Source organism: Plectropomus leopardus, chromosome 16, assembly GCF_008729295.1.
Source record: "Plectropomus leopardus isolate mb chromosome 16, YSFRI_Pleo_2.0, whole genome shotgun sequence".
In the NCBI taxonomy this organism is placed as follows: domain Eukaryota; kingdom Metazoa; phylum Chordata; class Actinopteri; order Perciformes; family Serranidae; genus Plectropomus; species Plectropomus leopardus.
The window spans coordinates 15,606,400-15,738,178 of NC_056478.1; the positions used below are offsets into that span (position 1 = coordinate 15,606,400).

Here is a 131,779-nt window from a genome sequence, read left to right on the forward strand (position 1 = left end):
GAAATATACTTTTTCATTAGTCATGTAAACAGCTTTATAGGAATATTGTCTTTTTCTGAATAAGAACAAAAAACAGAATATTTTGTGCATACAAATGCAGTCAGAGACAATCGGAAGTTAACAAAGCAACTGAGCAAATTTCATCAGCTATGAAGATCATGCGACTTGATCGAAAGCTCTGGGACAGCTAGTAAATGTACCTTGTGTTGAGAATGTATTTTTCACAGTCAATTACTAATTTTCACTAACTGTCCACAATGCAAAGATCACAAGTTTTTTGTAATTATTAAGTAAAATTTTCTAAAACAGAATCTGTCAGTGCTGTAAAATGATCCTTCCTGTCATCAATAAAATCAACTAATTTAAATAATTTTCTAGAATCAAGTGACATTTATTCCTCAAGTGCAGCAGTTCACCTTTTTATGTCTTAAGAAAGATGTTTAGGACTTGATACTAGTCAAAGATCCCATCATAAAACTTGATTGCCTGCAGAGCTAAAATGTAGCCTGGTAACAAGCGACAATTGCATGTTTTACTGTCTCTCATAGTGACTCATCATAGCCACAGATATTCAACTACACTTTTTGTCAGCAGGTCTTCTATGACAGAGCCCTGTACCAATTTCCAGAATGAGTCACCACCTTCTCCTACTTTGAGCACCACTAAGTTTCCGGTTTTCACCCCATTGTCCCCAGACGGTATGTACAGCTGGCCCCATGATACTGAGACAAAAGACTGAATCTCTGATTGATGAGAGAAATGAACCCTACACAGCAGAGTTTGAAGCCCCATAGCCACCAGTTGACAGAATTTGAGGGCTAAGTTGTTATCTGCTACATATTTTGTCCACAGGAGGGGCTACCATGATACAAAGTACTACAAAACTTCTTGTTCTTGTACAAAAACAAACATTTTTGTAGAAATCCTGCATTTTTAAACAACAACTGATACAGAGTGAAAACTGCAGACTGTGTGTCATGATGGACATGAATAAGGACTTTGACAGTATACATTGCTTGTAGAGGCTTTGAACATAATAATAGGCATGGTAGAAAGTTCTTTAAAATGGCAGAACTTTGGCACGAGAAAGGCATTACAGAAGAAAACGATGAGTATTCGACAAGGTCAGCATAGATGATTCCAAACTAAATATCACTTTTATACATTGGTGTATATTAAACCATTTGGCACTGACTACCGTTCCCTTTGTTGGTGTGAGATTAGTGTTTGTTTAAATCATTTGAAAGAAACTCAAGCCACTGATGGGAAGGACTGATGGGGTCAAACACACATGGAGGTAAGACAAAAGGGCATTGACATCAACAGAAAAACTACATCTGGTGTTACTGTCACAATAGAATTTTCCCTTCTGCACAGGTGTGTCAGATGAGAGTGTGTGTACGTACGTACGTGTGTGTACGTGTGTGTGTGTGTGTGTGTGTGTGTGTGTGTGTGTGTGCGCGTGTGCATGTGCATGTGTATGTGTTATGCGTATGTGTTAAAGTCCACTTCTACTGCGGACCGGACTTATGTTTTGACCCAAACCTGCTTGGATCTCTTTTCAATTTATACACTTTGAAGTCCATCCTTTCCAGCTCCTTTCTAAAAGTGAACGTCACAGTGAGGTGACACTGCTCAGGTATCTATATTTCCACAGGAAACATCTGTCTACATAAGCAAGTGGGTTCAAAAGGAGTCCTGGTTTGACTGCTAGCCTCAGTCTGTGGTTAAAGTCAGAATTAAATTGAGCCCCATTTTCTCACCTCTATGGTTTTTAGCGAGGGGCATGTTCCGGGTATGTTCAGTGCTCATGCCATGGTTTCCTTTCCTGGGAGTCTCCTGTCGTTGAAAGTGTGCATGTTAATGACCTCCTCTGTCTTAACGATGACGGGCGGCTGAGGCTTCTGTTTGAGACGGCGTTGGCACTTCAGAGACACACGCAGCTCATCCATCATGGCGCTGCAGAATGATCGCTGCATAAAGAATCACCACAGTTAAAGCTGGCACCTTACTGTTCATCACTTTACTCAAAGCTAAGTGGCACGAAAAGGTTGCTTTTAACTAGAGGGCCAGTGCTCCCAGAATTGCATATTTTAACACAAAATATGGTCTTTTCCTAACCATAACCAAGTTGGGATTTTTGTGCATTAACCTAACTATACATTCACCACAGTATTGTTGAAACATAGTGTTTCAACATAGCCTCTACTTAATGACCTGCAAATATAACGTAACAGTTTTTAGTTTGACGATTGCATAGAAACCCTAAAGACCAAAAGTACATAAAATCATGTTTTGGCCATACAGTGTAACAATGTCAAGATGGTCTAATTTATGTTGCCCAAAATCACAAATTACAAAGTGCCTTTCTGTATGCACAGCATATAACACACTCTATCTTTGGACTCATGGTTTGGATGGAGAATAATTTGATGAGTGGTTTTAAATTAATGTTATTGAATAGTATCATCAACAAGCTGAAAGTAAGGTAAGGTAATAAGGTAAAGTAACACAGAGGTGGCAGCAATCAATGACAGCTTTTTTCTTCTTTCAATAAGTTAAGTCTTAACACTGACTAGTGTAAAAGTCAGTCCAACCCCTTGATTTGAATTTTAAACACGTAATTTTTTTTTTTAAATCAGGTGTTCATTTAAAGTACTGATGTGTTCTGGATTTTCCCCTTTTCAGCTTTACTGTCTTACAAAGGTCTGAATGCTGTTTCAAAACCTTTTGCACCCTGCCAAGAACTCAAAGTAACATTCAACACTTTCAGTTTTTTGGTGTGCAAGCAGAAAATGTAAGGATACTGAACAAATGGCAAAATATCCACTTCAGCAGATTAAATCCAAAAATATTGGATTCTTTTACAACATCAATCACCCCCTCATAGAGTGATGCATGTTACGTAACATCAATAATATGAGCCTCTGTTGTCCCTGTATTATCTGTGTGGTGTGAAATCCTATAAAATGTCAATATGCTTGTGCATCAACGTTGCCAAGACAAATTCCCATACATTCACTCTCTGATTATGCAAAATCTAATTCAAATTCTTAGAGGGTGTAGGAGGAGAGGAGATATGAAAGAGGAGGCAGAGCAGTAATGTATGAAGCTATTATTTTTCTGTTTGTGTATGTGCGTAGGTGTGTGAGATGGATATCTGTAGGTGGCTTATGCACCAGACCAGGTATTTTTGTTTTTCTCTCAATTTTTACATATATTTGTCTGGCACATGAATGAGATATTTTGTATACTCGGAAAGAGTGATTACAGGAATAGAGAGGGGTAGGAAGGGGTGAGAGAAAAAGAAACAATGAGGAGGGAGATGGATTAGAGTGATGGAGAAAAGAAGGGGGTAAAAAAGCTGGTGATGTAAGGATGGAGGAGGTTGGCAGGGAAAGAAAATAGAGAAGGAGCGGCTTGTTGTCTGCATGTAAATTACTAGCACCTTGGCAGCCAAGAGATTGTGGCATTTGCAAATTATCTGAATATTGTGACCCAGTCTTGCGGCTCTTGATTAATGATAGCTGAGATGTGCTCAGAAACATATGCAGACCGTAAAAAAAAAGCCAGAAACTAATTACAGTTGCAATAAAGTAACACGCTGCTGCGCTGTGCTAATTCTGTAGATGTAAATAATTAAAACACGCTATCAAAAAGACTTTTGCAATTATCTGGAAACATCACATGTATGACTTAAAGAGCACTAAAATACATACTCCACGCTGTGTGATGAATCATGTGTTCTCAGTGCTAAAATAGAGCGCAGATAGAGCAGTCTGAAATATATTTAGTCTCTTGCTAGAAAGAAACATAACCAGAGGGGGGAAGAAAAAGCTGCAAATATGCTATACTGCATACACGGTGTGTTTGTTTTCAGACAAATTTGGGATTAAAGGATCATTTCATATTTTTTCAAGTCTACCTTATACTTGCATGCAGTTTTTGGTTGCTGTAATTATTTTTCTAGTCCATACAGGCCATACAGAGAACCCATCCTGATGTGATTTTAAACTAAGAGATGGGGGACAAAATCCACACTCCTTCATCTTAACATCTAATGCATTATAAAATTTAGCGCAGACTAATGCGAGTTAGACAAATAAAAATGCTCTCTTGCCGACTTCCAAAATGACTTATATGACTGGGCCCAAAACAACCTTTTTTATAGTAATAGTTTGAAACACGTCCTTAATGTCATGAAACAGCCTGAATTCTACTCCAAAACTAAGTGGTTAGGTTTTTGAGAAACACAGCGGTTTGGTATTCAACTAGTACCTGTCACTAGCATAATGTAATGTATATCACGTGACAAACATCAACAATAACGCTTCACTAGCATAAAATTCTACATATACTGGTATACACGGCTTTGTTGTTATTAAGAGAAATCAATGCTGACAGTGGAAGACGAACATCTGTCTCTCGAGTGAAAGTCCTTTTCAACAATTTCTGAGCTGAAAAACTTACATGCTAAAACTTGTTCTTTAAGGGGATTTAGCCATTTCAATACCAGTACTTGCTTCTACACCAAAACCAGTCACTGGTTTGGAGAGGCACCGCTGCTGCATCCTGGGCTTACTACCACCCAAGACAATTGTGATTGGTTTAAAGAGCATGTGTTTCTCCTAAGGGCAGAATTAAGATGGGCTCATCAACACTAACACACGAAGAAAGGTCTGGCTATGCAAGAGTACTTCGATATTATCCCTCCACTGTAGCTCAGCAAGGAAACACAATCTGAAACACAAAAAGGAATGTTGTGCTAAAGAGGCTAACTTTGTAAAATACCCACATGACTTGGCTGACTCGGTCAGCTAAAATGTCAGCTCGTATTAGCTTCAGCTCAAGGGATGTTTTTATGGCCTGTATGGACATGATGATCAATTACAGCGACCTAAGTCTCATGTACAAATGGGCATGTGAGTATTATTTTAAGACACACTTGAAAAAAATGTGATCTCCAACTCATTTCCAAACCTGCAAAAGAAGAAATATGCAAACTAAAAACATACTGCAAATATACAATCCAATATGTAGCACTGTATTTGATAGTTTGGTTAAAGGTATACTTTAGTTTGCCTTAAAAATGGTTCAATTCCAAATAGAAACAACAAATCTTTATAAGACAAAGAATACATGACCAAAGCTTTAATTCTTAACATGCATCAGAAAAGACTTGGGTACCTTCTCCAGCTGGGCGTTCTGCTTGGACTTGTAAAGTACCTCCCCTACAGCCACAAACACTGACAGCACCAGTCCTGCAGCCAGCACGATGAAGATCCCGCCAATGTTCTGCACGCCCAGAGCGCTGGCCTCTTTGCTCTCCTCCTCGGGACAGCCGTTCCCTCTCCACCACTTCTCCTTCATCATGTGCAGCTTCCCTTCCTCCTGCAGCTGCAGAATGGCTATCGTGATCTTGTCTCTGTACGGCGAGCCTGCGAGGAGACAATATGAGATTAGAGAGCATGGATAATAGCAGGATATGATTAAACCTGATTATGCCTCGCAAAGTTATTGTTGAGTTTATGTGTATATATAACCAGCGGTGGTGGGAGTATGAAACACGCTGTGGCTTGCATGTGATCATATAACCTGTCATGTTATTGTTGGCTGCTTAGAAGGAGTTTTTTGTAAGTCCTCCTTCAAATCCCACTAATCCCTATATTCACAGACTGATTCCAAAATTCTCACTCCTCTCTGCAGTGTGTGAATTATAATGCACAGGGAGTTGGCAACAAAGACTTGGCTTTGTGTAGTGGAGCTGCTGTTGATTCTGACGAATTAGCTGCTGTTTGCACACTCTTTCATACACCATAAATGGTGCGCATAAACAGAAAAAAGCAGAGGAGCCCAGTGGAGTCTACATTACGGTGCATATGTGTTTGGGATTAAATGTGTGTATCTGAGATATGGTTGCTCTATTAGTGTGTTTTTATGCATGTCGATGTCATGATGAGTAAAAGAACCCAAATCCACAGACAGTGGGAAGGCGCCAGAATTAGCGACAAGGCATTAAGGCTCAGCGGGTGCTGGCTTGATCAAAGGAGGAGTAATCGCTGCAGAGTACCCGAGTGGGGTCGTGTTCCTTTCCCATCCACAGCATGTGCGACACAACACGCGGCCGATTGGGGCGCAACGCACACTCTCTCAGCCCAATCCAGGCCAGGAAAGAGCAATGTTCATGTTTCATTTATAAACTGGTTTAAAAGCTTGTTAGTGTATTAATATGATTACAGAACTCATACATAATGAAGCCTGCTTGTACATTTCCATTTCCATTTCATGTGCTCATTCAGAGCGACTTAAAAGAGATGAGAAATGTAACATTTATAGAAATCAGTTTTTCCAACATGGAACATTTTGTGCCAAAACTCTGGGGGGAAATAAACTAGATATGCCCCCAGGTAGCAGGTGGTATTACTTTGTCTGCTGCTCTCATACAGTTTTGCCTGTCAGCCCCTTTAGCTGATTCCCCCTCTGTCTCATCTATCATTTATCTATTGCTATCCATCATCCTTTCATCCCCACGTCTCTCTGTATTTAGACTGACAAAGGACATTAATAAAAAACAAAAATTACACAAAGTGCTGCTGATTTTTGAATTAGCGTCTTCTATCATAAATAGTCCATTTTTGTGAGTGTTCATGTGCTGTTCTTATGACTACGTGTGCTTTTATATGTGACATGCGCACTTTGAGACAATCCATATTCATTCTGTGCATGTACAGTAGATATGTGCAGCTATGCGCACGTGCACGTGCACGTGCATGTGAAAAGCATATGCTTGCTTCATTTGAAGATGAGAAATCTATCAAGTATCCGAGTCCCCTGATTCTGGCTCCCCTCATATTTCAAATGATTAATGATGGCCTAACAAAGCAGGCCTTGGATAAATGCTAATAGGATGGGTCCTTAGAGAGGAGGATATGGAGAGCGGGGCTCGGGCAAATGGAAAAGCGCTGTGCTTGACACACTGTGCATACACAACTACCTGACAGATGTGCAACACCAGAGGACATCCATCACTCCCACACTGTCTGGCCTCAAGTATTAATGTGATCACAGTTAAAGTCGATAGCCGTAGATGACGCATTTGCGTTTTGGGAACAGGACGTGTGAAAAGCGTCAAGCACTAAAAGGTTAAGACTTATTATACGGCTTGCTCTGTTTTATTGCTGTAACAGCCCCACAGGGAATGGGATGCTAAACAGCGTTGAGCAGGGCAAAAGTTATAGGCTGGAGGTTGACATGAAGGTTGAGGTCTTCATGGTGTGGAGACAAAAGAACAAGGAGAAAGCAGCCGTCTGAAATAAAACATTCCTATTCTTCCAAGACGACTTCTGGCAGGAAATCACTTTGAATTAATGAAGCAATTAACTATCTCAAGACCTCTTATATTACAGAAGAAACATTTTAGAGGCTGTGATCAACTTTATTCCTGAAATATTGAGCAATGAACATCAGAATTAGAGATTGAAATGAGTTAGAGGGAAGTAATAACTTTGAGAGCGGACATTTTTAATCATTATTTTTTATGCATTAAAATACTAAACCACTTATCGCTGAATTAAAGCAATTCAGGGGAATATTTTGTAGTCATATATTTGATGCACTGTATCACCACATGAGTGGAATTAGAGTGGATCCACGTTCTAGGTCCGTGTCCATCTCAAGGGCATCAGTGTAAGTACTCCTGCACTTATGGGGCCACAGTGGGACTATAACTCACAACATCACCTCAGCTTTGTTACAGCCGCCGCAATCATGGCATCCCTGCAGATCCATAACTGCCCCATATTCATCAGCAGTAGCCAGGTCCAGATGTGGATGGCCAGAATTAATCCTCCATATTTTGATGGCCTTCATATCTGTGATGATGTATGTGGCTATTACAGCTGGTTGCAGTGCTCTCCGTGGCCTCGTCATGGCCACGCTAACCTCTATGACATGAGGATTTGGAAGCAGCTTCACGCTGAGGTCCCCAAGAGTGTCAGGGTTGTAGGCCGCACATTTATAAACCCTGACGAAGACTGCTTTATATGCAACAACCACAATACAGGAAATGGGGAATGGTTCTGACTCATCATAGGGAAATGGTGCTTTAAAATGTACAATTTTTTTTTTTTGACAGAGGCTGTGTCAAATAAGCAGATATGAAAACTTCTAAGTGCTTGTTTTATACTCTCTGAAGTGTTTTGCTGTTGTGGTTTAATGCTCCAACACAACTCAGACGGTGTCAAGTAAGTCACAGGGAATTGCACTAAATTGACTTTTTGGTTGCTTTCCGTGATTGTTTCACTGTCTTGCACTCACCGCCTTATGCGACTGCAAAGTAGGCGAAAACACACCATTAAAAATATTGTTGAACACATGCTTGCTTTCCTACTCTGTAAATAATCCTGTAAGAAAATCATTATGGCTAGAAAAAAAAACAACACTTGCCAAGGCAGTGCTCGGACGGCTCCTGTTTCTCGAGCCCCAGGCACATTTTAACCTTATCCATAAATTCAACCTCTTCAGCCATTCGCTTTTCATTAAGATAAACCTTTTACACCTCGTGCCGTTGAAACATTATACCCGTGACCCCATCAATAAAGGTCAACCTTTTCGTTCTTGGAGCTTATTAATCATCAGCGCTATATACCTTTATCTGTTGCATAGTATCTGCAGTATCTCTCTCTGACCTAAAGCTTTTCAAATGCTTTTTATAAACACATCAGGCAGCACAGATGCTTCTTATAGCGGTTTGAGGTCATTTACCCATAGGTGTCCCCACTCCATAGGCTTTGGAGTCTATGAGGCCTCCGACCTGTGTGAGGTTGCAGTTGCGTTGGGTGACAAACTCGATGGTGGTGGACTCCATGAGGAAGGCATAGTCGGAGGTCAGGACGCGCTGGATGCCCTCCTCTACGTTCTTGACCATCACAGATTGCCTCCTGCTGTTCATGAACTCCCACATCTTGTCGTAGGTGGAGATTTTTGTTTTCTATAAAGGAACAGAAAATAGAGGCGCAAAGAGGTTTGTTGCTGTAATCTGAATAAATTCTGCTGCTACGAGAAATTTTCAGTGAGTATTTTTTAATATCATGCAGGCTTTTTGTTTAACGTCATGTAAAAATGCAGTTAACAAACTAACTAAAGAAAGAAAAGAGTTTTATATTTCTGACAAAAAATAGTAAAAGGTGTAGGTGTCAAATTAAGAGTTCTGTCAAATCAACCCTTTTTAATACTATTTAGGGTTGGCAATGGTTTTGTTTTTGTAAAATATGTTTTTATATAAAAGTTTTCATTGGTTAAAGTGCAATGTGCAGGATATGTTTACAACTGTGTGTAAAACATTTTGCAGTGAAAATAAAAGCCAACCCCAGCTCTGTCTGCTTGGCATTTCGTCTTGTTATATTTGTGAGACTTTCATAGCTACATGTGCTAGCACCTGGTTGCTAGCTTTTTATCAAGCCCTGACTTCACCTGCATGCTGTGCCTGGGAACATCTCAAACACAACAAAAGCAGAGGAAAATAAGAAAATACAGGCAGAGGGCAGAGTCCTTTGCACACAAGATTATATAATCTATATATAATCTAACATCTAAGTTTTTCATTGTATCTTAGTGATTACAGTCTCAATGCTTGCTCTTCACTTTCCCAACACCATATCAGAGGTGTTTTAAATGGACAGTTCACCCTAAAATCAAAAAGACATATTTTTCCTCTCACCTCAAGTGCTATTTATCAATCTAAATTGTTTTGGTGTGAGTTGCTAAATGTTGGAGATATTGCCCTCCAATACAATGGAACTAGATGGCACTCGGCTTGTGGTGATCAAAGTACCAAAAAAAAAAAAAAAGATTTGAAAAACTCAACAGCAAGGTCTCTTTCCAGAAGTTGTGACCCTGCTACTCGATAATCCACAGACCCTCCAGACCAAAACTGCTCAAGTTTTGTGTAAAAACTATGTTGTTTCTACCAAATCAAACTCGCTAATAACATCACCACACAGAAGGAAGCGTGCATCTACTCATGAGACATCTTTTTTTGGTCCTTTGACAACCCCAAGCCAAGTGCCATGTACTTAAATTATACTGGATTTAAGGTAGAAATCTTTATGCCTGATATCTCCAACATCTGGCACTCACACCAAAACAATCTAGATTGTTGAATAATACAACAGGTAAGAGGAAAACATCTGTTGTTGAATTTGGGATGAACTGTCCCTTTAAGGTACTGCTGATTTACCTGAATATTTCAAACTGCTTCTCTATTAAAACAACATTGATTTGTTTGGCTGGACAGTAAACAGATATAACAGTTGGTCTTGTGCTGCATTTAGGACAAAGCAGTTGCTAAAAGAGTGTTAGCTTAAGTAGTAAAAACACTAGTTGTTTCCACCCGTATCTGAAATCTCAAGGATTATTACTTTAATAACTGAGAAAGTAAGATTTCTCATAAAGCCACTCTAGAAACACCCCGACGGAGCCAGCTACCTTGAAGAAGGTCATGGTGGCGCCGTCCTCTACCACCCCGTACAGGATTTTAGTTTGCTTGGCCAGGTCGTCAGCTGAGTCTATGGGCGACTCCATCCTCTCCACAGTGAGGAAGGCAGCCAAGTTGGCTGTATATGACGAAATGATGATGAGGGTGAAGAACCACCAGATGCCTCCCACTATTCGAGTCGACAGGGCCTTGGGCATGAGCTCTGAGCCTGGTGTGAGTGAGGTGGCAGAAGTGAATGTCACACTGCAAAATGCATTCATCTTAGCATCTAATCTTGTGTAAAAGTTCATTTTAACCCCGACAACACTTTGCTTATGCTGCTTTCAGATGCCTTTCAAAATCAATTAACCATTTGAAACCTGAGCAATTTTTTCTAAAAAAAAAAAAACATGGAAAAAATGAAGTGATCTACAAATTATAAGAAATTAGAATATATAGATTAAATAAAAACCTGGGGAAAATGTCTGGGGGAAAAGGAAAAATGGAAGTGAAAAACTTTATTGCATATTTAAAATTGTGTTACAGAATTTTCAGAATTTTTTACAGCCTTTTCTAAGACTTTTTTGCTTTATAAATGTTATCTGACTGTTTTTTTTTCTTTCATTTCTTTTATTTACTTTTTTTTTTTTAGCTAATTTCTTACTAATTTTGGAGTAATTTCTTTTTGCATTCTTCGCATATTTTTGAAAGAAATCAGACCATTTTTCTCAGGTTTCAAAGGGTTAAAATGTAGAAAACCAAATAAGATTAGTTCCTTTAAAAACTTGTTTCAAGAGCTCTCTTCAAGTTTTCAGCTCGTGGATATCACTGCTCGCTTCAAGCAGAAATCACTTAAGAGAGCTCTCTAAACAAGATGATTGTTGAATTTCAAACAACTGAAATAATCTTGTCTCAAGTTTAAGTGAGTGTTTTAAATAATCCAGGAAACACAGAAAGACAGTATTTAAAAAATGTCTACAGAGAACAAGGTTGTTTGCATAAATCAATCATATCAAATCAAATACATTCACTATCGATCGTTCGGGACAGTGTGGAGAAGTGACAGGCTGTTTGGGCCAGAGAGTCATGTACCCAAGGTAACCTCACATCCTGTCTCCACACCCCACTGATCTCTGGGTGCTGACGGGCCAAGGGCAAGAGGAGAGGACACTGGGTATTATCATTACTATGATAAACCGCATATTAACAGACTGTATATAATTTGAATAATTCTCAGTGGTCACGCTATATGAGCTGCTGTTGATGAAAACATTAATTTAAATGTATTCAAATTGTAAACTCTAATTGAGGGTTTTAAAACAATGGTAATTTCATTTTACTAGTGGTATTTAAATCTATCCCTCTCATACACGTCTCCTATATATTCTATGTTCCTATGAGCTAAATTAACTTAATTAAAAAAACATTACATGCACATTTACTCTAAGCTCTGTCTTCCTGGCTGTGGACCCCCAGAGGTCTCTCTCTCTGTTGCCGCAGGCTTGGACAAAACAACCCCAACCCTCAGAGACAGTGGGATACAGAGAGCTCCAGCTCCACAGAGCAACAGCAGCCACAGGCTGAGGCAACTACCTTGCTGCATGAGAGCCCCAACTCCAAACCAGAAACTATTGAGCAGCGTAAAATTGTTTTCCACTACATCAGAGTCTGGGTTGCATGGATGCGGGTTGTACCACTCGTAAGGGCTAAACCTACAAAAGGAAGAGAGAGCAAAGAGACAGATATGTCAGCACAAAGCAAAGAACAGTGTGTTCCCTGCCACAGATTAAACGGCACATAAAACATAAATTTTAAAACATTGTGAGCAGGAACAAAGGGAGTGTGAATGTGTGGGGATCCTGTGTTGTGGCCTCAGGGTCTGAGCTTCTGCAGAGACCAAAGCAAATCATTGTGGCTTTCACTGAGATCAACTTATTGGCATATTCAAATGCCATCAGTTTATTGTGAGAACAGATCAATAGGCTGGAATAACACTGTCACTGGTGATAATGTCCCAGTGCGAGATGATCTTTGGAGCTCATTTGGATTCACTGACTCTGGAGCCGTTATGTGTTACCCGAGTAACTGCAATCACTGTTACTCTGCCGATGCCAAACCCTCCATACAATCCAAACATAGGACTTTTTTCTGGTTTCCCAAGAGCTGTCTCTTGTCTTCCATCCCCTAGCTGCTCTCCTCACACCTTCATCTCTTTTTCCTATTCTGCACAATTCCCACCCAATAACCTACACCTCATTTCCCCCCCGATTACCTCGCCTCCCCTATGCACCTCCCTTATTTACCCCTCCAGCCTCCCGCTACCTTCCTTGGCTGATTGTCAGTGTCTTCAGGTCAGTTGTGGACATTTCTCATTTATTATCCTAAGCAAAAGTGGCATGGCATTAGCGCAGGGTGATTGGGTTAGTGTTAAGCATCAGGAACTGATTGAGTTTGTGCTGAAGTGGGTGATGGCGAGAACATTGCTTATGCATAGTTGAAGGCCCCATCAGGTAAGACTGTTTAGCAGCCCCCCCCCATCAGGTAAGGCACTCCCCCCCCATAACATGCCGCATGCTAATAAGCCTGAGTCTTAAAAGTTCAGACTGCATCGGACGGAATGTGATACCATTTGTCAGCTGCAGCTTTAAGAGATGCACAAGAACTTATATAAATATACCGTGTATATTTACAAGACACAGAGCAGCACTTCACATTACCAAACCAAATGTTAGATGACGGTAGTTTTATGGCGGCGTAATTTCCCACAGAGATGGCATGAGTGCTGTAGATCCCCATACAGATCTGTCATTTGATCTCTCTTTGTTGCTGCAGCAGCCTAATTAACAGCCTTATTTTACAAGCGTCGTGAACGCGGTAACATTTTTGTGTTGAGATTCATCTACGTGGACATGGTTTTGATGACACACTATAATTCTTCCTGTCAACCCCATCAGCATGTCTGATTTGCTGGAATGTCAATGAGCTCGGTCTCCTTGGAACCACAGGCAAGTGAAACGGCACAATGGCCTTGCCGTGCAGAATGCAGTGTGTGCACTCGCATGTATTCGTGTAGGGGTTTTATGTGTATCAAGCCTCTGGCGCTATAATGTTTGCGCATGTGCCTTTATAGCTGTGTGGGTGTGCGTTTGTCTGTGGTTGCAACTGTGTATTTGACTTTGAGATGGATTTGATTGAGCAAATGCAAATATTTTCTCTGATGATTTATTTATGTTGCCGTTTACAGACGTTACATAGAACGCTGGGCTGCAGCCTGAGGCCAATTGTGGGTATCATCTGCTGTGGGCCATAGGTGAGGTAGTGTAAATCTGTTTAAATCTATAATGCACACACTTGATTGGATTGCGTTTGTCCCTCTAAGCGTCTACATGTGTATTCTGTATGCACCAGGCCCGATGGCTCCTCTGTATGACCTTTGCCTGCAGCCGGCCCGTATTCCTGCGGGCCGTGTTCTGCACACCGATCACCAGGAAGAAGGGGATGTGGAACATGCGGACGTAAGGTCACCTCCTCACACCAAGCACGAGGGACATGTCGAATTGCACACAGAATTCTAAAAAGATCCCCCCCACCCCTCTCTCCTGTGCCTCTTCTCCTTCGTCCGTCCCCGGCCACAATAACACAACACGCTCCCTTCCATTAACTGTCAGCTGGATTCAATTACTCTGGCCGGCATTATAGATCTGCTGCCTTTCTTCTCTCAGGCCAAATGAAGAGGCTGTGTTGGGGGTGTTCAAATCATAGGCGTCCAGGACTTGGGAGTGCAAAACTGCCACATCCTGTAATTACATGTAAACATTTTATAATGCAATTTAAATCATCCATTCTTCTTGGCAGGTGGACATTTTTTACACCGGAAAAGGTTTTGCGATCTGAAAAAATATCATTTCTTTTGTTAATAAAGAGAGGAATCAATTCAACCACTCACAGAGCTGGAAGGAACCACTGAGTGAAATGTATTTCTCTGGAGCTTGAAATGAGATAGCTCATTTAGTCAGAAAAAACTGTGTGTGTGTGTATGTATGTGTGTATGTGTGTGTGTGCATGTGTGTGGGAAGCAGTTCAAAGACTTAAATCCCCGGTGAGATTGAGGTGTTTAGTGTTTTATTGTGCAAAACCGGGACTTCATAAGCTCACTGCACTCACTCTATTTGCAGGCGATTAAAGAAAATAATATACTCTGCATTTGGGGGATTGACCAATCAATGGGTGGCCTTGGAATCAATACTACAATTATGAGAGAACTGGCTCAGCGGACTGAAGAAGAAAACACTGTACTTCAGATTTTAAACTTTGCTGAATATTTTTGGTCACATAGTGTGAGTACAAGCACTATTTATCGCCATGGTGTGCAAAAAAATCCTGAGCACAATGCATACACGCAGACAAGAACATTTATAATTTAATAAAAGTACTGAGGCCATTTCATTACAACCAGAAGAATATCAATATAATTGCATGCTAATCACTTACCCTGACCAACCGTGGAGACAAGGGCTACGGGTATAATTTGCATATTCTGAACTAACTTAGGTGACAGTTGCTGCATTCCTCTCATGTGATCATTGTGCCGGTAACATTTGATGAAATGTGCATTAAACCCAAACCTCTTGGGATGAAAGCGGAAGAAGAGGAGCCCTGGGGTTAACACACATCTTCCTACATCCGTCATGCATCGGGGGTTTTAGGGGGGTGGGTTCATCAAGATATTTGTAAGAATTGTGCTTGTACAATGTCAGCATTGTACTTGTACATTTCTTACAGCAGATTAAGAGATATATAACGGGTAGCTGGTTTTACAGTTGCTGATGCTTGCGCAAATTTGCCTGAAATAGTGTGAGGAGTCAGCTGATTTTAATGACCATACCAGTGTTTTTCTTGTTTTAGTTCATTTACTGTTGGGCGCAATAGGTAATAAAGTCCAAGTAAACATTTTACCCTTTTTATTACTTTTCATCAAAGCTACTTTATCAATGCATGATAATAGAGCTAAAACAATGGATTGTTTTGAAAATGTGCTGCTAGAAAGTTATGTTTAGCAACTGCTACACCTTTTTATAAAATAGTTTACACTCTCAGTTGTGCTTTAAAGGTCCAGTGTGTCAGACTCAGGGGGATATATGGGAAGAAATGGAATTTAACATACTAGATTTTTTTTAGAGTACAATCACCTAACAATAATGTTTTTGTTGCCTTTGGATGAGGGAGCAGGCTCTCATCCCAGAGATTTCCATTTTGTACCACCACGTTTCTACAGAGTCTGTGATGTTGTATGGAAAAACCAAACACTGGCTCTAGATATCGCTAACTGCATTTAGCATCAGCCTTCATCGCTGGAACAGCACTAGAAAAACACAGATTTTTTAACATGAAACTACTTTATTCAGAGTTTTCACCGTTTTAAATCATCGGGTCTGTTTATTTTGGAGAGGAAGAAACCTCTGCAGATAATTCACCTCCTTGTAAAAACCTCCTGAACGCCCATGATTTTAAGTTATCAAAGAAAAAAAAAGGTGATCTCACATTAGCAGGTGCTGGACTAACAGCCCATCTGCAACAAGCCAACCAGCAAAATAAATCAAAGAAACACTGATTTATAACATGAGACTGCTGTTTTGGTGCTTTTACCAGTTTAATCAAGTGGCCTTTTTTAGTGTTGGAGAGTGCGAACAATTTGGCTTCATAACCTCCTGAACAATGAACACCGAAGGCAGAAGCACACAGGAGAAGTTTCATCTTTAATCCGCAACTCTCACTGCTAGATGCCACTATATCCTACACACTGTTCCTTTAAGGATAGTAATCCAGCTCAGACAAAAATATAGAATCTAAAAGCTATTGTATGCTCTGGAAAATGGTTCTCGTTGTGCAAAGCATAAGCGAACGTAAAAACACTGGTATGGTCCTTTAAAGTAATGTATTTAGATTTAATACTCTTTTGTTGTGGACTGTATCTACATCACTGAACCATTTAAGAATAAAGAGGCATGGACTGCTTCTTGCAGGAGTGCGTTTGCTACCAGTCACAGCTTGATGATTTTCAGTGAATAAATTCCCCTCTTCAGGCCCAGAGGGAGCAACTGCTGTGTGTTAGTGAAAGCAGGCAAACAGGTAGGGAGGAAGGAAGGAGGGAAGGAGGAAGGAAGGGAAAGGAGGCAGGGGGATTAATATGTTACCTGGCTATGACAAACAGCACACAACTGACACCCAAGCAAGCCAGCAGAATATACATCCAGATATCTGGCGAGAGGGGGTTGAGGAAGGAGAAGACCCCGGGGTTGGTGCCGTTGGGCTTGCGGTACAGGATACTTATCCCCAGCGTCATGAAGGGCTTTGAGAAGTCGATGACCTTCTCCCTGACGTAGGTGATGGCCAGAGGAGCCACTGCCAGGTCTGCTTTCTAAGATGAGATAATAGGGATTGAAAAGGGGTAGGGGGTAGGTGTTTGAGTCGACCAATAAAAAACAACCAATCGAATTAACATCTGATTTCTGTCAACAGCTGTTCTGGTCAATATGTACAGGAAAGGGGGAAGAGCCGTGACAAAGGAGAGAAAATAACAGGGGTCATTAGTTCAGATGGATTAGCGGGTAGGAGGCTGACATTTTCTGGAAATTACAGGTTACATGTCTGATCCCTCTTATGTGACGACAAAGGTGAGTCACTGAGGCAATAATTTTGGGATTAGATTAATCTGTAACAAATTATCCCTGTGTAGTCTCAAATTGAAGATTACCCTGCTTTGGTGCTTGAGAGTTGTGTTTGCATAGCCCCTCCAAGAAACAAGTTATTTATCAAACAGTAGTGCCAAAGTGCCAGTTTTACCTTTTTGTGCCTTTGTCAGATTGTCTGTTTAAAGGGAAAGTTCACATCTAAATTAAAAATACATATTTTCCTCATTAAACTGTAGCACTATTTACCAAGCAGGTCACTTCCACCAGCAGAGCAACTGACTTCTGGTTTAGCGCCTTGCTATCTTGAATGGCGGTCTAAAAAAAATTAATCTTTTAGATTTTCCAAATGTTATCAAACTGGATGACTCAAATCTAGATGGCGAAATGAGTTGTTTCACAGGGGTTTTGGATGATCAAAATTTTTAGTTCCTTTCCCGATATCAGTCAATGGGGCAAAGTCATTCTGGGCCAGTGGACATCACATGATGGACCCGAAGGTGTAATTCCACTTTTGGCCACTATGTCAAATTTGCATCACAACGTGGCGCTCTTACTGGGTGCTTGGGTCAGCTGAGGAGGACGCCATTAATGTTTACATCTCATGGTGTCATGAGCATGAGCCTCTCGTCGATGGGTGGATGCACGTTTCCCTCTGCGCTGTGATACATTATGTGGTTGTTCAGTAGGGAGAAAAAAGTTCCTAAATGAAACTGCTAACAACAAGCTCTGTGAATTATCTTGAGTAACTGAGTCATGATTTCTGGAAACAGACATTACTGTTGAGTTTTTCAATTGTATTTTTTTGGCGCTTTGAGTTGAGTGCCATCTAGTTCCATTATATTGGACATTAGGCAGACATCTCTACTGCCGATATCTCCAACACTCTGCAACTCATATCAACACTGGATTCATAAATAGCACTCCAGGTAAGTGGAAAACCATTTACTTTTTATTTTGGGGTGATCTGTCTCTTTAAGATTTTCAAGACTGCGTTTAAGTGATTCGGTGCTCCTAACATTTTCTGCTATTCATGCTAACTAACAAACTACCATTCAGTGGTGGAATACTGTAGCAAAATGAGAATGAATTCAAGCAATCCATCACCTAAATACCTCAGCCATGAGTACTGTATTATTGGTTGTTTTAAGTAAATAACTATAACTATAAAGTAAAAAAGTGTCTGGAAAATGTAGGAAATGTCTGATAATATCAGAGATTTATAGCAATTTCTTTACTTTTAATTCTTGAAATTACATTAATATAGTTTAAAATGGATTTTTTTAGCATGTAATGAAATCAAACTCTTCGTCATTAAGCACATAAAGATTAAAAAAGATCAAATTAAAAATAAATAAGTAAACAAACTTCCAGTTTTCCTGGAATGTTTTTAATCAAGCCCATGAAAGGAAATAAAAGTTTCTTTAGTCTGACATTATATAGAATTTTCAGAACTTTTTTGTTGCATTTTTCTCCATCTTACTATGTGCTACCCTGGTGTTGACTCACATGGTCCATTAGCTCTCGCACCATGCCGTTCCATTGGCCTGAGCTCTCATCCAGTGCGCCGTACTTCCCATCTTCCACTAATCGCACCTCATAGCGGAAGCCCAGGATCCCAGAGAGCTCCCTCAGGAGGTCGATACAGTAGCCCTCGAAACGGTCATTTCCATACAGAGGCTTGTCCGACTTCTTAAACATCACATATGGCTCCTCCTGTGAGAGGAAAATAAGTTTGTGTAAAAGTGAGTTCAGTGTCAGAAATCCAGCTGTTGGTTTGCTGTGTGTATTTCTTGACAATGTGTTTGTGCTGCTTGTGTTTTCATTTGTCTGTGTCTACCAGTATGGTGGATACACGCAGGGATTTGTTAGCCAGAGAGTCGGTGATGTTGGACGTCTTGCTTTTGTGAGACTCTGTCATATTCAGACCGCTGGGAGGATCCCATGTTCCAATCTGTTGAAACAATTTAATGTCTGGTTTATATCACCTCGTCTACTGATAGGAGAAATAATGCTTTGAAGCACCCGAACCCTCACTTCCTTTTATTCCTTTAAGACACAAGACATGACACATCATCAACTACACCAATATGTGACACACCTTTTCCAGCCCGTCCTCCTTCAGACTGATGACATCCAGGTCGAAATCTGTCCTCAGTCCATTGGTCTTGTTGAAGAGAACACGTCCTGTCAAACCGTCCCAGTGGGCCTGCAGGCGGAAGCACACAGCATAATAAACTAAACTCCTCGGCACAGTCCTTCCATTAACCTTAAGGTATCATCTTTCTCAACAATATCAATCTTAGTGCTAACTGCAAAACTTTTTTCTGTCCCAATTATGAATTTTTGTCTGGCTCTCCCCTCACTGTCTATCTCAACAACATAACAAGAGACAATAAAGCAGCCAGAATAGAAGCAGGTTTGACAGGTAAGAGTTCATTATGCATGTGGTTCATTGTGCTTGAAGTTTCACTTCAAAGCCATTGGAGGAACAGACGGGCATGGAGAGTGATAGCAGACACAGGAGGGGGAGGAAGCGGCAGCTACTACAATGGCTCGTTCTGAAAATTACCTGCAATGATACCATCCACAGAATGAAAGAGCTTTGTAGAACAAAGCAAATGGCTGACCCCGACTACAGTTAAGGAGACACACTGAGGCTTTGATATAAACACGGGCGGAGATATGCACGGAGAGAAAGTGGGAGACATGGAGTGAAAAATCATAAAAAAACCATGCAGTGATTATTTAGATTATATTATCATAAAGAGGATTATTAACATTAAGCAATAAACTTGACTTGTTATTGTAGGTTTTATCATAATCACAATTTTCTACAAGAGAAACACAAAAATTCAAAACTCAGTTCAGTCAGTGCCGTAAAAAGGAAATGCATGCAAATATGTGATCTCGCTGATCAATAACACGCCCAAGCTTTTGTGTTCAGCAGATTCCACAGGTCAGAGGTCAACACAGGCTGCGCATTGATACCCATGACGGCCCTGTACCTCTTTGATGAGGCTGATGAAACGCCCCCCGAAGCGCCACGGCTTGTGGCGATTACACTGCAGAGAGCTGACCGTGATCTGCTGCGATTGCTGCACCGCCACCGCCACCACATGCACGGCGTCGTACATCAGTGCTGCATCCGTCTGCGGAAGACAGGGAGGTAATATCATTAGACATTTTTATAACACCTGCCAATACATCTGTCCACATGACCTTTAATCCGTCCCATTTGTTCACCTGCGGAGGAGCTCAAGAAACCGTGTGAAGTCTCGGGTGACTTGCTTTACTCTTTTGGTCGGGACAAGAGAACATAAATTAGGAGTAATGCCAAGCAGTAAATGCCCCGCACAAATGGCACGGTGTCTCAGCCTGTTAGTAAAAATACCCGACCACTGTCTGAGGCAATGAGAAAGCTCCGCCAGGGAGAGTCTCTCACTGGAAGGCCGGCCTGTCACTGTGAAGACTAATGGTTCCTGATGGGTGTGCCTGTTCTCTAGAGAGAGGGAACGCAGAACAGGCACCAGTGCATACGGGACAACTCTGACTTGGTGTAACATGCTAAGTACACGGCACAAATCACAGCTGGGATACAGGCTGAACTGCATTGAAAAGCTCATCTGATAGCCATCCAAATAACCCCAGAAATAAGTCATCAAAGGGAAAAAATGCTCAAGCAAAAAATTCCCACACTGACTGCAAGATGCTGAGGTTTATCTTTACTTTTCTGCCTGGCACACACAAATTCCTTTCACGCCGTCTGTCCTCACAGTTTGAGGCACTCGACATTTACCCAGGTCAACACATTAAAGCTTAGCTCCGATCCTCTTTCCATGGTCCCACAAAGGCTCAAATACACTGTGGTGATCTTATTTGACAAGTCCTGGATGACCAACCTGCGAGGGAGAATGAAAAATGACTGTGAGACCACAAAGTATCTGCAGCTATAGGGTCTATGTGGATGCGCCGGCTGTCAGAGTGAATGAGCGGGGCTTTGGCACAGCTAGGCGCACAGCAGGAGACCAGTGAGCCGCTGTTCAGCTCATATTGGTACCCTATGTTGTCTCTATAGGCGCAGTGGAGCATCCATGCCATCCAAGTGGGAGAAGGAAGGGTCTGGGAGGGGCAGAAATTATGCTACATGCACAATTCCTCCAACCTATATTTATCGTGGCAGGTCAATTAAAGGAATAAATCTGACTTCCAACTGCAGGAAGAGAGAAAATTCAAGATAGGGAGGAGGGGAGGGAGTGGTTGCGGCAGTGTCAGTTTTTAGTTTGCCCCCCAGTTCTCCTGTGCTGTGGAGTTTGGTGACTGCTGATGTCAAAGGCAGCAGCAGATCAGAGGATGGGAGACCCGTCTTTGCACTCTTTTATCCCTGCTGCCTCCTTGGGAAAGGGGACAGCTACTGCCATATCTGCTCTCCCAGTGCAGGCAGTGTGTGGATGTGTGTGTGTGTAGAGTTGTGGTGTTCATGGCAAATGCTGATTAGGAAATGTGTCATTTTGCTAATCTATTTTGTTGAATACTGGGGATGAGTTCTACACACAGTGTCCGAGGACAGTTTTGTCAAAACATCCAATTATTGTTGTACCAACTATGTACAAAGACGTCTAAGCTAATTATATTTCTTTTAGAGATGTATTTTCTATCGCAGCTCAGTCTGATTTGAGAAAAGTTGTAATAATCACATTCAGTTTCAGTCCACTTCTAAACTACATGATACATTTTGAATTCATTTATTCAACATTTTCACTTTGGAAATGGTTTTAGTTTGACTGGGACAGGGTTGAATTCATGCAATTCAAATAAAATCTGTGCTGCCTACTACTAATCTTTTTTTTGAATGCCTACCTCTTCACTTTGCTTTTGACCTTCCTCAACCTTGACTTTTCCCTTCCCAAAATCAAATCAGTATTCCTGTTCTTCTGTCTACAAACTCTTTATTCATTTGGGTTAAACTGCAGTGCAGCGTGCGCACGCAATTTTCCAGTAAATTATTATATATCTATAAATATATTCTGTGAAAAAAACACTCCTGGGAAAAGAAATCGGACAACTTTTTTCTTACTGACTAATGCACGAATATTAAAATCAAGCTGCAATATTTCAGCACAATCTTGATGTTTGACTGAAAGCTGATAGTTCAAGAATTTTGTAAAAGACAGAGATTTCTTCAGGACTGTAGACATGGAGTCAATATTGGGGGGCATTAAATCTGCTGGGAGGCCCCCTCACAACCCCCCAGAAAACACTAGAATTTCTCATTTTATTTTTATTTACTTTTTGTGGCCAATATATATGAATCCAGAATTACATGCATTTCCTCATTTTACTGTGATATTATTAATCAAAAGTAAGTATAACTATGTAGTATACTATGGGAATATGCAAAAATAAAAGCTACTTTTGGCTTCATGAGTTACACAGGCAGCGCAACATAAATGATAGATACTTTAATGCTCATATTACATTCTGTTTTTCCACATTTAATACATTTGAAAGAAATGCATTAGAGAGGCAGTACAGTGTTTGACAGTGATTGTACCAACGACAGTCGAGCAACAGCTTCTGCTGGACACCACTTGGACAAAACACACATACTAGAACCAGTGTTGATAATAAGTAAAATTTTTATAGTCTTTTTATTAATATTATTCCATTTGTTGATGATTAATTGGGATAATGGTGCATTGTTGCCTGGGAAAAATATATTGGCATTTTATTTATTTCCTTGGGGCAATTATGACAAAAATAAATGTTTTTTTTTTTTTTTTTTTTTTTTTTTTACAGACATTACTTTTTGTTTGTTTGTTTCTTAAACTACAGGTATTTCACGGTATTTGTAAAACAGAAAGAAAACAAAAACAAAATTACAAACCATGTACTGATACAATGCTTGTAATATGTAGTATATGTAGTATACCAACATGTATCGATTTGTTACCATGGAATTAGTAATATTACCAGTATTAGTATTATTTATTTATTTCATTTACTTTGATTCTAGAGATTAAACATTGCCGTAATTAAATACTGGGAGGTGTGTGTGTGTCCCAATATATATCATACAGCCTTGGACTACTTTATGATGAATCATATACTGCATATGAGCAGTATCCCATTTCCAAATGAAGATTTTCAAAAAGCTATAGAGCATGCTACAAGAATAATTTTATAGAGTGATAACATTATATGCACGGTTCTCAGCAGCAGTGTTAAGAGTTTTTCATTTGGGCAACATTAGAGACTGAGAATTTGTTTATTGTAACATAAAAATCGATTTTGGCTTCAAGACGTATCAGCCTGTTTGAGAACAGGACTTTATTGGTTGTTTTACAGTGTAAACACAGTTGTGTGTGCTGCTGTGTTCGCACTGAGGCCAAAATACTGCACTGAATTCCCCATCAGCATCTTTGTTTTGAATGATTTATGTCATTCTATTAGCCTCTCCTCCGACTTAACAACCATTCCTGGAAATGTTTCCTCCATCTTTTAACTTTTGATTGCTGTGATATATCAAATATTGTCTGGCTTGGATGATTTATGTGGCAAAGATCTTTTTCCTGTTTGCCTTTGGAGCAGAACAATTCCTGAAAACCCTTTTGTGATGGAAACAAAGAGAGGCTGGCATCAAGTGGAAGAAGGAGAGATCAAGAGGGGTGGGGGGAAAAGTGAAATGATGGCTCCCAGCTCTGGCAGATTGCATTCAATTTAAAAACAATCCAAGAGCGATCTTGATATTTATTTCAGAGCCAAGCATGGGTCCTGCGGGGTGTTTTAAGTGCTTTAAGTGAAACCAATCTGGAACCCCAGGGACACTCAGACAGAGAGGGGAAAGGCTTTCAAACAAGATGCCCAAAACCTTTGTTGCCTCGTCTTCCTCGCATCTCTCGTTCTCTCTAAAACACCCACATCTGAAATCACACAGTCTCCCTGTGCTTCAGTAAAAGTACCAGCTCAGATGCCCTTTTCCCACATTTAATGACTCACTTTTTTTCCCCCTACGCCTTACATCTTCCTTTTACAGCCCTTGATGTCTTAGTTCATCTTTGCATGTTTCCTCTCTCATAAACATGACACGTGAGGGACATACAAATATTAACACGCACATGCAGGAACCAATTAGCAAGATGTGTGTGTGCTGCACACAAAAAAACACAATCAGACATAGTGACAAACCTCAAGCTTCCCAGAGGCATGCCTCATTTGTCGTAGTTGCATGCAGTTTCCTCATTTAGAACAGGTGAACTACAAACTTGACTGAACTAGCTGCTAGTGTGTGTGTGTGTGTGTGTGTGTGTGTGTTTGTGTGTGTCTGTTTACACAAATATATTCCTTTTCACCACATCAGTATTCACACCAGCTCTCCACCTGTGCATAATTCCATAATTCCTCTGATAATGCTGCACCCTAAAAAACGACATCTCTTTCTCTTCCCACCTCATCTCAATCAGTCGTCCGCTCCCCACATCCCTCCAAACACACCCGCTGCTACCTCTCTGGTGATGGACGTGCATTTCGGCTGCTTGTGTACAGTAGAACTCCACTGTTTATACATATCATATACATCTGATTAGCCCTAATGAGATTAGCACTGACCTGTTATTCACCATGCATCACTGGGCTGCAGCTGCCAGGCGCAGAGAAACACACACACCCACACACACACCCACACACACACACACATACACAATTACAGACATGCACTCAGACACGCTAATACATACACACACACACACCGGCAGCATTGCCATCAGCATCAGAGTCACAGTGTCAGCGGGAGAGAGAGAAGCTCATTGTTTTCTCGGAGCCGAAGTCACTCTGCCCTCAGATCACAGACAGACCCATGGGGTTTGATGATTTGATGGAAGAAGGAGGTAATTATTCATTTCATTCCATAGTTTATATGTATTCGTGCTGCTTCGCTGCACAGTCGGTGCAAACGTTTGAGTCACAAATTTTGCTGTCAGATACATTGCTGCACTTCTAAACTTTATTATGTTTAGCAATTAAATCCTGACTAGTCAAGTAGAGTTTTCTGTTAAAAAATACAACATCATGATTTCTTCTTTAATCAAGAAACCCTAATCTCCCTCGCCCACCCACTGAGTGAGATACTAAGTTTGTTTTATCAGCCAAGATGAAATTCTCATGAGGAGGATGGACACTGGTGTGAAATGCATGTGATTAATTAGAGATACATTTAAATTCAGCAAGGTATAAGGCTTCTTAAAGAGCAGCTAGTTGGTGAGATAACCGCAAAAGTGGACTCCCTGACAGTGGATGAGGCTCCATTACTTTTCTAGTCATATCAGTTATCATGAGGATTTTGTAAAACACACTTATTTGCTTTCTTGTCGAGACTTAGATGACAACATTGAAACCTCTCATATTTTTTTTAATTTAATCTGGAGCTAGCAGGAGCCTGGCTAAGCTTAGCATAACAGCTGGAAACAGCTAGCCTGACTTTGTGCAGAGACTGTGAAAAAAAACCCTGACACATTATGGTTGGTTATGTGCCGGTCAACTTGTCTTTTACACACTCTTGTATTTGGATTAAACCACCAAGATATAACAAGTGAATAAGTGAGTTTTAGTGGTTGTGGTATAAAGGGTTTGATATCTCTGGACAGAGCCGGGTTTGCAGTTTTCCCATGTTTCCAGTCTTTATGCTAAGCTATTAAGCTAATGTATCCTGGCTCAAATTAAGCTGCCTTTTCTGATTATGGTATGGTACGATCTTCTCATTTAACTCTTTATAATCTAAGAAGCTTACAGTTTACAAATATGACTGATGCCTCAAAAATGTCTCAATAAAGTGCCCCGTGACTTAGTCCTAGTGAGTGAGCATTTCAGCACTCCCAGTTCCCTCGTCTTAGATTCTAGAGTCTTAGAGTTTATTTGATGGATTTTGGATTGATGCCTGAAATAAGATCTACGGTTTACCTGAGTTTATGAGACTACAAAATGTTAGCACGCCAAACCGCACCAGACACGGCATTACAGCCTCATTGTGGAGGCAACATTAAGTTGTGCTACTGTAGCACAATTTTTTTTATTGCCTATTGTTAGCTTTTCACTACTGGCAGTTGCATTTAGGCTTGAAAAATCTGAAAAGTAGTGTTCATTTGTGAAGATTACATTGCTGAACAAAATGTGTAAGCATCATAAATGTTTATCCTCCTAAGATGGTGATGCCACAATTCCCAATCCCTATATTATTAGGCCATGTTTTGTTTCTTTACAGTGTAGTAATTGAATTCTCATGTAAGATGTAACCATGTATTTCTGGCATTTGTGTGCTACCCTCGGCGATGAAACTGTCAGTGCATTGAGAATTCTGCAAACTCTCACTTCCAGGACAAAAAAAAAAAAAAAAAAAAGACAAGGGTTGGAAAAACACTGAAATGTGACATATGTGATTTATGGGCATATTATGGCTGTTTCAGGCCTTGTAGCAGAGAAGGGAAAGCAGGCAGTGTCAGATCATTTTGGTGGGCAAAAAGCCCTCGGGTGACTGCAGCTCAGCATAGTGCCATCTCTCTCTCTGTCCGCAACTTTTTCACTCTGTCTCTCTTCGTCTCTTTCTTTCTGGACGCCGATGTTCTGGCCCAGTCCCTCCTCCCTTTACTTCCATCTCTTCCTCCCTTTTCATCTCTTTTGCCTTTCTTTCTGTCCGCCCTCTGCCTTCCCCGGTTGTTGCTCTCTACAGTATTTCACTGAGATGTGCGTGAGCGTTGCTCACAGTGTGGGTATACAGGGGGCTTTGCCAGTGCCGTCACTGTCATTTTTCCTCTCTTTTTTTGTGTGCGTTGGAGGTTTAATCCCTTTCTCACATTGCATTTTCACATGCTGAGGAAACAGAGCAGCCTTGTTGCCTTTTCTTTTTTTAAATTATTTTTTTTTCACCGGGAAGTAAGACTGGCTCCTTCCGACGAGGACCCCTGGGCAACGGATCCATTGATGGTGCTGGATTTATGTGAAAGCACATTTATGGTTTTATTGTAGATTTAAGCGTACTTTAAGGGGGGATAAAGGACTACACTGCAGAGTTTTTTGTTTAAAAGAAAGGGTCTTGTGGGAGTGGGGAGAGAGTGAGCTGAACTCTATTTGATGCATGTCTGTATACATTTATTCAGTATTGATGTGGTGCTTCTAAAGAAACCTTATCTTATCAGATACTGACAGATGCTAGACAGAAACTACGTTTTGACCTTACACTGTACTTTTATCAATGTCTAACTGATCTTTCTGTTTCAAGAATAATTTGCCTCATCACTGTAGGTTTTCTCACCTGTAATGCCAATAAATGGTGTATTTGAACTTGGAAAAAAGTCAGAAGGGGAGAGGGAGTTAGTGACTTTAGCAAATGTTGAAAACAAACAATTTGTATACACAGCTAAATGGGGGAAGCAGTTCAAACATGCACAGACTGCTCATGCTAACTACCTAGTCCCTGTTCTGTTTGCTCCAAACAAACCACTGATGCTGCTGCCAGAATCTCTTTCTTGCGCACCAGATTTTCCCCATAAAAATGTGTCCAATTTTGGATGAAAGCAAAAACAACAGCAGCAGAATATATTCATTTAGGATATAACACACATATAGCACGTATGGACTAGCCTTCGGGAATTACGGAAATTTTCCCTGTGGGCCAGTATTTTTCCCCAACACTGTAAAAATAAACAATTTGTGTTTTTACATAAAATTGTTAGTGTCTGGGCTGCCTTAAATTTTTTAAGTTGACTGAATTTAATAAGATAAGTTGAGTCATTACAAAATTACCACAACTTGTACTCTCAAATTCAGTCTACTTTAAATTGTAAGGCAGCCCTGACTCAAACTTTTTTTATGTAGTTTATTTTTACAGTTATATATCCTTTGTCAACATTTTATTTTAAAACTAACAGTCACACATATATCCCTCTACTAACTTTACCAAGTCCATCGCTAGCTCTTTCTGTCAACTCACTCTGGGCTGTTTGAATACATTTATTGTCAGTATATGAGAGAACTATAGGTGTAGCATCAGCTGATTTGACCATGGAAATGCGAGCGACGGCTGGCTTGAAACAGTTATTTTTAGAATGTGTCCTGCAGACGACTCACTGGCTCCCTACAAGTGACCAGGCTGCTCCTGATAAGGCGTTTAACATTTAAAAGCCAGCCCCTCAATAAAAATGATTTGTTATTATATGTATTTGTTATTTTATCAGTGTAAATACAATATGCTTATGGTAAATAGTATTAACGTAATCAACTCCTGAGAATAGTCTGCTGGTTCTAATTTAATTGTGTTTAAACACTGTTGACTGTTTTGCAAAATTTTAAACAATTTTAAAAAGAAGGCTTCTAAGTCAAATTAGTGATCATTACATAAATTCAATTCTGATTTTTTTCTTTCTGTACACATAAACATGGAGGGCTAAACCTTGGGTAATTAGTATATTGTTTTATACAGTGTATTAGCCTAACGCACAATTAAAAGATTGTAAGACATTAAAAGATATATATATTTGTTGATCGAACAAACATGTTGTGTCGTTTGATGTATCAAATATTTATATTTATCATTTTAGTTTAGCACGTTGTTATACTAGTATACGCTAACAATAACTTAACACAGAGTAGGCTACAACTAAGGCTGATGGGAATGTGATTTGTATTTGGTCCTAAACCATAATATTAGGGAGATTAAAAAATGAACTCCTGCTAGATTAAAAATTAAGGTTATTGCAAGTCATCCTGATGGAGATATGAATTCACATAATCAGTTCAATTTCATTCACATCTACAAATGTCAACCTCATGGTTACAATGGAGAAAAGCCATTGGATCACATGGGTTGTATAAAGAGAAGTGGATACAGCACTGGAGGCAGAGCCTCGGTCATACCTAAGTTACTCTGTGGCGCATAGAGCCAAGTTTGAATTCCACAGCATGATATTATCCAGATCATCCCTATTGTGAGGCCAAGCACCTAACTTCTGGTTCAGCATTTTGCTACCTTAAAGGAAGATAAAATTTATTTAATTGTGTGGCTCTTGTAGACTTTCAAAATGTTATCGAACTGAACGGATCTATCCCCATAGTACAACAATTTTGCGGGGGTTGTGACATTAAAAAAAATATTGATCAGTCGGATGCAAGACTGAGACACAGCGTCCTAGTTGTTATTGGGTGAGCTGGGATTGGCAACCTCACAGCTCCTCACTACGACAGGTCCAGGGTGGAGGGAGAAACACCAGCTGATCCAGGGCAAGATGTGGGCAGAGGTGGAAGAATGCAGAACCAGGACACTGGCTATGCACAGGTAGGGAGCCTGGATTAATTGGGACCATACATTTGCCCGTAAGATCACATGGGCAGAACTTTGGAAGTCAGAACAAGCTAAACCCAAGTTCCTGATCCAAGAAGTGTATGACGTTCTCACAAGCCCATCCGACCTGCACTGCTGGGGTCTAGCCAACACCCCTGCATGCTCACTGTGCCAGGGAAGAGGTTCCTTGGAGGACACTGAGCTGCTGCCAAAAAACCCTAGGAAAGGGGAGGTATAGGTACACCACATGCTGAAGCTGCCACCATGTGCACTGGTATTCAGCTGAGCAAACATCAGCTCCACACTCGGCACAACATTGCCTTTGTCAGAGCTGCAGAAAGATGGCACCCAGAGCCCGGGGCTTCAACCAGGCTGCTAGCCTCAGCTGGTGACTGGCAGCTCGAGGTCGACTTAGGGAAGCAGCTGAAGTTCCCTCATTCTCATTCTCCTTATTGTGAGGACATCACTCAAGTCAGATTTGTACTGTACATCGGACATTTCCAAGTATGTGGTTATAATAGAGCTCTTTGTCCCCTGGGAAGACCATATGGACCATATGCAGAGTGCAGGAGCCCACCGAGGTTGGCTGTAGTGGCTCTGCAGGGAAGTCTCTGCATCGCACACTCAGCCTCCTTGGAGTCAGAGGGTTGCAGGCCAGAAGAGACACCAAAAACATCATCAATGCTGTTGAAAAAGCAGGGACAGAGACTGATCATCCCTGGCTGGGTTGCCTAGGTGAGAGTGTTTTATGATAAAAGACCCAAAACAACCTATGACACTGGGTTCATCACTGAAGGTGTTTTCCTAGTTGCACCACATGGTGTTTAATAAACATATACACCAATTAACACATTCACAATTTAAGTCTATGGGGAAATGTTTTTTGGGCCCCATGGCATCACATTTTGGATTGTAATTCCATGTTTGGCCACTATATAAAACTGGCTTCAGAGCCAGGCCACGTTCCTGTAAGGGCTTTGATCACCCAAGTCAGTGGGATATCTCCTCTGCAGACCATAACTATGTGTGCAAAATTTGAATGTAAAACCATCCAATAGTTGTAGAGATATTAAATATACCAAAGCAGTAAAGCACTGACGGACCCACATTGCGACCCCTAGAGGCATGCCGCTAGCATGGCTATAAATGGAGAGAGGGAGACCACGGGTCTCATTGTAAGTAACTGCAGAAGAGAGAGTTCAAATATGATACTGTATGTAAAAAAACTATTTTATAAAGTCTGACAAAAGAGGTTGTAAATGCTCTGAGCAGTGGTGTCCCACCAGACCCTTCAGGCAACAGCATGCTGTTGGCAGCACTGTCCACTTCAGAGTCCACCCTAATTAGCACCACGCTGCCTAACCTACATCTGATTAAGTGGCTGTTTAACATGATGGCCTTTCCTCATATTTAATCAGCCTCCAGCCACGTTCAGCTAAAAAAGCTAGTAGGAGCCAACACCATAGGTTTTTCCTCCCCTCACTTCATCAGCTATACAGTTTCCGAAATTTTCAGTGTAAGAAAGCTTTAACAATTTGAATGATATTATTAGGTAATCTGTTGGGTGGTGTTGTGTTTGTTTTAACATATTTGTATTGAACTGAATTCCCTTTTTATGCTTCTTTTTAGTTTACATTATTCACATACAAAGACATTAGACATTAGAGAACAAAGTAAGATAACAGGGTAACAGGGAGCAAAATCAAAGAAAAAAACAATATAATAAATCTCTCTTTTTAGATTCCGCCTCTCCATCTCTCTCCCGCTGCCTGTTTTTGCTCACAAAAGGCTTCTATGGACCAAGGGAGCATTGGTGCTAATAATGTTGATGCTGCGCCAAGCCCAGCTGGTGGTGCCCGGCACAGGGCATCGAGTGTCTGCTCTCCACAGTTGCTGTCTTTAAAAGGCTCTCTCCTCTGCCAACTGGGATCAGAGGGAGGGAGATCACATTGCTGTAATGGACGCAACCAACCTGTGAACCTGTGTGGAGTGCAGTCTGTTACTGTAGCTCTGTGTATCAAATACAACATCAAAGCATCGTGCTGCTCTATGTAGCTGCAAATGATATGTGTGTTATCAATCTAACAGAGTAAGGTGCAATAAACCCAATTTACAGCATATCTATCTATCTATAGATCTATCCATCCATATGTACAATTAAGGTTCATTCCATCTGTTCAAAGTTTATACTATTATAGTAAATTTATACTATATATGTATATGTAAATACATTTAAATAGGATTTATGTTGATCATTTATATTTTATACTTTTTTAAAAAATAAAATATTCTATTGTATTTTATATTCTGCATATTTTAATAATATTTAATAATTTAATACTATATATATGTTTTTATATATATTCTATAGTCTACTATTTTTACTGTAAAACAGATTTTTTTTAAGCTATACACATTACAAACTATTTTGATAAAGAACCCCTTAAATTTTGTTATTAATAAACTGCAAGATATTTATGTACCGAGATATGTACCGAGTGGAATATTTTAGAATTACAAAAAAAAGGTTTTCCAAAATGAATGCTCTTCAAACCCTTGTTACTAATCAGTTAACATATATATTGATATTAATATGTCTGTGAAGAGATAAAACTGGCCGATAATGGCCTTTGTGCTGATGCGTCAGTTGGACGCTGAACCAAACAAAATCTGCTGCACTGTACTATGTGTATATTTTTTGTAAGCACTTCCAATCTATTGTAAAACTTGTTTAAGCTGCAGGGTGAAAACTCACTTGAGAGCAAATAATATGAATCCCCAAATACTGAATCTAATTTCCTGTGGAGTTTATTTGTGCAGTGATTCTTCATATCAGGCAAGATGACAGAGTGTGTCCTACTCAATATCATATTGACAGGGGATCTCCAAATTTGGCTCAACATCCTCACTGAGGACCCTCTTTTGGTTGAAATGCCGTATGAATGAAGCTCGCATGGGAGAGGGATGCGTGTGTCAGTAAATTCTCTTTCCATTGTCAGATTCCCGGCAGCCATGTGCTATACCCAACAACAGTCCTGAGCCAAGTCCTCGCCCTCAGAGGAGAACTGCATCAGACATCTTACAGAATGTACTTCGCACTTTACATTACAATACAAGCACACACTCGGTTATAAACATGCATGGTAACGCATCTTCTAACAAGAGTTGCTATCTAGCAGATTCCTCTATCCGGCTCACACTGTGTGGGTGGCTCCTACTCTACTCCCAGCAGTGCTTGTTAATGCAGTGAGGTACCTGTTCTCTCCCTCTGTCTCTTCCTGTCCGTCCATCCCCCTGTACATTTCTCTGCAACCGTGCTCCCTCCCAGCTGCGCTTCGTCTGTACGCAGTATACCCAAGAAGAAATTGTACATATTGTAGTTCTCAATAAGCAAGACTTTTTGAGACAAAATCTTTAATTCTAATATTAATCACCACCCTTACAAGTTAAAATTTTCCATTAAAATCTGTTGATATAATTAAGTCTCTATTGATCTGGTGTTTAATGTCGGCGCTGGCGAGTGAAATTCAATAATACTGGTCCCATCTCAGCTGTTGTGTGGGGCGTTGGGGGACAAATGTATATGTTGTAAATATTGAGGGGGATGTGTCCCCTAGATTAATTCCTAAATCTACACCTATGGCTGGGAGGATTCTAAGAAGAAATTAACTCCTTGAAACCCGGATCGACATGAGTTTTCTTTTGCAGTTTTCCAGGCACCTATCACAAGCATATAAACCTTTGAAGCCTGAGCAAATTGGTTTGATTTTCTTTCTAAAAACAAAAGGCAATGAGCAACTTGGAAAGAAATGTCCCACAAATTGCAAGATATTAGTAAAGTGTGACAAAAACAATGACCTCAAAAAATTATTACATTAAAAGGGAAAATATGCAAAGACAAATAACAGAAATAAAGCTGATCCCTGGTCAATTTGCTCAGGTTCCAGAAGGTTATATATATGCACTCATGATCCAGATTTTTTGCTTGTTTCACAAAAGTGATTGGCAAGTACCGCTTCCATGCAGATTCAAAATTGGGGCAGCATCATGTGTCACAAATGACTGTCATCCAATTGCATATAAACCCAGATGCTCAGGCACATGTCACAGGTATGGGGTTTGTTATGATGAGTGAAATGTGTCAGAATTAACAGGAGAGGAAATGGTTTCTTGTTGCAAATCGCAGCTTGCCTGTTGCAAATATGGTAAAATGGGACCCAGCACATGCATGCATCTTTTCCTGTCAATCCCTTGTGTGTGTGCACTTCGTATCCCATGAGGGGAAGGCAGACTGATATTAACGAGTGTATAGGGAGGCACTTACATAATGCAAATACACTGAATAGCTCTTGCTGGAAAAACTGCTGGTGATAAACAGCAGTATATAATGGAATTCTTAAGAATGGTAACCATTTAAGAATGGAATATATACTATATTTCCACTTGGGCGTCACTATGTATCTGTCTCTCTCTTCTCTGTTTCATCAAATGTATGTCAGCGAACTCGATTTTCTTGTGTATTATTGCAGTCAAACTGTGTTTTTATGACTGGACAGCAATTTCAGGGGGAAAAAAAGGTAATTTACTTTTCTGTGTTGGGGACAAGTGCTGTGTTTTTTTGTTGTTGTTTTTTCAAATCATTGTCATTAGCAATTATTTACTATACACTACCCTGGAAATAGCTTGCTGAGCATGCATGTTCTAGTACTGATTTGAAGTGTTTTGCTTAAGGATATCTCAGCAATAGCTTCTGCTGGAAATGAAAAAAAAAGTCACATTTGCAGATTTTCTTTACTAGTTCATCATTATCTTAAAGGGATACTTCACTCAGCAAATGAACATTAGTACATTAGTTGCTCATTGTGTGTTATGTTGACTTTGTGAAGAAATCATTGGAGAAAAGTACTGATGAGTTAAACTCATGGGGGTCCATGTTTAACTGTATCAAATAATCAGTTTACAAACTCTTACACAACTCATGCAGTATAATCCAAGTCTCACTTACCCAGTTGTACGCTCAATACTTTCCAAACCTTTGTGAAGGGTAACTGTACAAAAAGGGAAACTTATCTATACCTCTAAAAGCCAGACTCCATTGACAATACAGTATTTTTACCAGGGAAAACATGGGAGGTGCTGGTCTACTGCTACTTCAATCAGTTAATTAGTGTAGTTTATGACTCTTGTGTTTTAAAGGGTTAGTTTGGATTTACTGAAGTTGCATATTGAAACAAGCAAATTACCAATTGAGGCAGCGGGAGACCAACAACTCCCATGTTCAGAGATGTAAAATTACTGTTTTTGTCAATGGAGTCTGGCTTTGAAGAGAGCATAGGTTTCACATTTAGTTTAGTTTTAAATTATAAAATGCATGATTTTGGAAAGTACTGACCATATAACTAGATAGATGAGACTTGGACAGCTGCACAAGTTGCGCTGGATTTTGGAAATGAATCTTATTATACGCATATTTCTATGACTTTGATTTATAAAGAATTTTCAAGAAATTCAACAAAACACGGGGGAAATTATTAATATATACATAAATATGTATGGGGTGAAGTATTCCATTAAGTATCTCCATGTGTTTGTCGGGTTTTCAGTATTTAGCCTATTATGCTAACATGCTTTTTACACTGTCCCATGCGAGCAGCTGTGGCAGCAGCCCCATCATATTATACATATTACCCAAACAACTGCTCTCTATTAATAAGAGAGCCATTATTATGAGCTATTACACCAGAATTGCACTGATGACACTAGAGAACAACCCGCCCTCTGTTGTGGTAATTATAGCTCAACGAAATGTAGACATAAACGAAATGATGCAGATGTAGAAATAGCTGGCCCTAAAGCATTACTGAGGCGTGCAACTGGGAAACTGTTTTTGTCTTCTTTTCTACAATTGAATCCAAGTATATACTTAGCTCAGTGAATGGGCATTTAAAAGAATGCAAATTACAATGAAGCATTAAAACCAAATATCTCATTAGCTGCAGGCGATAATTATACACAGATGGGACAAAATAGTATCTATCTATCTATCTACATATCTATCTATCTATCTTTGTAATTAAAACATGTTGTGGATCTCTAACTGATGTTAATTCACATGGAAATTGAGGGCTACAACAATTTGAGCTCCAAATTTCTCTGGGGATATGGTTAAAGAGTCGACACAAACAGGCGAGATCATACACACTTGCGCATCCACACACAAATGAACTGGACTAATTAGCATACCCTGCTCTTATTATGCAGCCCTCCACGTCAGAGATACCTCTGACAAACAGAGTTAAGAGGCAGGGGCCGAGTGTGTTTGTGGCTGTGAGCCTGCCCGGGCCGAGGAGGGACTTCTCATTATGCACCCTTCCCCGAGACAACACTCGGCCTCACCCAAGGCTCCGAGTGTCACTGTGATTATACACTACCCCGCATTAATGCGAGCCTAGTGGCGTGATAAAACATCGCATGCACCTCTCGACGCTTGTAAGCCCACCCCGCCCCCATCTTTTCTGCCCATTCTCCTCATCCTCATCAACTCCCCTCCTCACTGCCGCCGCCATCACACCTTCCCCAGTCACCTCCCCCTCCCCTCCTCCCATCTCAGTCAATCAATCCTTCATAAAATCACAAGGTGACACGGACGGCGTTGTCCTGGTAACCATCACTACACAACTGTTGCCTGGTCACCAAGCACAAACAAGCCCAGAGCCCAGCAAGGCTTCTGTGCGGCAGAAAATGAGAACAAGGTATGAGAGGGGGGGGGGGATAAAAGGCTGTAGGGAGGGTCGGGGGTGGAAGGTCACACACTGGCTGCTGCAGCACAGTTTAATTTGATGATACCCTTCAAGGTGGCTTCTCAGCCCAGAGCAGAGTAGCATAAATGTCAGGCAGATCCACAAATTAATTAAACACCTTTGAGCTGCAGAGAAACCAAATATTATTCCAACCCATACGTTTATAACGTAGGTGCGGGGCTATTTTTCAAAATCACCAGCAGAACTGTTTCTCCATTATGCCTTTATTATACCATTAAAATGACAACGTTTTTATATTCATGCTGGCTGTTTCTTCATTGACGCATTATAAGGAATCCTCTTAGGGCGAAACACTCTAAAGAATAAAATACATCAGGGCCGGGATTTATAAATAGAGCACTCTAATGAAGTACTTTATCAAGCTTGCATGAGTCTTTGGACGCATTATTCATTATTTAACAGTGGTTCTAGTCCAGGAAGAAATGTCAATATGTGGTATAGGATCTGACAAAATGATTCATGCAATGCTAATGAATCAATCCAACATTCGCCACTAATATCCATTAATTTCCGGTGGAGAAGGGAAAAAATTCAAGTGATTTAACCTCTTTGTGTGTTTCATTAATCTTTTTGCATACAACTGCTTTGCTTGTTTTTCAGCGCAATCCAGTGCCATATGAGAAATAGGATACACTTACTGTGATTTGAGGGAAACAAAATATGACTTGTCTATATTTACAGCAGTATGTTTCTGGTAGGGATTATAGTAAACTGTAGTATATTGGAAATTATTAGGAAAGAAAGGAATAACATTGGTTTTTTCAAAGTGAGAGCCTGTTTTAATTTTTCCATCATATTTAAGGGGCTCTTACTTACAAGAGGGGAGGGGGTGGTGCAAACTAGGGGAAGGCACTTCAAACAACTTTCTAATCACGGGGAAGAGAGTTTGGCTTTGGGGAAGGTCATCAAACTTTAAAGGTCCAGTGTGTAGGACTTATTGGCATCCATTGGTGAGGCTGAAGAACTGAAACTTCTCCCACCTGCCAAGCATGTAGGAGAAGTACAGTGGCCAACACACAAGCAAAAAATTAATAAATTAAATGTACTATCTATTTATCTATCTATCTAGAACCACTATTTGGTTTGTCTGATCTGGGCTACTTTAGGAAGACCTTCTCTGTGTATAGATGTAAACACTTCATTCTAAGGTCATGAAAACACAGACATATTTAAGAACATGTTTCAGAATATTATGTACAATTTCTGCAAATGTATGCCCTAAGTCTAACACAGTCATATTTTATACCTGAAATACCCTTAGAACCTCAAAGCCTGCAGGTGGTTTAATTTTCTGGCAGATATTATTATATATGCAATAAACGTTTCCATCAAGAAATTAAATCAAATCTTAGCTTAAATTAGTGATATTACATCAAAATTACTTAATTCGGTGTGTGATTTAAAATATCACCAAGAAGAAGCCATGTGCACTAAGCAGATGCAGCCAAAAAATAAAAAAAGAAGAACATAAAATTCTGCACTTCTGTATGCATGACAAAGGCTTTTTCTTGTTTTTAACTTTGGGGTTTTGTTTTTCAACTTTTAACTGTTCAACTTGAGACTGTGTGTGTGCGTGCGTGTGTGTGTGTGATGTGTAGGCTTCTTTAATTTTGTTGGTTTTGCGTGTGTCTGTCATGCACGTATTCTGCTGAAATGCACAGACAGCTTGTATAATAATGCGATTTTTAAGGAGGATTTGCATTTTGCTTTAGAAATTAGTTGTTTGCTTTGGTGCTAACTCCCTACGTGCTGTTTGCTAGTTGCATTTGCTAAATGCCTACATTTGGTGTGATTATACTAAAATATGGTTATTTATGGTGACAGGAGAATCATTCATTTTCCCCAGTCACTTGCGGAGGCTCAAAAAAAATATCTGGAGCTCCAGGAAGGGTCAAGATTTAAAAAAACAAATGAAAAAAAACACAAAGCCACACCCATCCTCTGATAAGTAAAGTACTGTCCCCGTGTGTGAATTAAGGCCGTAACTGTTCAGTGAAGCACCCTTTATCCTTCAGTCTTTGATGAAAAAACACATCTTTCATTACACAGATTCCTGATACCAGATCTTATGTCTGGCAAAAATAAAGTAAGGCTGGCAGAAAGCAGGAAAAAAGGTGTTTGTCTGCAAGGGAGGTGTTGCAGTGGGGAGTAAACTCACTGTTTACAACGACACCCAGACCCAGAGAGGGACCTTGAACGTCCATGACGAGCTCCATTCCCTTTTTCACTTTCAAATCACCTTATACCATGATTTTTTGGACGCCATCCTAAAAAACCAAGGCCATAATTTCCATCCAATTTGTTCCCTCTCTCTGCATGAACACTGACAGATTGTCATATTTTGGCCACGCTCCCAGAGGAGAGTTGTGAGAGGCAGGAGGGCAGATAAACGGCTATTACCATTCACACTGCCTCATTACTGGGCATTTAGACCCAGGAGCACCGGCCCGAAAGCACCATGCAGAGGGCGTTCATGCTGCTCCCGTGCCCACCCCAGGAGCCCTGCACCACGGAACTGTGATTGACAACTGGTGCTTATTTATTCCCACCGAAAATGTTGTACATTTTGCATTTTCGACCAGATATTTGATTTTAAAGGTTTACTTTGCAGGATTGCCAGTTACTGTTTGTAGACACACTCTCAAGCAAAAGTGAAAGTAAAAACCAACCCCAGAGTCAATTTCGTTTGGCGTTTCGCCTTGCTATATTTGTAGGGTTTTTTTGTTGCTTTGTCTCTTTATTTCTACTGAGAAGTTGGGCATTTTAACGCGGTGATTAACTCTGTTTTGGATGTTCAAGGAACTGCAGTTTTTAGCACTTCAGTATTGCCATCACTTTTCAGCCCTGGGTTTGCTGCTACTTTTTCATTTATGCCCCAACCTCATCTTAGTGCTGTGGGGTACACGCACATAAACATACCAAACACAGAAAAGCAAGAAGCAGAAAAAAAAGAATAAGAAAATACAGGCAGAGGACAGAGTCACTGCAGAAAAATACACCGCCACACACTTTAAGAGGGTCACAAGTGATGATTGAGAGGGATTACTTCCGTGTGAGTCTATACATTTTTTTCTTAGGAAAATCCTGCATAGTATACATTTATCAACCGTCACCTTGCATCATAAAGATAATTTTATATACATGCAAGTGCCTGCAGCAAAAAAACCCCAAAGGTGCAGTTACATTTCATATGGCTTTGGATTAATTTGGTTATTTGGTCATTCAGAATGAAATGCAGCTATAAGCATGTTTCTGCACACGCAGCATAAACAGTTGCATTACGCTAGCAGCATTAAAAGGTTCAAGCCTACCGTCATGAATCCATCCAGCAGGCCTGAATCCGGTTTGGGTGGGGCTTGTAGCCGCTCCATTGACCACTTCTCGATGATTGACGACACCTGAGAGTTTTCTGTATTGAGGATGCGGAACCCAGTCATGTTGACTCCACTATAACGGTACGGCTCCATGTCGAGGGCAAAAAGGTCCTGCACACAAAGACACTGGATGTATTTGAGTTTTACAAATAATTACTCATGTTTGTTTGTTTGCATGACTTTAGACTGCACATCTCTCATCTGTACTCAGTAATGAGGAGGAGTCCTTTGAGTGGCGGCTTTAGCAAGTGACAGCAGAAGAGTGCAGTTGAAGGTATTTTCAGGGAGTTATTTTATCTCCTGCTGAGGCAGCAGCCTTGATGAAGGCAAGGCTCTCAAGGTTACAGGCAGGCTTTTGGTGGACTGCCATCTATCATGTGGAAGTGAAAGGACAACCCAATCGTCCTGCATACAGCATGTCTGGCATCTCACCAGGCAGATGTCTTTGGGATGCAACAACACAGTTGACAGAGCAACAGCAGGTGATGGACGCAGAATGGGGGTGCCACGGTCAATGTTTGCTGTCCTATTCCGAAAGCAGCACGGATGGCTCGCTACCAGTATACAGCAGCTTTGGCCGGCGCAGTGGCCTCCAACCGGCCAAACACTGGCTGATGTTAAAAGTAGGCATGTTTCCACCCCGACAAGCAGCAGCATGCCACTGACAGAGGCCTATAATCACTATTCTCTTTCCTTTCCCAATGACATACCTGCTGTCACTCACTCCCCTTTCATCTAGCCAGGTTCTTATGTGGATGCACAAGGGATAGTTACATGTCCAGTGCACTGGTGAATGTCTTTTTTAGGTCAGTTTTCTGCAACCTTTCCCTTTAGACTTTCCAATTGTGCTCGAAAACAACACAGCATGCCATTTGTTTGTTAGCTGTAATGGACCAAATGGGTGACAGTCTCATCTGCTCAGGGCTATTATCTGAGCTTTCAGTCTTCTGTTCTCTGGGCTCAGCGAAGATGTGCTGCTGTTCATCTGCAGCGTAGCGAGCAATCTTTGTAGTGGCTAGATCAAAGAAGTTTGGAGAACTTCAATCGCTGCCAGAGTCGGAATAAAATATATCCAGCTGCTTTTGTTTCCTACTCTCAGGGTTGTGGACAGCCACACAGGGTGAAAAGGTTGGTGCAGAATTCAGAAAATAAACTGGTGTTAAACTTTGCAAGTGATACTTTAAAATGCAAAGAGTGTATTAATAATCAGCTACGTGACAATGACAAAGCTTTTCAACAACGTCTATTTCTATCAGCACAAATTCAGGTTGTAATTCCGGTTCAAAATGCTTCACACAAAAGGAAAATAATGGCATGTTTTTCCTTTGACTAGCTCCTGGTTGAGTCATATTTAATTTTATTCTTAAAGAAAAACTGCTTTCAGACACTCAGACAAACGGATGTTTGGTTTTTTTTCTGCCTCGCAACAAGCACTGCAAGGAGCCCAGGAAAAGAAAACACACACATTTTGAAGTAGATACTGCTGTGCAAAAAACAACATTGTATATAATTGCATTTTGTGAGGATAAAAAAAGAAGTGCCAGCGTACTCACCAGGGTAGTAAAAATATAATGGTAGTACTCTGTCATCATACCCATGGCCAGCGCCTACAGGGAGAAAAGAACATTGAGTAGTAACTAAAAATCAAAGATTAATAGCTTAATGAGCTTATTACTCTATTCATTTAAGTTGAATTCTTTATTTAGCTTTTATTACCTTTTATAGTCACTCTGACATAACCTTGCTTGCAAGGGAAGCAACTGAGATTAAAAAAGGTTATAATGAAGGAAACCAGTCGTGTGTCTCAGACCATTAATTTGGGGGGTCAGGTGGGATTGATGATTGATTAACCCTTTAAAAATGGACTTGCATGGATGGCTGAGGGAGATACTTATTTGCATCATCCTGTTTAAAATGATCTAATAGAGACAGTATTATACTGGTGCTCGCATCCCTTTACTGGCTACTTATCAAATCTGGGATAAATTTTAAGGTTCTTTTATTTGTTTTCAAAGCCATACATGGGCTGCCACCCACATACATCGCTGGACTTATTTGCTCCTGCTAAAAATTTAGGCTTTTTAGATCTTTAGAATAACGTCTTTTAACTGTCCAAAGATCAAGGCTAGTGGGTAAATGCGTCTTTGCAGCGGCTGCGCTAAAGTGATGAAATAGCCTTCTGCTGTCGATCAAACCTTCCCCCTCAGTGGCATGTTTAAGACAAAGCTTAAGATAAACATGTTCTCGGTGGCCTTTGGTTGCTCTTTGTAGTTCTAACATTTTATAATATTTCTATCTGTAATTATTTCTTTCAGCTTTATTCAGTTTTAGATTTGTGTGCATATAATATTGCTTTGTAATTTCTACAACCATTTATTATGTTTATTGTGCCTATGTAAATTTTAACTATTGTTTGTGCACCATTCACTTTAATTTAGAGAGCACCATGGCCATTATTTCAGTTGTTTTTAACATGCTACATAAATAAACTTGATTTTATTTAAAATAAAAACCATAATAGCTCGAACATTCATTCTTTTTGCAGCAGAGAACTAAGGCTTCTGCTTTCATCATACCATTACCTTATGTTACCTACACTTTATAGTGTGCAAATGTGGTAATTTGCTGTAATTATACCGGTATTTCCTCATAATAGCTGTGGGAGATTGTTGTTTGCACAATCCTGTATATAAATATTGATTAAAAAAAATATATTAGCTAGAACATTCATTTTAGGCTGCAGAAAATTTAGGCTTCTGTCTTCTATGTCATCATGTTGTATGCTCATAAATACCATGATTACGCTACACTATGTGTGGTACAAAACCATGCGAAAACATGCAGTGGCGCCAAAGGAATGAATGATGAAACCTTCACAACTCCTTTGCAAAGAGTATATTTCAAAAACTATATTATGTATTTAGCTTATGTGTCAAGATATATTTTGCTTATGTTTCTACATTTGAAAGTCTTGTGTTTTATTTTTTGGTTGGATAATTGTGTTATGTCTATGTTTGATTTTTTTTTTCCAATGACACAATTGTATAAAAATAATATTAACTGTTATTATTATCATTATCATTACAAAAAAAAAATATAACATGACAAATAATCAATATTCCAACCAAAACAACACTAGAGGCCATAAAAAATAAAAGAAAGCACTGCTGTTATTGGACAAAAATGTACATTCCTAACTCTATAATCCTTTTAAATCTTTAGAAGAGTGTTTAAAGAGGCACTGAATTGAGCTGTCGACATTCAGTACATGTTTTATTTTGCCTACCAAGTATTACTCACTATAAATAAATAATATTTTTTGTTGCTTCCCATAGACACACAGGTGTACAGAGATTTCGAGAAGCGCAATATGCTCCTGAGAGGACTTCAGTTCAATAAGAACCCCCACCATTCTCATAAATAATGTGTCTCTGTAAAATGAGTTTAACATGCCTGTGAGCAGAATTAGACTTTCTAATTAAAAAACCTTTATTGTGCAATAGAGAGCTTCTATAATGACGGGTCAGTAGTAGAGATCTAATATTCTGCGAAGAGATTAAAGATGCACAGAGCAGAAAGTAAAATCATTTGCATTAGCGCTTAAAGAGAGAGAGAGAGCGAGTAATAAAGGGAACACATACTGTGGGAGTGTATTGTTTTAGTGCATATGCATAATAAATGAAGTATGTTTGTGTAAGGGGAAATTACGTACGTTTTGGGATTGCAGATAATTCCAATTTAAATCAGGTAGTGCGATGACAAAATCACTCAGCTTTTTCACAAATGTAGAGAATTGTTCTTTTAACTGCTCTTACACCTTACAAAAGTGGACTTAAAGTGAATAGTATGATATGTTGTTCTCAAAATTAATACAATAAAAATGTCCAAATGAAAAAAAAAACATTCAAATATATGTTACATTATTCGTTTCGATAATAATCTTATTGGATAGCAATCTCATTTAATTGTGGATATTGTTATTTCGAAGTGTCCCTTTTCAAAAGTTTTTTTTTTTAATTACATGATGTCATTTTTCATAATGACACATTCAATACTGCCATTTTTAGGACTCCCTAAAAACTTGGTATTTGACCCAGATGGTTTTGCCAGACTTAGCAGTGAAAGCTCCATGACTCTCTCAAGCTGTTGAGAGAAATTTCTCCTGCTAAAAAGCCCAAAAGGTTAACTTCTCCAATGTGACCATCTCAGCCCGGCTCTGAGTGAAGGTTAATACTTTATATGATAATGTGTTTGCACCTTTATATGAATGCAGAAGAAAAAAAAATAAAATTAATCAAATCAAAAATGGTTTTGATTTGATGAAAATGAGAAGTTGGAGTGAGTGCCAAAGTATGGGATAGTTTTATTCTTAAAGCTTGGAAAATTAGACTGAATAATACAAGCATCCAATATGAGATCTTTTTTTTTTTTTTGGATGAATGTCAATTATGAAAGAATACAGAATATTTCATGTTTTACTATGATTTGTGTTTTTGGTCTCACATGGAAATACATGGGCATCTATTGATGCAAGATACAAGACTGATAGCAGGATACAGGCCCCGGCAAAATGAGAAGATTTTTGTGGTTGAACATAATTTAGTCCATCAAAATGTATATTTTAGTACTTTTTAGTTGTACATATTTTTTAGTGTAAGATAATGATGGTCAATTTGAGAAATCATTATCAGTAGGTAAAAGTCATTTGAAAATCCGCAGGGAAGTCTACAGTCACTGTACACTGTAGACAGTCAAGGAGCAAAAATTGAACTGTGGCTTTGTAAATCTATGATGACAAAAAAAATGAAAAGTTACAAAAAAAAGTTACAGTAAGGCGGGAGGCCTTTTGCTGGTTTAATCTTAGGGTTAAGGCAAAGATTAATTAAATAAAGATTTTTAGTTCTGGTTTTGCTTGCTTATCCAAAAAGTAAAGGTACAACACAATGCAAGCATACGAGAACATGCATAAGGCACACAACACCCATCCTGCGTCACACACGGGCTCCACCCCTGGGTGAAATACTGTTTTATAAGTTTTGACCCGTCTTTTGTCATGTGGTGCTGTCCCCAGTCACCGTACTTAGCTAATCACGTACTCCAGAATAACTTTGACATTGTTTTTGCTCTGGCACAGAGGTTCTCAACCAGGGTAAAGCCCCCAGGGGCCCTTGAGGGACTATTTAATGAACTAAAGTAATGAGCCCAATGTGAGTAAGAGTCATAAGAGCACATATTCTGATCAAGGGTTTCACTTCCTCCATGGTTATTTGTACAGATGTAGATAATAGGGCTGCAACTAATGATTGTTTAATTATTGATTAATACACCCTTTATCTCGATTAATCATTTTGTTGATGAAATTTCAGAAAATAGTGCAAAGTGCCCTGTGTAATTTTCCTCAACCCCTGGTGATGTATGCAAATGGTACATTTTTTTCCAACCACTGGTCACAAAATCCAAAATTATTCAGTTCATATACATGTATGACAAAAAAAAGCATCAAAATCTCTCTTGAAAAACAAAACAAGCAAAATTACGACGCCTATTTAATTACCAGAATAGGTACCAATTAGTTAATCAACTCTTATAAAACTAGATTTTATAATTTATTCAAATCACTATTAATGAATATAACTAATTAAGTAAACTATTCGTTTTTCTAATTTACCTAATATTAATCTCTTTGGAGCGCACACCCCCAGGTTTGCTTTTTGCAGTGAATGTAATGAACTATCATGGCTCAGTTTGCTGGGTTCATACCTGTTTTAGGATCCAGGCAGCCATCTCATGTCCACAATCAAAGATGACATGGAACTCCTTTGCCTTCTTCATCTCCTTCAGAAGTGGCTTGGCATCCTTGGTCTCTGTGGGCAGCTGTCGGATCTTCAAACGAATGTTGTATCGTGACGGTGCCTTGATCAGCTCCTGCAGTCGAATGAGACCTGCAGACAAAGAGGACACATATAGCGTGAAAAAGGAATTTTAAAGATCCAGCTACATGCTGTGTTTGATCTTCTGCCATTTTGAAGTATCTCGGAAGCTGAGGAGGCCACAAAAAAAAGAAAAAAAAACACAACTGGATTCAGGTTTTCTCAGCAGAAAAAGGCTCATATGCATGCCTTCCTAATCCACAGTCTATTGATCCTCCTACTCATGCTTGGCAAGCAAACACAGTGCTACAGACCTATCAAGAGAATTTAACACCAACCCAGCACATTGCACTCTTTTATTCCAAAAGCACAAAATGGAAAGAGCCTCGATCTGCACCCTCCTACAGAAACTTCCAATCCCACAGAAGCCTCCAAAATGCTGATTCGCTCTCGTCTTCCATGATACCATACAGCAGCATGGAATAGGTTCAATTTGATCCTGATGGAAAGCTGCGGTCTATCCTGGCCCTCACACACACTTCAGATGTGCTCTGATGAGAGAGTGGCTCTGTTTGCCCAGCTTGTACTTGCCCCTAGGGAGCCTGATGCCACCGTCACATATTGAGCTACAATCTTCACCTTTCATTTCTCGGCCACACACTCAGGTAGAAAGCTCTCCGGGAGATACTGCGATGAGATTACAATGAGTTTCTCCCCCAGTAAAGAACTTCAGAGTGCAGGGATGAAAGAGGCTGGATTGATGGGAGAGATGATTACTTGTCATGGGTATAAAAATGGATGGAGCAGCGAGGATAGTTTGAGAGGGAACTGGAGAGAGATAGGATTTTTTTTTTTCGTGGAACCACTTTAAGATAGCTCAGCCTATTTTTTATTTTGAAATGAAGTGCTGTGTGAGCAGTTTAATGGTCTTACTGTGAGTGGGGCTGGGTCTCCCTGAGGCCTATAGAAAGATTGGTGTGAAATAGGAACATGCAGGTCTTGTTGTGAAAGGTACCATTGTAGGGAGGAATACTGAACCACCTAGAGCTTTCCCCAGGTAATCCCAATAGATCCCGACTCTGGGGCACGTCTGCGTCTCCCTGTTTTTGTTCGTACCGACACTTTGGGAGGTGTTAAGCAAGAAAAAAAAGGATCTGTCAAGGGAGCTCAACGTTTGGGAAACACTGTCAGTGTAGATGTTTGCGAGCTCTGGCTAATGCCTTCAGACTTTCCCCCTGGATCTTCTAACGGCTGTGTGTGAATATTTTATCCCCTCCGATAGTTTTTCCTGCCAGCCGTCAGATAGGCTCCAATCAGCAGCGCGGGGCCCTGGAGCATGAAGCTGTGTGATTACAGCCTGGGACCAGGTGGGAGCGGTGGGGGGAAGCAACGCGGCTATGCAGCTGTCACACTTTTCAGGGGCGTCAGGTGTGTTACAGCAGAAATCCTCCACAGAGGATGTCCGAGCCGCTCCTATCTGACAGAGAGAGAGGCGAGAGGTCACCTTTTTGGCATCTCACTGGGGCAGTTTGCTGGAGAACGAGGGTGTTAACGTACTGAGCTGCGAGGCGGGAAGTGAAGAGAGGTCAAGGAGATGAGTCAGAATAATGTGGCAAGTGGGACGAGTCATAGTCCGAGGTTAGCGCACATGCTGCAGGATTGGCTATTTCCTGATATGTATGCAACAGATGTGACAGTGGGGATGCTGGAGGAAGCAAAACAGCAGTAAAACTACCACACTTAGTTGTTAAAAAGGAACAGAAAAGGTTTAAATTTCTATTAAGCTGCACAATTTAGGATGTCAACTACAAGACAATATTCATTTAGCTCAGAGTAAGGAGTGAATTCATTATACAACCTGTCGAAAATTTAAACCTCCTCTCAACTCTGCTCAACTCTGTCTAATTTACCTGCATTAAGCTGTCAACCACGTCACGCCAAATAGCTCATAAATTGCGAATGAGCATTTGAATATTGTTATCTTCTTTTGAGTGATTACACTTTACCTCATGAAAAATATCACTGCACTCCGGCGAAAATATGACTAGTCTTTTAAAATGCATATTACGAGCCTCTCCACAAAGTCACAGGGATTGACGAAATGGCTCACAGACACATTTGATAGCCACCCTCAGAGATCAAGTGTCTCTGTGTGTTATTAACGTCTCTTGTCAGCCCCCACATACTACAAATCTGCATTGCATTAATCTGAAGAGACACTGGGTCATTCTGGGTAATGTGGTTCTCTTTTTTTTTCTGTGCTTCTGCTCACTCTCCTGGAAGACTGACATGGGCAGCACCTGCAGGACTGAGGCAGAACAGTAAGCTATTGATTTCTGAATTAACTTGACAGGTTACAAAGCACTCACTGAACTCTGAGCAGCAGTGCTGCTTTTTTGCACTTCACCTGGTACCTACTGTTTTTTTTTTTTTTTTTTGGACAGTATAAAGGCCACAGGTTTTAAACTCTGTCACGCTTGGCATGCAAAACAGAAGCGCCACTGGAAGATGAAGACAGACACCCACTGTACCTGTACCTGTGCTGTCGTCGTACACGACAGTGACTGTTCTCCACTTGAAGAAGTGCACCAGGTCGAGGATGGCTCTACTGAGGGAGGAGAAGTCGGGGTACAGGCTGACATAGTACGAGTCTCTGTTGTCGGATACTTGATGCTTCCACTTGGTCTGAATGTGGGGCACTCCCAGAGCATTGCAGATGGATTGCACTGCGTTGGCCGACGAGCTGTGTGAGGGGCCAAAAATGGCCGCCACCCCGAGGGAAAGCTGATCACATGCTGGTGGGGTGACAAGCAGGAGAAGCAATAAATGAGCTTTTAAAGTTCAGTTTCTTAATTTTATTGGTGTTCATTTTTTGCCCATCTATATCATCTAAAACAAACAATAAGTGACAAGAATAGTTGCCTTTTTTATGGTTACAAACTGACTGATTGCGCAGCGACACTATTGCACTTTTTTAACAGGTGACTGTAATGTGTGGTGATGCACCAGCAAAGGAACAACAGAGGAAGACTGCTAGCAAGGAAAACATTGATGTACTCATGCAGGTTTTGACGACTTTAAACAAGGGCTTTGTACAAGTAGTAGCCTGCTGTAATCAATTTAAGTACAGTGCATAGATTTCGCACTCAAATAAAAAATTGGACAGTTCTTTATGTAGTAAATAGAGAGTGGTTTTAGACACAGCCCATGATGGTTGGAATTGATTTTCTTGTGTTTGTCTCCAATCTTTGGTGGTTAATGTTCAATTCACACAATCTACGAGTTGTTACACCAAACAGTCAATAGCAAACATTTAAAATTGGTTTGCAGAAACATGCTGTAACTAAAATTTGGATTGATTTATCCTCCTTGTATTGAGAGTTGTTGTCCTTTTAGTGATTTTTACTACATTTCTGATAAAAATAACTGTTCACAATACACATTTAAATACATGGGAGACAGATGTCAAACCGTGCATTTCTTAATTTCTGACATGTAATTACAACTGAGCAGATCTAGACACAGCCCTGTTGCCAGAAGAAAATGTTGGCGTTGTATGTCTCTGCAAACAACAGATGACATTTGTAAGTTTTATACATAGCACAGAATCAAAGGTTCTAAAGTGACGTAGTCAATGAGTTTATTATGTCTTCGGGAGGCGGAGTGAAAAGTGTCATGAACAGCATGACACACACCCAGGTAAGACAGCTGCCAAGCATTAGACAACTGTTTGAGACCACAAACAACACCAGTTGCATCGATTCCACAGTTATCTGTGGCACTGAAACAAGGTGTTTGAGCCACTGAACATGGATGATTTACCACAACCCGTTCCTGCTTTTCCAGCGGCTTTTGTTTGGTCATTTTTAGCCAAACATAATCTCATTCAGGTGTTTTTTGCACCTAAACCTAACCATAACGTTGTTAAGAAACACTAAGTTTAAACATATTGGCTTCATAATAAAGTACACATGCATCTTTTAACATTTTATTAAGGGTCTACTTAATGACATGTATTTTATCTCTGCTTCTGTCTATTGCCGTTTCTTGTTGCTATTGCTGCTCTGCATGTCTGCATGTTATGCATAGTGCACCAAAGTGTGCTTCATGCTGAATTCATGACTTTATGTGCTGAAAAGCTATATGTTGTTGCTTCATGTTGCGTGCATGGCTATTTGTGCTTAAATTGTTTTGTACTATTGTTCTATTGTTACTTGTTGCTTTGCATGGCTTGTGTTCTGTCTTGGGAGGTCCTGTTTGTTGTTGCTGTTGTTGTCTTAAAGGTGTCATGCTGCTATTGTTATGTGAATTTCATCATTTTACAGGTTTCAAAATATCTTGCCAAAGGACTACAGTTGAAAATTAGCCTGCCGGCTGCCGACATTTATATAAGTGTTGATCAATGTTTGTTGTCTTCATAGATAAAATACATTAAATTAAATGCATCGGTGATTTGCAGAAACATACAATGCAAACATTTTTTTCTAGCGACTGGGTTGCTAGACAACAAACAAACTACATAGGAGGAGTGAACTATAAAATGACAAAGAACTACAAAACAAGCACTCATGGTGAGGTTCTGATAAATGTCCTTTCCATATGTGCTGACTCACCTTTCCTGGAGGCCTCAAAGCTGTCAAAGATGTTTATTCTCTGGATGTCATAGGTCAGCGTGGTGTTGGGGAGCAATGTGCGGTTCCTGTTGATTGTGTTCAAGGCAAATTTAAAGGCTAGTTCCTCTGCTCCGGAGGGTCCGCTCTCAATGGATTCAAATATTCCTCCTGGGGGTCAAGAAGAAAACAAACAGCTGAGAACAAGACCTCTGAGTCGCCACTTCCTTCTCCTGTAATTGCAATAGATTCCTTCCACACAACTAACATTCAAGTAAATTATCGATATGCAGGCAATTACAGCTCCAGCAGTGCCATCATTTTCAACACTGATGCAATTGTTTTTGATGCTTTACACAGCTCAGTCAGAAGCTGATTTACAGTGTGTATTAGGCGTCCGGATCTCATGTGATTTGCATTCTGTGGCGGTTGTCGGCATAATTATAGGCAATTAGTTACATTGGGAGGTGAGTTCAGGGGTGAGTGCCCTTCTTTGACTCTCTCGCTCAGCCTTGACAGAAAGGTTCACTCTTCCACTTTGTCCCATCGATTTCAGCGATTCTCAAATGAAAGGAGAGGAAAAGAAAAAAAAGAGAAGATGAGCGCAGGGAGCAGAAAAATGAGGGCAAAAAGACAAAAAAAAGGTAGAGGAAAGGAGAGAGAGAGTCATGGGAGGAATCAGGAAGATATTTTAAGTGTGACAGAGAGAGAGGCAGGAACAGAGACAGGCGGAGTGAAGGAGAACGCCAATCAAATCAGAAATTAAGATAAAACATCAGGAAGCTTTTAATTACACTCATTAAAAACAAATCGACTCAGAAGTTCAAATGATTATCTCTGCATCCTATTTGACTGTTACTTTGGTTGATTTTTTAATGGGAGCGTGTCCTGATGTGAGTTTCACGCTGTGCCTGCCTGAGAAATCTTGTTACCTTTTGGATATATGTGAATCACACCTCGCAATGCTCATTAATTGTCAAAGTAAAAGCCTCAACACAAAAATAAACAATGCACGCTGTTTCACCATGCCACACGCGCCAGACAATATAATTACCATCGCAAAGGAAGGTGTTGTCAACTTAAAACAGCTCCCTTCAGACTTGTCAATTACTTTGAGCTAAACAAAAACGATTAAAACTCCAGATGGTCCTTCAGTGTGGTTCAGAATCTAAAAACAAAGGAAGACAATGTTTGAACTGACCCGCTACAAATGTGTCTCATATCAAGATTATGTCGAGACATATTTTACCTGCATGCATTTGATAGTAAGCAAAAATGCTTGCATGAATTTGATGCCAACATGCATGGACATGGTACAGTTACGATGAAATTACTATGTTGTTAAGATTTTTTTTTTAATTAGATCAAACCAATCTACAAGCCAGGACATCAGAGTTGCAACTAATGATTATTTTCACTGCTGGTTAATCTGCTGAGGAGTGGCCCATGTCCTCAAATGTTTTGTTTTTCCCACAATCAAAAGATATTCAGTTTACTATCATAGAGCAGTTAAAAAAACAGAAAATCACATTAAAAGAGTTAAACAGAACTCAACCAATTCTTGATTATCAAATTAGTTTGCGATTAATTTAATACTTGACAACTAATAAATTAATTGATAAATCTGCTGCTCAACAGGACATACTTAAGTAAGTATTTGACTGATGGAAAGACTGTTAATACAGTAAAAAGATTAAAAAAAAAATACTATTGGAATTGAAGCTACCTGGCCAGAGAAAATAGAGCAAAAGAACTGTGGCATCTGCTTTGGCTCAAGGGGTAGAAACCCTACAACTACCAGAATGCACTGCACCAGACCAATAAATGCTCATGATGGTGTGTGAGGTATTGCTGGCTTTCAACACAGGAAACAAAAAAGCCAGCCCATAACAAACAGTCTCCAATTCCAATTAAAACGGTGCATGAAAACTTGCAAAAAATATGCACTAAAACATTTTAGGCAGTGCCGCGGCAACGGAATCTCGGCTCATATTTTATCAGCACTGCTTAGATTAACCATTTGATCTATTTTTTTTTCAGCCTCTTACAATACAGATAACAGTATAATGCCCACTTCCTGTTCACAGATTCTCGTATTACAGCCAAACAGTGGAGTACAATCTGTAATTTGAGCAACAGCCCTGCAACCAGCAAAGCTCCGCTGTGAAATGCATCCTTCAGCAAATTTAAGCTGAGAGATGAGCAGGGAGATCAGGGAGCTGGTAAGACCATTTTTCATTCACACATACTACCCACATTATTATGGTACAGAGCTTGTTGAAAATCGGCAAAGTATCTCTTTAATTTCAGGCGTAAATGGGGTCAGCGAGAATGATGATAGTATTTTTGCACATCCATCATTAGAAAGAGGTGAAGTCATGTTAGAGGTGGTGCAATATGCGGAATATGTACCATATTACAGTTTCAAAGAGAATTCTTCTATGTCAAACAGCAGAAACAACTGTAGAGTCGAGCAACTACTTTCAACTTTAAAAATAAACATATTGATAAAAAAAGGTGAACCCACGTAACGAAAGTGGGCACACCTTTGAGGATGTACTAAATCCTGAGAAAGCTTTACAGAAATCAAACTTAAAAGAGAATGGATGAAGGGGGGATGGGAGGAGATGAAAGGGGGTTGTGAGAGAAGCTCTGAGAAAAACTCCCGGAGTCAAGAGCAGAGTTCAGTAGTCCATCCACGGCTCCCATCCTCTCGGAGGACAGAGAGCTTGGTTTGACGAAATCCAAACTGAAAAAAAGTTTAAAGCCTGTTTATCGATTCAATTACGGCGAGCGCAGGAAAAAGTGAAGCTGAAAGAGAAAAAGACAGAGAGAGTGACGCATTTTTTTAGTAGAGACAGAGTGAGAGCTGTACAGTTAGAGACAAAGCAGCTATAAATAGCATCTGGCCATGGTGGGGAGTGATAGAAAAGGAGTGCAGGAGGGCAAAGAAGATGTCATTAACTTGAGCTTTATCACTGTCAGGACAGTACACCCATATGCTGTGATTCCTTATTTTATGTTACAACATTTTCTTTTATACACTATAGAGAATTGAAGAAGGTAATACGGAGAGAAAAAAGAGACTGACCTCTAAGATGAGAGTAATTCAACTAAAACACAAGAATCTTGTGCTCCAAACAAAGGCACTTTATTACATTTCTTGTGCTTCACTGTCATTGAGTGTTAATAATGAGGTTTTCACATGCAGTCCTCCTGCTATACACTAAAGTGATGTGCTGCTATTCATGGCATTTCATTTCACTGAAATTGCACATCAATCTACAAAAGAACGAATACCCGAGAATCACCATTAAAGATGATTGGAATCATGTCAGTCTGACCTAATAGATAATTATTTCACTCTTGCCCTGAGGGAGCAGACCGAGCTCCACTGGCCTGTTCAACGAGTTTGAAAATGAGCATAAGGGTATTAAGTTACGCTCATCGAATTTCTTTGGCACACTGTATGGCTCGGACATGCTGGTTTAAAACTAATCATATACCTCTGAGAACACAGAAGAGCAGGAACATTAAATCAAGTCCACACAGGGTTACATTTAATATTTTCGAGGAGATTTACATCAAACACAATGAAACAGTTACTGTTTGATGTACTGCTCCTTGGAAAGTAGCATGTTACGTGAGAATGAATCGGTGTAGATTTTAGTTATTTAGAGTAGGTGCATTTGCACCCCTGAATAAAAACAGTAAAATAACCCTTTAATGTCCTCACTAAGAAAAAAGCTATGGATTTTTTTTTTGTCTTGCATTTTGTATTTCCTTGGGGCAATAATAAAACATATCAGTTTTTTGTATTTGTTTTTAACAGATCTCATAGTTTTTTTAAATATAGGCCTCTACCAAACCGTTGAAATGTCACGCCATGGTGTTTGTAAAAAACAAACAATAAAAACCCAACAAAAAATCAAAATAACACATCATGCACGTGGTCATATGTTAGTATATCTATTTATAAGTCAGTTGTTTGTTTTTTTACCATGGAATTAGTAGTATTATTTCCATGTATTTATTTCTAGATATAACATTACATAACTTTGAAAATATCTCAGAAATGGTGAAAATTCATACCAATAGATTTTTTTTCATCAACTATAAAATTAAATAACATTAAATATGTGGATTTACAACAGTGAATATTCATCCTTTTTTATTTCATTAAAATATTAAATTTTATGAATAATTTTATCATTTCTGAGATATTTTCATTATATTATTAAAATATTACATTTATTACCTTTACATAACTATCTAAAAAGGACCATTCAACCATTTGGTTGAATAGTTGTTTTTTGTAAATATGATGACATTAAATCTATCATTTAACAACAACTTCTGATCAGAAGATTACATTGAAATACATCAGTTTAGCTCTTACTGCCTTTACCATAAAGGGACAAATCAAGCGTTTGGTAGAGCTTTTATTTCATTTATTTTTGGTATCAAGTTACATAAATCTCAGCTTAATCTCTCCCTTATGTCTAACGTGGCGTTTTTTGTTTCTAATTTCAAGGATTCAAGGATTCTTTATTGTCATTTCAGCCATGCAATATATGAAAAGAACAAAATTTAGAACTCAGGTCTTGATGATCATTAAATCATAACATTATAATGAATAAAACACTGCAGGGGGCAAAGTGAAAAGGCATACTATTTAAAGACACAGTGACATGTAGTTGATTTTTTTTTTGTTTTTAGCATAATATACATAAACCAAATGATAGAGATGGCTCAATCAGGCTGAATTAAATTCGACAGATTTTTCATTAAGATATAGTGATTCAAAATGTGCTCCACCAAACAGTTGAGATATTAACACTGTTTTACATCGTTAACTGATGCAGACACAGCATAAAAATTCACCAGAATGCAGGATATTAAGTGTTTGTGGCTTTAAAATTTCTGGTGGAGAACCTCCAAACCCTTTGTTTCATATGTGTCTGCCTTAATGTTGAAATGAGACCTATGCCCTTATAAACTGTCACAAAAAGATTTCTTCTCAAACCGGAATTTCAGCATTTTGGAAAATGCATGCACACATTGTGCATAGGGTATAATGCATATTTAGCTCGCTTAAAGTCTAACAACATTTGGTCTTGTATCATCTGTCTACCCATCCTCCTCCACCACTTGGTGCTGTGGTCAGTGTGATTGCAGGTGTGTGAGTTACAGCTGAGATAATCAGTGTGTGTGTGAATTATGGTGCCACCATCATTGGGACTGGTGTGAATTATAGTGCAAATGAAAGCTCTGAGTGAGTTATGAGCTGGATAATCACCCTGACGAGAAAGCAGGAGTGTCTGTGTGTGTGTGTGTGTGTGTGTGTGTGTGTGTGTGTGTGTGTGTGTGCGTATGTATGTGTGAGAGAGAGAGAGAGAGCCTGAGCAGAAAGTGGAAATGGAAAGGGGAGGTGGAGGGCTCTTCTATGTAAATTTCACTCATTTTAATGTTGTTTTTCTTCCACATTTAATCAAGCACATTTTGGATTGAACATTGTAAAGTGCTCTCCAGTGGTCATTGACTTTATTTCTGTTCAATTTGAAATGAGTTTCTGGAAATAGAAATCATTAATACATCACAAACAATATGTACAATCCTTGAAATACTTGTACATGTGATCAAAATCATTTTTCTACTTCTCACATGCTGCTTTCAACCAAGATTAAAACTGACTCCATATTTCTGCCGTGCGCTCTAAATACTAGCACGGAGAATGTATTTACTATTAAAAGGGTTACTTACTAAACCATGAATGAAAATACAATTAGCCCTCTCTACTCAAGGACGCTCTTGTACACTGGGAGATGGGAGTCAGATATGTTGCCATGGCGACTCATGCATCTATGCTATGGCTGAGAAGCATCTGCAGTTTTGGAATCTGAGCGGCTGATTGGTGGAGGAAGGGCGTTGTGATAGTGCGGACGGCCTGTCTCTGTGACTAATGACCAGCAGCGCAGCTGCAGGATAGTGGTGGGCTGTGGGGTGGCTGCCATGGCAACCGGAGAGCAACCCTGTCGCTAGGGCAAGTGGCCCAGGTATGAACACGAAGTCATTCACTTAGGCTCTAAGACCTCCACCCACCACACCCCAAAAACCTCCAGCCTGTTTCTGTCTCTTTGTCTCGTAGCCAGTGAGTATTAGTAGGAGCCAGTAAGCAAGAGGCAAAGTGATGGAAACACTCCGTAAATATCCCCCGAAATTCCCTATGGGAGCACCCCTTGACATGTTTGGCGGTGAATGGGACGTGATGCATGAAGGCCTGCAGAGAGCCATCGCCCCTGGTCATTAATCTGAAGCTCCCCTTGCGGTAGACTGACCTTCCTACGCTGCACAAGGGCCAATTTTCTCTCACGCTGAAAATCCCCAGAAATCTGACCAGGGCATAGGATACAACAACTGCGCAGGATGCTCGCCACTTGTGCTATGATATCACACAAACAAACCACCATGATTGCAATCTGTATGAAATTCATCAGAAAACTACTTTAAAGGTCCCCAATGTAAAAAGTTAGATGTCATCTTTTATTACAAAGCAAGTGTAGCTGCTATATAAATACTGTTAAAGTTTTAAAATGCTCAATCTACAGAGCAAAGCACATAGTACGTATTCACAATGTGTGCCTCTAAACCAGCCGTTAGGACCTCTAGTCACAAGTCACAAGTATACTATATAAAGTGGCACTACAGTGCCATTACAGTCATTACCCAGCTGCAGTGATGGTGCAGCAGATCTGGAAACACTGACCAATCACAGCAGACTGGGCTTTTTGCAGAAAGGGGGGGGGCGTTTTTTGTACAATACAGCATGTAAACATGTTCTATTTAAGGCACAAAAAAAGAAGTATGAACCTGGAAATGAGCATAACATGTGACCTTCAACGGAAAAAGAGTCCCCATATACAATGTTAAGAGGACTGACGATGTGTATTCTATTCTACATATGCTGCTTTAATACTATTAGTAGCAGAGGTGATATTTAACAGAGTATTATTTGACTGGCTACATCTTCTCTGGTCTTGGCAAAGAGATAATATCTACAGAGCCTTGGTGTTGTAAGAGCGAGATAAGGAAAGCAGTAAACATGTTTAATAGAGGTGCTTTTTCTACGTGATAGAGATCTTGCTTGAGTCTAGTGAACTTGTTAAGTTGCCAAACTTGAGCTTAAATCAAATTAAAGAAATAAGAGTAAAATCAATAGCAGTAAAATACTATCATCAGAAAAGAATAGAGGAGCCGAATAGGCGAATGTGTTGTATACCACAATGAGCGACCTGTGAAAACTTTAAAAAGGATCTGCAAATAGTTGAAAACTCGCATAAAAAGTCAATTCAGCGAGTCAGCAATCAAACAATAACTTAACAAATCACTCTGTTAGAGATATGAAACACGAAGCCATTTGAAAGCAGCTTATGTGAACAACAGTTAAGCCGTTGTTATCTGACTTGTTTGTCTTGTTGTGTGTTTTATTCCTCCAGGATAGAAACACTCCTGTCACCCTAAAGCCTCTTGACACTGGACCGGACTGTCACCTGCCACTGCTCGACGCTAAGCCTCAGGCTGACTCACACACTCCAACATAGTCGTGTGAACACCCACAAACAAACGATCACGCACTCCACTAAGATTGAGCCTAAACAACCCTGTCAGGTAAGAAACAACTGGGTCTGGGAGAAAATGTGACTGATGTGAGAATTTAAAGCGCACGCCTGCGGCATTCAGAGATACCTTAGTTCACTTACACTAATAATAATTAGCTCTACCATTGCCAAAAGGTCAATTTCATCAATCTCTTGTAATGAGCACACACACAGCCTTCAATTAGAAATGTGTGCCACCACCCTCATCCCTGACCCAGCTCCAAGTAGGAAACGAGTGATCATATAACATGTATTAATTCTGAGCGCTGGCAACAGATGTGCTAATTTGCCAGGCTCTCTCTATTCATAATAATGTGCCAGCTCCCTCCTCAAAATATGTGCTAATTTGCAAGGGCTCATTGTGGATGTGCTAAACTACCGGCTGACATTTTGTGTGCTAATTTGTCAAGCAGGGACCCCTTTTGGTACTAATTGTGCCAAACTGTGAGTACACTTCCACAGGCCTTGAATTGCTGAAGTCCCAAATGACTTCTGTCTGCTCGCAGTTTCCAACCTCTCCACTGCTCTAAAATTGCGAATGCAACTGAAAAGAAATACTTACCACTGTGAAAATAAGATGTATGAGCACTAAGTGTGCACGCTCGCCTGCAAGCACACAGGCATACGCAGATGCACACACACACAGAAATATGTGCCTGCTCTTGAGATGAGACGAGCTCCTTAAAGAAACATAGGAGTGCAGCTAGAGTCAAATGCTGGTAGTTCTCTAGTATCATCAAACACACACTATACAGAAATAACAGCCTGTTCTGGAGATTAAAGAAGCTACTCACGGAAACATATGGTCACAACTAGACTTTATTATAATGATGTCTTATACTGAAATATACTATTTTTGCTGAAATATACCATACCATCGTCTGTCTATCCAGCTACGTGTGTGCACAGTTTAGAGGAATGTTCTTGAGTTTCGGTTGCCTGCTTAGACAAACATAGAAACACAGTGAGAGGCCGGGAGATGTGTTTTGTTGTGTCAGTACAAACACATTCAGAGGCTGAAGCTTTTTTCCACATGTACACAGAGACAGTGGCTCTCCCTGAATTTTTCAAACGAGGTGTCCAGATGGGGCGACTGAAAAACTTGGGGTGGCACACAAAACCAAAAGCCATAACTGAAATTAAGGAATTCGATTATGCTGTTAATATTTGAAACTATGTCAATATGAGAGTTAAGGAACTGCATACTGATATACTTAAGTGTCTTATTTTACATTTCTAATTATCTGATGTGCACAAATTATTAGTTCCACACATAGACTGTATAATCAACGTAGCAACCATTACCAATTGGTTTGTGGACTGCTGTTTTGAAGCCTTGAGTTCGGCACTTCGGCTGTCACCATCTGGGAATGTGGATCTGACTCATAGACAGTGACGCTTTGCAGTCAAGCAGTCAGCCCCACCCCTGAATATCCATAATGTTGGGCCTTAATAAAATGTCAACAGGTAGATCATTTAAAAAAAAAAAAATCACCAACCATAAAGTTCTCATTTATGTTGAAAATAGCTGTAGAGGCCAAAAATGTTTCTTGTACCAGTTTGTAAACATGTTTATTTCTGCTGTAAAGGTGGACATTTTAACATGGGGTCTATGAGAATTTACTCTAAATTGTAGCAAGCTTCAAGTGGGCATTCAGTGAACTGCAGTTTTGGCACTTCTGCATTGACTTCATTTTTCAGTCTTGGACATTGATGCTTGGTTCTTTGTAAATTGTTTTTGTAAATATTTTGTAAAATATTATGATTGTCCTTTATATAAATTTATATCAAGCAATATTCTAAAATGAACATGAATACTTTCATTTAGGGTTGCATTTAAAAATGACTTCATTTCTGTAAAATATCAGGGAATGCTCTTTGATGACCAAGGTGACATCTTGAAATTGCTTTTTTTTCCTTTTTGAGGTTTTTTTTCATGACCAACAGTGCAAAAGTGAAAGATATTCAGTTTACTTTCATATAATCATTATAAAATGACTTAGATTGTTAAATAATTGCCAACACATTTATTCAATCAATTAATGAGTTGCCATTTTGGCTTGATTCCTTTCATACTCAAGCAAACTACATTGCAAGCAAAGATCACAGAGTTCAATAAATACAGGTTAATTTTTTGTTTTTCAAAAATGCTGCTATCACTCACATTTTCTCTTTTGTTTAAAATGGAAATGTTTTAGTTTTTGTACATTGAAAATACAATAATTACTGAACTAAACCATCACTCTTACTTATTTGTGAAGGTGAAATATGCAGAGCTCATTCAGTACAAATCACATACTTTCTGTCACTCACTACCAACCATTTTTTAGGCATAGAGTCACAACCTAAAGGAAACTGTAAGATCCTTGCTTGCAAAGAGTTAAAATATCTAATAAAGCTTCAGATGCACACAAATCAACAGAAGCGCACAGAGCAGAAGACAGACTGTAACATAACATGCAGAAAGGTGGCAAGGCGTTTTGAGCTCTTCCTCGGGCAGCATTCAGTGCCGTCTGAGAAAGAGCAGTCAAGCTTCAATAAATATTTTCACTCTTTGCGAGCAAACACAAATGTCTTTATGTTGTTTCTCTGTGGGCCACTTTGGAAATCTCTTTCCCACTGTATAATCTGACAGAAAGCTGAGAGTTTGTTAGATTTTTGAATGCATCCTCCCCACCTGTCCAAATATTCCAGGGTATAACATGAAATATTCAGTGTATTACGATGAAAGCCAGATTTAAACAAACAGGAAATGGTATGTAAACAATGCAGTTATGATGTCCTGTTTATTGCAGCTGTGGCATGAAAGTGTTTTAGTGAAAACAAATATTGTTTGCCTGATGCACATGCATTTTGGGAAAAATACAGTGACTTTCACACACTGTGGTTTTTATGAGCCTTAGAGCTCTCACACTTCGTATCTGACTTCCAAGTATAAACACTAGTATTCCCAAAACTGCCGTCACAAGGTTATAAAGTTCAAGTAAATAACACAAATCCCAAAACTGCAGTCAGGAGCTTTTTTCCTGCCAACACAGAAAATATGTGATTTGGCTCTAATATACAGGCCATGGGGAGTGAGGGGGACCAGTTATTGAACAGAATGCTTCCCGATGCTTCATGCCTCACCTGTCTCTGCCATTTTTCTTTCTATGCTCCATAATTTTTCTCTCCTTTATCAAACGGCCACACGCACACACACACACACACACACGCACACACACACACACACACGTACACACACTGCCTTCCTCACTCCCACTGATTAGAGTACATCTCATGGTGGCCTCGGCAGGTGACAGATGGCGACCTCACAGCACTGCTCACTGTAAACTGAGTTTTAATCAAGCCTAAGCACGTGTGAGAGATGCTAATTATCCACTGCAGGCTAAGAGAGGCGGGAGTCCAGCCTCGTTGTGACTGTGCATGTGCATCTCTGGTTTGCTATCACTGTCCCTATCGTGATAAAAAAACGCATTATTATTCATTTATGGCGTTGCAGCTGAAGAGTACGAGGCAGGATGGACTGAGTGTCTCGAGTGTCCCTGGATACTCCTACCCTGAAGCTGTATCGCTCTCCAAAATAAATATAGATGAGAACTTGACTAACAGTTATCTTTGAGTCTTCAAACAAACTATCTGAATGTGAAGCAGCGGGATTTCCAAATGTCTCTTGGCATACTTGCCAGAAGAGTCTCATACTGTTGTGCGTTAGACAGTGGTGCCCCAAAGGCGAGGGGGGCATGGACCTCTAATATGACTGCTGGCCCACTCACGCGAAAACCACAAAACAAGACAACCTGAAGGCTCATCTATAATCTCTATTTGCTATGGAAATAGATATTTTAGTTTTAACGTTGTTAACGTTACTGTCCTCAAACCTCCATGAACTCTTTAGGATGGCATAGATACAGCCAATAGATGGCATCAGTGGGCGGGGTAAAAATTTTCAGGCAACAACAAACAAGGCAACAATGAAGGAAGTCATGTATAGGGATGCACTATTATATTTGCACATAATCTATGTTGGCAGATATTGGCTTTAAAACTAAATATTGGAACTGGCCAATTTCTGCTGATATCATAAACCACTATTTATTATTATCATTATTATTATTATTATTGACAAAGTGAAGATGTTCAAAACATCCCTAGAGTTGAAGTATTTTTCTAATTTTGCACGATGAACAAATATTTCATATATTGAAAAGCACTGTATTTTATGTCTCAATTTGCTGGTGGGTCATCATGATAAGAGTATAATATGATGTTAACTCCACTACAGAAAAGACTCGACGATCACGAAAATTAAATCAATCTTGGTATCTGTTATCGGGCAATTAGGTTGTTATGTATCGTCAAAAAAATCCAATATAGTGCATCCCTAATAATGCACCTTTTACCAGAGGTAGGGCTGTAGACAACAGTGGTCTGTGGGGCTATTTAGATACAATGCGACATGTAGACAGAGAATTCCCTTTACTGTATCACCAATTTGTCCTGTTCCAATTTTTTTTAAATTTCTTTGTAAATTCCTACGGTTGTATCTGGCTTGAACTATGCTACACTGCCCTCATGATCTCTGGTGGTATGGTTCCATTTTGTCCTAATTTGTAAGCTTTCAGAAAACATGCACAAATACAAATGCAGAGTATGTGCAGAATGCGCCATCTATGTCATATCGTACCTAACGTTAGGCATAACTTAACCCTAACACATCCATTGGTACCAATTATGTTACACAGCTTGTTAGGAAGGGAGCTAATATAATGCTCCAAAATTAGGCTAAATTTTGCAAGGGAACAACTGGTCATGTTCAAAGAGGTCCCTCAAATCCTGACCTCAAGATGTTTAAATGAAAATAGGTGCTATGAGTGCCCACAAGTCCTCCCTTAACTTGAGAGGGCTTGTTCCCAGTAAATGTTTTATTCCATACAATCAATGTCTTCCTTCAAAGCTGTATATCTGTCTTATTAAGGAAAAGGATAATTGAAGGATAGATTGTTGTGGAACTCAAATATTAACTGTACATATATAAGTCTACGCGCATCAAACAATTAGTATCATTATCTGTTAGAAGAAACCAAAGTATATTGAGATGTGATTCTTTAACTCTCCATATTTATAGATTTCAACTACACCATACACTTCAACAGCATAATTGAATTCCTGAATTTCAGTCATAGCTTTTGGTTTAATGCAACACCCCAAGATTTTCAGTGGCTCGATGTGGTGACCCCTATGAAAAACTTCTGAAAGCACCACTGGTGATAAGAGGATAAAGTTACATCTCTCATGCATTTAACATGTATCATATGCAGCCGACTTTGGAACAGAGCTGAAAAGAAGTTCAATTTATACGTTGCAATTAGGTCACAGCAAATTACACTAGACTCGATCGTCCTCTTTGCTCCCCCTCACCGCTCTCATTCCCATTCTCACTGTTCTCCTGCTCATCAAAACGGCCCTGTATTACACTCTTTCCATTGTAATTTTGCACAAAATGGCTGTAAAATTAGACTTTCCTTCTTGTAGAAGGGCAGATGTTATCTTCCATCAGAGCCAAAGGTCAAGAATTAATTCAGGAGCCGGCTCTTTAATGCTCTCAGCTGAGTTTTCGTAGGGTGATGGAGCAAGACAGAGAGGGAGAGAAAGGGACGTTTTACAGGAGTCCAGTAATCTGATTATAATAATTTTAATCTTCATAAATTTATAAATACTTGCACAGCAGGTGGTTATTATTTGCAGATAGGTAATGACATAGAAGCTGGTAAACACTGACTCTAATATCCCATAAAAATATGATGTCAAGTATGAATATATAAAGCAGTTCACACAATAACACACAAATTTAAATGCAATCTCACTTTGATTCGTTGCAAGTGGTTTGCAGTGCATTTAAACTGGAGTTCTTGTTAATCCGTATGATATCTACAGTATATTGTCTCATCAAAGCCATTTCTGCCTTGAAAAGACCATTTAAGCCTTGAGACAAATGAGTATTGTGTATATAAAGTAAGCCATGGTGATAAAAGCTATAACACAGTGTTTTATTCCAGGATTGGGGGCAAGTTCAATGGAAACCTGAGTCTGAAAAAAGGTATTCTTTGCTTTGAAATTCAAAAGGTACAATAGGAAATAGAGGTTTGGAATGTGGATGTCATGTGAGGATTCGTGCCTTTGTGCGCAAGGACAGTGAGACCAGGGGAAGAGGGGAAGCGAGGCTTGATGATAGTGAAAAGAACAAAGTAGAGGGGAAGGACCAGGAGACAAGCTGAGAGCCAAAGGGAGAGAAAGACGACACGGAGAGAAGGGCAGCGGAGGACAAAGGAAGGAAAAATGGAGAAAAGGGGGAGAGAAAATGGGCTCTATTTTTTTTTTGGATTTTGTATATTGATTCGATGCTGAGGGTTCTCCTCCTTCTCAGCCCGTCAGATGTGTTTAGAAAACAACAGGTGATGGCCGTGATGTCTAAAGTCAGAGTGAGCTGCAGGACATACGCAGATGGCAGAGCGTGCTACCAAACAGAGGAGAGTTCGGAGACAGAAACAGAGGGAGAGAGGGAGGGGCATGACAAAAAAACAGATGAGCGAAGGAAACGAAGAGGGAGAAATGGAGAATAAAAGAGGTCACTGGAGGCAGATAAAAGACACTCAATTAAACGACTGAATGGATGGCCCATTAGACCTGAACGGACACCTGCATCCTCCCCCTCCTCTCCTTCAGCCACAGGGCAGGAAAATGTCAGCTCTTGCTTTGGGTTCATCAGCCTCCCATCAGCCACCGCTGTACACACGCTAGCTGATAATCAGAGCTACAGGTACAAGTCAATAAGCTCCACTTCGCCGCAAAGGTGTGTCGATTTTTCTCGCCCGTTCTACAAACACACACAGGCAATTGCATAGTAGCAGGGAGAGAAAGAAATCAAAAAGACCTGCGTGCTGACTTTAGAGAGGGAAAACAGCCAGAGGCTTACCAAAGTTCCTCAAATATGCATTTTTACCTCAATAAATAGGAAAAGATCTATTGAGGTTGAATGTAAAAAGAGCTGGTAGGAAATCAAGAGTCCTGTTCTAATCTCTCTTCTGATCTGCAGTCTGCTGTTTTATTTCACAATTTCTCACATTCATTCACACCCTGCTAGGCAGGAAATTCACTGTCTTTTGTCATGTTCAAAAAGCAACGGCCGGGCACATCTTATCGGTAGCTGTGCGAGGGAAACAGAGGCGATGGGCTTCATTATGTCTCTTCAAAATCTTAAAAAAACTGATTGTGAAATGATGAGAAGTCAATCCAAGCTGTACAGTCCGCAGTAATGCTTTGTGTGCTGATAAGGGATCGGTGGGTCATATCAAACAAATGTGCGTCGTTTCGCGCGTGGGCGACTACCAGCAGAACCCCGACGAGAGCTCCTGCAGCCAACTAATGTAGTTAGTTTAGCATAACAGCTTGTTTACCAAAATTAGTTTTAATTCTTCAACTAAAGGCTTTCGTGCTCTGCTCTGGCCCATTTCCATTAGCTGTCACAAATGCTTTCTCTCCTGTGCTTATTCTCCTCTCCTCTCACCCTTCCTTTCACAAACACCTTCAAAACAAAGAGATTGGAGGAGCGATTTAGAGAAAGCTACACAAACACTTAAAATTCCTGCGAGCAAGAGGAAAAAAAAGGATGGGGAAAAAAAATGAAATTCAACGTGGCAGGGGGAGTCGTTTGCATAGCCCTGGTGGATTGTGGACAATAGAGTGTCATGCTGATTCAAAGAACATGATTTTAGGTAAGCCTGCCTCAATACGTCCTCCCACAGAGCCCATTTCCCCCTCTGTCCTTGGTTCACACAGAGAAATGTTCATACATCCGACCGACTGTGCTGTCAATGGGAGCCCGGGTTCTTGCTTTCTCTCTTTCAGTCAACTCGCCCGCCCTCCTCCTCCTCTTATTCCTCATTCAGCTGGCTGGAGATGAAGGTGAATCACCACATCCTAACCTGATCGCTGCCTCGCATCATAGCCAACGCAGGAGGGCTTTCTGTAATCGATTGACTTCTGGATCCTGTGTAGTTTGGATGTCGGTGCTTTCATTTATGCACCTCTGAATACCTTTACTCGGCCAGTGTGCTTGGAATTCAAACTGCTCCTGTTTACTGGACGCGTTAAGACAGTTTCAAATCTATACATCAACCGCATGGAAACAATCACACATATGAGCGCTCTAGAAATAAACACATCCAACAAATGGCTTCCTTCATGTATTAATAATTAGAATAAATAGACAGTAAACATTAACTCTGGCTCCCAATCATTACCAGCTTCTATAATACAAGCCATGTTTGTTTCCCTCCATTATGCAAACACTTAATAGTTAATTACAACGGTTAAGCTCCAGTGAAGTTTCACATGTTACTCCCACACATGACGCAAAGTGTGGCACGATATTGCAACAAGGCACATATATATATCACTCCACTTTCAGCAGAGCCAGTTCAGAATGGATATCACGCAGAGAGTAAATGACGGACTGAGTTTGGAACATGTCAAATCTGTGATATAAGTGTGATAATGTCTATATCATAACCATATACGCCTGCTACGTCCCTAAGGTCGTCATTAATTCAAAGTCACATGCATTATTAATCTAAACCTACACATTCTTCTCATAGTACATATTTGGTTTTTTTTTATAGTTTACGTGTTTGCATTCTCACAGATGGTAACCTGTGATGGATACACACAGGAGGGGGCCATCCGGGACTTGGCACTGGTTTCTTGCAGCGCTGCCAGATTCTTCCTTTTTTTTCATTATTCCTCTTAGCAATACAAACATATTGATTTTTATTGATTCCCACCACTTTGCAGTCTACTGGAAGTGGAGACAGCCAACTATGTAATAAGACAATAAATGTATGAGATCCTAATAAAAATAAATTTTTGGTTTGGTTCCCCGAGGAACTACAAAGATATTTGTGTTTTTTACCGTTTCTCTTTCCTGCAAAAGCTTTTTCATGTATATCTGTAGTCCTGGCTCTCTGATACTACACTGCTGACATTTATTCAGAGCTGCAGTACATGACTCCTGGCCTCCCACTATATTTCCACAACACACTCTCCTGTCCTTTCTGTCTCTCTTCACAGAAGCCATCAGAAAACAGTAATAAAAGACCACAACTGAGAGTGGGCTGAGAGTGGACTGCTCAGAGGCAAACTAATCTATCTTTACTTTGTATCTGCTGGCCTCAACACTCACTGTTTTTCTGTTCTCGCTCACACTTTACACAGACTCCCTCTCTCTTTCTCTTGCTTTTTTCCCTCTCTTAACAAACACACTTGCTTTTCTTTACACCTCTCATTGACTTCAAATTTCCTTCCATTTCCCACGGTGGGATTGTGAGAAGGACAGCTCGGCACGCGTTTTAAAAAATGCAAAAAAAAATATTCCTTGGGAGCTTTTTCAGATCTGACCTTCAGTCAGCTCTAAGCCTGACAAGCAGGCAGTAAGACACACTGCAGGGCTCATCTCGAGGGACAGTTTCACAGAACAATTGCACATATAACCTCTAACCCTTCCAATACGCAGGGATATGCCAGAGTGGCAATGACAGGGCGTGATAGACTGTGAATAATAATAAGGACTAAAGCCATCCAAAAGGAAGCAGAACATAGGACTCAAAATGTATTTGATTTTTAAAAATAGACAACATGTCAGATGTGGCAGTTGTACTAGAACTAAGCAAACAAGGTCAATCATCTAAAGCCTCCTCCGTGCAAATAATCTTTTCCGAAGCGGCTGGAAAATCTCAAAAAATGGACTAAATGCTAAGCACAACAGGAAAACTAATTTCATACCTCACAGATATTTTCCATTTCAAAATGCCAAGAAATCTGTACCCTGAATTAATCACCATTGAGCCTTTTGTAACTGAGGCATGACAGCAAGACCTTCAAAGTCTCAGGAATGTAAACATGTTTAAGAAATCCATCTCGATAGTTCCCCGCTTCAAGCCCATGTGTGGTGCTGCATGCTAATGGAAGGCAGATCTCCCTTTTTTGTTCTTGAAACCCACGGTGGGTATTTTTAAACCGTGGAAATCATTTGCCAGTAGAGAGGAGATAGTTTCATATTTCTATAAGCTATAGCGCAGCCAAGTGACACATGAATATTTTAAGCAGCTTTGTGCCTATTTAAATGTGTTTGCTGCGAACGTGCTGGCAGTGGGCCAGGGCACAGGGTGTTATCCTTAATTCCTGCAATCCCAAACTAAACTCTGTGCTGATAATTCGGCGCTGGCGGAAAAGCAAAAGCAAATAAAGTCAATTAACAATAAACTCCCCTTGAATTTGTTCCCTCTGCCCTTGCTTGTTCTTGACAACCTTGTAATTTCGCCACCATAACACAGTTGAGGGACTGAAGAGTGTTAAATATTAGAAATGCAATAAGGGACCTTTATCCTGGCAGTGCATTGTGGAAGCAGTTAGATAAACAGAGCTTTCACCAGAGGGGATAGTGTCTGTTGCCAGAGGACTGAGAAAAAAATGACTTGATTTCCTTTCCAAAATGAAAAACAATGTTGTGTTTTAGTCATAAATATTCCCAGACATATCTGTTTTGGGAAAATATAAACATAACCAGGAAATAAACACACAAAATGAGCATCTCTGAGTCAACAGTGCTTTCAGCAGCAGTTGACAGCCCAGGGACATACTGCGTCTGCAAATGCGGCTTGAAGATGGCGGTGATAATGTTATCACTCAACCTCACAGCCGCAGACCAACTATGGTCATCAGAGTTTAAACATTATCTCAATTTCGTTGTTGATTTTTCTTTCTGTTTAACTTCTCCTGGAGGTGTTTAATGAAATGGAAACACGTATTTAAGTAAAACTCGATCAGCTTTGATGGAATGTGATGAGTCATTGCTACCTAACTGAGTATTTGTTACAGGGACAGCTGAATAAGATCATGGACATATAGCGCTATTTCCATCGAAGAATGTAAAACAAGCTCCCTTTATTCTAGTCTGCCAGTTAGCTGACACATAATGCTATAGAACGTGGGTTTTCAACAAAAGGTCTGGAACCCCTAGGGGGTCCTCTGAGGTACAGGAGGGGCATCGCAAAATTATTGTTTGAGTCATGTTTCGATTTGTTTTATCCACAAACATTCAAATCTGTCTTAAAACACACATTAAAATGAATATCAAAGATAAATTGTGTTTTTCATCTAAAAAAAAAAAAGTATTTTAATTTTTAAATGTATTTTATAAAATAATTTACAGCAGTGGTTCCCATCAGGTCCAGCCGGTCGGTAGCATTACATTTAATATCCACACATCTAATATATGAACATATCTAATATTTATTATCTAATATATTAACATATCTTCAATTTTATTTCATAAAATGTAAACAACATGTCGGCTTAGGACACAAAGAAATAAGACAAATTGTGAGAGTAAACAGAAATGGCACTTCAAAATAAAAGCTCTGCGCCAGAAATTCACAGTACTTAAAATTAAAGTGTTTTGGGTTTTTTTTTCAATAAACTCGACACATTCAAAAGGCAATGCAAGCCATTCAGAATGGACCCACAACCTACTAGTTAAGAACCACTGATTTACAGTACACAATGTTGATGATAGACCAACTGGTACCTATGAATCCTTGTGCAATCATGTTAGATATCTAATGCTAAATCACTGTGCGGCACCTGGACATAACAGCAAGACAAACTAGTTAGCTATCCAGGTTTGCAATAGTATGAGATTTCACTGTATGATAACCATCTCAGAAAATGTTGCGGTGTCACAATATCATGGCAATACAGAATTATTATTATTATTATCATTTACAATTATTCTAAATGAATAAAAATGTTTTTATTTGAACAAATGTTTTATTACTGTAACTGAGTCTTGAAACCATCTTTTAAAAATTAAAGTATGTGTAAATAGACTCCCTTTTGAAAATAGCTCAAATAAAGTTGAGATTCCTCTTCCAGCTACATTTCTCTGTATGACATCAGTTTACATACCACAGCAACCCTATAACTAACATTTTTGCACTATTTAAACATCTTGGGCAATTGTGTGTATTATTATTCCTCGTGTATCGCCATTCTTGTGAGCCAAAATAAATCATTTTATTCTTTTGGACCAAGAGACTCTATAATATATATCCTCCACCTAAGAAACAAACATGACGTATAAATATATGAATCTGCCCAAAATTATTTTTTTAATATCTTAGTATTGTAGGCTATGCATCATAAAGGGTATGTTTATACATGGTAATCCAAGCCGCCATACACATTATTGTAGGCATAGTTTAATATGACACTTAATTTTAAACAGTAGGGGTGTCTGCTCCGTCTCTCTTTCAGCTAAGGGACCCTTGACCTAAAAAATGTCGAACACCCCTGCACTATTGATTAATGCAACCCTGAATTTCCACCTTCAAAACCATCAAAACCATGTTCAGTTTTACATGCCACGCTGCTAAGCTGTTACATATCATTTTAAGTGGACATTTTGCAGCTTTTTCTGTAGCCTACAATGAATGGGTGGATGTGGAGAGAAAACCAAAGTGGCAATTGAAAAAAACGTTTTGTTCTAGGAGACCCTTCTCAGTATCAGCTGCTTCAAAGTCTCTTTCATTGCTCCCAAAAGGCAAGCATAAACTTGTTATAAATAGAGAATCTTATCTCAAGCGTGTCTTATTACGCTTTGTAAGGGCTGCACCGGGCCTATTTCAGTATCTAAGTGAATGAATTACCTGTAAGATTTATAAATGAGGAACACTGAACACAATAATTCATGTCTGGGTGGAAATTAGCTCAGCATATTTGCCTGCAGCTGGTGGCCAGAACACTTCTGTTTTTGTTTTATTCTCTGACACTTGTCGCTCTACGTTGTGGGGCCGTGGATGCTGTGAATACAAAGGGCTGACTATGCTTTGGTGTTACAGTGTGTGTGTGTGTGTGTGTGTGTGTGTGTGTGTGTGTGTGTATGTGCACATGTAAAGGTCTCAGCCTGACAGGAGAACAGTAGTTGTACAATGTGAGCCGTCTGTCTAGGCAGAATGGAACTTGGGGCAGGAAGGGAACAGACAGACCCAAGGGAGCTGACCTCCTCATTTAGCCAGCCTCCTGCAGGAGCAGCTGGGATTTTCTGCTGAGCAAGCACATCCTGCAGGACAGGAAATGCATGGGGAAAAGGACCAATAGGCTCCAATTGTCTCTCAAGGCATTTTTGTATTTCTCCTCTCTCACACACACTGACATACATTTTCTTTTGTGTGATAAAATCACCCACACACAAGTCTATCGTCGTCTATCTTTCTCTTTCGGAAACTCGGCTCTTTTACAAGAAAACACAGACAGATATCATCGTTTCTAAAGAGAATGAATTACACAACACGAAATGGAGCCATCTTACAACAGAAAGATGAAACGTGGCTGCTACTTGACTGACAGAGATAATGCTGTACAAAAAAACCTTCAGACTTAAGCTTTTACAGAAGAGTCTATTAAAAAAACATCAGCATTGAGCTTTTTGTGCAGCAACAGGCAGCAAGCCGCGCTGCCAGGGTCGCTATCCGTGGTGCTGAACAGGCAGATGGATCAGCGGCTTGTTTGGCCGCCGGTTCAGGACCACGGACAGCAACCAGCCGTTTCTAGCCGCGTTCCCGGCCGCAGCACTGCCACCAGAACACCAGCAAAATCAGGCTTCACCTCAGAGCAAAAGATTTCAGTGACATGAATCACCTCTTATCTCTTGTGGTTATGTGTCGTGCCACTGATGCCGGATGCCTTGCAGATCGTGTCAGTAGACGGCATATTGGGTATGAGCCATGGCGAGGCAACTCCACATCTAATCTTATAGTATTTGACATTATCAAATTACCATAAAAATTCCCTCCAAGGTGTATCTTATCAATTATTCCCCCACAGTTTCTCCCGGGGAATTTAGTCATCATTTGCCGGCTTGGAAACTTTCGTGTCAAATACTGTTATGCAGGGACTTTTTGCCGTCCCCCAAGGATTACTGAATAGACGCCGGGCGACTGTCAGACAACGTGCGAGACGGGAAATCGCTCATCGGAGCTGAGGATGCAGCAGGAAGACAAGCACATCCCGTTGCCATAGCGGCGGCTCTTGCGGACGCGGCCTGACTCTTAAACAGGACCCTCGGGGGAATTGGGGGATTGTAAGGATGTGTTGTCAACACTTGATGACATCCGCTGTCAGGGGGGGCTCCCCTGTCACTCCAAAGATGTTCTCTGTAGCCTACATTCAACAGAAAGCGGTAAAATAAATAAATAAAAAAAAATAGAGAGACGGATCTAATTAGGCAACACACGAAACCTCAAGGGACCGTGATTTAGTGATTTCAGAGCAGGGATAAAGGCAGTTTTGAAGTTATGAATCGGCGACAATGCGCCGTAGTGGCAACTGTTGAAGAACTACTATAATAATCAACATTAATTAGGATATGTTCTTCCACCAGGCGATATTATAGTTCCTAAAAGGAAGAGGATCTATCAATTTTTAGACTAATAAGAAACACAAATCAGATTACTGTTTCTGTATTTTAATTTTACATTTCTGTGGCTTCCAACGTGACTCAGCCAAACATCACTGAAAACCGGAACTATTAGTTTCATCGATGCCAATAATGTTATAAAAACCACAGGGATTCCCGGTGAATAGCAGTTCGGTGGATTTAAGGGTGAAAAGTACTACCCGGCATATGTATCGATCGGCCCTTGTGACAGATCAGAGTGACTGATCCGCACCCCGCGTGTAACGTTTACATGTAAACATCTACCGCAGAGGACATGTTGGGGTGTCAGCAGTTTAAAAGGCCGTGGAGATGCGTGTGGAGTGCGTGAGGATACCGGATAGATGTAAGTCTGGTGGTGATGAGTTTCATCAGCTGTTCAGATCCGTGAACTGTTGCATAGGAGTGCTCCTTCTCTAACAGTGGATTTTCAAAGTTACTGTAAGATTGATTTCCAGGCTCGTGCAAAACACCATTCATCCGTCATGGTGTGATGTACTCAGCGAAAAGCCTTCGAAATACTGTTACAAATGAGATTTAAAGTGTAAACTGCTCATTAACAGATATGATTCTTCACAGGTCAAATTGTTTTGCCAACTAAAGCGAGGCAAGAGTGAGACAGAAATGCCTCGATACATCTGCTTTTGCATCCCGTGATTTCATTCACTGTCCACATTCACATATGCAGTTCGCGTGATCAGACATGGTTACACAGGATATCGTATTATAAACAAACAAGATTCTTACCAAATCTTAAAACGTGTGGCATCCCGCGAGAGTAACCAAGAAACAGCAGCAGAAGCGGGATCAGCCTGAGGTTGGACCTGAAAACGAGACTGCTTATCATCAGATGATGGGAGGTAATCTTCATGTTGTTTTTAAAAAAATGCACAGTGGTTTAATCCCCCCGGTGCGCGGGTTCGATTCCCCCGTAATTCTTCTACGCTCGTTGGGCAAGGCAGGGTGACGGCGGCCCTGGATGCGCAAGATCACGGCATGGTCACTTGCGCTTTCCCTAAATCCATTAGCAGTCCCGGCATGATTCCTTCCCCTTCCCCTTCTCCTTCTCCTCCTTCACTGCGCCAAGAAACAACAATCCTCCGGGTCGAGGGACGGCGGGACATCCATGTCGAAGGGTACGGATCCAGTGGGGAGGGGGGAGCCCGAGCATGGGCTGTAGGTACGGTACTGGAGAGGGTTGGAAAGGTGCTAGAGAGCGCCGAGCAGAGGATACAGCAGCGATATACAGCCCCCTATGAGGCGCTCTGGGTTGCTTACGCTCCCATTATACTGCACTGCTGCACAGGCTCTGACGTCGAGCCAAGGTTAGTGTTGTGAACGCGCACCAGAGACAGACGGAGAGAGAGCGAGGGAGAGGGGAGAGAAAAGGGAGATGGATATAAAGATAGGAGAGATGACAAAGACAGAGATGGGTGGATGGGAAAGAGACAGAGAAATACGGGGAGAGAGAAGCGGGGAAACTTTATTTCAGGCTGTAGTACAGTGATACTCAACTGACGGCCCGCGGGCTAATTTGGCCCCCCATAGGATGCCAACCATTTTCTAATTCACAATAAAAATGACGTGATTCACGCTATGAATTGTTTTTTTTGTACATTTAGTAATTTAAGGTTTTTTAAAGCATCAAAATAGAGCTTGTTTATGTTTTTTTAAAAAAAGTGCCGGTGGAGGATCCCTGCACCCCCCGACAGAGGTCCTTGCTAAGCCCCTAATATCGTAAAACCCGAGAAACATCCTAAAATTCTAGAAACGTCCTAAAATATAAACGTCAAACAATCCGAGAAAATCCTAGAGACATCCTAAGGTCCTAGAAATGTCCTAAGCAACGTCCTAGGGTCCTAGAAACATCCAAAAATCCTAGAAATATCCTAAAGTCCTAGAGACGTCCTAAAACCCAAGAAATGTCCTAAAATCCTAGAAAAAGCCTAAAATAATCTAAAATTTTGCTAAAACACTTGAAATGTCCTAAAGTCCTACAGATGTCGTAAAATCCCCAAAACATTCTAAAGTCTTGGAAACGTCCTAAAATCCAAGAAATGTCTTAAGAATCTGGAAATGTCCTAAAGTCCTAGAAATATCCTAAAATGTCCTAAAATTGTGCTAAAATCCTAGAAATGACTCTAGGACTTTAGCACAGTTCTACAAATACTTTAAAATCCTAGAAACGTCCTAAAATCCCAGAAACATGTATGTGGCTGCTGCAACTGGCCCCTGGACTCCTTTAATTTTGCAAATGTGGCCCCCAAGCAAAGCAAGTTGAGTTTTCCTGTTGTAGTATCTCTGTTACCTGCATAACTTGCTGTCAAACCTGCATGCATCTAGATATGTGTCAGCAAAGATGCAATCTTTGAAGTGCACACCAACACTAACTTCAGTTAGAATCCTGACTTCAAATAAAAAATAGCAAAGCATATTTGTACAAGATGATGAAAATAAAATTATTATACACTGGTCAAATGTGATCATCTTATAATAAAATTGCACATGTTTACTAATATGTTTTTTTCCTTGTTTGTTAGACCAGGATCTCTATTCAGCACCATGGACAGAGACCCAGCAAGCCTGCATATCAGCCACAGAAAGCATTGAGAGGCTGAGAGACATTAAGATCTTGCTCAGGGTTCAGCAATCCAACAATCAGCCAATTTCCACACTACAGAATGTGGAAGCTTTTCTCTAATTCAGTAGACAACTTCCCATACAGACATATGCAGAAATAACTATAAAAACACTGCGTTGCACACAATAACTGGCCAAGCTCTGCACACACGAGATATAATCTCATGCCTGCAGGATATCATTGCACTGTTTTCCCTCCTTTATACTCAGGTAGGACATGTAGGCCCACTGAGTGTTCTGTCATTCACAAATTCCCTTTCTCTTTTATGGGATATCAAGCAACAACCTTTCAACAATTTCCACCATCATTCCAGAAATGTGGGAGGAGTGGGATGAAAGGAATTAAAATTGGCAGAACAGCAAATCCGTAATATCGACAGAAGCTGCTGAAAGGCGCGAATATTTAACCTATGCAAATAACTCCACTTTAGACTTGAAAGCCTTCCAGCAACAGACTATTCTCGAGTGTGAGCCATCCTCCGATGTGAAGGTATGTGTGGCACACACACACAAAGGCACCAGTGCTGGTTAAATTTCACGGGGGGGAAGACACGCAATATCTCTTGAGATTCTAAGTAGACCTATCGCTTTTCTATCTGATTAGCGAGTTCAAACGAGGCTGTATCCTATAGAATGCAAGGCACTGAGAGGATGGATATCTGTAGCTCTTGTGTGGGTCTACATGCTATTGATTTAACACTACATGCACCTTATCAGCATCCGCCCCCAATGAGCAAGCTCTTCATGGGCCAGTGCACCAGCTGGAGCTCTATAGGTACAGTGTAGCACCCCCACCCCAAGAGGGTGAAGGACTATTTAATCCCAACGGAGATGTGAAAGGAGGTCTTTGATCGGCACCACCAGAGTCCAAAGCCTGGATGAACACCGTCATTGTGTGACTTAAGTGTGAATGGCTGGCCTGTGTGTGTAAGTGTGTGTGGTGTGTGCGCCAAAATAAAGTCACGACAATATTCCTGCATGGGTTTGAAGTGAATTTAAATAGATCTCCTGGGTTACCTTGGTGTTAGAAGGCAGTAACTATAATTTCGAGAGGGTCACATACCAAAACGCCCCCCAAATATATTGATAAAAACGAATGACGGGCACTGTGATGAAGAAGTAATAATACACATAAATAAATTAAACAAAATGCCTTTATAATTACCATAGTTTCTAGTATTTAAGTGTACTGCAGTTTTGAATGTTGTTTGTCCAAGTGGTGTTGCCGTACCCCAGCAGAAGCCATTGCTAAACTGCTGAAGGGTTGGTATAATCAGTAGCCCCTTTTTCACAGCATGTTCAAGAATGTCACGCCTATGTTTCGCCTCCTCTTTATGTACAGAAGGTATAATCCGCGAATGGGAGGATGGAGTTGTGTAGTAGAGATAATAATAGCGAAGTGTTGACAACCTACAGCCAGAAATTTGTAAAGCAGCAAGAAGCAGTTAGCAGCTAACTCAAAGAATAATAACAGCAACAGGAAATGTTGCATAGTATAAGTACAGCATAGTTCCAATACAGAGTATGAGACTGATGTATTGCACAGAGTTTATAGCTATTGCTAATTTTCAACTCGTGTCCCTGGATGGGCTTTTACATGCAGACCTATAGTGTTATTAAAATAATGACTTTAAACAACATAATACATTATAAATATGGAAAACACAATTAAATACATATACCACATACACAAACTACACAAAACTAAAATCGGTGAAATGAAAAATGAGCCGCAATACTCTTTTTGAACAGCAGAAGGCGTAATCTACTTTTGACTTCGCTTGCTCGACACGCCATGTCACTACAACATCCTACGTCATGTCCGAGACTACAGACAATACGCCAACATAAATAACGCGAGGCAAAGGCTCCGCAACAGGCAATATTGAAACAGATGATGCAGTTTGTGTTTTCCATTTATACCCTATCTCAGAAATAAAAAGGGATTATTTAATCTGACATAGAAAAGAAGAGAAAATGCACTATTTTGTCATATTTTTTCTGTATTCTCATTTCGTATAAAAAAAGTGAGAAAATCGTATCGTAAATTCAGTACCATCAATCATATTGAATCGTGAGTTGAGTGAATCGTTACATCACTAATCACATCATATACCACAATACATATATATTGCAGTGAGTACACATAACACAATACATATCCTAGTACCTCTTGTCTGCACGTGCGCCCGTTTTTAATGATTTTTGTTTCGAATTGGTAAGTCATTTAGGAATTAATTTTACCTTTTGTATCTATTGTATATCTCTATCCTTTATTATGTTTTATACTTTATTGCTCTGTAAAGCACTTTGAATATATTTGCTATATACAAATAAAGCTGCCTTGCCGTGCCTTGCTTTTGCCGTGTCATGAAATCACAAAAAGGGGCAGTATGATGTCAGCGTTGTTTTGTTTCGTTTTGTATAAAAGCAAAGCAGGCATAATGAAGGGTATTGGTTGCAGTCCTGTCCCGGGTTCTCTTTGTTAAAAGCACCAATGTCAAACAATAGTCTATATTATTACTTTAAAATGTATTAAAACGTGAAATCTAGAATATGACTGTTGAAGTATTGATCATAATAGTGTTTATTTATTGCATATTCATATATTATACTGTACAGCTGTACCCCCAGCAGATTTGCCCCCCCCCCCCAGTGTTGACTCCATAGCTATGGCTTTGTATATTTCTATCTTCTGAGGTCACAAAGATATTCTTGAAGCAATAATCTGCTGCTATATTTGCCCATGTACTGTGTCTTCATTAGACTGCAGAGTAGTGAAATTTAGAGTAAATGTGTGCATAAGTAAAGGATACTGACACCTACTCCCTCTTCCATTGGAGTGCTACTCCATTATACATTACAGGATCTGTCAAGTCCCCATTCACAAATAACAGCAAATGCATTTAACAGTGAAGAGGGCGCTTGTATCAGCTAAAGGCAACACAAAGTAATTACATGGGATCAAGTAGGTGGTGTGAACACTGACTTTGAACGTGTGTCAGTTTGCGTGGGTCTGCACACCAGCAATCTGCAGTGTGAGAATATCAAAGAGAATGGCACTCATCATGCCACCATCTGGACCATTAGCATAATTATGGAGAAATTCAGGGTTCCCGTATAAGTCAGCAGAGCTTCACACAGCATGAAAGGAATGCTTATTGAGCTCAGGGAGAAGACATCAACTGACAAGCATGTTGGTTTCCTCTCAAAGTCACAGCGCCCTCTGGCCACATACTTAAGTATTGCACTAAGAAAAGCCCTCTGGAGCCCCTGAGCTCAATGCAACCTAAATGCAATTTGCAAAATAGAATTAAGGCTGCCACAAATGCTTCTGACTTAATTCTCTAATAGAAATCTAAACAGCATTGTCTGTCTGTGCCTCAGCATAGGGCATTTGAGGACAAATCTAATGATGCTCCTCTTTCAGTATATGAACACAAGTAGATGATTTTTGTTGTAGTTTAGTTTTACACACTTTAGCTCCCCAGTCAGCCAGTCAGCATAACATAACTGCATGTGTAAACCAGTTTAAAAATAGGTGAATGGCACTACCTTATTGTGATTTTAAAATGACTCTTGCTCCTTTAGCTCATTGTGACTAATAAGAAAATACCATTTGGGAGATGTATTCGTTTTTTTTCTCATCTGTGATCAAACCGTGTTGTTTTTGAAGGAGACCACAAATTAGATTACTTTAAACACACCCACTTGCTTGTAACCCAGGGAGGCTTCCACATGAGCTGGCTGGTGTGTTTATTCAGACGCCATTCATGCACTGGGTAATGCAAAGGGGACTTTATGCAAAGGAGAGATAACCACTGCTAAAAGCCTTCTGTCATTCTCTCTCTCTGTTTCTCTCTCTCTCCCCCGCCCTCATTCACTCTCTCGCACAGGCAGACTGGTGGAAAGATAGCATTGGCACAGGGAGGGAAACCATGGAAACGAGAAGCTGATGCACTTTGAATGGTAAGACCCTGAAAGAGAAGACATTCATTCAATTCACTCGCCCTGTACTAAAGGCTCATCTCTACTGCATTATTCTGAACGCTACAAGTTTATTCTAACATGGTTGGCTCCAGAAAACCGACAATGGTCTCACTTCATCAGCCCATTATGTCAGGATGACTGTGGCTAAGGATGTCTTAACATTTTGGCAAGTTGAAGAAGGGGCCCTAAAAAAAACACACTTACTCCTTTTGCACTCACACGTATAAACCCGCTGCCTTTCCCGGCTCCGGCATAACAGCACTCATCCCTTGCAAATGCACCACACTATACTTAAGTCGGCAATTTTGAGTTCAATATATTTACGTTCCCCACTTGTGGCTTTGCTCCAGCGAAAGCCTTTGAACATAACAGCATGCCGCAGTCAGCACTGGCCTATATGTCTTGAGAAGTGCTGTCAATGAGATCCCAGGGACCTCAGTGGGAATACATTCTTCAGAGACGACAATTAGTCAAGTGAGACAGTAATTAGGACCTCTCTGCACACTGTCACTTCCAGTTAGTGCTGACAGATGCCCGCAAATCCCCCCCTCTAGCACTTGCAGTCAGGCAGACTTACTTCTGGAGCTGCACACTGTTGTGACAGCCATCTGTAACTTCTGTATACTATGGTATTACTTTGAAAAATGGCATGGAAACTTGGTCAGTCGCATAATGGTAAAATAATGTGGTAAACTCTAGCTCTCTTGAAACGTTATCTCTCTGGTGTTGCTGTAGTTATCATTACTGTAGTGACCAAATTGCAATTACCAACCCAAGATGTACATTTATTTAAGTACTGTACTTAAACTTTACTTGAGTATTATACTACCATTGGTCAGTATTGTGAATTAACCAGCCAGCCTGCCTTCTTTATTCCATTTTACTATTTTACTGCTTAATTGTTATATTACTGTGTCTTTTACTGCTTTTTACTAATGCTTCCTATTTGCACTATCCCCTTTGTGCTGTGATGCTGCAAATTTCCTCACTGTGGGACGAATAAAAGATGATCTTATCTTAGAATTTCTGCTACTTTATACTTCTTCTCCACTCCATCTTAAAGACAAATATTGTACTTTTTACTCAACTACATTTCTCTGATAGCTCTATTTACTAGTTACTTTAAAGATTGGGATTATAATCAGTTAATAAATTATTGTGCACTCATATAGATTAAGCAGCCAACCAGTATATAAAGTAATTAATATTAGCTCCACCTGTACAAACTACAACATTCAAGTTGTAAACCAACTGATCCATCAAAAATTATAGTCTAATTCTGTAGTATATATTTTGAAATGGGCCAAATTCTGCATTATTAGCCTAGTGTTTTTGCTTACAGTACTTTGAGAATATTTTGGTGCTAATACTTTTGTACTTTTACATAAGTAAAAATTTGAATGCAGGACTTCACTTGTAAAGAGTATTTCTGCATTTACTAAGTTAGGTAAAAGAACTTTGTACTGTTGTACCCTGCCATGGTGGGAAATAAAGAAAATTAAAACTTCCTGTATTTGTGAGTGAATCACTGTTCAATCAAATCATGTTCCATATTGGATTTAGGATATAATAATTTAGGTGTCAATCATTTCTTCTGTTCCTCCAGAGTCCAGAAAATGTTTTGTATGCCAAAAAAAAGATGGGTATCAAAAATGATATTGGCTATGTGTACTACAAGATTTTATTCTGCAGTCTCACTAAAGCCCCCTGAAGCATTATGGGAAAGTAACCTATCGTGCAACGTGCAAAGAGACTCATATTACTCGCACAACTGCTACATTCAAGTTGGAATTCGTACAAAAAACACAGTATGCCAATATAATGTACTGCAGGCAAACAGTCTGGTCAATATGATTGTCCACAGTTACTCTCTGATGAATATCACAATTACAACATCGACAACGCAACGCAAAAATACAGCACAGAAAAACTTTCTTCGTTCACCAAAAGTGTGAATTCAGCTTACCTTACATGCACACACCGAAACTCCTCCGCAGTCTGCTGCTGGAGATATCTATATAGAGTCTAATGCTGTTTGTAGCCATATTTACGCTTCACTTGTCAGCTGACGCTAGCTAATGTTTTTGAACCCAGCTCCATTTCCGCCGAACCAATACACGTCATGCTACGTATTGTGACGTCTTAAATCCCAGTTGATGTCCCTGTCAAAATGTGAATGGACCAGTCGTCATAACTGGGAAATCATAGCCTGCTCACCAAGATCCTCCTCGTGAATTTAGCTCCAGAGTGCGATTTGAGTTTTGAAAGTATTGAGCAGGAAGACAAATACTAATCACGGATTGGCTGATTCAAACGCGTGACCAATCTTGTAGGCGGGGCAGTTGTTACCTGTTTTGGATGTGTAAACAATTTGGTTACACTAACAGCATGAAGTCCTAGAAAGCCATACTTGTGTAAAAGTAGGCTACAGATATTTTTAAAATTATTTTTTATTTACCCAATGGCTTTGCTAGGAGTTAATGTCACCTGTTAGAAAAGTGCTTGAGTGAAAGACTAATATTTACTGTGCTGTAAGTATCGAAAGTAATTTAAAATATTAGATAAATGTTAATTTAAAAAGGAAACAGAAGGATTTATGAGGTTTATTTCTGCATGACAAATACACCTTAAAAATAAAACGCACATTACACTCAAAGAAAAACGCGGTCTTTTCTTTTCTACAGTTAAAGGATTTAAAGAACAAAATCTCGTCTTTTCTTTCCCCCACATTCCCTTATTAATTTGTCCATCCCTTCCTACCCTATTTTGTAGTAGGTGCGTCTGACTAAGATGCTTAGGGTAAATGTAGTGGAATAAAAGTAGCAAATTCAGAGAAGTAAAAGTGAAAGTTGATAGAAATAGAAAAACTCAAGCAAAGTACAGATACTTTCAAAAAGATGAAAGAAAGATACTTTAAGTGACTTTATGACAGAGTTATGTGTGTCTCATTTGTTTTCCATGAGCAGTTATGTATAGTCATTTGAGTCAGGCATTGGGTATGTTGTTGTTTGTTTGTTTGTTTGTTTTTTACCCTTATTTACAGATTTTCAATTTAAAAAAACTAAAATAAAACACACAGCAGCAGAGGGTAAACTGTTACACTGTTAGTCCATTACAATCCACTCTGCTTGGCTTCAAATTCTGAGAAATATTTTGCAGGCATTGTTTTTAAAATTTGTATATTTGGTGTCTTTGTTCATTGTGGTGTAGTCCAGTACATCTGTATTGCAGCGTATCCTGATAATCAAAATCAATACTGGTGATTGCTTTGACGACTGTGACCTCTCCGCCCTCTTGGATGTGTGAAGCCTACATCAGTAATGATACCAATACAGACCTACTTCATGGGACACATTTTGACATGTCATAGCAAGAAAAGTACAGGTGTAAAGATTAGATGATATAAATAAAGATATGAATAAAGTTATTGTGCCATTAGTCAAATGTGATCTTGTTGTAATGAAGTGTTCTGCAACCTTTATTTAAAAATGTACTTTTTACTTGTTTGATAGTGCAGGAGCTCTATTTAGCACCATGGACAGAAACAGAGCAAGTCTGCATATCTGCTACAGAAAGCAGCGAGAGTCTGAGAAAAATAAGAATCTTTCTCAGGGTTTAAACAGCCAGCATTAATAACAACTGCATTCAATTTAAATAAGCAGTTCTAGTCAGGGCCCAGGAATTGTGCCCGCTGATTCCCTGCATTGCTTATTTAACTTACACTTAAAGAAACGGTGTGTAAGATTCAGGGGGAATTAAGTGGCACTTTTGCGGGAAAGACTGCAGATTGCATCCTGCTAAAACTTCTCCCAATTAGAATCCCTCAGTGTTTATTGTTCAGGAGGGTTTACCAAATTGTCTGCAGACGCCTTTTCTTCTCCAAAACAAACTGACCGGGTGATTTAAACTGGTGAAAACACTGAATAAAATAGTCTCACATTACAAATCAGTGTTCTGGGTCATCAGAGATGGGCTGCTAGCCCAGCACCTGCTTATGTGTGCTCACCTTTTTTCTCTAGTAACTTACGATCCAGATATTTAGAAGGTTTTTTTGGGAGCTGAATTATCCAAAGAGGTTTCTTCCACTCCAAAACAAACAGCCCTGATAAAACCAGAAAAACACCAAATAAAGCAGTTTTATGTTAAAAATATTTTTGATTTTTATCATACGCTTTTATCATAGAGCTATAGTGGATGAAGCAAAGATGCAAATGGCCCTGTCAAGAGCTAGTTTTTGGTTTAACCAATCTGGGCTACTGTAAAAACATGACTGTGCAACATGCCAATCTCTGTGGACGAGGCCCCCGAACCCAATGTAGATAAAAATGGCTCATTCTAATGAAACAAAAACAGAATTCTAATTTTTAGGTGATTATAAACTTAAGAAAATGTGCTTATATCATATTCCATTCTGCCAAAATATCCTCCTAAATCCTACACACTGAACTTTAATGGAACTGAGCCACTGTTACCGTTATTAGCCACATCGGTGTGGGTGCATAGACCATGGGTTTGAGAGGCCTTCAGATTGGCTCCTGTTCAGATTTTACACTATATATCTTAAATTAAATCTATTTCACTCTCTGGATCCATAGTTTTTAATTAGTTTTAGATGATAGCATCGCAATTTCAGACAAGAATGAACAAGGTTACTAATATAAAATTATGCTTTAGAGTCCTATAAGGCCCATATCTGTTTGCAAAAACTAAATCAGACTGAGTATCCAGTGTTTTAAAATGATTACCCTTGGTTCCTTTATTATAACATATCTGTACCTTGAATGCTACAGCAAAGAAATACTCTATCAAAATCCAACATTTTAAGAAAAAACACCTAGAGGTGGGTCTGAAAATGTTGTGGTAGCTGTTGTCAGTTTGGACTTGCAGCATTTGATATTGGATAGGAAAGCTGACCCAGTTTTCTGGAGTAAAGAAGTCAGAATGTCCATAGAAACTTCTCAAACTTCTCCAGCTGCATAATCCTCTTCTGTCTGTCCTGTCATGTTCCAAGCGCTCATTTATTATAAATTTTATTTTTTCCACTTAAGTTATGGTTCTCGGAATAGATATGTCAACATCAACAGCATTATTTATAAGAGAAATGAAAGATGCTGAGGATTTTCTAATAATAAACTCTAATCACAAATAAGTCTAAATAAATAAACATCTTCCCCTTTTTTTTCTTTATTTGTACGCGTTGTTTATGTCTTTGTTCTTGTTGAGAAAATAAACGCTTTCTGTTCTTTGTGGTTTCAGATCTTAGGAACAAAATCATACATATTCACAGACCCACAACAGCACATACACACACACACCCACACACACCCACACACACACATATACATACATACACAGCAGAGAGCCAGGCTGATTGGATGGTGGACGGCTGGAGTTGTTATTACAGAGCATCCAGCAGAGTCTGGTTTGCAGGATAAGGCCGTCCTTACAGGGCATTTCTCAGTGTGAACGATGAGGAAACAGCCCACTGTGTGTGTGTGAGCGTGTGTGTGTGTGTGTGTGAGAGAGAGAGAGAGAGAGAGAGAGAGAGAGAGAGAGAGGGAGAGACTGATAGAGACCCCAGAGAGAAAGTTTGAAAGAGGAGGAATAGACAGAATGTGGACAGACGCATCTGTCTGCCTACATATTTTGGCCATCAAATAGAAATCTTGGCAGTGCTTGCAAAAAGTGACTTTCCCCATTGGACTACTCGGTGCCAAGGGTCTGCCTGCAGAGAAAGAGAGTGGAGAATAAGAGAGAAGCTCACAAGACTTTACATTGTGATACAGGGAAGCCTCCAACAAACTTTTCTTTCTGAAAAGACATCTTCATCCTTGGTGTCCATGAAAAACAGCAAAAGAGGGGCCCTTCCAAGCCAGACGTGGAAGTGTAAATAAAGAGAGGACATGCACAGTTGGTTTCCGTACATCTGGGGCTTTGTTGCCGTAATGGGCTCTCGTGGTGCCCATTAGGAACTCATTAGGGATTGATCTACTTCTCAACATTTTACAGACCGCTGACAGCAGAGACATGGAAAAAACCTGCCACCAACATAATAACCAGAGGTGGGAGTCGGTCACACATGTGCAAGTCACAAGCAAGTCTCAAGTTACTTACTGTGGTGAGAATAAAGCAAGTTAAGTCGAGTCACTGTGATATTAGTCAAGCAAGAAGTCAAGTCAATGCTCAGGAAATGAGTTAGCATTTTAGCACTACCAGTCCTTGCATCTCAAAGTTGTAACACAAGCTAAGCTTTAAAGACTTTCACGTTTTGTTCCACGACATAAAATACATACATTTGGCTAAATGAGACTACAGAGCATCATCATGCCAAATACGACTTCACTGACTGGTTGTAGGGATGTTAAGTCATGTAACAGTGGTGTTACATGCTGTAACTTATGCTTATTGTATTTCCGCTTCAAAAATCCTTTAAGTGGTGTTCATTTGCAATGATTACCTTCTAATCAAAACATGTAAGTATCATAAATGTTTGTTTACCACAGAGCTTATTTTCTGCCATGATCCAAAATCTAATGGAAAAATCCTATGCGATATTATGATGAGAGATCCAGGGTGATGCTAACTTCTGCACTGTCCTACAGAAAAATGTCATATCTGCAGTACTCTAAATGCAAATGCAAATATCTAATTTTTAAAAAGTCCCTTTGAGTCATCTGCCTCAAATGCTAGTAAAGTCTCCAGTCATGAATTTGAAGGTAAATTTGAATATTTTGTCATTGCTAGTCAAGCAGGTCTCAAGGCCAAGTCTGATTCGATTCAAGTCATGTGACTCAAATCCCCCGCCTCTGACAATAAATCAACATGTCATATAAAACCTGTGGTGTCACATATGAATTGAAGCATGGAAACAGTTACACACCTGAAAAAGTCTTCTAAAGGAAGGGGTTACAGCAGGCACACATGTTTGACCTTTTCAGGCTTCCATCGGAGTAATGCAATCCACTTTGTTTCCACACAGATCCAGGGATCAACTGTTGCAGCAGGGGATGAGAGGGCCCAGCAGCCGCCGCAGACATCCAGGATCAGAAACTCCAAACAGGGATAACACCCTTTCAGCATTCAATGTTTTCAATCAAGGGATCAGCTACTGTGACTGGAAACAAAATGTCCCAGACAGCTATCACACAGGAGTTGCCGGCAGGCAAAAGCTGGCACGACTAATATGGCTTGTCAGAGTGAAAATAGCCTGGTATTCCGGAAAGGTACAGGCATAACACTTTTGTCTTGTTCATCTCTCAGGAGTCATGCTCTAATAGCTTTTCAGGCTCATATTGCTTTGGTAAGAGGGATTTAAAGTTGCTGTTTCACTACCCACAGAGTGCAGTGATGGAGGTTGAGCTATTCATTTACACATAATTCAGCATGAATCAAATTTATACCATCATAAATGTGATAAATTTGTGTCTTTAGATTAAATGGCATTTGACGCATGGATTTGAGAATTATCAAGCTGCCTGGCTGGGGATTTATTAAAAATAACTCAAGGTACACGGACTGTGCCTTCTGCAGCTCAAGTGTTTTCATGAGTTGCCAAGACTGCAGTGGTACAAAAATATATTGGACAGATAAACAGAAAATACTAAATAGTGTGACAAATCTTTCAAGCACCAGTTGTTTGGTGCTTGCAAAGAACTGTGAGAGATTAAGGACATATGAGATGTGTTCTGTCGCAATACATTTATTTAGCTACTTTGTACCCCAAACTTGTATACTTAGTGACAGAAAGACAGACATCTCTTTTGCTCATGCAAACAATCAAATTCATTGCATAAGAGATAAATGGTTGCATAAACTCTCAGTATGGAAATCTAAACGTCCCACTCACAATTATATGCAGACACCTTTCTGCTTTTTCTGGCAGACAAAATGGTAATTTTAATATATTCAAGTCCTCTGAATTACTTTCAGTGGTTTCTCTTCCATGCACAAATCCTTAGAGTGGTTTTAATAGACAAATACTTGTTACAAAGGTCCTCAGCATCTACAGTAAGCCCTGTACAAAATCCACCCTGCAGTAAAATGTTGCCACCTAAGCCTCTGTAAAACCCAGGGAAAAATCTGGATGTGGACCAGCAGATAGAGCGTCAGCGTGGAAACATAAAGAAGGGTTTGATCTCATTTATGCCCCTCACTGTTCTGGAGGTGATGAAACGAGGCCGGTCTTGAGCTGGGCGAGGTCAGTCCTCTCCTCCACTTTCTTCTACTCTCCTCCTTCCCTCTTCCCCATTAATCACTGTACTCATGAAAATGAGCTTAACCCTTTTCCCTGTGCATTGCTCTACTTCTACTCAAGGACACATTGCAATAGCAGGTATAAGAAGGATCGCTCTGTGCATATTGTACTCCTGCATTTCCATCTAATGGCACCCCTCAGTCTTAGCAAAACATGCTAGACGGGGATTTATCCCATCTTGTTAAGACTGTCACTCTTCCTCACGTTGCCTCATAACAATTAACACTTCCATAAACCCTTTTGTCAAATGCTTAATAGAGGAAAAAATGTAAATGAAGGACTTATCCATACCCCCTTGAGTCTAACATAATTTCACTGGCAACTAAACTATGTGAAAGGATGTTGGTGTATAATATACTGCGTGCACGCTCATGAAAAAGAGGACGACGGAGAGGAAGAGCGAGTAGATAGTGAGAAAGAAGATAAAGTCACAGAGGGAGGAAAAGAAAGAGAAGTAGGTAGAGAATGAGTAAAGAAGAGAGAGGAAGGGTAAAAGAAAATGAGCTTGGTTCCCTGTGTGGCACAGCGCTTCACCACTTAATCATCCCCTGGTCTATAAATAGGCCGTCACAGCCTTGGAATATTGGGAGATTAATGGAAGAGAATGGAATACCATAATGCTCTGAAGCTTCAACACTTTGGTTGAACTTCAGTCGTGCAGATTTCATTTTACTTCACAGTTTATCATAAAAAAGTGTAGAGGGTAAGTTCCCCAGATTGCATGCAGTTTTTCAATCATCTTCTCTGTCTTTTTCTTTTTGCCTACTACAATACGGTCCTACTGGGCGACAGAAACTCAAAGCTAGAATTGGGTCAATTTCTGGTTTTGCCAGTTCAGTCCGGTGTACAAGCTTAAACTGGTTTGATTTATGGAAACCGGCTCAACCTATATTTGTCCTTATGTCACATTCTGGCAATTTCAAATAAGCCTAAGTCACAGCACTAAATCTAACTCAAATTTCATTAGTGATAAGCAATATGACAGTGTGATTAATATGATATCATATTTGTACATTTACTAATGGAGCAAGTAGTGTCATACAGGTCGTGTTTAATTTACTGCAGAGCTGAGGTGGCCGGTGTCGGAGATCAACTTCAGCATAAGGGAGGAGCGCATGCTGTATCTCTGCTTTTGTTTACTTTTTGGGTTGACGTGAGGAAACGTGGCAGAGTCAGTCTAAAACTGCATTTGGTATTTGAAGCCAATGAAAGAGTTGTCCTTACTTGCTGCAGAGGCTGCTATGAGATTAATCATTGTACAGTACTATGTTTCGATTATATTTGCAGCTCACTTTGAAAGCACTGTAGTGAAAGAGGACCGGTTGATTCATGAAGTTGAAATGAGGAATTATTCAAACAAAAACCTCATGTTTTTCACTACAAAAACCTACAAAAAAGTGTCAGGTGGCTGGAGGGAGATCTGCAGGAAGCTGAAAGCTTCTGAAGAGGCAAATGGCCATCACTTAAAACAAGCAAAGCTAACGTAACCTGCTTGTGGCTATACTATATATAATTTCTTGTATACATCACAATATAAAACATGTATTTTCTGATTTAAAAGTTAATGTTACAAATGTAGGAAGGTGCTTATAGCTTTTGTGATGTGGTTTGTTTACATGACATAACAGAGGTGCATATTTAATGGATTCAGTGTGGACGCAGACCTCTGATGTTATGCAATGCTATATGATAATTAGACACTTGCTCTCTGTTGGGACACGGTTTCATTATGTCCCAGTCTGGTCTGGTGTTTGGCTTAATATCAAACTGCTTTGAAAAATTTTCACACTGGCCCAACCCAACTTGAACCTAATGCCACCAAAATATATGAGGGCAGAGTTACTGATGCAGTGCAAACATGCAAGCATTAGCAAAACACCCAAAGAACATAAGGTTTCCCCACAGCAGACAGTGGGAAAAGTTTTCTCCCCTCATTTTACATTCTGTATGATGCACTGCAGAGTTTCTGTTCAGCACCTATCACAAGTGCTTATCTCCTGAGGAAATGTTGACAGTGTTGATGTAGCAGAAATCACCTTGTATCTCCCTGCTCCCCTCACTGCGTGCGTGTGTTAGTGTATGTTTGTGTCTGTGTGCATAAGTGTGTACATTCAAGGGAACTTGTGTGGGTGGAGGCTCACATCAGGAGGATTTGACTTTGAGGGAAAAATGAAGAGAAAAGAAGAGAAGAGAAGAGAGAAGGGGCTGTGGGGACACCAAAGCTGTAGTGATGGGCGAAAATGAATGAACAAATATTTTTGAATGAATCCTTTTACTCTCTGGCATTTGCTGGGTCAGCCTGTCCAATGTTCGGGTGCTAATGTATCCCCAACTTTTCCTTGTTGCCAACTCCATGTTATCATAGATACTGCTTTCTAGTAGCGTAATGAGCAGAGCGATTCTTTTACACTATCAGTTCCTTTGAGTTGATTCATATGAATTTATCAGACCTTTCAAATTTTGATACTTTTTGCAAAATATGATGTGTCAGCATTTCCACAATACTCTGTTATAGCACATGCGATGATAAGTGTACAAGAAGTAATTGAATCAGACTCAAGTCTAGGCCTCCACTGGCCAAAGCCGCTCGGATGGTCATCCTTGCATCTTCAGTGTGTTAATGAGCTTTAGGTTGTAATGTGGAAACAACATGGACGTTACAAAGACGATGTGTTATTTCATTGCACAAAGCATTTCAACAACACGTTGATATTACAGAGGAAAGGAAACAGGTATAGAGAGCCATTAAATATGATTGGAAACTCATTTTTCAGATTATACCGACACCACATGAATACAGCAAAAGACTGGCACAGTGGAGGAGTGAGGGGTGGGTCTGACTGAGAAGCTCAGGACACTGTCGGCACACAGCCTGCCACTCAAAGCAGCCATGTCTTCAATAAAGCGTAACTTCAGGCCTTAAAAAAATCTGAACTGGTGAGTAATATAAACGTACACCCCAGTAAAATTGTCGCAAATGGGGAGAGTTCATTGAGAGACTGGGGTGAGCTCACGTTCACAGGTGATAGTTCAGAGTTTCAAGTCGGTCTGGCAGGTGAACGTATCCGGTAGGTGAGCCGAGTCAAAACCAGGAAAACAGTCCGAGAGTGAGTGCTGGAAGGTCAGGCATTGGTGTGAAGACAATCTGGCAATGAGTGAGTGGAGTGAGGCTGCTTAAATTCTGGCTTGATTGGAAATGAAGAGCAGCTGGGAGCACCAGGTGGAGGTGATGAGGCTGATGAGGGGGAGTGGCCCGGTGGAGAGAGAGGCGGGGTTGCAGTAAGTGGAAAAAAATCCCACAGCAGCAGGAGAGAGGCAGAGCAGACTGTGACAGTACCAAATCGAAGGAACCGATGCTACGAAAAGAATCAGTCTGCCTGTCACTGAAAATCTGCGCTGAAACACAAACTATTACTTCTTTAAATAGAGAGGAAGTTACAGGTCGAGAAAGAAAAAGTCAAACCAAAACAAATTCCATCTGTCATAACTGAGCTGGCTGATTTTTTTTTTAACATTCGCCCATTGCTGTTTAAATGATATCCCTCACCTCCAGCTCTCCATATATCAGTTTCCACCATCTGTTGAAAACATATGAGTCTGCATCCCTCACATCAAATCACAACTTGATGTAAAACTGTGAGCACATGAGTACGATCTTAATAAACTGTGGAGAGGTGTTATGAGTAATGACATAAGGGATTTGTTGTTTATTAGCAGTGTTATTGCCGTTTACAGTTGATTAATTTCCTACAATAAAAGATCATAATCAGGAAAGACTTATAAAGCACATAATGGGCCTTTTTTCACAGGAGACACTTTGGCATGGCGCAAATACAATTATGGCCATATTTAACTGCTTACGCGTCATGGTCCTGGTATCGGGCATGCTGGCTGAGTCACATTGTCATGACTCACTGGGATACTTGAATAGAGCCATTGTTATTGCTGCTAGAAACACCTTTGCTTTTCATACAAGTCAAAATGTCTGCTGTGAAAAAGGCCTGTCATACACTACTTCTTTCATTAAACACAGTAAGAATATATATATATATATCAGACAAAAATTTAAGTGATAAAAAATTTGAACATTGCCTCTTTTTATCCCCCTTGTGTTTGCTTTAGAATCAAGTCTTAGTTTTTGCATGGGCATCCAAAACGAACTTTGTAGTCATGGCACATGCCAGATTTCTGGTTTTGCGGCAAACAAATCCCTCAGTTGGATTGAAGCTGCAAAGTGATTCCAAACAGTTAGTGAGTCAGTATGATATTTAATGCAATAACATATTAAAAGCAAACTTAACAATGAGCAGCTTCATTGCTAAAACCATAAATTAACTGCAAGAATTGATCTAGAGTACTGTTGCTAGGACAAATAAAAATGAAATCTGTAATCAGCCTCTCTATCCTCATGTAGTTCTTCATGTAAGATGTAACTCCTTGTTAAATATCTCAGATTTCCAATTAAAATAAACAATCCTAAATAATGAATAACAACAATTGAATTATTTGTTCTTCTCTCTCTTCAGACCACAAAGACTATGTTTTCTCAAACAAAGCACAAGAATAAAGAAAAACTCAGCAAAAACCTCAGACATTATGTGCCTATTACCCAGTTTCCTCGTGGGGCTCATTAAAATTTCATCTAATCTAATGTAAATGTGCATCTACAAAGTTTCGATTCACTGTTTAAGCAGTAGTAGCTCCAGGCAGTACATCTTGGTGATTTGGAAACTTTGGGAAAGAGTTTTTAATGGTCAAAAGTATTGATTTATTGTTGGGTTGTTGGGCAAATTAGTACATGCAAACTTTTAAATAATTTCCCTGCAAGGCAACTTACATCAAGAAGATCTCCCCTGTGGTGATGGCTGGGGTCATTGTGTCAGTTGTAACAGCCTCAACGTACAGAAGGTGGTCACAGATCTGACCTGGGGTTTCTGCCCTCCGGTTGCTCAAAAGCTCCCGGTCCCATGTTCCACTGGGATTGTCCCAGTCATACCATTTGGTCCAGCACACTGCAGAGAGCAATAAAAGGAGAGACTGGGTGGCTGGTGGTAAACTGTGGAGTCAAAGCACCATTCTAAATGAATGCTTGTGCACATGAACACTGAAAGAGAAGGATAAATCCACTCTGTATTAACACACTGCACATGAATGTGCTCGTACAGTACCTCCTCCACCACAGAAAGTGGGGTGGCAGCTGAAATGAACATGTAGTAACATCAGTAGTTCATCCATGACTGCTATGAAATGAACAGACATTCCTGGTCCCCAGAGGAAGAATCGATCCACGATCCCCTGACTTTTTTTTCACCTACATTTAAACACCTCCAAAGCTGATGGCATACCCATCAGCCTAAGCTGTATTTTGTGTTTAGTGCTTATTAGCACATTTAAGCATGCTAACATGCTAAACTAAGATGGGTAACATTGTGAACATTTTACCTGCTTAATATCAGTGTGTCACGATGCATCTCTGCTTTCTGTGATTCAACAAAAACCAAGCCAAAATATCTTGGATAGGGCAAATACCATCTTGCTCCGGCGATGTCATTTAGAGCCAGAGTCTGCACAGTAGAGATCTTTGTGGTATCAAGTTCTCACCAGTTCACCTGTCCTACCGATCGAGAGCAGGACCATTCACTGGAAGGTTGGAAACTGCCATAGTCACACTAGCAAACTGCTAATTGCTTTCTGGAAAAGGTCATCAAAAAAGTTTAGATATTGTTACAATGTATGTGTCAAAAATGTACATATTATCATCAGTTACCGAGATGAACCTACCAAAAAATCCTGCAATAATGGTGACACTTAACTATTAGAGACAATAAAAAATAAAAATGGTTACAATCATAGAGTTTGACATAGTAAACATACAGAACTCATAAATGTATAAAGGAAAACTAAGAAAATATAATACAAAGTCATACATTACGACTTAGATCCTAATTGTGGATACAGACGAATCTTCAAAACTGTAGGGAAAGTTGTTTGGATTTAGAAATAGAAATAAATGCATGATATAAATTAAGTTCAGAAGAGACATTGTGTTACCGTTCTCTGCAAAAACAAAGGCGACTCACCCTCAGGACCTTTCAGTTGAACAGTATAGAAGCCTGAACCTCTTTGTGGCTAAATGGGCTTCTCTCCTGTCTGTCCACTTAAATACAATATTTTAAATGTTACGTGAGCACAATGGTTTTAACATGTAAAATGACTGATTAGGAACACAATCGTTGCAGATAAGATGTGCAGTCCACCATTCTTCTGTGGTCACTTTAAAACTTATTTGCATACCTGTTTCTTGCAGACAAATGCAGTCACAAAGGGATGTATACATGTTGGTATACAATCCTCTGATTGCAGCATTTAAACCTCTTCACCGAAAAAGAGCTAAGCGGGTCAATATGACATAGAACATGTGTTGCGAGCTCGACCAGATCATATTCCAAACCAGCAAAAACATGTAAGCGTGTATAAATAATAAATTAATATATGTTAATTAACCCAATGGACTGCAATGAACATATGAGCAAGAGGGTCAAAGTTCAAGCTATAATGTTATGACAAAGTAGTATGTCCCCATTGTGCGTGTACTCCATGCAAAAGTGCATACTTTTTAATTGCAGTTGCAATGAAGTAATTAATTTAAAAAGGGGGCTTTAGACTGTTTAAAACCAGCTGAAACTTCTTCCAAAATCCTTCAGTGTTCATTGTTCAGGACTTTTTTCCTGAGGCTGACTAACCACAAGAAAGAAAACTAAGTTATAACATTATATTCCACATCTACCAATATATCATTTTAAATCCTACACACAACTGGAGCATTTACCTTCTTGTCCTTTACAGAACGGCGGGTGACAGCTGAAACTGCACAGCTGCAGCAGCGAATGCTATAATCCAGGCAAAAATGTGGCTGCCTCTTCCTGTTAAAGGCAACTGTCATGCTATCTCTGAAATTATAAAAGGATGATTCAGGTGCAAGTGGCTGATAGGAATTAGTGCATAGCACCTGTACCAGCATTACGGTTATTTTAGAAAGTGTTTAGGTGTTGTGGTTATGTAAGGTGGATAATTTGTCTCATAGTAACAGAACATTTTGAAGCCTGGGTACATCTAGACTCAGTATGTGTGAGAAATTAAACCAAACTGGTTTTGCAGAGATCTCCCTGACTTCTACTTTCAAACATTGAGAATGACCTGCCCATGTAGTGTCCCACAATAATTTACAACCAAGCGTCTATGCGCATATGTGTGTATATTTGAGGTATCTTGTATGGGTGTAAACTCAAATATTAATTATTAATTATCAATATTAAACTTTAAAAGAAAGGTGAAAGAGATGGGATATAGGTCAGAGAAGAGAGAGAGATTGTAAGGGCAATAAAGCTACTCTAAAAAAACAATTTTCCTTAATCAGGCTAATTTATAGGATGAAAAAAGAAGGGACAAACCAAAACCAACTGCTTCTGATATAACTTTGTGTAATGGTGCACAATATAACAATCAGATTCTCTGACATATACCCATTGACATTCCCACATTGCAGTTTAAATGCTATCCAGACTTCCAACTACATGTATATCATATCAAGTCACACCACTGCCAAATCATAACTTCAAGTAAGAATGTAAGCTCATGAATAAGATCCCAGTAAACTGGGCAGAGTTGTTACAAGTACAGAAACAAAAGAGATTTGCTGGTTATTGTTGATTAATTCCCAATACAACATTATGATTCAGAATTACTAGAAAGTAAAAATAGATTGATAAGCGCAGAAAAGGTCTTTTAATACAGGAGATATTTTGACATATAATGTTAGGAAAAGTGTATGTGTAAATGCTACAGTTAACTATGGATGAATTCCATTTAGTTGCTTAAGATGGCATCACACTTGCTCGCTTGCACTGTCACACTGCCACGGCTGGTGGGCATGAAATAATCAAGCCATCGTAACATTAAAATGAATGATACCCGTGTGTAACATGAACTGCAAGTAAAAATGTGAAAAAGATCTGTGATAAAAAATTTGAATGTTGTTTTGCCTTGTCATTCTTATGTTTGCTGTGGAGACAAGGCTTAAACGCCACATGGGCATTCAAACCAAGCTTTGTATACACATCACCTGCAAAATTTTAGGGATGTTTTGAATGAACCCGATGCAAACAAACCATGAAAGAGAAAAGGAAATCCACTTTGCGTAATCATCTTAATTCTGCACATGAAAATAATCACGAAGGAACTACTCTAGACACAGAAAGAAGAAGGGCAGCTGAAACGAACTCGATAATCATTGCACAACTTGTTCTTGAATTGGTCTTGGTTTCTGCAGACAAATCCTACCGTTGTGTCACTCCTAAAATGGAAGCAGAGGGGAAATTACTAAATGCATCCTCTTAAATGATGCCTTTTTCTTTCAAGGCTAGGGGCGTTGAGCCAAGGAAAGCAGTGTAAATGTGTCAATCCCTCACCATTTTGGAATAGACTGAAATTTTTCCCAAAAATTTGAATGGGATGCCAAGGAATTTTGTACTCTCATTCCTGATGTCCAGAGGATGACATCTCTTAGGTGAAATAACAAAGTTGGTCCCCTGGCTTTTCCAGTATCACCCCAGCAATTTATCATTTTTGTATCAACTGAAGTGTCTCTACAGCTATCAAAAGGATAGTCTTGAAATTTTGGTTCACACAATCAAAGCCCACCACAGAATGTAGTGTAGCACTGTTGGTGATCTAATGACTATTAATCAAGTGTCAACATCAGCTCATAATTTAAATTTTCTCCCCTGCAAATATAATTCACTACTTACTTATGAATGACATCCCCTGTTGCAGCTGCAACGACACCAGATAGAGTTCTGGCTTCGATACCAAGCGGTTGAGAGCAAATCTTTCCCGGGTTCTCGTTGCGCCGAAGACTTGGAGAGGTCTTCCCAGTCTCCACTTCCCAGAGGGGGATCGTCTCTGTCAAACCAGGCTGTCCAGCATCCTGGATCTAGGTATTTTTTAATTTGAAAATAAGTAGAATGAAGCCTTCTGAAATTTTCCTGGAATTGGCATATTTTGCGATTGTTTTAAATGTCAAACAAAAAACTAAAACAATCTAAGGAACCACACACCACAGAAAGAGGAAGGGCAGCTGAACACGAACACGATAATCATTAGCACAGCTTGTTCCTTATATTGTCCTTGTTTCTGCAATACGAATCCTGAAGTTGTGTCCACTAATCCCTGTCAAATAGAAACACAGACTGGGACGTAACATAATTTTATGGATAAATCCACTTAAATGTTGGCATTTTTTGGCCAAGCTAGGGGCTTGGGACCAAGGATGGCAATATCAATATGTCAGTCTTTCTGTTGGTTGGTCAGTTTACCCACTTTAGAACAGACTGAAACATCTCCGTAAATACTGATGGACTGCTAAAGAATTTTGTACAGTCAGTCCTGATCAGCAGAGGTTAAATTATTATTTTGCTTTAGTAGTGCCCTGGCTTTTTAAGTAGCGCCTTCAGCAAGCAGACAATTGTAATTGTGAGTGCAATGTTTCTATGGCAATCAAATGGATCAAATGAAATGTGGTTCAGAAAGTCATGCTACTCTCAGAATGTTGTGTAAACTTTTGTTGATCTCCTGACATCAATCAAGTGTAATCATCAGGTCAAAATTTTAATTTTAATCACCTGCAAATATAATTCACTACTTACTTTATCGAATGGACATCCCCTGTTGCAGCTGCAATGAACACAGATAGAGTTCTGGCTTCGATACCAAGCGGTTGAGAGCAAATCTTTCCCCCCGGGTTCTCGTTGCGAATGGACTGGAGAGGTTCTTCCCAGTCTCCACTCCAGAGGGATCGTCTCTGTCAAACCAGGCTGTCCCAGCATCCTGGATCTAGTGTATCTTTTTAATTTGAAATAATTAGCATGAAGCCTTTTGAAATTTTCCTGGAATTGCATATTTTGCGATTGTTTTAAATGTCAAAAAAAACTAAAAAAATCTAAGAAACACACACCACAGAAAGAGGAAGGGGCAGCTGAAACGAACTCGATAATCATTGCACAGCTATTGTTCTTATATTGGTCCTTGTTTTCTGCATACGAATCTCTGAAGTTTGTGTACACTCCTGTCCAAAAAGAAACACAGACTGGGTAACGTAACATAATTTTATGGATGCATCCACTTAAATGTCACCTTTTTCTGTCCAAGGTAGGGGTTTTGCTCTAAGGATGGCAATGTAATCTGTAAATCCCTCTGTTGGTTGGTCAGCTCACCATTTTGGAAACAGACTGGAATTTTTTTCCCAAAAATTTGAATTTTTTTTGCCATGGCATTTTGCACAGACATTCCTGATCTCACAGGAGGATGAATCTCCTAACTTAGGTGGTCCCCCTGGCTTTTTTTTGGTATCACCCCAGCAATCTTGACATTTTTGTATCAACTGAAGTGTCTCTATACAGCTATCAAAAGGATAGTCTTGAAATTTTGGTTCACACAATCAAAAAAAGCCCAAGCCTCCACAGAATGTAGTGTAGCACTGTTGGTGATCTACATTGACCATTAATGAAGTGTCAACATCTGCTCATAATTTAAATTTTCTCCCCTGCAAATATAATTCACTACTTACTTATGAATGTACATCCTGTTGCAGCTGCAATGACACCAGATAGAGTTCTGGCTTCGATACACAAGCGAGTTGAGAGCAAATCTTTCCCTCTGGGTTCTCGTTGCGAAGACTGAGAGAGGTCTTCCCATGTCTCCACTCCAGAGGATCGTCTCTGTCAAACCAGGCTGTCCAGCCATCCTGGATCTAGGTATTTTTTAATTTGAAATTAGTTAGCATAAAGGCTTTTGAAATTTTCCTGGAATTGCGTATTTTGCGGAATTTTAAATGTCAAAAAAACAAAAAAATCTAAGAACACACACCACAGAAAGAGGAAGGGCAGCTGAAAACGAACTCGATAATCATTGCACAGCTTGTTCTTATATTGGTCCTTGTTTATGCATACGAATCCTGAAGTTGTGTCACTCCTGTCAAAAAGAAACACAGACTGGGACGTAACATAATTTTATGGATAAATCACTTAAATGTTGGCATTTTTTGGCCAAGCTAGGGGCTTGGGGACCAGGATGGCAATATCAATATGTCAGTCTTTCTGTTGGTTGGTCAGTTTAACACTTTAGAACAGACTGAAAACATCTCCTTAAATACTGGATGGACTGCTAAAGAATTTTGTACAGTTCAGTCCTGATCAGCAGAGGTTAAATTATTATTTTACTTAGGTAGTGCCCTGGCTTTTTAATGTAGCGCCTTCAGCAAGCAGACAATTGTAATTGTGTGTGCAATGTTTCTATGGCAATCAAATGGATCAAAATGAAATGTGGTTCAGAAAAGTCATGCTCCTCTCAGAAAGTTGTGTAAACTTTGTTGATCTCCTGACCATCAATCAAGTGTCATCATCAGGTCAAAATTTTAATTTTAATCACCTGCAAATATTAATTCACTACTTACTTATGAATGACAAATCCCCTGTTGCAGCTGCAATGACACCAGATAGAGTTCTGGCTTCGATACCAAGCGGCTGAGAGCAAATCTTTCCGGGTTCTCGTTGCGAAGACTGGAGAGGTCTTCCCAGTCTCCAGCTCTCCAGAGGGATCGTCTCTGTCAAACCAGGCTGTCCAGCATCCTGGATCTAGGTAATTTTTTTAATTTGAAATAAATTAGCATGAAGGCTTTTGAAATTTTCCTGGAATTGCATATTTTGCGATTGTTTAAATGTCAAAAAAACTAAAAAAATCTAAGAACACACACCACAGAAAGAGGAAGGGCAGCTGAAACGAACTCGATAATCATTGCACAACTTGTTCTTATATTGGTCCTTGTTTCTGCATACGAATCCTGAAGTTGTGTCACTCCTGTCAAATAGAAACACAGACTGGGACGTAAACATAATTTTATGGATGCATCCCCTTAAATGTCACCTTTTTCTGTCCAGGTAGGGGTTTTGCTCTAAGGATGGCAATGTAAATTGTAAATCCCTCTGTTGGTTGGTCAGCTCACCATTTTGGAACAGACTGAATTTTTTTCCAAAAATTTGAATCTTTTTGCAATGGCATTTTGCACAAGACATTCCTGATCTCCAGTGGATGAATCTCCTAACTTAGGTGGTCCCCTGGCTTTTTTGGTATCCACCCCAGCAACTTGACATTTTTGTATCAACTGAAGTGTCTCTCAGGCTATCAAAAGGACAGTCTTGAAATTTGGTTCGGATAATCGCAAAGCCCAGCTCAGAATGTAGTGTAGCACTGTTGGTGATCCCCTGACCATTAATCAAGTGTCAAAACATCATCGGGTCAAATTTATAATTTTAATCACCTGCGAAATATAATTCACTACTTACTTGTGAATGACATCCCCCTGTTGCAGCTGCAATGACACCAGATAGAGTTCTGGCTTCGATACCAAGCGGCTGAGAGCAAATCTTTCCAGTGGGTTTTCTCGTTGCGAAGACTGAGAGGTCTTCCCAGTCTCCACTTCCAGAGGGATTGTCTCTGTCAAACCAGGCTGTCCAGCATCCTGGATCTAGGTATTTTTTAATTTGAAATAAGTTAGCATAAAGGCTTTTGAAATTTTCCTGGAATTGCATATTTTGCAATAATGTTTAAATGTCAAAAAAACAAAAAAAATCTAAGAACACACACCACAGAAAAGAGGAAGGGCAGCTGAAACGAACTGATAATCATTGCACAGCTTGTTCTTATATTGGTCCTTGTTTCTGCATACGAATCCTGATGGTTGTGTCACATCCTGTCCAAAAAGAAACACAGACTGGGACGTAACATAATTTTATGGATAAAATCCACTTAAATGTTGCATTTTTTGGCCAAGCTAGGGGCTTGGGACAAGGATGGCAATATCAATATGTCAGTCTTTCTGTTGGTTGGTCAGTTTTTAACACTTTAGAACAGACACTGAAACATCTCCGTAAATTACTGGATGGACTGCTAAAGAATTTTGTACAGTCAGTCCTGATCAGCAGAGGTTAAATTATTATTTTACTTAGGTAGTCCTGTCTTTTAAGTAGCGCCTTCAGCAAGCAGACAATTGTAATTGTGAGTGCAATGTTTCTATGGCAATCAAATGGATCAAAATGAAATGTGGTTCAGAAAGTCATGCTCCTCTCAGAATGTTGTGTAAACTTTGTTGATCTCCTGACCATCAATCAAGTGTCATCATCAGGTCAAATTTTAATTTTTATCACCTGCGGATATAATTCACTACTTACCATTGATGACATCCCTGTTGCAGCTTGCAACGACACCAGATAGAGGTTCTGGCTTCGATATCCAAAGCGGCTGTCTGAGGTTGCAGCCAAATCTTTTCCGGGTTCTCGTTGCGTGAAGAGACGGGCTCGATAGGTCTTCCAGTCTCCAAACTTCCCAGAGGGATTTGTCTCTGTCAAACCAGGCTGTCCAGCATCCGTGGATCTAGGTAGTTTTTTAATTTTGAAATAAGTTAGCATAAAAGGCTTTTGAAAAATTTTTACTGGAATTGCTTATTTTTACGATTGTTGTAATATGTCGTCAAAAAAACTAAAAATAATCTAAGAACACGCACTCCACAGAAAGAGGAAAGGGCAGCTGAAACGAAACTCGTAATCATTGCACAGCTTGTTTTATATTGGTCCTTCCTTCGTTTTTGCCATACAAATCTGAAGTTGTGTCCACTCTGTCAAATAGAAACAGAGACTGGGGCGTAACATAATTGTTATGGATGAATCCACTTATATGTCACCTTAGAGTTCTGTCCTCTAGGTAGGGGGTTCTTGCGCTTAAGGATGGCAATGTAAATTGTAAACTCCCTCTGTTGGGTTGGTCAGCTACACCATTTTGGAACGGACTGAATTTTTTCCAAAAAATTTGATTTGAATTTTTTGCCATGGCATTTTGCACAGACATTCCATGATCTCCAGAGGATGTATGAATCTCCTAAGACTTAGGTGGTCCCTCTGGACTTTTTTGGGTATCACCCCAGCAACTTGGACATTTTTGTATCAACTGAAGTGTCTTTCGGCTATCAAATTGGACAGTCTTGAAATTTGGTTAGGATAATCGCAGCCGCCAGCTCAGAATGTAGTGTAGCACTGTCGGTGATCCCGCTGACCATAATCAAGTGTCATCATCGGGTCAAATTTTAATTTTATCACACTGCGAATATAATTCACTAAACTTACTTGTGAATCGGCCATCCCATCTGTTGCAGCTGCAACGGGACAACTCAAGATATAGAGTTTGGCTTCGTATACCCAAGCAGTTGAGAGCAAAATCTTTTCCCGGGTTCTCGTTGCGAAGACTGGAGAGGTTTCCCAGTCTCCAGCTTACAGAAGGGATCGTCTCTGTCAAACAGGCTGTCCAGCATCTGGATCTAAGTCGTGTCATGAAAAATTATTTTTTCAACAAGACATTAAGATTCCTTGTTTTGGACTTGGGGCTTGTTGGTGATTGTTCAAATGTCAAAAAAAGGCAAGTGAAATGTGAATGTCAAAACACAGAAGGTGTAAGACTCATAACACTGTACATGATTGTTCTCATACAGTACCTATCCTCCATCACAGAAAAGAGGAAGGGCAGCTGAAACGAACTCGATAATCATTTGCACAGCTTGTTGCTATTTATTGGTCCCTTGGTTTCTGATACGGAATTACCTGAAGTTGTGTCACGATCATGTAAAATAGAAAAACAGCAGGACTGGGAATGTAAATAAGATTTATGGATAAATCCACTTAAATGTTGGCATTTTTTGGCCAAGCTAGGGCTTGGGACAAGGATGGCAATATCAAGTATGTCAGTCTTTTGTTGGTTGGTCAGTTACCACGTTTAGAACAGACTGAACATCTCCGTAAAATACTGGATGAGGACTTTTTAGATGCTAAAGAATTTTGTACAGTCAGTCTGATCAGCAGAGGTTAAATTATTATTTTACTTAGGTAGTCCCCTGGCTTTTTAAGTAGCGCCTTCCAGCAAGGCAGACAATTGTAATTGTGAGTGCAATGTTTCTATGGCAATCAAATGGATCAAAATGAAATGTGGTTCAGAAAGTCATGCTCCTCTCAGAATGTTGTGTAAAACTTTGTTGATCTCCTGACCATCAATCAAGTGTCATCATCAGGTCAAAATTAATTTTTTCTCCCCTGCAAATATAATTCACTACTTACTTATGAATGACATCCCCTGTTGCAGCTGCAATGACACCAGATAGAGTTCTGGCTTCGATACCAAGCGGTTGAGAGCAAATCTTTCCCGGGTTCTCGTTGCGAAGACTGGAGAGGTCTTCCCAGTCTCCAGCTCCAGAGGGATCGTCTCTGTCAAACCAGGCTGTCCAGCATCCTGGATCTAGGTATTTTTTAATTTGAAATAAGTTAGCATGAAGCCTTTTGAAATTTTCCTGGAATTGCATATTTTGTGATTGTCCAAATGTCAAAAAAATGAAAAAATGTAAGCAGACACACCACAGAAAGAGGCAGGACAACTGAAACGAACTTCATAATCTTTACACCTATTCTTCATGCATTGGTCCTGGTTCCTGCAGATGAATCCTGAAGTTGTGTCAATCCTAACAAAAACATACACAGAGTGGCACTTTGTAATAATCAAATTTGCATCACTTTGCAGTCATAGTTTGGCTTTCTTGAAGATAGGCTTCGTAAGGTACTTGCCTATCGTCAGTGTTTTCCACAGAGTAGATGGTGGTCAGCGCTACTGTTTGCAGAAGCAAATGGGATTTGCTCCCAAAAAACTCAGCAATGCATTGCTGGCAATGAGGGTTTTCAGCAAAACATATTTTTGCCACTTAAAAGAAAGCCTACCCCAAAGAAATCAGTCTAAGTAGACATTATACGGAGCATATTACCTTGTTGTCAAGCAGCCTTTTCCCTCACTACATTCTCTCAACCCTTTAACATCTGTTTTCCTATGTAACAATGTAATTGTGCTTCTTGTATAATGAAATATCCCAATATACCAAAAGTATTGGATGGGTTTTCATTAAATTTCGTACTGAAAATCCTGGTGGTCCCCTGGCTTTTCCTCTTGTGCCACTGTCATCTTGACATTTGTTGCTTCAAGTGAAAAGTCTCTACAGCTATTGCATGATTGTCATGAAATTTGGCTCGGACATTCATGGGCCGCTCAGGATGTGGGGTAACCACTTTGGTGATCCCCTGGCTTTAAAGCTAGCGTCATTCTCAGGTCAGAATTTTAATTTGAACACCACCAAAACTAATTCAGTACTTACTTATAAATCACATCCCCAACTGCAGCTGCACTGAACCCTAATAGAGTTCTGGCCTCAATAGTTAGTGGGTTAGAGCAGATCTTTCCTGGGTTCTCTTTGCGAAGATTGGAGAGGTCTTCCCAGTCTCCATTTCCAGAGGGGTCATCTCTGTCAAACCAGTCTGTCCAGCATCCTGGACCAAGGTATTTACTGTGAAATGAGTTTGCAAGTTGTTGTGATTTGTCATTAAAAAGGTACAAAGACGAATGAAATGTTAATGTAAAAACAAAATTTGTGATCTGCTTAACGCCTTAAGTATAGGTGTTACAGAACTCAGTTTATTGTGTCATTCAGTTTGCCAACTTCATGTAATAGTCATAAACTTGCTCTGCTGCAAAGTCTTAACTAACAAGGTTTTGTATTTTTCACACATAGTGCAAAATGGTGCATAAGTGTAATATTATTAGACTTGAGTAAAGGGTCTTACTGTTTTTCATAAGTTGGTCCCACTGTGTTAGACACACCAACGAAATGCTCGTCGCTTTCTGGCAAAGGAAATTAGAAAAATGTTGAGCCTTTCCTGTATCTGTGCACATTTCTGATTCAAAAGTAGCCAAAATTGGACGTATCATCATGCTGTTGTTGAGATGAACCTACCAAAAAACAATCCTGCAACAATAGCAACACTGATCTTTTGGAGAAAATAGAAAATAAAAAAAAGTTAAAAAATTATAACCACAGAATATGACATCAATAACATACAGAACTTGCAATTCTATATGAAAGGAAATGACAGTATAATACAAAGTCATATATTACCAGTTTGATCATGATTGCAGACAGCGAGGGACTTGCGAGACTGCGGGGAAAGTCAAGGAAATTATAACATTCACAGAAATGTACATGGACAATATTTGAATGATTTACTTTTTTATTTAACACATCTTTCAATTTTATAACATAAATTTACAAATGTGCCACATCAAAATAACATTGTTAGATTATAAGAAATTACATGAAATTCTAAAAATTAAGTTCAGAATAGATAATATGTTACATTTCTCTGCAAAAACAAAAGAGACTCACCCATAGGACCTCTGAGTTGAAAAGTATAGTTTCCTGATCCTCTGTGTGCCTGAATGAGCCTCTCTCTTGTCCGTCCACTTAAATGCAGTTTGGAAGATATTAAAATACTGACACCTGAAAACAGTCACACTTACTGGATTCATGTTGCAGACCTCACCCAAAGAAAATATTTGCCTTATAAAAAAAACAACTTGAGTTGTTAGCATAATAATTATAACATTTGAAAGGGCTGAATGAGGAAAAAAATGTTTGCAGATAAGGTGTGCACCTCCACCATTCTTCTGTGGTCACTTTAATCAAGCCGTGTCTCACACAGACAAATGCAAATACAAATACAATTTACTTGCACTTTATTTTCTTTTATAGAAGTTTCTACCTCTAATTCATTACATTTCAGAGACAAAAAAAAACAACAAATTTTCAGACAGAATTTTTGACACATTCAATCACAAAATCAGTTTCTCTCAGTAAGGCAGGTTGTGCCCCGCACATGTAGGTTTTAAATCTTTTTTACAGAAAACAGCTCACTGATGCTGCGAGAAATGACACTATGAGAGCTGTAAGAGTGAACCAAATCAGTACAACTGCCGGCTGCAAAACCAAATCAATGATGCTAGAAGATGCTAAAAGGCTCTGAGGGAAATTGCAGAGTCAGGCGATAATTCTTAGTAGGTTTGCATGTATGAGTGACCCCATTTCACACTAAATGCAGTCTTTTAATCAATAATACATTTAAGAATAAAACTCTTTCTCCCTGAAATGATGTTTGTTTGCAGGCTGTTCTCTTAAACTGTACATTTTCCTACAAAAAGTAATGCACCCAAATACATACATATCCCACGAATGCTGAAAGGCTGCAATCACGTGGTCAGTGTGTTGACCGGTGTAATAAATGAAGCAGTTCTGAATGGTCTTGCAAGGAGGCAGGTTAGGGTGGTGGAATCTGGACTTTTCCCCAAGAGTTTTCCCTCAAGGAGTGTGATCAAAACCATGTGAACTTTGAGTGAACTTTGCACTGTAAATGAAGTTAACACTCATTTTATTTAATCTAAATTTATGCTATACATAATGTGTATACATAACGTATTGAATTAGTTATTGAATAAGTTGGATACTTCTTATACTGTGAAGAATGTGGCTAACCCCTTTAAAACAATTGAAAAACATAACAGGTGATTTCTCTTGGAAAGAAGTTGAAAACAACATAACGAAATTGTGCTTGCTAAATTATGCAACACTTTAAATATTGTAGAGATCTCAGAGCTGTCTGTGGGACAAGGGCCATTTAAACTGACTACCTCTTCATATGTAAATGTCTCGAAATTTACGATGCACTGTGTCAAAATGCTACGTTTCATCTGTTTTCAAACAGATAGAGCCTCTTTTGGTTCCTGCTCCCTCTCAGGTGTTTCTAATCAACGACATTGACTCGTCTGTATTTGGCTGTTACACACACAACACCAGTGTATTGCTGCCCCTTTTCAGTGTCCATCCTCTGCACTGGTTGTGTGTACACTAATTAATTGCCCTTTGAGAAGAATAGCTACCTCCCTCTGTTCAATAGCAGCTGGGAATAGTCTCTGTCTATTCATACATCAGCATTAAACTTTGTCATCTGAAGAGGCCAGCGTAATATTTTACACTAAATTGTGCTTTGGACTGGATGCCAAAGTACAAATGACAGCATGGTGTAGACTCATTTATCATCCCCCCCTCCCAACGTACACACACCTCCCTCTTTCTCTCTACCCCCACACACCTCCAGTTTGTGTGTGTATGTATCTCTCTCTCTTTCTCTGTCTCCATGGAAATCATTGGTGTCTCCATCCTCCTGTAGTGAAGGAGCTGACTGCAGACTTTCTGTTGACCATTAGCCCCGTTTACACATATGGAGCTCTGAGAAAACACACATTTTAGAGCAGCATCACAAATACACGCACAAACTCTATCTTTGTGGGAGCTTTCCACTGACCAACTGACTACATTCATCTCATAACATCAAAGAGGCATGCACCTAATGCCCGCCACATTCGTTATTATTCTGTGTAGTGCTCATAAAGTGGAGTAATCTGTTAGGATGTGGAGATCAACACCGATTTGTATAAGTGTACTGACAATTAAGAATCTGCCTCTTGATCCTGATTACATTCAGTATAAAACTTATAATAAAATAATAATCTAACTTTTTTTATTCCTTTATGTCTCTCTACTAGTGCATGTTTATGCAACTGATTACTTTTATTAAAAAAAAACAGATGCACAAAGTCTCTGCCAGTGAAAGAGCTTATGACATACTTTATACAAACTCTGTCACAGTCAGATGGCATTGTCACGCAGAACTTCAATTTACACAAGGCGTGTTTTAACAGAGGACAAACAAGTTAAAGTTGCTGGTAAACAAAACATTTACGATGCACACACATGCACCTTTTACTGTCTGTATGTAAAACAGTGAGCTTTAAACAACTTACAATGTAATTAGACAGAGTAATGGACATAGTATAATGACTGTTCATGACTTATTTATCCCCTAGAGAGGTTATTTAATCGTGCACGAAAAATACTGGACAAAGGGCAAATGAGACCACACCACTGTCACATCCTGGAAACCAAAAAGTTTTGAATAAGAACTATATTGTAACCCAAACACCAAACTTATCCCAACGTGTTTGCATGACCAGGTTTTTCAATCTCTCTGCGACATGGTGTGACTGTTACAGGCCTTTGGATGTACCACTGGGATTGCGACTCCAGAGAACTGTATTGTATTGACTGGAAGATCCCCTTTGGCCAGACAGCGTTTTTCATAAAGGGAGCTAACATATGGAATGTGCTGCCCATTGAACTCAACATTATGAAATTAAAAGGATTTTTTTTAAAGCCAATCAATAATGAGTAGGGGCAGGGGCTAGGTAGACAGGTATGTATGTTTATGCATTGTATATGTATATATTCATGCATATGACTTCTTCATGTTTTGTATCTTTATGTTTCTTTTCTATGAATGCGAGTATACCAGCAAGTCGTACAGTGGTTCCTATAAGGTCAACAAAATAAAGTACCAGATACTTTATTTTAAAGGCTCTTCTATAGACAGACATTGCATTAGATAACTGTTGTGCCTGTATCTATCTATCTATGTATCTATCTATCTATCTATCTATCTATCTATCTATCTATCTATCTATCTATAAATTAAGTGAGAAAGTTCACTGCAGTTTGGAGGGGAGATGGATGGGTCCAACAAGCACAGGACTTCCACCCAGGAGCAATGTGTCCATGTAAAATTGAGCTATTTCATCACATCAGTCATTAGTCACATACCTTGACTTAAGTAACTCATGTAGACCACAATCTTTTCCTAACCTCAAACGAGAAGTTCTGTTGCCTAAACCCATAGTCTGTAAAAAATATTGGACACAGCTAATGAAACATCACCCATTGGTTTGCGGACTGCCACTTTGAAGCCTTGGGTTCAGCATTTCAGCAGTGGCCATGTTGGATTTCTGGAGCAAGAGCCGACTATATTTGGACAAGATGTTGAAGCTATGGAGGAGCAAGGGGTGGACTCACAGACAGCAGCAACGCCTCGCAGACAGCTTGTCATTCGAGCAGCCCCGTCCTTAAATATGCGTAACTTTGGACATTGATAAAATGTAAAGGTTTGAGTTACAAAAAATATGGTACGGTTGTCTTAAGTGTTCAAATTAGCTGTAGAGACCAAAACACGTTTGTACCAGGCTGTATAAACATATTAACTTCTGCAAGTTGAGCATTTTAAGATGGGATACAGGGACATGGGATTAACATGGAATTTATTGTGTTTGAAGCAAGCTTTAAGTATCCATCTGATAAACTGCAGCTTCTGGCAGCTCAACATTGGCTTCATTTATCAGCCTTAGGTTGCTGCTTGCCTTAACCTACAGGCAACCCCCCTGTGTCAGGATACATTGCAAAAGGCTGGCCTTTTGTAATGTATTGTGACTGCCCCAGCATAAAATATGAACAGTAGGAATGCGATCACGTTGGCTCCGTGATCCGTGACCTTTGGACTGCAAAGTTGGGTGACAATTCAATGTAGGTTCATCACAACAAGCAACATATTTCACTTATCAGCAGCCCAATGATCCATTTTTGACATAGAAATATTGATAGATGCTTTCATTGTAAATTGTCAATGCTGTATTCACTGCAAATTCGATTCAACTCTATTATAAGGACATAAATCGTAAATATTTAAAAACCTGGACAAATAAAACCTTACTCTATCTGCATTGATAAGATACCACCAGGAACAACAGACAAAAAAACTTCCATTTTTAATTTTGGTTACAATAGCGCATGCAACATGAAATATTGGGGATATTTAAGGTATTAGATTGTAACCATTACATATATAAGTAAGCTATCCTGCTTTATCCATCTTCAACCAATAAACCTGGACTAAACACTTAGAAATTTATAAACCTTGGCCACGCTTTGACAAATTTCTGCAGAGGCCTAAAACTAACGCAGTTTCCTGTCAAAATGGAACTAAAAGCACACACTGAAATGCACGTCACACCTTTGTATTTACTGAATATCTCAGGTCTTTTTAGTGCTAAAGGCAGCAGGAAGGTACAAGGCTATTTATAATGTCTCACAGCTGAAATGTTCCTCGTGCACTCACAAAGCATTAAGACCACTATAGGATGACTGCTGCATGTAACCTTTCAATGCGCAACACTCAACTCTAATGAAACAGGCTGTTTAGGAGGTCATAAACTTAACCATAGCATTAGCGAACCACTCATGCAATTGGGCTGCTGCTCCCGGTCACTTACTGATAGAACAAATGGAATATTGGAGATGGGGGGAATATCTGTTGGTTTGGACCGTTTTGTTGGTTGATTTTGCATGTAATTGTTGGTGTTCCTGGATGTTAGCCAGAATCGTAATGACCTCATAACAAAAAGAGGAGAAAACAGCATGTTGTATTGACATTATGTTGGCTTGAGAGTGTAAATGTTATAATCAGCTAATTTTTTTTTAAGCTAACGGTCAAAGTGGCATAATTAAATTCCATATGTGCCTATAGGATAATTTGTTAAGACGTGCCAGTAATGATGGCCCTGAACCCAAGTCTATTTTCTCTGCATTATATCCTTTGAAAGTATAGCTTTGTCTTCAGTATCCAGCTGTTCAAATTCCATGATGTAGAAAGTAGCCTGCGGATAATTATGTAAAGTAGAGGTAAGAAGATGAAAATGTGGAAAGGCTTTAATTATCACCGGAAATGAACTTCATGTCGCATAAAGGCAGACAGACAGCACTTATGAAACACAGATTTTGATAATGTGCCTTTTAAATGCAGCTCTCTGTGCCTGGCACATGTTCCACTTGCACAAAATGTTCAGTTAGGATATCTTGGTGCGTATTTATGTGTATTGCTTATGAGTGTGTGCGAACAAGAAGTTGGCAAGAAACAGGAGAATGATGCAGACTGTTACCTGAAATGACAGCAATCCCTTTTTTTCAGTTTAGAGAAGGGAATTTGGTGAACCTTTGCATATTATTGTTAAAAAGATGTTACTGTGTCTGCTGCACATGCAAATTGGTGCTGCAGTAAATATCTAGTACATGGGGCAACATGGATTTTTTATTTGATGCATACACTAATTCCAAGAGAATTCATGCCATAAAATATGCATGTGTTGTACTTCCAGGATGAGGAGTTAAAGACTGAAGACTCATTGATATTTTTCTCAGACCAGCAAAAATGCTTCGAGACCCCATGGTGACCCGCCCTTCAATACATGCTGTACACACACACACACACACACACACACACACACACACACACACAAACCTTTTATTGCTTTTAACTGTGCCTCTGTGTGAAGCGTGGCTGTCAGAAGGGCTCTTCTACGTCATCATTCGTCTTACATCCTGACAACCATTCAATCAAACATTGGCCTCCGGGATTGAGCCGGAACCCTTCTCCGTGGGGACGGCTGTTACTATGGCAACCGAGAAGGTGTGCAACCCACCAACAAGCCGAAGAATGCAGTGTTGTCTTGGGCTTTTTTTCTTTTTTTTTTTTTGCTGCTTCTTCCCTGAGAAAACATCAACTTTGTGTCAGTTTATCTGTTTCTCCCCTGTTTTCTTTCTTTCTGGTTTCCCCGTGTGGAGGAGTATATGTGCCTCTCGCTCTCATTTACGATTCCAGGGCTTGTGGGTAATCGTTATGTGCCACAGGTGTGTCAGAGTACAAGGTTTCACTTGTCAGCCCATCAGCTGTCAGCCTGGAAAATCTCCACACTAGTTTTCCAAGACAGGCTGGTGCAGCAGCATATCCACATGGAGCTGTGCAACACTGTGATGACATCTGATTTCTTTTATATTACTGCCAGAACATGCATACCAGCAACTTATCATAAAAAAAGTAAAAATTCTCAAGAAAGAGTGCGCACGCTTGTCATAAAAATGATTAAAAGGTAGATTAAGTCTGAAGACATGGTTTTAAGTTTCCGCTTTGAGCTACATGTTAATGGTGGGATGCTGCTAACATGTTCACAATGACAATGTTAACATGTTGATGACGTTTCAAATGTCACTGCCCACATACTTCCATGTGTCTTTTTTGTTGGCATAGAGACAGCCAACAGATGGCACTAGGGGGCAGTGTAGAAAAAGCTCTAGCAGCGCGCACATACAAAAGCAGATATATACTAGGTGCTGGACAAAACCAAAATAGATGCAAAAATATACAAATATTTTATTTTATTTATCTATTTTAGTATCATCAGTATATCTTTCAATATTATGAGTAATAGCATTATACATACTTTCTTTACATTTATGTATTTTTTTTGTTTTATTTTATTTCTTGACACTCATGTATAAAGTATGTCACACATTTATTTGTAGGCATATTTAGTTTTTAGACTCACACGACCTGTGAGGTGACCTGTCCACTTATGCAGTGTATCTCTGCACTTTTTCATGTCTGAAGAAGGGCTTGGGCCCCTAACGTCACAAATGTGGAGGTACATTTAAAGGTAAATGTGCATGGGAGCATCATCTAGTGTGTGGACTCTATTTGTATATTTTTGCACCTGGAGGGCAGTGTCAAAAGTTTCACAAAACAACGAACGGCAGTGTAGGAGGTCGTAATAATGTACCTTTTGACACAGGCAGCATCATGGACGGCGTTGCTATAGCAGGGCGTTAAATACATTGTGCCATGTAGATCCGTTTGCATTTTATTAAGGCTTAATGTTATGCATAATTAAGGGTGTGGCTGCTTTGAGTGACAGGCTGTCTGAGGGGCATCACTACAGTCTATGAGTCAGATTAACCCTTCGCTCCTCCACAGAGCGACATTCTTGTCCAAATACTGGCTCCAAAAAATCAAGATGGAAACGGAAATAATGCTGAACTTGAGGCTTCAAATCGGCAGTCCACAAACCACTGAGTGACGTCACAGTGACTATGTCCATTATTTAAACAGTCTATGAGGGGGACATAAGGGTGTGTACCAAATATCAATTCCTAAGCTGCTGAGAAATTTTACTCAAAACTACAAACGTCAACCTCATGGTGGCGCAAGAGGAAAAGTCAGGGAATCACAAAATCATTAGGATTAGGAATGTCTGTACAAGTTGTCATCCATTCAATAGCTGAGATATTTCAGTCAGTGTTCGACTTAAACGACAGCCTGACCAACGTTGTAGATGCCATGGCACTAGCACTGCTAAAAATAGAAATAATGAAATGAAATAAAAATAACTCATGACTAAATTCTGTAATTTTCTTGCTACTCCCATAATTATTATTTCAAAGTAGCGTTCAGTCATCTGTGATGGATTGCATGTCTAAAGAATCCCTCCCAGTGCTGTAGTCTGAATCTCTGCTGCGCCACAGCAGAAATCATCCAGCATATCTTACACGGAGCCCACTTACTATTTTCACTTGACATCCTCTTTTTTCTGTGAGTAATTAAAGCGAGAGTTTGGGCCCAGGCAGTGACAGGAGGTCCGCTGAGATAGCCAGTGGTCTAATTAGAACCACATATCTCCATTCTCATCTATAAAAACACTCGTCACCCATGCTTTTACACCAGCTGCGATTTAAGTATCCTGCTGCAGAACGGGTGTTAAATGAAACCCTTTTGCTGCAGGAGATTCAAGGGTGCTGAACAGCAAACAAAAAACACTCGGGAGAATTAAGGTGCTTTTTTTTGCACTTGAGTGTTGTGTCTGAAATTATGATTAATCACCTTGGAAGAACAGACTTGTAGAAAACAAGCTGTGCCTCTCACAGTGAACAACAAATGTGGAACAACATATGGTCATCGTTCAGATGGATGCTGGTTCATCACATTTGGTGTTTCTTGTAGATGCAGGGCGGGTATAACTGATTAAATATTAACCAGGGAGAATATTTATGCATGTGTTTTCATTTATACCCGACAGGCTTCTGTTGTCAAGGAAGTGCTATGAACTGATTCATTTCGCTGGAGGATCATGTTTACTCAGCTCGGCTCTGTATTATTTCTCATTCTCTAGCCCCTACGGTGCCTATGCCCGTTCACGTTGAACAACGTTACAGCCAACTGCCAATCTGTACTCTGTTGTGCGGGGCTTGCCTGCTGACAAATGGCCTGGAGGAGAGGTCCAAGGAGAGTCCTGTCAGAGTCAGTCAGCGCTATGCTGCTGCAGCAATCTGAGGAGATAATGGGGGGGGGGGGTGAGAGACAGAGAGAGAGACAGAGGAACAGAGAGAAGGAGATGTTCACAAAATATACCCTTAAAAAGTTAACTAAAAAGCTCCAAGCTCAGTCCCTGCAACAGACATTCAATCAATTTCTGTCAAAACATCCTTTAACGAGATGCTGACGCTATAGACGTGTCTGAAAAGGATTTGCAAAAAAAATGGATCCTGGGAATTGATGCAGCAGGCAACACACAGCACAGAAATAAGAGCAAAAGATGCAGAATGCTTTGTGATGATCACAACTCAATGTCCCTGCAGCTCTATCTTTATAGCAAATGGATCTGCCTGGGGTTAACCAGAGCGCAATTGAAAAGCCATCCACACCAGCTTGATCTACAGTTTTATTGACTGATTATTCAGGCCAAAACTGCTGAGTCTGGTTATGATCCAGGGAGAGAGCGAGATAGACAGCAAAGGTTCAATTGGAGACTTGATGTTTGGCACAAGACGAATAAAGGCTCTAATAATCCCATAATGTGAATATGACTTGAATTCCTCAGTGGTTGATTTCATCGGGGGGAGTATTACCAGAGGAGTGAAAAAAGGGTAAGATGCTGGGCTCAGATACAAAAGATACCACTGCCAAAAAGCAGAACGGCTTTCACAAGCAATTTGTTTACCCACACTCGATGTTTAATTTATCGACCTGATGCTAGACGTAAGCAAAACTATGAGTGCATGACTTTCACTTGTTATTGAGTATTTATACATAACATTTACTTTAAGTCCCTGGACACATCTTAAAGTATGTAAAAAAAAATAAAAAACATGCTAATAATTAAAATTTGTTTAGCATGGTTTTCACACATAATAGTTAAAAAAAAAGTTTAGCTTTTCCTCTTTTTTTTCCAGTCCTGCTAGTGCAACGTTGACTGATGAAAGAGCAGTGAACAATGTTAGCGTTACAGATGACATTAGTGGGATTCAGACAAGGCCTATGTGTTTCAGCCCATGGACTGTAAAGATAGACGACAGGAGAGCTCCCTAATAGTGAAACCAAAACATCTTGTTGTATTATTTTTATTTATCTTTTATTTATTTTTTTTTTTAATTGATTAATTCATTACTTTAACTGCCGTTTATGATCTGCCTGCTTTATCTTTTTTATTCCTTTTATTTGCTTTAATCTTGTTGACCTTTTGTATTCACATTTTGTTTTTGCCTCTTAACTTGACTATTTTAGACCTTTCTGTGTTTGGCATGTTTGTTGATGTTTATTTTATTATTGTCTTTACTTTGTCTGTCAAAGCACTTTTGTAAACTATTGATTTTAAAGGCACAATATAAATAATGTTATTATTATTATTAGTAGTATTATTATCACCACAAAAGTTGCAGAAATGTTCATTTTGAGTGTTTTTTATGATACAATGAACACAGATCACGAACACAGAGCATTACAGAGACAAAAAAAGGACACTGCATGGCGACAAATAACTAAGGAAGTTGGCCTGTCAGCTGCGTAGCTAGTTTTACAATATATTTTTTTAAAGACCCATGATCCACTATGCATACACTCTATATGTTACACAGCTAGCATGCTACCAATGTTAGCTAGCTAAAGATCAAACTTTGTATTAAGAAATAGGCTAGAGCTATATTACATTCATAAGTCTCTTAGCTAATTCATTTTAATGCTTACTCTCTATGGCACAGTGTGTAATGGATGCTCGAGATCTGCTGCAAAAGTAAAAAAAATTTCAATGTGCTTGAGGCAAATTTGAGGCAAATTCCATATCAAAACAAACAATAAAAAAAGGTAAGGAGGAGTAACAGAAGTCTGATTCCCCGCAGACGTGTGTTTCCTGTATTAGACAATGACTGGCTTTTATATTACTGGCACATCTGATCTAGCTGCTTGGTTTAAGTTTGAGTCTCAAATTTTAGGGAATTGCACAGACATCACCCCCTTCAGTAAAGGAATGTGAAAACCCCTCTCTAGTAAACTTTGCACAGTTAACCTACAAGTCAGTAAAGTCAAAGTTAGACATTTAAGGAGATATAAAGCAAAGAAAAACACACTCTTAGGTCAAAGGGTTACTTTAAATAAAGGAATGAATTACTTCTGTCACCATGGCTGAAATGCTACTAAATTGCATGTTCTATTCTATTGTGTTGCAGGGTGGCAAAGTAAACAACAAAACAAAACTTCATCCAGTTCAAGCTTCTGCTGCTGATTTGTCCCCAACACAGAATCCCTGCAAGGCAGAGGCAGAGCTGGCAGAGCTGGAAAGTCACGCAGAAGTGAATCTGTCCTCTGGGAGTCAAGTGAGAGTCAGTTATGAAGACATTTACAAAATAATATTTTAAGGACATTTCTGCCTCATCACGTAGAGCTCAGTGAAGACATGGGACGTCCTACAGCGAGGACTCTCGTTTTAAATCCATGACGTGCTGAGTAGTATCCTTTCACCTTAATTTTGCTGCTCCACCCCGATATTGCGCATTATGAATCATTTCATTGTAAACATCCCGCAGTGGTGCTCCAAATTCCAGATTTGGTACAACAGCCTGAAGTGTTTTGTGTGTTGAAAGCTCTGCCTTTGTGCAGCATACTACTGAAGCTATTCTGGTGGGAAAAAGCACATACACTGGCAGCAATATCACAGTCAATGTTTTAGAATAGAAACAAGGCAGGGGAAGTAATACATCCATAAACCCTCCCTCTCTCCTTCAAACAAATGTGTAAGTACACAGGGACACATGCACATGAACACACGCACTCGAGTATCCCTCTCGGCTTGCGTTGCAACTCTCTGATAGAAAGATGTCTCACTCCAGGGGTGCAGTATTGCATTGTCAGAGGTGTGTGACAGATATTAATGTCATGGAGGAACATGATGGATGGAATTCCTTTATGATGTTGCTTTCTATCTCCGGCTCTGTCTCCTAGAGCCTGGCATGCCGCAGACAGCCCTTTAATGAGCTCTGGAAGCATCCATATCCGCTGACAGCCCTTCCTTAGCGGCCTCTTTGCCTAAAAACGGTCTGACGGGCACTGACTCCGAGGGAAATGGGGGAAGTCTTTGACAGAATGCTCAGACGTCTGGCGCACGACAACAGGAAACACGAATTAAATGGGGACAGTTTTCTTTAATTATGGATGAGAATGTGCTTGTTGAAGTTTAAAATGTGGATTTCTTTAAAAAAAAAATTAATTATAACACGCATCAACTACATCATTTGTCATTTTTCATTATAAAACCTCGACCGTGCTTGACACTCTCATGATGACAGGAACATATGACAGAGCTCTGATGAAAAATGATGACACCGCCCGTTCACTTATTAGGCACAGATAACTATCATCACGTGTATCCTCTCTCTCTCCCTCCGTCTTGCTCATATCACACCCCATAATATTGATTCTGTAATATTCTAACGCTGGCATTTTATCCATAATTCATGTTAATTACGCTGAGAGGAGATTGTGAGACTACTGGGTGATAGGCAGTGTTTATAATCAGTTGTTGTTAAGTGTTGTCTGTACTGATTACCTGTCCATTAAATGAAAATGGTTACTGATTAGAAGAAACTGAAATTGTTTTGCTGCTGATTGCTACCTGCAGAGCTTCTAAATATAGGCAACTGCATCTGATAAACACATTTATATAAACACAAACATGCTGATCTGTATAATTAGGTCCTTCAGAAAAAAACAATATTACTGTGCGTGACTTTTGTCTCTAATGTTTTTAATTTGGCTGATTATTGCATTGTGGAATCAAACAGTTAGAAGCTCTTAAGAAAGACGGTGAGCCACGAGACAAACAGTAACTACAGGCAAGGAAAGCAAAGAGAGAAAGATAAAAAAAAAAAAAAAACTAAACACAAAATAAAAAAATCAGTGGATGCGTCATTCTATGTAATTACCAAACACCTCTAACAGTGCAGCATTACACTGGACTTAAAGCAGAGTATTTATTCTTTTTTAGCTCTTAAGCAGTAATTTCATTACTCCGGCTGTAGTCTCTGCAGTTCTACAGTAAAACTGAGCTGACACCTAGTGGACGAAACAGTTATTAGCTGCTGTACAGTACTTTGCTCTTTTTCCTCAAGGTACTTTATTGATCCCAGTAGGGAAGTTTCATCTTGTCTGCCACCCTCCAGGGTGACCAGAGGTCAGGATTAATTACAGAACAGCTTCCCTGATCTTGTCGAAGGACAAATCAGCAGGGCTCGATGAACCCTGGATCGGCAGTTGAAGGACGAATACCACCCTAGAAAAAAAATGCCCCTCTGGTGCCTGAGGAATCCAGCTCTGGTTACTGCATGTAAATGAACTGTGCAGTACCTCTGCCACAGCTTAAAGCTATTGTGCTTCACTGTATTTTGAACATTTAGGATATAATTCCAAACAGCAGCCAGTTTTATAAAAGTTAAAACACAAACTTTCTATGAGTGGACTGCTCTGACCGGATTACTTTTGAAAATTGTAAGAAACAAAAACAATCTTCCTACAATTTGGTTAAGAGATTAAATGGTTAATCTCAAATACTCAGCATCAGTATTGGTGTTAGTGCTATACTGGCAGAAATAATAGATAATCCCAGATCCAAGAAAATAGGATACTATATGATCAAGTAGCCTTAATCATTACTTAAACGCTAAACTAAACTTTTTGTAACATGCTGTGAAAAGATATGGAACTACAGATGAGCAGCACGTCACCTGAACAGCACAGTTAGTAGAGCTTGCCTCCCCCTAAATATTGTTTTCAATTGAGCTAACTTGGCATCAGGTGTAATATTTGCCTAGAGCTTCAGTTCTGTGCACCTCAAGACGCCATGTCAACTATACTGTGCTCTATTGTACATTTTATATTAGAGATGCTATTATTTTATGTTGCATTTGAAGTTCTGATCTATGTGCTACATTGAATGCTGAGTTATATTCAGTATATTACACGAGAATTTTAATTCCTTTGTTATTCTACATATTCAGATTCAAACTTCTGCACAAAGTTGCACTTTATATTTCATTGTTAATGTTAGAATGGTTTTAAACCAGCGGTAGGGAACCTTTTTCCTATCAAGGGCCATTTCATTTTTTTATGTAGTCCTCTGAGGGCCACACTAAATTTATGAACACATATGATGCAACGATTATATATTTATGAAAAACCACAGTTATCACGGTTTCACGGTTATTACAGGTAAATTAAACTCCATTGCATGAAATTTCAGCTTTTTAGCTATTAATTCACTCACCACAAAACTTGTCCTCCTGACACTGTCTCTGTCAGTCTGTGGTCTTGAGAAAGCTGATTGTTGGACACCCCAACTCCGACGAAGACCGTTCACTTTATCCAAAAGTATTTGTCCTGTAAACTCGTCCACTTTGTTTCCAGCTGTAATGACGCTCGAGTTTGGTCTTTTTCATCACTGCCGGCGCCACAAACTAGTTAAAGTGTCTTGCCTTTTGCTTCGACAAATAAACAAAAATTTCTAAATTTCTCCTGGAAAACGCGGCATCCTGCATCCACCTTCCTTTTCTTGGCACTCGCCATGACGGATATCATTGTCAATCAATCCCGATGTTATCGCGCGATGGCACGTAACCGCACGTAACCGCACGTAACCTCACGTAACCTCACGTAACCTCACGTGTTGTATTCACTGACCCTGAACCTGACTCGGACATGCATAGCAGTCAGTTATCTGAGAAAACTAATGCTGTCGACATTTTTCTCCTGAGTTTTTATATGTATTTTTAGAATTGCGTGGTGGACCGGATCAAATGTTCTCTGTTCAGTACACGGCCCGGAGGCCGGAGGTTCCCCACCCCAGTTTTAAACCATCAAAAACGCTGCTAAAAGCTCTATGTGAAAAAAAAAAATGATGAAAAGAAGTAGCAGTATTTCATAGTTGAGTCGTGTATTATGTATTTTATTCTTTGGGAGAGTCAAGTTTTTGTTTTTACAGTTTGAGCTTGATGTTTAACAGATGGCTAGGTTAAGCTAAATGCATCTATATAAAGATGTTATTATTAGCTTAGTTGTTTGAAGGGATAGTTGAAATTTTTTAAGTCAGGATGGGGTACTTATCCAAAGACAGTATTTTACAAACAGTAGATGTCAGCTGGCACGGCCCCAGTTTGGAGAAGCAGACTGGAGACCAACATAGATGCTAAGTAATGTACTGCTGTGGTGGGGTCAACAACAGAACCAATTTAAGCCACCTTAAAAAAACAATATCAGTTTAAGTGCCATATTGAGAGTACTTTTATCACTTAATTCAGAAAGCGATCTTCTCCATTGAGAAAAGCAGTGATTTAACATTCAACAATCAGTTAGTTAGTTTGTATTATTGTGTGACTTCGGTGTTTAAAAAGGGTGAGTTTAGATTCACCACAGTCACACAATAACAAAATAACTGTGCGGAAGTATGTATCTGGCTGTGTGGTAGCAATTGTCTCAGGGTGTCAGGTCAGGACACTATCAGTGGTCAGATGAGTAGGATGAAAAAAGGCAGAGTCCAGTTCTTGATTTTCAGACTTTATCAGAAGAAGCCCAATTTGTCCGTGTGTGTGCGTGTGTATGTGTTTGTGTGTATGTGTGTAGTTCTGTAACAACAGACTAATTAGGAAAAAATACTCAATTGTAACATAATTAGATAGCAAACACTTAACTGTGTAACATATCTTAAAAGCACATTGAAGTTATGATTTTCTATGGATACAAACCATGAAAAGTCAACAAAATGTCCAATATCCCTCTGCTCTGTGGAGTTGAAGTTAACAGTCCTCTGCTTCTCTGTCTCTCACTGTTGTGCTGGGGGGCATGTCCAGAGTGGGCATACATAGTGAGCATGCACACAGCATGATTGGGCACTGTGAGAGAGGCCACAGAGACTTTGCCTTTTTTACAATAACTGTTGTCTAAAGACTGATTGAAGCAGCAGCAGACAAACAGTTCCCATATACAGTAAGTTAAAATGACTGTTTTTCTCAATGAGATCTGGTGGCTTTGAGGAGAGCATAGATGGGGAACTGGTGGTACTGAGTCATTCTTAATCAGAAATGAATATAAAGTCTTAATTTTGTGAGAGCAGCCAAGGTAATAAAAAAAGAAAAGTATCAACGAGAACAGAAAAATAATATCATAAAGGATGATGGTTGTGAAGAAGGTTTCAGATGCAAGGATCAATGAAGTGTGGATGTTGGATAGACGGAGGGATACACCTTACTGTATATCAGAGGCAAGACAAACACAAACATTGTTCATAAATTCTTGGTTTACAAAGAGATGCAAATGATGAATCATGTTAAAATGGTGAAATGAAAATATAACTTCTCCCTAAAAGTAATTTCTCTCCTTGGTGTGCCAAAGCTGCTTAAAATATCCTGTCCAAGTGATTAACCATTATGTAGCACAAGAGGGCGCTATAGTTCTACAGGTGATCTTGCTGTTTTCTGAGCCTCGTGTACTTTGTCTTAAGCATAAACAAAGCAGTGTTTCCATAGCTTTTGTTATATGCTATGTATATCTCTTAATATATATGAAGCTAAAAAATATATTTTCATAGTTCCACTAAAAAATAGATAATACTGCTCCAGTATTGTCTCCAGCCGCTCAGCGTAGTCTGAAGAAGACCTAGGCATTAAGAATTCTGCGCCCACGCTGGGGACAACCCCCCTGCTCAGTGGAGGTCAGTAAAGCGTACAACTACTTCCCTTCTGCAGGATATTAACACCTGCATATCTGTCCATCGCAGGCCTCACACCTCAACAAGTGAAATCATCCACTTCCTGTGAGCGCCCTCTCGCTCACCTACCCGCTTTATTGTTCATCTCTGATGTGTGACGGCGTGCATCCGAGAATGTCTCTGTGCTGACGCATGATTGGTAGAGCCCCCCTGCTGCGCCCATCTCCTCCAGGAAGTAGGCATTTCTGCCCAGTTCCTGTCGTCCTTGCTGACCCCGCAGTCAAACATGTGCATATTTATAGGCAGGGGAGCGCTGGGAGAAACACTTTAAATTCAGATGGAGGCTGAGCCTAATGGCTGAATTGGAGGGACAGTGATATCTGTAGATTTCTGTTTGATCATACCAGGAAGGCATGAAAGGAGTAGAGACTCTAAACAGGAGAGTGAGAGCATGGCAGGACTGGCAAGGTTGTCGGGGGGGATCACTGGGTGAAAGAGGTTAGAGACTGTAAAAAAATATATATATTACAGCCCTGTTGTTCTGTATTTTAGAGTCGAGAAAACGCGCGTAACCACAAGATTTGCTGTACAATTGTTTCACATTGAGTTCAGGATTAACTGCATCAATTGATCATCTCAAAAACCCATTGCAGCCCATAAACTGAGAGTCAGGCCTCCCTGTAACTGTGGACCGCATCTCTTCCTCTCTTCGGAACCGAAAGTGGATCCATTCTCTTGTTCCTTGTCCAAGGAAGAGAGGAAAGGGCCCCGGCGCTGGAGGCAGGAGGGTAAATATTTGTTTTGTGGTCTCTCAGTTGAGCTCCAGACCTCTGTGTGCCTCTTAAGAAAACTTTCTCCTGCACGGGAGCAACCAAAGCAAACAATCCCACATCACGCCGTCTGGCTCGCCGTGGACCCTCGTGTGTTTGTTTGTTCAGACAGCCGCCATGACAGACGGAGGAACACAGGGAAGGGAGAAATCTGAAGAACGAGAGCGAGGGGGAACAAGAGCTAGAGAGGAGGAGGAGGAGGAGGAGGAGGAGGTCAGGCTGTTTCATGAGATAGAGGACTGATGAAGGACTACACCACAGATGGTGTACTTGTCCTATTCCCCAAAGCTTTGCTCTCTGCAGACATGGGTCAAACAGTATTTAAAAATAATTCCTTGCATATGTTGTAACCTGCTTGGTGTCTATAAAGACAAAATGCACCACACAGGACAGCGGGAGTGAGAGGAAATTCAGACAACAGTTAGGGATGCTTGACTGTCACTGACAGCTTTATAACAGTATTTTAAGGGTCCTTATCAGGTGGCGTTTGCCCACATGATGCTTGAACAAAAATATTATTATAGAAATATTAACATCTACTCATAGCCTCTTCACATATGATGTCATACTGGTAGACTGTTTAAATGGAGGGCAGGTAACTGGAGGCAAAGACAACCAACATTGCACAAATGTCTATAATTTAGGATGATTCCAGTTGTTCCAATCAAGCAGCACCCTTCACGACTGAAAAAGGAAGCCAATGCCAAAGTGCCAAAAACTGCAGTTCCTCTAATGGTCACTTGAGGCTGGCTCCAAAAGTCATTAAATTCCCATAGACCCCATGTTAAAATGCCCAACTTTACAGCAGAAATAAACATGTTTACAGCGTGGCACAAAAAAATGTTTTGGTCTCTATAGCTATTTGCAACACTTTTTTTTAACTGTACAGGGGTGATTTTTGAGTCACATGTTGTCTGCCAATTGTGCCCTCTGCTTTTATGTCAGATCCACCCTTCGCTCCCCCAAAGCGCCATCTTCTCACACAAACATGGTCACTTGTGGCTCCAAAAAACTAAAATGGTGACAGCCAAAATGCCAAACTCAAGGCACCAAAACAGGAGTACACAAAACAGTGTGGGGCATCACGGTATTTACATCCATTATTTTATAGTCTGTTGTTCCAATCAATCAAATTGTGAAAAAAAGAGCACTTAAAGTCCCCAAAATGGTAGGATTTAGGGGAAGTAAAAGAAAACAGCTGCAGATTAGGATCAAAAACCTCCGTCTTCAGTCTGTAGAACTGGAGTCAACCTATTAAAAACAACAAAAACATTAATGTTTAAGAGTTGTGTTGAATATGCCTCGAGTTGGATGCAATTACAACATGCTGTGACAACTTCTTACACTTTTTAGCCACGACCTAGATTTTTAAAGATGCTTCACCAGAAAAAATGTAGCTAAAGTTATCTAACATTAGCCTGACAACGGTGCATCCATGCAACAGAGTTGAAATATAAAAGACAATTGTACTCACCCACCCTGCCAAAAACAAGGCCGCAGACGTTTTAGTCATGGGCCCAACCACGCAAATAATATTTCTAATGCACTAGACTCTTGTGCACTTTCATGGGCTCGCTGTGTAACTTTAGTAGCCTAATGTTAAGATATCTGGAGGACAAGGTAATATGTAACGATGATTGTGTCCACACCAGACAAAAAATTCAAGTTGTGGGAAAAAAATGTTTTGTTTTACATGGATCACAGCCAACATGAGTTTCATTTTTCTGACAATACCTGCTGCCTGCAGGTTCATCCAACACTTTATAATCATGTCTCTCTCTGTCCAGTTCACACAGCATACGGATATCTCACTTCAGGCCCTCTATCTGAATTTCATGCATCAGTGTAGTCACATGATTGCAAACACATAAGAACTATTGTTTGCACCTAATTTAAGAGAAATGAACATATTTTATTTTGGAGCTTTTAAGGTAAATAATTTGAATACTACATACAACTAGTATCTTAACTTTCCATCTGTTTGTGTGTGTGACTCCCTCCTCCATTCAGCTCAGGACCATTTTGTTGTGTGTGTGTGTGTGTGTGTGTGTGTGTGTGTGTGTGTGTGTGTTAGTGTGTAGCAGAGGGGTTTGAAGGAGCAGATCAGAGGACGCTGTAGAGGCTCACTGAGCACTGGGGTGAGATTAGCTCCCTCACAGAGGAATCAAACTGACCTGGGAGGCATGCCATCAGAAGGACAGATGGATAAGAACTATTGACCTGCTGACCTGCATCAGATTCTCACTAACTCATGCTAATTCACATGCAAATTGGTACAAATGTCCACGCTGACTTTTTCTCTCTTTCTCTCTGTTGGATTCTTTTTATTTTCCTTTTTTTTTCTTTTACTACTTGTGCACATATTCTACAACACACACTGCACATGCATACAAACACATACAATACATGCACACAGACATATAAACACGCACAGATGCACACACACACACACACACACACACACACACACACATATACACCAAAATGCAAACACATTCTCCCTTGTGGCATGCCCTCATGGTGGTCGGTTGCACTTCTAAAGGCTTAATCTGTTGGTCCCACCTCCCTGGTTAAGAGAACAAAGACCCCTCTCCCCTGACACAAAGGGAGCTCACACACCCCTACGCACACGTCCGATTTCAGCCCTAGACGGACCACCCATCCTTGAAGACCATTGCCTCACACACACAGAGGGGAGACAGCGACAGCGGCTGTGTGTCAAAGACAAGTGTCGAGCAACTCTACTTACGCCGTTCAATGCATTAAAGTCTCTTTAACATTTCTCCCAGAGTGGGCAGTTCACACACTCTTTGGGGGCATTTTGTTTTTGTGATAGAAAAGGCGATCAAGGGACACCATGTTGAGGAGTCCCTGGTAGGCTTTGATCCAAAGGTTTGCTGGGATCTGTGGCCCCAGTGGTGGAGAGATTAGATTGTCTCACCACTGAACAGAATTATCACCATTCTTGAAAAGAAAAGGATCAGATAGACAATTATTCTTTAAAGAGCAGCTATTCATGGCAGCCACTTTAAAGGTCAGTACAGGCTGTATTGGAAGATGTCAGTCATGCTTAAACTGACGAAGTTTAAGCCAATCACAGACTGTTGCTTTCTGTGTTGGTTCTCTTTTCCCTGTGGTGCTTTTTAATGAAATTGGATTCTTGTTTTGTGCAGGCTGATGTCACTGGGAAGTAACCATCCCTGCTCCAGTCTCTACTAACCAGCTGCATGATGCCAAACATGGTTGGATCCTTCAGGATTGTGGATGAGAAGCCAAAACTTAACTGACATTATATTTACAAAGTGTTAACTTGCGATCCAGCTGGGGCTTTGGGTTGTGCAAAGTCAGACAGTCTATTGTAAGCGTGTACAGAAAACAATTCTTCTAATGTTTCTCAAAGTTCATTCACCACAGAGTTTCTTCTCCCACAGCACAGTAAGGGTGTCCTATTGGATGCACAATGTAACTGTGACTTTGCAAATTCCACTTGGCAACTGCACATCATTGGCTCTTTTTCTCTCTCTCCGTCTCCCATCTCTCAGTGCTGACATACATTAAATAAAGGCAATTTTACAAAAACATTTTATGCACCAGTTCTACATTTTGGGAAATACGCATGTTAGCTTTCTTGCTGAAAATAAGATTTTAAGATCAATACCATTCTCATGTTTGTATGGTGAATGGAAAAACCCAAATAGGTAATAGACGGATTTCCCACTACCAGTAGACCAGAGTCACGCAAACATCTCTGCGGTAGACCAGTATGCATGTCTGTTCATTTCTCTGGTGTGTGATGTTTGACGTTACAAATGGGCTGGAAAAAATTCATATGAGAGCTGCCTCAACAGAGATGGATGGTATTTTGTGGCAGCATGTCATTGCATCAAGCTGCCAAAGGGACTAAAAGTAGTGCCGTCACCCGGTTGTCATATTTTCATCACTGCCGACCAAAGCTGATCGGACTTGGAGCTGATGAATACCTGTGACAACTGCAAAGTCATTTTCCCTGAGAGTGAAGGCTGATTGTAACCTTTCCCATTAAAACAAAAGCCAGACATTCGTAGGTGTTAGTGAGTTTTTGGGATGTTGGGAACAAGGTTTTACTAACTGATTATTTCTATTTTGTTGAATCCATTCAAAAACTTTTGCAAAAATGCCACATCGCGGCTCTAAGATAAATAAATCCTTCAAAAACAACACCTTTTTAATGTTCACGGGTTTTTTTTGTTTTGTTTTTTAGCTAATTAAACAAACAAGATACTATATGTGAATTAGTAAGCTTTAGAGGTCCACCAGCATTGACAGGTAGAATTTGTTTGAACTGTGACACTTCATGTCACACACTGTTGGCACTAATTGAAGTTTGTCACCTGTATTTTGGTGGATTTGACATGTTGAATTAGTTGCAGAGCCAACAGAGGAATTTCTCTGACAGGCAGTTCAGATCAGTGCAAGAGAAGAGAAAAAAAAGTGAGAAGACCGAACATAAGGCTAAACTAAAGAGGACGTAAGATCAGAAACAAACTTGTTAACATATTGTTTTTAGCTTTTGAGCACTTTACCAAAAACAGATTGCAATTGTGTTATTGTTTGGTAGCACACAATAAATATCTTTTGTTCTTTCAGCATTGGGTTGTGTTGTTAAGGTATTAACTGGCTAACTAGCGTCTTGAATCTGTTCTGTCGGTCTTCTGGTTTCCCTTTTTAAATGACAAATACAGACAAACGCCACCTGCTGGTATGCAGAGTTATGGCTTTTGGCTGTAGTCTTTGCAGTGTGTTCAGATGCAACTTTCTGAGACACAGGCGACATGAGGTGATACAACAGTTGACCTTCAGCGCCACTACTTTTTTGATGTCAGTTTGGTGTGTCTGGGCCTTAAAATTTACTGTATACACATGAGACTGGTATTGATCTAGCTCTCAAGTATTTCCAAAAATGTTGAATTATTTCTTTTACTTTGAATTATCTTTGAATGTCAAATGCACATTTGGAGCTCCAATTTATTTCTGTTTTAGCACTACAACCACATCAATGTGGACATAAACAATGGTAAAGATAGTCAAACGTCAGACAGCTAACTGCTCTATACTGTGTGTGCTAAACTTCACTGTCAAGTACATATTGTTGCACTTGAATAATCATTTCCCACAGAATATCTATATTGTTTACAACTTTCTCCTAAATAAAAGCAACTACAAATCTTCACACACCACGACATTTTTCCACACAACTCCAACTGCAATTTTCTCAGTCTGTCTTTGATTAGTCCTGTCAGTATCTGAGGAAAAACTGCCTGACATGGATTATGTTTTACCACATGCTTTAAAATTGTTTTTAGCTTTAAGGGTCTGCACAGAATCCAGTTATTTTTAGATGTTCACGGGTGTCTTAATGATTGAACCAACCCTCCCAGCAGACGCTCTCCGGCCCACATGCTGGATATTCCCCCGTGGATCACGCCTGTGTGTGCCATAAGCTTTATACTGCTCCATTGGCTGAGTAAGTGCATTTGTTTGAGCTGAGCTTTCTTCCCGTTTACTCACAGCCTCTGCCGAGTTGCCAGCCAGATCTCCATAATCCGCAAACAATTATCATATTTGCCTCAGCGGACAACTCAGGTTTGTGTTTACTGATTCAAAATTAACAATTTACACAGCTGGGTTTGTAGCGAACACCTTTCTCGGCTGGCTGAGGTCCATCTGGAACCAGAACAGGAGGGGCGGTAAAAATGAAGTACACAAATGAGTCTTTCACAAATTGAGAAAGTGTTGTGGTTTGTTTTTTTTTTTCATTTGAGTAAACTTAAAAATGTAATGGATATGACATTAAACAAACTTAAGGATGGAGGCAAAACTGGATTCAGTCATTTAGCTTAAGTAGCCAGTGGAATAGCAAAGTATCACAGCAACATTAAGCGAGTGTTTAGAAAGTGTATGGTGTTTATTCTCCTTAAAATTAAAACATGAATGTCTTTGAGAATAATTAAATTGCACTCACTTATCACAAAATATTAAAATTACTCATAAACAGAAATACAGAAAACACAGAGGAAGATATGTTTTTAATGGCTGGAAAAGTTTAGTGAGTGGGTTGCATTTATTTATATTCATGAGCTGGACTTTTCTGTGTCAGCCAGTGAGCAATAATCACTTCCTTGTGTAAACCATGTGAAATTAGGCATAGCTGTAAAGCTCATAAAACTGCCAAGGCACAGAGAAAAAGTACAATTTAACTATTATATTCTTAAGCTCAAACTAAAAACAAGCCGTTGCTTATGTGCAATGTAAACACAGTTACAGAAAGTCAGATGAAAATGTAGAGTAAGGTTTTCTGTTATATTTTATTTTGCTCTGTGACTATATAAATATAAAGATTTTTACAATTTTTACAAAGATTTTACAATTGTCTAATTTACACCACTGAATGTGAATTGTTGAATTCCAATGAGGATTTCATTATTTTTTTTTCAGTGGTGGAAAGTAATTTTCTGTACTTAAGTATGATTTATTGTACTTGAGTTTTTTCATGGTTGCAACTTTACACTTCTACTTCATTATATTTTGGAAGCAAACATTGTACTTTTTACTGCACTAAATGTATTTGATAACTTTGATAACTAGTTATGTGTTTTTTATAGCTATAACAGTGTTTTTTATAGCTATAACAGTTTTTGTTGCTTCAGCACATCAGAGAGTTAAACATTCAAAAGATAATACATTCGACTGAAAGTGTGCGGAATACCTTACTTTGAGATATGGGATATGAATGTTAATAAACCTCTTTTTTTATTTCATGAATATGCCAAACTTCTAAAATGCATGAGTATTTATTTTTGTCTGAAAACACAAAGACGCAGTTAAAAGGCTGAGAGTCTGACCCAGCATTACATTTTTTAATTCAAAGGAACTGATATTGTGAAAACAATCGGCACTGCCAACTTTTGGTCATATTTTAAGTACCAAAAAAGTATTTAATTTTGATAACTAGCCATGATTCAGATAATGTCCTCCAAAGAGGAACCACACCACCAGTCCCTATAGAAAATGCCCTCAAATACCACATGTCATAGCCATAGATAGTAAGAAGGGAGCAAAGATGAAAGTCAGGTGATTGATTGAAGTCCCCTCAGCTTCACAGCCATTTAATACAATGCACGTTTTTTTTCCTTAACCTAACCAAGTTGTTTTTGTGTCTAAACCTATTTATTTGTTACAGGTTTGGAAAGCACAGAGACATCGAGTTGCGACTGAAATGATGAGGGCCAGCAATTTTCTTCACAAAAATAATACAGTAATCACTGCATTATTTTTGCCTGTCCTGCAAACATAGCTCTAATATAAGCAATAATAAAATTTTAAGAACCTCACTCTTATTCGGGCGTAAACTGAAGAGTGTTTTGCTTCTTAATGTACACATTCTGACAACAGAACCAGTAACAAGTTTCTTTTCCACTACACTGATTATGAGTTTTTACTGGGATGAAATACTAAATTAGCATACCAGAACAACAAATCTTTCAGTCACACTTCCACATATCCATGCAGGTTATTTAAATTCACTGGGGCTCACATACTGTCAACTATCTGCCACCTACAGGCCAAAACAAACTGTACATGTATTTGCCAATGCTGTTTGGCCAACTGTGAAAGGGAAAGGAAGGATTTGGACAGCAGATGTATTGGGCAACAGGTAGTAGTCTGCCAGCGCTACTGATTGTGCCAAGTCATAAATCTGGGTGGGACTGTTTGGCATGCAGCTCCCCGTATCAACTAGCAGATCTATTGCTTTGGCTTTGAGATTAGGGGATTTGAGATTAGATTGAAGTTAAGGGGAAGGAGGAAGAAGGCATGAGGAAAACGGGGGAAAGACAGACAGAAAGAGGAAGCGGTGAAGACAGAGACACCAAAAATTGTAGAGAAAATGCAGCACAGTCACGACAATACAATGGTGGCATTGTATGTCCCTGCAATCACGGATATGTTATATTTGCACATTTTATACATATGACATAGTTAAACTAATGTAAAGAGTTTCTCATCAGCAGGAGAAACTGAAACACACTGAAACATAAAAATTCAACATATCCACTACATATCAAATACACGAATGCAATATATCCATGGTTTGCAGAAATGTCCAATGCGAACATTCATTCTGGTGTATGGGTTGGAAAATGAAACTGCTTTTAGAAAACCAAGCAATTAACAATTATTAGCAACACCATCGACCTGTTCCACTTTCTCACCCATCTGTCTCCGTTATGTGGAAGGAAAACATTCACTTTTCACACATGAACACTCATGTTTTCCTCATGTCGCCCATTATTGCACCGGCAAAGCCAAGCTCTGGTGAGTCACACTGAGAGTAATTGCACCAGAGGAATCATTCACCCTAACGGTGTTCATGACTGGTCATTTTAAATGACCACTTGCATCTCTACTTCTCATACGTATCCTCCATCCTTTAATCCTTGTCTTTTTTTCCAGGTCTTCACTCTGTGATGACTTTGTTATTGTGTTGTCCTCCACAGTTAACATCAGCCTCTCTCATTAGATGTGTGCTTCAGAGTGAAATGTGGTCTAGCTTGGAGAATATTGAAGAAATGCATTGTAGTTAGCTGTTGTTTGACATTGTGCCTCCACAGCGGTGTTATTTTTTCACTGGTGGTGTTATTTATAGAGATATTTACATTGGCCTTTTAGAGAGCTGGAGATGATAGATGAGGCAGGCTGTTTTTTTTCCTCACAGTTATATCTCTCAATATGCCTTTGGATTATTTCAAGATGTCACTGAATCTGTGGGCACATCCTCCGGAGTCCGCTAGTATTTCCATAATGGACAAATTATACAGGTTTCATGAGATGACAGAACATGTCATTACACTTCTTGTGAAAGATAAAGAAAAGTAGAGTATGGACAAGAAGCTTCATTTCTAGTGACAAGTATTTTTATTTGTCTTTTTCATCTGTGTTGAAATTGTTTTGTCCATTGAAGCAATCACTCAACGCCTACTCAACTTAATCATATTTGCTGCTACATGCTGAGTTATAAAATCAAAATCAAGCAGCTGATAAATATGCATGTCGTCATAATTTATGTTCAGTAGCTACAGTGTTTATTTCTTTGGGAGGTGGATATTGTTATAGGTCAATACGTTGTGAGCCACCTTACTTGCTAAGACTAGAAAAGTGTAGAGGGAGGGTCGGGAAAACTTGCACCTCTTACCAGCCGGTTATGAGGAATTGGGAGTCAGGAGTAAATGATGGTATAAACAGTCAATAAAAAAAGGTTTTTGAATAACTGTGAATCACTGCAACTAAAAATGGTCCTTGAATAAAAAGTCATAAATGTGAACACAAAATGTTAGGCTGATTGGTCCAGTAGTTGAGTTAGCTGCAGACAGACAGATACACATACACGCATATACGCGACCAAAAGCTTGATCCCCTTCAGGTTTACGCTCAGCAGAGATGATAACACAAATATGAAGCTATAGCCAGCAGCTGGTCTTCTGGCTTAGCATAAAGGTGTTAGTGTGCCAAGAAATAGTCTCCGATGTTATTAACATTATTTAACACAATAGTTCCAAAATGAAACTGCTCACAACAAGGTCTGTGGATTATCTTGAGTAACCAGATCAGGATTTCTGGAAAGAGACATTACTGTTGAATATTTCAAAAGCATTTTTTGGTACTTTGAGCACCACGAGCCGAGTGCCATTTAGTTCCATGATATACGAGCTAAGGCCGATGTCTCCAATACTCACACCAAAACAGAGGAATAATCAATATTTTTGACTTGGGGGTTGAACTGTCCCTTTAACTGTAAAGTAAACCCTGTTGGACATATCATTGAAACCAGATAAAACATACAAATAAGATAGTTTTGTATGCTTTTCTACTTTCAAAAGGGCTAAACACACCAAGA

At 39.7% G+C, this 131,779-nt stretch overlaps 2 protein-coding genes and 1 pseudogene across 3 annotated transcripts; all 3 read right to left on the reverse strand.

Moving 5' to 3' along the window:
• Positions 1-1,433: 1,433 nt before the first annotated feature.
• Positions 1,434-73,611, reverse strand: LOC121955375 (glutamate receptor ionotropic, kainate 2-like). Of its 2 annotated transcripts, none has more exons than XM_042503308.1 (16): positions 73,123-73,611; positions 50,170-50,337; positions 48,094-48,351; positions 45,447-45,628; positions 41,240-41,293; positions 39,624-39,797; positions 20,172-20,315; positions 19,265-19,372; positions 19,004-19,117; positions 18,673-18,879; positions 16,669-16,892; positions 12,068-12,186; positions 10,486-10,703; positions 8,764-8,989; positions 5,188-5,438; positions 1,434-1,973 (listed from the first exon to the last, which is right to left on the reverse strand). In XM_042503308.1, the coding sequence occupies exons 1-16, from the start codon at positions 73,244-73,246 to the stop codon at positions 1,809-1,811; spliced, it is 2,736 nt and encodes a 911-aa protein (XP_042359242.1). In that variant the 5' UTR covers positions 73,247-73,611; the 3' UTR covers positions 1,434-1,808. The 2 variants fall into 2 exon arrangements, with proteins under 2 accessions (XP_042359242.1, XP_042359241.1); XM_042503307.1 differs by having other exon boundaries at positions 48,088-48,351.
• A 17,779-nt stretch (positions 73,612-91,390) lies between these two features.
• On the reverse strand, positions 91,391-98,059 carry LOC121955841 (annotated as a pseudogene).
• A 705-nt stretch (positions 98,060-98,764) lies between these two features.
• On the reverse strand, positions 98,765-104,360 carry LOC121955842. Its single transcript, XM_042503931.1, has 7 exons — positions 104,349-104,360; positions 104,187-104,220; positions 103,551-103,722; positions 102,766-102,869; positions 102,472-102,643; positions 99,069-99,172; positions 98,765-98,949 (listed from the first exon to the last, which is right to left on the reverse strand). The coding sequence occupies exons 1-7, from the start codon at positions 104,358-104,360 to the stop codon at positions 98,765-98,767; spliced, it is 783 nt and encodes a 260-aa protein (XP_042359865.1).
• Between the last annotated feature and the right edge of the window lie 27,419 nt (positions 104,361-131,779).

Excerpts from the sequence above, each read along its gene's own strand:
- LOC121955375 (XM_042503307.1), bottom strand. The coding sequence starts at position 73,246 with ATGAAGATTACCTCCCATCATCTGATGATAAGCAGTCTCGTTTTCAGG. Across the intron at positions 50,338-73,122 it reads GCCACACGTTTTAAGATTTG|GAGGAATATTTGAATCCATT; the intron begins GTAAGAATCTTG and ends CTTGACCCCCAG. Across the intron at positions 45,629-48,087 it reads CGACGACAGCACAGGTACAG|GTCTCATTCGACTGCAGGAG; the intron begins GTACAGTGGGTG and ends CTTTGTCTGCAG.
- LOC121955842 (XM_042503931.1), bottom strand. Across the intron at positions 103,723-104,186 it reads TGTTGCAGGATTGTTTTTTG|GATGCTGGACAGACTGGTTT; the intron begins GTAGGTTCATCT and ends ACCTTGGTCCAG. Across the intron at positions 102,870-103,550 it reads GTTGGGGATGTGATTTATAA|GATTGACACAACTTCAGGAT; the intron begins GTAAGTACTGAA and ends TGTTTTTGTTAG.